The 143,064-nt window shown below is 40.9% G+C and overlaps 9 protein-coding genes across 11 annotated transcripts in view; 5 read left to right on the top strand and 4 right to left on the bottom strand.

The window, feature by feature from the left end:
• Positions 1-2,328, bottom strand: part of nbas (NBAS subunit of NRZ tethering complex) — a 151,866-nt gene extending 149,538 nt beyond the window's left edge. Inside the window, 3 exon segments of the mRNA XM_054618448.1 lie at positions 1,086-1,122; positions 1,787-1,838; positions 2,226-2,328. Of these exon segments, the coding sequence (XP_054474423.1) occupies positions 1,086-1,122; positions 1,787-1,838; positions 2,226-2,318 (182 nt within the window). The 5' untranslated portion in view covers positions 2,319-2,328.
• A 281-nt stretch (positions 2,329-2,609) lies between these two features.
• ddx1 (DEAD (Asp-Glu-Ala-Asp) box helicase 1) lies at positions 2,610-9,612 on the top strand. Its single transcript, XM_054618197.1, has 26 exons — positions 2,610-2,682; positions 2,800-2,851; positions 2,982-3,045; positions 3,132-3,161; positions 3,272-3,368; positions 3,561-3,608; positions 3,702-3,785; positions 3,947-4,030; positions 4,144-4,220; positions 4,305-4,377; positions 4,496-4,572; positions 4,662-4,776; positions 5,034-5,172; positions 5,423-5,483; positions 5,633-5,731; positions 5,865-5,954; positions 6,148-6,336; positions 6,515-6,566; positions 6,736-6,882; positions 7,009-7,100; positions 7,180-7,252; positions 7,395-7,467; positions 7,800-7,842; positions 7,937-8,032; positions 8,359-8,479; positions 8,655-9,612. The coding sequence occupies exons 1-26, from the start codon at positions 2,667-2,669 to the stop codon at positions 8,783-8,785; spliced, it is 2,223 nt and encodes a 740-aa protein (XP_054474172.1). The 5' UTR covers positions 2,610-2,666; the 3' UTR covers positions 8,786-9,612.
• A 648-nt stretch (positions 9,613-10,260) lies between these two features.
• On the top strand, positions 10,261-21,655 carry LOC129107568 (uncharacterized). Its single transcript, XM_054619072.1, has 4 exons — positions 10,261-10,386; positions 15,717-15,839; positions 16,103-20,920; positions 21,528-21,655. The coding sequence occupies exons 3-4, from the start codon at positions 16,144-16,146 to the stop codon at positions 21,653-21,655; spliced, it is 4,905 nt and encodes a 1,634-aa protein (XP_054475047.1). The 5' UTR covers positions 10,261-10,386; positions 15,717-15,839; positions 16,103-16,143.
• A 6,090-nt stretch (positions 21,656-27,745) lies between these two features.
• On the top strand, positions 27,746-65,536 carry itsn2a (intersectin 2a). Its single transcript, XM_054618250.1, has 39 exons — positions 27,746-27,835; positions 34,726-34,797; positions 40,810-40,902; positions 41,001-41,064; positions 41,384-41,559; positions 41,774-41,995; positions 43,717-43,810; positions 45,943-46,085; positions 46,364-46,427; positions 47,306-47,443; positions 47,530-47,636; positions 47,735-47,997; positions 48,089-48,238; positions 48,313-48,453; positions 48,560-48,647; positions 48,743-48,882; positions 51,070-51,209; positions 51,334-51,733; positions 52,547-52,722; positions 52,903-52,963; positions 54,809-55,041; positions 55,127-55,167; positions 55,270-55,436; positions 55,690-55,723; positions 55,867-55,991; positions 57,010-57,106; positions 57,775-57,966; positions 58,195-58,239; positions 60,842-60,963; positions 61,040-61,146; positions 61,454-61,637; positions 61,758-61,856; positions 61,970-62,137; positions 62,450-62,662; positions 62,806-62,927; positions 63,018-63,100; positions 64,042-64,125; positions 64,241-64,414; positions 64,800-65,536. Exons 2-39 carry the CDS (start codon positions 34,791-34,793, stop codon positions 64,949-64,951), a joined length of 5,109 nt encoding a protein of 1,702 aa, XP_054474225.1. The 5' UTR covers positions 27,746-27,835; positions 34,726-34,790; the 3' UTR covers positions 64,952-65,536.
• A 160-nt stretch (positions 65,537-65,696) lies between these two features.
• fam228a (family with sequence similarity 228 member A) lies at positions 65,697-68,350 on the bottom strand. The gene is made up of 7 exons (XM_054619071.1): positions 68,267-68,350; positions 67,393-67,575; positions 66,841-67,035; positions 66,666-66,746; positions 66,472-66,559; positions 66,020-66,191; positions 65,697-65,833 (listed from the first exon to the last, which is right to left on the bottom strand). Exons 1-7 carry the CDS (start codon positions 68,348-68,350, stop codon positions 65,722-65,724), a joined length of 915 nt encoding a protein of 304 aa, XP_054475046.1. The 3' UTR covers positions 65,697-65,721.
• A 4,148-nt stretch (positions 68,351-72,498) lies between these two features.
• Positions 72,499-80,605, bottom strand: LOC129107028 (dihydroxyacetone phosphate acyltransferase-like). Its single transcript, XM_054618365.1, is given in 17 exon segments — positions 72,499-73,236; positions 73,426-73,487; positions 73,614-73,707; positions 73,813-73,912; positions 74,527-74,582; positions 74,585-74,666; positions 75,072-75,151; positions 75,248-75,505; positions 76,049-76,290; positions 76,458-76,588; positions 76,945-77,096; positions 77,378-77,453; positions 77,565-77,692; positions 77,825-77,954; positions 78,934-79,110; positions 79,210-79,407; positions 80,528-80,605. Coding segments are annotated over 17 exon segments (2,031 nt in total). The 5' UTR covers positions 80,540-80,605; the 3' UTR covers positions 72,499-73,183.
• Positions 80,606-81,882: 1,277 nt separating this feature from the next.
• LOC129106824 (phosphatidate phosphatase LPIN1-like) lies at positions 81,883-94,667 on the bottom strand. The gene is made up of 20 exons (XM_054618068.1): positions 94,485-94,667; positions 91,377-91,580; positions 91,170-91,265; positions 89,363-89,649; positions 88,217-88,312; positions 88,007-88,124; positions 87,583-87,865; positions 86,880-86,973; positions 86,610-86,794; positions 86,430-86,523; positions 86,124-86,193; positions 85,448-85,540; positions 85,293-85,354; positions 85,063-85,201; positions 84,790-84,938; positions 84,531-84,617; positions 84,183-84,335; positions 83,878-83,992; positions 83,560-83,663; positions 81,883-83,454 (listed from the first exon to the last, which is right to left on the bottom strand). Exons 2-20 carry the CDS (start codon positions 91,566-91,568, stop codon positions 83,271-83,273), a joined length of 2,601 nt encoding a protein of 866 aa, XP_054474043.1. The 5' UTR covers positions 91,569-91,580; positions 94,485-94,667; the 3' UTR covers positions 81,883-83,270.
• Positions 94,668-101,299: 6,632 nt separating this feature from the next.
• On the top strand, positions 101,300-111,548 carry gpatch2 (G patch domain containing 2). Of its 2 annotated transcripts, none has more exons than XM_054618224.1 (10): positions 101,300-101,483; positions 102,828-103,071; positions 103,761-104,308; positions 104,721-104,785; positions 105,387-105,584; positions 106,047-106,158; positions 107,254-107,293; positions 107,486-107,550; positions 107,781-107,869; positions 109,439-111,548. In XM_054618224.1, exons 1-10 carry the CDS (start codon positions 101,434-101,436, stop codon positions 109,603-109,605), a joined length of 1,578 nt encoding a protein of 525 aa, XP_054474199.1. In that variant the 5' UTR covers positions 101,300-101,433; the 3' UTR covers positions 109,606-111,548. The 2 variants fall into 2 exon arrangements, with proteins under 2 accessions (XP_054474199.1, XP_054474197.1); XM_054618222.1 differs by having other exon boundaries at positions 103,761-104,311.
• Positions 111,549-120,438: 8,890 nt separating this feature from the next.
• On the top strand, positions 120,439-140,549 carry LOC129107112 (estrogen-related receptor gamma-like). Of its 2 annotated transcripts, XM_054618490.1 has the most exons (8): positions 120,439-120,494; positions 125,578-125,826; positions 125,964-126,121; positions 127,589-127,705; positions 133,802-133,912; positions 134,432-134,614; positions 139,732-140,001; positions 140,305-140,549. In XM_054618490.1, the coding sequence occupies exons 1-8, from the start codon at positions 120,439-120,441 to the stop codon at positions 140,547-140,549; spliced, it is 1,389 nt and encodes a 462-aa protein (XP_054474465.1). The 2 variants fall into 2 exon arrangements, with proteins under 2 accessions (XP_054474465.1, XP_054474466.1); XM_054618491.1 differs by lacking the exons at positions 120,439-120,494; positions 125,578-125,826 and having other exon boundaries at positions 126,004-126,121; positions 133,802-133,916; positions 134,445-134,614.
• The last annotated feature ends 2,515 nt before the right edge of the window (positions 140,550-143,064 follow it).

The raw sequence follows: 143,064 nt of genomic DNA, 5'->3' as shown, positions 1-143,064 counted from the left end.
TCGAGGAGTCCTTAAATATTTAACAAGGTTATTGATGGTGCAAACCACCTGCTGCAGCACTACAGAATCTACTGCAGGCCACATCCAGCCATCTGTTTACAGGTTGGTCAGTAAGAGCAGGGTGAAACAAATATACATCTTGAATATAGGATTGTGTGTATGAGAAGCTTTTGAAGTAGATTTCAGGAAGTAAGGATCAAGTATGCCGGGCAGGGTCGCTGTAGGAGTGTCGTCCTACTGAAGAATTTAACACATTAAATAAAAGCTAGTATGCGATTTATCAAAGCCCTCATATGATGTTACATGTCATACATCATGTACTAATACTTCATACATCAAATACCACTTCACAAATAATAAAAGTTGTGAACTCAGTATGGCCAAAAAAACTCAACAAATATGATTTTAAGTGGTATCCTGGGGTTTTTTTCTTGATACTGTCACACATATTGTACTGTGACAAAACAGTTATGCCCCGAAAAACAGTCATTTCCAGGACAAAAAATCTATTTGATTTTGTTTTTATGCCGTGTTTTCTCAATTAGTGCATGTGGAAAAATAAACCTTGCATGAAGGGAACATGTTACAGGTGTCTGCTTTTATTACCAGATAATATAATTCCAAGTTCAATCTAAAAGCAAAGGCTCCTTTTTATCTATATTCATTTATTATTTAATTGATTGATCAAACATGACTGTAATTGAATTGAACAAGGTGAAATGTGATTATTTAGAATGTCAAAAATTAATAGAGTTGGATCTTTTTTCTAAGTAGCTCAGCATTAGTACTGCTATCAAAACACAGCACTATATCCATTATCCATCATTAATTATTGATTAACACATTGATTTTCAAACATAAACAAATGTCACCAAGCAGAAGCATTCTGAACAAGGTTCTCCCTGTGTACATTTGATGTTGTTTTGTGGCACATTGGTACTGGTACTTCATAGGATTTCCTAAAAACCACACTACTAATAACCACCATAAATCACAGCTTCATGTGGCATGTCAATCCATTACAATGGCAAAAGAATGACAGAGAAAGTCTCTTGTACCTGTCAGCATAATAGTGATGAACTTACCTGTACCACAAGTAGTGTAAGATTAAGCGGAATGGCCCTGTAAGAAATATATCACAGTTAGCAATAATAATAATGACACTATGACATATTTTTATTGATCCTCGTATAGGCCGTATCTTATCACATCCTAAATTATGATCTGAACCTGCAGTAAAGGACACATAGGACCTGGAAATCGGTCTCTTTACCCAGAACCAGGCAAAAAGCGTTCAACTACACAAAACTAGAAAACCTTTCAGGACCGATAATCATGTTCATCGATGATTCTGGCACCTCCTACTGTAGGTTATGTGAAAAATCTGTTTTCTGGACTATAAAGACAATCACAACAGTTTTGCAAACATAATCTTTGCGGTTATGATATTTAATGTATAAAATAATTAAACATGTTGCAGACTGAGCAGTCTTTGATAAGAAGCCTATAAGTATGCATCCTTTCTTTATTTCAGATTTGGGAGATGTTGTTTATGCTCCAAAACACAGAAAACAAGTCACACAAAACAGGCAAAACAACAGAGTTACTGCAACAGAAATGCTAGTCTACTTTCCAGTCCGATCCTACCCTGTATTTGTGGAAGCAAACACCTGGGTGGGTACATCAACACACGGCCATGTGCTGCATACATGTACTCTGTGATGAGGTGAGGTGCCCCCTCTCGGCCTGCAGAGTATCACAATAAAATAAAATAAACTGAACTTACCTGTCACTGCTTTTGCAATGAGTGAGGTGTTGTGCTCCTTGTTGCCTCTCAACTGCAAATGTTAGAAAGTGACATGTGAGTTTCATAGTCTCCATTCAGTATTTGTTAACTCTAATGAATGTATGAGAGCCCTAAGTTAGTCCAGCAGACTCATACTTTTGGGATCTAGCTAGTTAAATGGAGCAAAATATCTTGATGTTAATTTCCCATATGCACAAGAAACTATGATAACAAAAGCTACTACAATGCATGTCAATGTGAAATGAGAGTAAGAGGATTTATCCAGACATGTAGCAGTGGCTGTATGCTACGTGGCTTTGAGCGGCTGACCCCCATCATCATAGAGTTTGTCTTTCCCGAGCCATTTTTACAAATAAATGTTCAACAAAAGACCTAAACACTGAACTAAAAACGTTAACAAAATAGAAGTCTTACTGACCTGAGTGTCTGTCTCTGGTGGCCATTCAGTGATGACAAGTAAATCGTACAAAATGTTTTCATCTTCGCCTTCAATCAGACTTTCTTCAGCCATGTTTACTTGGCCAGGCTGTCAAATGCCTACGGCGAGTAGCGCTGGACAAAATACATGAAGGAAACCGCGTTTGGGAAAATACAGCTAACCATTGAAGATAATCTGTTTCATGGCTTGAGTTTGCTTACCATGCTATATATTAACGAATTTTTTATTTTATTTACCTCACACCAAAAGCTATGTGTGTAGTAAAATATTTAAAGTATTTTAAGAACTATTTCACTAAGCGGAACCAATGACATGAGGCTGCTCGGCTGGCGGGCGGAACCATTAAAACAGTTGCACCGAGCCGAAAACGATGAACACGTCAATGCTACATCCGGTGAAATTGCATTCGCAGCAGCAATAATGGCAGCGTTTTCTGGTAAGTGCATACCAACTTCATTATATTAAAGTCTCATTCGTATTTAACTTAAATTAAAAACGACTTTTAAAAGCTATGTCAACGTACTAACTTAATATTATGTCTTTTTTTCAAAAGAAATGGGGGTTATGCCTGAAATCGCGCAGGCTGTGGAGGAGCTGGACTGGCTGTAAGTCTCTCTGCAAACCTCAGACTGGGCTGCTTTCTTCACGAGCACATCATTATTACAAAAGCATGCCTTTATTGTCATATATGTCCATGTGGTTGTTACCTGTTGACACTGAACTGATGTATTTCAGGCTACCCACTGACATCCAGGCAGAGTCTGTTCCCCTTATTCTTGGAGGAGGAGATGTACTTATGGTAGGTTTACCTCTTTATTTCTGTTTTTATTCTGATAAAAAGTTTGTACAAAGCAAGTTTAACATTTATTTTTATATAATTTTTAGGCAGCAGAAACTGGCAGCGGTAAAACAGGGGTAAGTACTTGACAGCCACTCAGTTTTAAAATACTTCTTTACCTCTGCTGTTTGCATCAACAACATCAGACCAAGTGACATACTAAAAGTGTAATCGTTGTCATCCTCAGGCCTTCAGTATCCCAGTGATCCAGGTCGTGTATGAAACCCTGAAGGATCAGCAGGAGGGCAAGAAGGGCAGAGCCTCAGTGAAGACTGGAGGAGCTAGTGAGACCACTTTAATATCAGTGACTTAAATGGTTGCATTCTGTGTGTTTTGTTATGACAGCTAAAACGTGTTGGTAACAGAGCGGGTCTAATAGACCTAGTCAGGCCAGTATCACGGTATTAACTATTATAAAAAGCAGTGGTTTGAGTTCTGCAGATATGTTAACCTTCTGTTTCTTTGTTTTCTTTCAGTTTTCAACAATTGGCAGATGAATCCTTACGACCGCAGTCCAGCTTTTGGTAAGAGGATAAAAATACGCATCTAATGTCACATTTCTGCTTTGTTCTTTGTCACCTCTCCTCATTTTCACTTTTTACTTTTTACCTCTACAGCGATTGGTCCAGATGGACTGTGCTGCCAGAGCAGGGAGTTTAAAGAGTGGCATGGCTGTCGCTCTACAAAAGGGGTCACCAAAGGTTTGTAATGCACACAAGTACTCCAAAACGAGACAAATAAGGATTTCAAGACAACATGCGTGCATTTCACAGTGAACTAAATGTTTCTTTGATTGACTTGCAATGGAAGGATCGTTTATGTGTTATGCGATTGTTATCTGTCCATGTCTTTCTTTGTCCAGGGAAGTACTACTATGAGGTGACCTGCCATGACCAGGGTTTGTGTCGCATTGGCTGGTCCACCAGTCTGGCAGCCCTGGACTTGGGTATGCTCCTCTATACTTCACAATCTCCATGCTGTAGAACATATAACAGCTAAACTAAACTGTCTAAGAAGAATAATAACCTAATCCTCATGAACTCTTTTATTTCTTTGCAGGAACTGATAAGTATGGTTTTGGTTTTGGTGGGACTGGAAAAAAATCCAACAACAAGCAGTTTGACAGCTACGGAGAGGTGACGATTAATCAGTGAACATTTATACATGTAAAATAATTTTGAGGATCATTTTCAAACATGTTTTCTGTTTCCTCTTTGTAGGAGTTCACCATGCATGACACTATTGGATGCTACTTGGACCTTGACAAGGGCCAGATGTCCTTCTCTAAAAACGGTGCTGTCTCAGTAGTTATCACGCTCATTATCATGATTATGTAGGACAGCTGGGCTCGGTGTTAAATGGCAACATTACTCATGTTTCTTGCCCCCTTTTCTCTGTTTTCTTCTTTCAGGCAATGACCTGGGTGTGGCTTTTGAGATCCCTCAACCCGTGCAGAGTCAGCCCTTCTTTGCCTCCTGTGTGCTCAAGGTACCACATCAAGATAATGGTACAAAACAAACAAACAGGTGTCAGACGTACACCATACAAATGAATCTTTTTCCTTATCCGTTTGCCAGAATGCAGAGCTGAAGTTCAACTTTGGAGGAGAAGCCTTTAAGAATGCCCCTAAGACCGGGTTTGTCACCTTGGACCAGGCGCCAGAAGGCCACACAGTCAAATCTTCTCAAGCAGGTGTGTGGAGGCAACCTCATTTTAAGTGATGCAAGAAATAAACCAAATGTGATTGTGAGATCGATATCTTACAGTGAAATAGAACCAAAGATTATTTTAGGTTAGACCAGGTAATGTAGTTCTTTTCACAATATTTTCCAAGTTTTTTTTTTTTTTAAACAAGCTATTTAAGTTACATTTTTACCATTGTTGACACACCTACGCATTTATTTGATATTCAAGTGTTCCATAACTGTCTTTGCTCTGTGTTTGTGCAGGCAGTGCCAAAGTGAGTCAGGCTAAAGTATCATCCAACGCACCCAAAGCCCTGATCCTGGAGCCATCTAAAGAACTGGCAGAACAAACCCTCAACAATGTCAAGCAGTGTTCGAAATATGTGGATAACCCCAAACTCAGGTATGACTCCACGGAGCTGGTATCCATATTTGTTAGCGCGGATATCATAAAACCATGAATTGTGCAGAAATGCATGTGTAGGTAAAACCAGCAATACCGAACCACGTCAAAATCAATCCTGCATAATTTTTAACAGTGCTATACTTTACTCATTGCATGCTGTGTTTGGCTTTGTAATTCTTGTTTTGCACCAGCAGATGGAGCCAGTGCTTAGTTATAAACGATGATGTCTGTATATTTGTTATTACAGGACCCTGCTGGTGATTGGTGGCGTGGCTGCCAAAGACCAGCTGGCTGCTCTGGAACAGGGGGTAGGTGACATGAACTGTGTCCAAACAAACATTTAATTTACTCTAAAAAAACAGAGTTGAAGCAGTTTTAATTAACAGATATCTTTCTTTTTTTTTTTGCCATGTTCTCCTTTCTTCCCTACTGCTTTTTTGTGTCACCTTATAATTAGATTGACATTGTGGTGGGAACACCAGGAAGACTGGACGACCTCATATCTACCGGGAAGCTCAGTCTGGCCCAAGTCCGCTTTCTAGTCCTGGATGAGTGTGTATGTACAACACATCAAGAGTATTTCCTGTATCATCAAAAGCATGGAATTGAAAAATCATTTTGAATGGTTGCTTTACACAACAATCTCTAAAGTCACTCACCATTTTGTCTCTGTTCTCTGTGTCCTTTAGGACGGCTTACTGTCTGCAGGCTATACAGACTTTATCAACAGGATCCATAACCAGATCCCTCAGGTCACTTCTGACGGCAAAAGACTGCAGGTAAAATGAACGTGTGACGATAAACATTTCGGTGACGACCACTTTTAACAGTAATGTCGGTACTTAACAACACCCTTAGATGACATTTAAAGCAGATGGGGTGCAAAATAAAATCTGTAATTAAGATAGGTGGAAGTCCAATTGAACTACGTCAGTTTACTCCATGTGCATCAGTTGATTGCTCCTCTTCCAGGTGATTGTTTGTTCGGCCACGCTGCATTCGTTTGACGTGAAGAAGCTGTCCGAGCGGATCATGCACTTTCCCACTTGGGTGGACCTGAAGGGGGAGGACTCTGTCCCCGAGAGCGTCCACCACGTGGTGGTGCCTGTAAATCCGAAGAACGATCGGCTTTGGGAGCGCGTCGGCAAGAACCACATCCGGGTGAGTCCCTCATCTTGCCCCAAAGACATGCGATGAAGGGGAGGGAAGATGCAGCAGGGATGTGTTTCGCTGTTGAATAGATGATTCAACACATTTTAAAGCTTGTATGTTGTTAATTTCTCTCCGTTTTAGATGAATGTGTTGACAAAGCTTTTCTCTTTTGATTTGTTTTGGATAGACCGATGAAGTCCATTCCAAAGATAACACCAGACCAGGAGCCAATTCTGCAGGTAAGAGCAGAAAGGAAGCACACTTTGGACCACTTTACTTCATCCCTCTAGTTTGATGTGTTTAATACAGTCCCAATATATCAATGTTCATTCCATTAACAACAACACATATAGTAATTTTATGCATAAGTTGTTATTGAGAACAAAAAGTGTATGTGTGCATCCTTAGAAATGTGGTCAGAAGCGATCAAAGTGCTGAAGGGCGAGTACACAGTGAGGGCCATCAAAGAGCACAAGATGGACCAGGCCATCATCTTCTGCCGCACCAAGATTGACTGCGACAACATGGAACAGTACTTAATTCAGCAGGGAGGAGGTAGGAGGAATTACGGGACGGACGTTTTAAAAGTGGGAACACCCCATTGCATACACACTCCTCTCAATGATGATGTAATCCATGTTTGATGCCATGGCTAAATATAATTGGTCCCTTTTCCTTTAGGTCCAGACAGTAAAGGTCACCAGCTCTCCTGTGTCTGTCTCCATGGTGATCGTAAGCCAATAGAGAGGAAAACTAACCTGGAGCGCTTCAAGGTAAAAGCACATCAATGTTTTAATTACCTTTTTGTCGAATTACAACCGGCGATGGTTGAAGATCTTCTTCTGTTCTCAGAAAAAAGAAGTGAAGCTCTTGGTCTGCACAGACGTAGCTGCCAGAGGAATTGACGTCCACGGAGTTCCTTATGGTAAATATATTTGATATCTAATGTATACTTACATTCCTATATACCTTTTTCAAATGCTGAATATATATATATACCGTGTTCACTACAAAAGATTGTTTAGCTGTAAATATACAAGTATACTCTGTTCCTCATTTTTCTCCAGTGATTAACGTCACCCTGCCAGACGAGAAGCAGAACTACGTCCACCGTATCGGCAGAGTTGGAAGAGCAGAGAGGTAAGCATGAACTTTCTTTTTTTTTTAGTTTTTCTACTGTGTGAAATTTCTATTCTATATCTGTGTGTGTATATATATATTTATTTATTTATTTATTTATTTATTTATATATATATTATATATTTATATTTATTTATTTATATATATTATATATGACCAAATGATTATGTTTGTAAAATCACATTCATGTATCCAGTTCATCTTCATTGCAACCTGAAACTTTCACATAATATACCTTTTTTAAATGTCCTCATCACAATGTGATTCAACTGAAAGAATATTTAATTCTATTATTGACTTCAAAATCATCTCATTTCCTTTTTAACTCGCAGAATGGGGCTGGCCATCTCCTTGGTTGCCATGGAGAAAGAGAAGGTTGGATGGATTATAGGAATATGCCGATAATTAATTTTGATCTTGCACAGTTTTTGAAAAAAATCTGTCAAATTTAATGTGTCTATTTGTGCAGGTGTGGTACCACGTTTGCGCGAACCGAGGCAGAGGCTGCTACAACACCCGGCTGAAGGAGGATGGAGGTTGCACCATCTGGTACAACGAGAAAGAGGTGAACAAAGTGGCAGACACAAACTTAAATCAACCTCGTGCATCAAGTACAGTTTGCTATTTGAATTACGACTCATTCAGCTGAAGTGATTTGAGAGGAAAACGGATGCATTTGTCATCTTGACAGAAATGCCCCCCTTGGGTTTGATGGGTGTGTCTGATGTGAAATCCAATACATTTATAGAGAAGCCCTTGTGATCAGTGTTTCCACTGAAAGCTCAAGCACACACACATTTGAACTTAATACATGTGTCACTATATGACATAACACCCATCGTGGACTTTCAGTTCTAATTGTGTGACTTGTTCCTATCCCTTTCACCACAGCTCCTGTCAGATATTGAAGAGCATCTAAAGTGCACCATCACCCAGTGTGAGCCAGACATCAAAGTACCCTTGGATGACTTTGATGGAAAGGTCACCTATGGTCAGCGCAAGGCTTTGGGAGGTAAGTGTGCTATAAAGGGACCACTGTGTGCAAGCACTGGCTTCATGAATAGCAACCAATCTTCCAGTTCACATTTAGTTAATCAAAATACAAAATATCTACAATTTTTACATGAATTGGCCGTATATTCCCTTCTTGTATGATGAGCTTGACCAATAAACCTGTTGCTCTATAGGTGGTAACTACAAGGGCCACGTGGATGCTCTGGCCCCGACGGTCCAGGAGCTGGCAATCCTCGAGAGAGAAGCCCAATCTTCCTTCCTCCACCTGGGTTACATGCCAAACCAGCTTTTCAGAGCCTTCTGAACAGACCCCAACTAGCTCATCACTGTAGGCTGTAGATAGATTTTCATGTTGCACCAACAGGATACAAGTCTTTATGCAACCAAGCAGCAGTGTTCAGTGTCATCTCAAGGGTCTGTTTTCCTCCCAGACAAACATATAAACATAACTCATAAATCATTTGCTGTACATGAAATGTATATTGAAAGGTGTCCTTGGCATCTAGTGCTAACGCTAATTCAAACCTAATTTGTTGGATTTTGTGTTTCGTTTTCTGATTGATATGGTTGAATGAAGTATTTAAGTTTCCTTATGGAGGTATTGGCTAAAAAGTTGATATATGTAAGTGTCTGGGTGTTATCTGAAATAAACTGTAATATCCTGCTCAGTCTGAGTTCATTTTCTAGAAAGGAAGGAAATATCTGCATATATTAGGAACGCCTCTTCTGTTAATTCATTAATTTACTGCTGGCTTCACCAAATCGTGGACTGTTAGTGAAGGTTATATCCCAGTAGATCTGGACCCCTGACCAATGTCTGATAAATAATGAAAATAAAGAGGCGAATTATCTTTAGAAAGCATTTTTTTCTTCTTCTGACCGTTGTAGCTGGATTGGTTTAGCTTTCAGGTCTATGAACCTTAAAACCAAGAGAAAAAGGGTTACTCTAAAGCTCTGTTTGCACTTTTTCTGGAAGAGGCACTTTGATTTATTTTACACAGAAGATATTGTCTAGTTTACCTTTACTTAAAATGTGCTCCTTTATTTCATTGTCCTCTGACTAAATTGTAAAGAAATGGCCATTTGTTTTCCATAAACCCGATACAAGTTCAATGCGTTTTTGTGTTATGACTTTCATAGTTCCAAAATTGACAATAAATATTGATGAAATGTTATGGAAATGTTGTTGTTATTTTGGTTTATTGGATAGATTGTTTTAGGAGGATACAATTTATATTTCAGAGGTTAAGACCTTTGCTGGGATGAAATTTAAGTAAGTGAACCTCTTGGAGTTATAATTTAATACCCCTGATTTTATGATTTAAGAATTTAAGGTTGTAAAATTGTTTCCCCCCAAAATGGTAACTTAATAATAGACTGCCGTGCTTTTGATGATTTGTTTTAATTGATTTACAGTACCAGTCAAAAGTTTGGACACACCTTCTCATTCAACTACTTTGAAGAATCTAAAATATAAAACATATTCTGGTTTGTTGAGCATTTGTTTGTTTACCACATAATTCCATATGTGTTCCTTCATAGTTTGGATGTCTTCAATATTAATCTACAATGTAGAAAAAAATAAAAATAAAGAAAAACATTGAATGAGAAGGTGTGTCCAAACTTTTGACTGGTACTGTATAAAGTGCTATATAAAACAGTTTTGGGGGGGAAAGCCATCACTAAAGTTATCCTATAATCATCTCATATTTCTGTAAAAAAAAAACTTGCTTTTATTTTGAAATCCATGCGTCCTTCGTCACTTCCAGGGAAGGCTCTGGACCGATTCTTCCCTCATTTTCTTCCATAGTTCAGAGACTTTACACATTAATGCACACATGAAGACATCACATTGGAAACAGTGCGTGTAGTCAACAAGGAAGACGATTGTTTGGCCTACATTTGGTACGTATTTGCACGTTTGTTTCGTCATATTTCGATCATGGTTGTGCTTTGCACAGAATGATATCATGGCTGCTCGGCCTGTTTCTTTTTCACCCAATTCACTGTGTACCAAACAATGATCGTTTTCGTGCATAATATATAAACAATCTAAAGAGCAACCCCCTTTGAGTCGTGGAATAATGTTTTTCCTTGTGTTGTCACGTTAAAGCCTTTGTTCAACAGCACATAGTATATAATCCTGCAGGTTTAATAAGAACTAGAAAAATGCATTTCCTGCAGAAAAATGTGTTGGAATGCAGAAATCAGTCACACAGCATTGCTGAATGTGTGGAAGTTTGAAATGACTTTCCTGAAAAAGCCCAAAAGCCAAGAACTGCACTGCTGAAAAACCTGGTTGCAAAGATGGAAGCTGAACTGCATCATCAAAAGAGGCAAAGAGCTGAAATACAATGAAGAAAACTGTTCAATTCAATTGAAATGAAATGAATTGAAGAAAACTGAAAATTAGAAATGATGTGTGAGAGAGTGAACGAGATTGAGAGATTAGAGAGAGAGAGACAAACAGGAAGAGAAAAAGAGAGAGAGACAAATAGAGGAAGAGAAAAAGAGAGAGAGAGACAAACAGAGTGAGACAGACAGACAGTGAGAGAGACAGATAGATGGAGAGACAGACAGACAGACAGAGAGGAAGAGAGACAAACAGGAAGAGAAAAAGAGAGAGAGAGACAAACAGAGGAAGAGAAAAAGAGAGAGAGAGACAGATAGATGGAGAGACAGACAGTGAGAGAGACAGAGAGAGATAGACAGAGAGACAGACAGAGAGAGAGACAGATAGAAAGAGAAACAGAGAGAGAGAGACAAACAGAGGAAGAGAAAAAGAGAGAGAGAGAGACAAACAGAGTGAGAGAGACAGACAGACAGACAGTGAGAGAGACAGATAGATGGAGAGACAGATAGATAGAGAGACAGACAGAGAGTGAGAGAGACAGAGAGAGAGAGAAACAGAGTCAGAGAGAGAGACAGACAGACAGACAGAGAGTGAGAGAAACAGAGAGACAGACAGACAGACAGAGAGTGAGAGAAACAGAGAGACAGACAGAGAGAGAGACAGACAGAAATTATAACAATTCCTCTGCCTGAATATCTCCAAGTCATTTGTGTATGTGTGTGCCAAACTGCACTAATTAGCGCACATCAATCACCTGCCAGCATGACAGGTTACCATAGCAATATTACTTCAAAGAGAGTCACAGGTGCATAGGCTTAACATGCATCTCAAACTACTACTGATACTCCTTTGCTCAGTTTTCACTAAATACCAGACCATGAGAAGCAGAACGACTTGATGAACAAGAATATGTAAATATTGTGTCTGTAGTGTTAAAAATGGTGGCAATTTAGACACGGGGTACGGTTCTCTGTGCAAGATCTTTTTGGAGTCTGAATTAACATGGGTCTCTATGGAGTAGATAGCTGGACTTTCTCTCACTTTCAGGCTGCTGTGACCAAATATGTAAGTCTGTTGGATTCCACAGTGTTATGGGTGTGACTAAGACTAGTTTATCTACATCCTGACCAAAAATGATGCCTGAAGACTGAAAATTGTGGGGATTCTGCCAACTTAAAAAAAAAATTGTGCTTCACAGGATTCCCGAGCTCCTCTCACTCTGGCGATGACATCACGCACTCTAAACTACGCAATACACACCCATTATAAACTCAGAAAAGGTCTGAAAAAAGCATAAAACATAAGTGTGATTATTCAAAAAATTGTACAAGATATTAAAAAGCAAGGTTTTGTGAACATTTGAGAGTTTAAATGGTGTCTCTAGCTGAAGGTATGGGGGGAACAGAAAGCTTTCAAAGTTGAAGAAGTTTGAGAAGATTTGAGGATTTTCCCCATAGGGAACCATTAAATGAAAAATATGAATATTGCTTAATATTTAAAAAAGCATAAGAGATAGAAATGAGAAAAGTCATTGCAGGAATGTCCTGAAAGAGCTGAATAGTTTGATAGTTGAACGGTTTCTGAAGCTGAAAGTATGCAGAACTAGTTAGATGCCAAAAAACGTACGGAAGAAAGAACAAAAGCTTTAATCTTCTTCTTATATTTCTTCCGTATGTCTTTTGGCATCTAAACTACAGAAACCGTTGAGCCATCAAATTATTCAGCTATGATATAATATATGGGTGCTATGACTTTTCTTAACCCTTAAACTTTTAATGATTAAGCTTTTTTTTCTCTATGGAGAAAATCTTAATCCTCTTAAACTTCTTCAACTTTGAAAGCCTAATGCTTCTGTATACTATCAGCTACTGACACCATTTAAACTTTAACACGTTGAGAAAGCCTTCAACTATTAAGCTATGATTCAGCATTTTTAATATCTTTTACACTTTTTACAGTCTTACACATTTGACTCCATGTGCCCGAAAGCAACATGAACTCCAACCAACTGCTCCATTAGACTCCATGTTAATTCTGACGACAATTTCTCAAAGAAAGCAGATAGTACCAGTTTTCTAACCTGCTCTGAAGCTAACATTTTTTAAAACAACAAACATAAAAAGTACATCTCTGCGCTCGTCAGATTCTTATCTTTCGGAAGATATCGATATGTTGTCCATTGGAATTATGGTTTTACGATTGTAGGTAGGAGTTTGACAGCTAGTTTTGTTCAAAATCAGTGTCTGCTCTCCCCTCTCTTAATTAGTCTGCTTCTCGACCCAGGTGCTCCCTCACCATGGCAACCAGTGACACGCATGCACAGAAGCGTGTGCGTGTGCGTGTGTGTGTGTGTGTGTGTGTGTGTGTGTGTGTGTGTGTGTGTGTGTGTGTGTGTGTGTGTGTGTGCGTGTGTGTGTGTGTGTGTGTGTGTGTGTGTGTGACCTATGAATCTCACATTTCAAACACCACAAACATAAAAGATAAATCAACGTGATGGGCAGAGTCTTTTCTCTCTATTGATAATATTATTTTGGCGATTGGACTCAAATATTTTTTCATATGTACCTTAAATTAACCTCAAATTAACCCCAAACTAACCCTCATGGTCACATTTTAAACACATACAAACATAGCTTTAAACATGGCTCCACATTCTATTTAATTAAAACCAACCAACTGAAGTCTTGGAGAGGAGACGCAGTGTAGGGATTTTGGTGATAGCTTTGATTAAGCAGGACAAAGAGTGTGTGTCTGTGCATGTGCATGAGCGTGTGTGTGTATTTCGCCCCATTACAGAAAGCAGTAGTTTTTTATTCAAAATTGAAGTTTACTCTGATTGGATGAACCTTTTACCCAATGAATCTGCCGTTGCTGGGGGGAAACGGACAGCGCGACAAATCCGATAAGACTCTTCTGATAGGAGAAGTGTGATTGGCTCGTTGTTTTATGGCTTTTGTTTAAATACTGTTCTTCAGCTCTTTGACTTCTCGTCTTAGGTGAATTGCTGTTGACTCTCATTAACTGAGTACTTAGCTAGCTAGCTAACTACATGTATAGTTCAGGCTCATAGATTAGTTTTTTTGAGATTGAACTATACAAAATTGCTGACATTTAAGATTGTTTCCTGTGATTTTACGGAATTTAATGCACTGTGGGTTGATAATGTGCTGCTCGCTGCTTTAATTCATATCTGTTGTGACTGGCTTCTACCACACACACACACACACATAAAACATATCAACATAAAAATTACATCTTGTTCGGCAGAGTCTTTTCTCTCTGTTGATAATATTATTTATGCGTTTGGACTTACTTTTTTTTCAAATGTACCTCAAATGAACCCCAAACTAACCCTAAATTAACCTCATTGATACAGCTGTCTCAGAACTGTTAATATATGCAACGTCTTCGGGCAGTAGCAGCCACACAAATTTTCTAGTTTCTCACTACAGTGTCAACCCTTTTCATACACAGTCTGTCATCGCACACATTCTGTGGCCTTCAAATTAATAATCTTGGTTTGTTGTTAAGCGGCGATAAATGTTAAGTATTTCCTCAGTGGTCAGTTCAGATCACGTGACTCATAGGTTAGAAGTCAACCAGGAAAGACTGTAGAGTGTGTGTATTTCTCCATGTAGTCAGACAGAAAGCTCCTCTTCTTTCTTCCTGTGCGTTTGTGCCTTGGAGAGCCTTTGCTAGTAAGTTTTGTTACTTTTTCGGTTTTGTGCGAATGTGCATATAAATAATCTGTAATTCATATGTTTGTATTAAAAAACAAACTACTTTGTAATAACTTCATTTGCTTAGGTTAAGACATGCAAAGCCAAACTAAATGTAGCTTGTCATAATATGTGCATGGAGGCTATTTGTAATCAATGAAGATTTATGTGTGCTGCATTTTGAGAACAATTTGTAACGAAAGCATTGTAACTTTGTATCTGTTTCAGTTTTACAAAAAAGGATAAGAAGACAAAAAGAACTCAGTAAAACACCTAAACTTTACTCTTGTGTTCGACTTTCTTTGAATCCTGTTGTTAGCTATCTGTCAGTTTGTGCGTACATGGAACACGCACCAGGGACAGAATACAGTCTATGGTCAAAACATACCGGATTCGACATTGGAGTCTCTTTTAGGAAACAAATCCACTCGCGTTTGATACGTGTTTTGTTGTTTATGTGTTGAAACAGGAAGGGAGCAAGTTGCCCTTTTGAAATAATAAAGTTGGTTTAAAAACACATAATTGTCTTTGGAACCTGTTTTGTGTAGACATGAATTAAGTAAAACATTATTACATATTTCTATAGGTTAAGCTGCCCAGTAGGCTTAAAATGAGATTTAAATTTACCAGCTGCAACATTAAAGTGATTAAAGTAAAAAATATACAAATATTGATACTGAATATTTGAAACTGAATCAATACTCATTTCTCACAATATCAATACATGGGTCAGTTGCGCTTTTTGCGCTTCTCTTTTCTTCTGACAGCAAGTTGACACACACAAACACACACACACACACACACACACAAACACACACACAAACACACTGCTAACTATATTATAATAAAAAGCCCTCAATGTAGTGTCAAACACTAGTATACAAGCAAATGCATCAATTATTATAATTCAGTGATATGATATTCTGTACTGGGCCTTTCTGCATAATGAGTACTTTTATTTTGGAAACGTTAAGTCTATTTTCATGTTAATACTTTTGTACTTTTACCTACTAAGATTTTAATGTAGCACCTTTACTTGTAACAGAGTATTTTCTACACTGTAATATTACAATACTTCTTCCACCCCTTAAACTCTGTTTTGGAGGGGCCATGCGAGCGTTGCACGCATGCGTTAACAAACTTTTCAAACTTGTTTCATTCAGGGTTGCACTGTTCCAGTACCGTCCCATCGCTGATTGGGAGGATGCCCAACTAAGATGCAGATATGCAGTGCGGGCCAGACATGTTGGAGGAACACTTAGCTAAGCTAAATCCTGTTTTACGAGGTATGTAGCAAGCTGAAATCACTACAGAACAGAGAGTAATGCAATGTACAGAGATCATAATCCAAAAGATGTGGGTTCATTTAAATCACTTTGACAGATATCTAGACTTTACTCTAATATTATCATGTAGTGTCCATGGGGTGAGATTAGAGTCTCTTTTACACAGAGATACCACAACACTTTTGTTAAGCAGGTCACCGGTCGCCGTTGTTTCTTTTCATAGTGTGTATCACGTTTCCTTTTTTCCCCTGAACTAAATACAGGAATGGAAGACATAGATGACCAAGAAGAATAGATCACGGTAATGGACAACATGGACACCTGCTGCCTGGAAGACAAAAAAAAGATGGATTCCAACAAAGTATGGCAGTGGCGCAATTTGTGTGTAAAGGAACATTCAAGACCTCCAGAAACATTCCATCACAGCAATAGCATAGGATTGGATTTTAATGTAGCATCCAACACACACAAAAAAGTGGACTTACAATTAGTGACAAATGGTGTCATACTTGAGGTCTGTGACTTTGCCAGAACAGTTAACAAGAGTAAAGGCAATTTTATCACTAACATTCTGGCGAACAATTTTGATCTTGGGTTGGAAAATGAACAACAGCTGAATGATTTTACTGCTCGAATTCTGCACAAAGTCAATGACCTGATCAGGAAACCTCCTCAAGATAAAAAAGAAGTTTTTACTCTCTTTGACACGTCATCAAAGCCAGAATGCAACAGCAACAATGGACTGAACATGGCATCTGCAGAGCATGAGACTGAAAGTTTTGTGGTGGAGATGGATGATACTGATGATACTGGACATGGAGATGAGTACACATGTTCACAAGCAGCATCCAAAGAATACATGAAGACGGAGAGTCTCTTGGAAGAGATGGAAGAAGCACACGGGGATGACAGTGAACATAAGGATGAATTTAAGTGTTCAGGAGAGCAGTCAGCAGAAGAACTGAAGGAGGATGTTCTTCTCCCTTCGTTTCCCTATTCTGAAGAAATGGGTCTGAACCTTGATGTTGGGTCAAAACAAAGTCTAGATCCAGGTTTGTTGACAAAGGGCGTGATGTTAGAATTGGTACACTTCACCAGAATACTGACTGCATCCTGCAGACTTATTGTTCTGGGTGTGCTAGAGCACAATTTTGAACTTAATCTCAAGAGTCGACAGGGAAAAAATCAAATTTGGTTCAGGATATTACATCTGTTGAAAAGAAGAGATCGACTTATCACGACTGGTAGAGAAATAAGCATGGAGTTTAAAAATGAGCCTTTTTCTTTCCAGACAAACACCTTCAAAGGAACCAGAGGTTCAGCACTGTCCAATATAGAAGTCAAGCAGAATCAGTTTAAGGAAGTGGCAAAAAGAAGGCAGTCTGGTTTTAAAGGTAAACGGGAAACATCAGGTGAAAGGGCAAACAAAAGGCGTAAAAGAGGACAGTCTAAAGACATGGAGACGAAGACACTCTCTCATCACACTGAATTGTGTACCACTCAAACGGCAGAGGGAGAACATTGTCAAACTTGTCCTCTATCAGAGTTTGATCAAGACTCCTACACTGGCAATGAATGTGACAAAGAAAGGGAGGAAATGGAAGAAACACAGAACTACCACACTTGTTCTCAAGGAGAGTCTGATCTAGACTCAGGCAAAGTTCCACACTCTGGAAACTCTGGCAATCAAGATCTCTTAAAAAAGACCAAAAGTTGTCCTCTGAGCTCAGACATCTCTATAGAATCAGAAGCAAGTTGTCGGAGAGTTAGTATGCCTTTACTCACCACCACCTACATCTCATCGAGTTTACCAATTGTAAACACAAATGTCAAGTCATTGACATATCCACCTGATGAAACAGGGCTTGGTAAAAGTGAAGAGCAAACACAGACTCCCAAAAATGCACCAACTGAATGTGACATGGAACAAGAGGAAATGGGATCAGAGAACATGTGGAAGATGCGTGCTAACCGTGTAAAACAAATCCTCTCTGCAAAAGACTTGGGTACATTCTTAAAGTCCCAAAAGTTTGGCCTTGAATTCAACGTTGGATTTGGCCCAAAGCAAAACTTCAGTGTTGACTCTTTACCTGATTCTATCCTGCTTGAAATTGCTAAATTTGCCATAGCAATGAATTCATCCCAACAGAATTTCATCATGGAGATACTTGAGTACAATTTTGACATCATCCTGGAGAGTGAATCCCAGAGAATTGTTTTCGCATGTGAAATTATGGAAAGAGTAAGACAACTGAAAGATTGTGAAGATGCAGTCAGATTCTCAAAAGAGGTCTTTGAACTTCATGGTCCCGTACCATCAACAAGTATTACAAATCAGGGTGTGGGCAGTGTCAACGGTGAACTCAGCAGCATATCGAGGATGGAAGAGTGTGATGTCGCCTGCGGGTTTCCTCCTCATTCACAGTCTGAAACTAAAGAACATATTTCACAAAAGAGTGTGGATCTTTATCCCTTCTGCAAGGAAATTAGTCTGAAGTTAGATGTAAACTGTAGTCGACCAATTAAGAAACTGGATATCAACAAACTGACCTATGGAGCAATGACTGAAGTGACAAACTTTGCAGAAAGGTTGTGTGGAACATTTGAGCAGATTTGTGTTGACATCCTAAAACACAATTTGGATCTTGGTTTGCAATGTGGAGATTCTGACCTTGCCAGAAGTATTGTTGCACGAATTCCTGTTGTACTGGAGAAAAGGAATTCTTTAAAGGCTACATATCATGGAGGCTACAAGAAAATAACAAGAAATGACTCCTCAACAAACGTGAAACTTGATTCCCAGAACAACCCAAATTCAGATGCAGTTTGTGCGGGTTCTTCCCAGGCTCCAATCACAGACCAAGATGTAGGCAGTTCCTCTGACATTGAACACCAAAATGAGCTCAAATTAAAGCTGTGGCAATTGCGGGCCAATCATATTCAGGAAATCCTCTCAAGACCTCATGAGGAACATTGTCCATTTTATTCTTACTCAAGATGCAAGAAACTAGGCATTGATTTCAATGTGGGATCTGGAGTAAAACAGAATCTTGATCCCCAATTACTAACCAATGGCATCATGGTTGAACTTCACAATTTTGCTGGAGACCTACTAGCAGCCCAAAACCATTTCATCACAGAGATACTGGAGTATAATTTTCATCTGAATTTCAACGATGAGTTAAATCGCATTGCCTTTGTGAAGAAAATGAATGACCGAATAAGAATAATGAATGTGAGTAGAAAAAGCAAAATACCTCGATTGAAAATGCAGTTTGAACTCCCTGACACAAATTGCACACCAGAACCTACCCATAGCAGAGTTATATATTGCCCCAAATGCTATCAAGTCAGAAATCATAAGCATCGTCAGCACGACTCTGACTCTGGTCACATGCATCATCCTCGTCCACATACCATGACTGATACAGGCTCTGCTGATGTAAACTGGACTGCACAAAAGCCAGCAAAGCATCTGTCCTCCACCTCCTCAGCAATAGAGGAGATGATAATGGACTGTTACCCTCTCTGCAAGGAAATAGGTTTGAACCTGTGTGTGGACAAAGACCAACCAAAAGATAAGCTTGACACGCATGTATTGACGCAAGGGATTATGAAGGAAGTGGCTAAGTATGCAAATACATTGTGTGGAATGAAATATAAGATCATTAATGATGTCCTTCAACACAACTTCAACATTGACATGCAGGGGCGAGAAGTAAATACTTTATTGTCCTTCTACACAGAGTTTAAACAAAATGATGGCTTTCTCACATGGCTCAATGACGTGTACGTCATGCAACCGAATCCTAGCAGTCAACCAAAAAGTGTAAGGAAAAAGAAACGGACAGCTGCCGTGCACGGAAGTGAATTGATGGAAAGTATCAAAAAAAGACAGCTGACACTGCAGACACAGGAGAAAACGGCAAAGACAAATACTCTAAGTAAAAGAAACCGCTTGCCAATTTTCACTGAAATTAGTTTGAACTCGAGAGAGAAAGAAAAACTCGGCCTGAAGCGATTGAACAATTCTACGTGTGACATGGAACAAGAGGAAATTGCAGCAGATAACTACTACACCTGTCCTCTACAAGAGTCCGATCTAGACTCAGACGAACTGACAGACTCAAAAAACTCTGGCAATGAAGATCACTTACGAAACCCAAAAGGCTTTTCTCTGATCTCAGACAGCTCATCTACCTTACCAACTGTAAACTCAAATCCAACCCCCCGGTTTGCCAGCCAACCTGATGAAAGAGGGTTTGTTGGAAGTGAAGAGCAAACACAGACTCCCAAAAATGCACCAACTGAATGTGACATGGAACAAGAGGAAATGGGAACAGACAACAACATGTGGAAGATACGCGCTAATCGTGTCAAACAAATCCTCTCTGCAAAAGAATTGGGTCAATTCTTAAAGTCCAAAAAGTTTGGCCTTGAATTCAACGTTGGATTTGGCCCAAAGCAAAACTTCAGTGTTGACTCTTTGCTTGATTCTATCCTGCTTGAAATTGCTAAATTTGCCATAGCAATGAATTCATCCCAACAGAATTTCATCATGGAGATACTTGAGTGCAATTTTGACATCATCCTGGAGAGTGAATCCCAGAGAAATGTTTTTGCATGTGAAATTATGGAAAGAGTAAGACAACTGAAAGATTGTGAAGATGCAGTCAGATTCTCAAAAGAGGTCTTTGAACTTCATGGTCCCGTACCATCAACAAGTATTACAAATCAGGGTGTGGGCAGTGTCAACGGTGAACTCAGCAGCATATCGAGGATGGAAGAGTGTGATGTCGCCTGCGGGTTTCCTCCTCATTCACAGTCTGAAACTAAAGAACATATTTCACAAAAGATTGTGGATCTTTATCCCTTCTGCAAGGAAATTAGTCTGAAGTTAGATGTAAACTGTAGTCGACCAATTAAGAAACTGGATATCAACAAACTGACCTATGGAGCAATGACTGAAGTGACAAACTTTGCAGAAAGGTTGTGTGGAACATTTGAGCAGATTTGTGTTGACATCCTAAAACACAATTTGGATCTTGGTTTGCAATGTGGAGATTCTGATCTTGCCAGAAGTATTGTTGCACGAATTCCTGCTGTACTGGAGAAAAGGAATTCTTTAAAGGCTACACGTTATGTAGGCTACAAGAAAATAACAAGAAATGACTCCTCAACAAACGTGAAACTTGATTCCCAGAACAACCCAAATTCAGATGCAGTTTGTGCGGGTTCTTCCCAGGCTCCAATCACCGACCAAAATGTAGGCAGTTCCCCCGACATTGAACACCAAAATGAGCTCAAATTAAAGCTGTGGCAAGTGCGGGCCAATCATATTCAGGAAATCCTCTCAAGACCTCATGAGGAACATTGTCCATTTTATTCTTACTCAAGATGCAAGAAACTAGGCATTGATTTCAATGTGGGATCTGGAGTAAAACAGAATCTTGATTCCCAATTACTAACCAATGGCATCATGGTTGAACTTTACAATTTTGCTGGAGAGCTACTAGCAGCTCAAAAGCATTTCATCACAGAGATACTGGAGTATAATTTTCATCTGAATTTCAACAATGAGTTGCATCGCAGTGCCTTTGCACAGAAAACTATGGAAAAATTTAAACTAAGGAATGCGAGTAAAAGAAAATCTCGAATAAAAGTACAGTTTGAACTCCCTGACACAAGGTGCACACCAGAACCTACCCATGACAAATATACATATTGCCCCAAATGCTATCAAGTCAGAAATCATAAGCATCGTCAGCACGACTCTGACTCTGGTCACATGCATCATCCTCGTCCACATACCATGACTGATACAGGCTCTGCTGATGCAAACTGCACTGCACAAAAGCCAGCAAAGCATCTGTCCTCCACCTCCTCAGCAATAGAGGAGATGATAATGGACGGCTACCCTCTCTGCAAGGAAATAGGTTTGAACCTGTGTGTGGACAAAGACCAACCAAAAGATAAGCTTGACACGCATGTATTGACACACTGGGTTATGGTTGAAGTGGCTAGTTTTGCCCAAAGATTGTGTGGAAAAAAATATAGGATCATTAATGATGTCCTTCAACACAACTTCAACATTGACATGCAGGGGCGAGAAGTATATACTTTATTGTCCTTCTACACAGAGTTTAAACAAAATGATGGCTTTCTCACATGGCTCAATGACGTGTACGTCATGCAACCGAATCCTAACAGTCAACCAAAAAGTGTAAGGAAAAAGAAACGGACAGCTGCCGTGCACGGAAGTGAATTGATGGAAAGTATCAAAAAAAGACAGCTGGCAATGCAAACAAAGGAGAAAACAGCAAAGACAAATACTCTAAGTACAGGAAACCGCTTGCCAATTTTCACTAAAATTAGTTTGAACTCGAGAGAGAAAGAAAAACTCGGCCTGAAGCGATTGAACAATTCTACGTGTGACATGGAACAAGAAGAAATTTCAGCAGATAACTACTACACCTGTCCTCTAGGAGAGTCAGATCTAGACTCAGACGAACTGACAGACTCAGAAAACTCTGGCAATGAAGATCACTTACGAAACCCAAAAGATTTTTCTCTGATCTCAGACACCTCATCTACCTTACCAACTGTAAACTCAAATCCAACCCCCCGGTTTGCCAGCCAACCTGATGAAAGAGGGTTTGTTGGAAGTGAAGAGCAAACACAGACTCCCAAAAATGCACCAACTGAATGTGACATGGAACAAGAGGAAATGGGAACAGACAACAACATGTGGAAGATACGCGCTAATTGTGTCAAACAAATCCTCTCTGCAAAAGAATTGGGTCAATTCTTTAAGTCCAAAAAGTTTGGCCTTGAATTCAACGTTGGATTTGGCCCAAAGCAAAACTTCAGTGTTGACTCTTTACCTGATTCTATCCTGCTTGAAATTGCTAAATTTGCCATAGCAATGAATTCATCCCAACAGAATTTCATCATGGAGATACTTGAGTACAATTTTGACATCATCCTGGAGAGTGAATCCCAGAGAAATGTTTTCGCATGTGAAATTATGGAAAGAGTAAGACAACTGAAAGATTGTGAAGATGCAGTCAGATTCTCAAAAGAGGATATTGAACTTCATGGTCCCGTACCATCATCGAGGATTGCAAATCAGGGTGTGGGCAGTGTCAACGCTGAACTCAGCAGCATATCGAGGATGGAAGAGTGTGATGTCGCCTGCGGGTTTCCTCCTCATTCACAGTCTGAAACTAAAGAACATATTTCACAAAAGAGTGTGGATCTTTATCCCTTCTGCAAGGAAATTAGTCTGAAGTTAGATGTAAACTGTAGTCGACCAATTAAGAAACTGGATATCAACAAACTGACCTATGGAGCAATGACTGAAGTGACAAACTTTGCAGAAAGGTTGTGTGGAACATTTGAGCAGATTTGTGTTGACATCCTAAAACACAATTTGGATCTTGGTTTTCAATGTGGAGATTCTGATCTTGCCAGAAGTATTGTTGCACGAATTCCTGCTGTACTGGAGAAAAGGAATTCTTTAAAGGTTACACGTTATGTAGGCTACAAGAAAATAACAAGAAATGACTCCTCAACAAACGTGAAACTTGATTCCCAGAACAACCCAAATTCAGATGCAGTTTGTGCGGGTTCTTCCCAGGCTCCAATCACAGACCAAGATGTAGGCAGTTCCTCTCACATTGAACACCAAAATGAGCTCAAATTAAAGCTGTGGCAAGTGCGGGCCAATCATATTCAGGAAATCCTCTCAAGACCTCATGAGGAACATTGTCCATTTTATTCTTACTCAAGATGCAAGAAACTAGGCATTGATTTCAATGTGGGATCTGGAGTAAAACAGAATCTTGATCCCCAATTACTAACCAATGGCATCATGGTTGAACTTCACAATTTTGCTGGAGAGCTACTAGCAGCTCAAAAGCATTTCATCACAGAGATACTGGAGTATAATTTCCATCTGAATTTCAACAATGAGTTGCATCGCAGTGCCTTTGCACAGAAAACTATGGAAAAATGTAAACTAAGGAATATGAGTCAAAAAAAATCTCGAATAAAAGTACAGTTTGAACTCCCGGACACAAGGTGCACACCAGAACCTACCCATGACAAATATACATATTGCCCCAAATGCTATCAAGTCAGAAATCATAAGCATCGTCAGCACGACTCTGACTCTGGTCACATGCATCATCCTCGTCCACATACCATGACTGATACAGGCTCTGCTGATGCAAACTGCACTGCACAAAAGCCAGCAAAGCATCTGTCCTCCACCTCCTCAGCAATAGAGGAGATGATAATGGACTGTTACCCTCTCTGCAAGGAAATAGGTTTGAACCTGTGTGTGGACAAAGACCAACCAAAAGATAAGCTTGACACGCATGTATTGACACAAGGGATTATGAAGGAAGTGGCTAGTTTTGCCAAAAGATTGTGTGGCAATAAACATAGGATCATTAATGATGTCCTTCAACACAACTTCAACATTGACATGCAGGGGCGAGAAGTATATACTTTATTGTCCTTCTACACAGAGTTTAAACAAAATGATGGCTTTCTCACATGGCTCAATGACGTGTATGTCATGCAACCGAATCCTAACAGTCAACCAAAAAGTGTAAGGAAAAAGAAACGGACAGCTGCCGTGCACGGAAGTGAATTGATGGAAAGTATCAAAAAAAGAAAGCTGGCAATGCAAACAAAGGAGCAAATGGCCAAACTGGCAAGTCACGATGCAAGTGTCGTAAAAAAAGCAAAGACAATTGATCCGAGTCAAGTATTGGTAAGCCATTATCCCATTTGCACAGAGATAGGTTTGGATCTAGAGGTGACATCAAAATCAAGAGATAAAGAAAAACTGGACTTGCAGCAATTGACGAGAGCTGTAGTGTTTGAGATATATACATTTGCAACCACGAAAAGAGGATGCTATTTGCCAAAAACTCTGCATGAGATCCTTGACTATAACTTTGACATTAGCTCACAACATCACAGGAGCTTGGAATTTTCACTAACTACTGCATCCAAAATCAACACCATGGTCAAGAAGTATCGTAAATACCGAAATGACCCAGACAAGGTCTTCAAATTGCCATTTGTGTTTGATCCCCCGGCAAGACAAAAAGATGCGGAGAAGGCACGTAAAAAGAAATGTAGCAAATACTCCAGGGAAGTTCCAGACAAAAGAACGAACAAGGGGCATTTTGTGCGACAAGCGAGATACCATTCAGATGAACATCGTGTGCACTTTCTTGATGGTGCCAAAATTAACGAGGACGCGGAGTTCCCAACTGATCCTGGGACGATTGTGCAGAGAAACAGGAGTCAAGTGGATCCAAGTTGTGGCAGTCCTCTTCAGGTAAACCTACAGATTAAAGAGGAGGAACATGATCCACGTTATGGAAATATGAATCCAGAACCAGACACGGAGAAACAATGTCCACATTATGATGATGTCAAAACGGAGTCAAACATTGCAGATGTCGTGTATTTGGTCCCAGGTGAACCTACAGGACCCGCTGTTCGTGTCTTTCTCAAATCGGAAAATGAGAGTCTTCAGTTTTTGCTGGCTGAACCACAAGGATCTGCTGTAGGTCCAAACACTGCGAGTACTGCAGGGTGCCTGGGATACTCCATGGTAACCACAGGTTCGGGCAATGAGAGCACATTTATCAAAGATGAGCAAGAAAATGTGCCACTTGACTCACAATTTTGGGGTTCACAAAAATGAAGTTGGCTTCTAACAGGAACAAGTTCCTCAATGTTCTAGATTAGAGTTGACACAGGAGACGGGTTTGCCTTTACACTAAGCAGATGCTGTTAGCTGCCTTCATTGCTTAAGTACATATTTTTTTGTTAGTGGAGAATGTAGATGATGACTTATTTCAATTCTGCAGGAATGCATACTTTTTTTAAAAGCTCACTGGTAAACCTTACTCAAGAAATGGAGGCTCAAAAAGATTGGATAGATCTGACTTTATTGTTTCAGTGCATGGACTGTCTGTTCATGGTTTGCTTTGTTTAAAAAAAGGTTTTGTGCCACACTTGGAAATATTTTAGGCTTGTTGTTTTTGTCTTTTCCTTTTCCTCTACGGTCAGCCTTGGTCAGTTCTCAAGTTTGTAAGAAAGTGTATTACAATCTTTTGACACTGAACTTAACTATAGTTAACTATAGTTAAGTTCAGTGTAGGATAGCACATTATTGTATTACATTGTTATTTATTTATTTTTTGTTCTTACTTGTTTTGTTTTGTACTAGTGCCTCTTCTGACTTCTTACCTTCATAGTTATTTATTTCTATTGTTTTGTTTATTTTTCAAATTGAAAAATAAATCTTATGAGCGATTTCTCTAAATTACTGTTCATTTGTTGAAACTGTGATGTAAATAGTTAAATATGAGTCTGACAGTGATTTGGTCATAATTTCATATACGCTACAGTAAGGAAAATGACCAGGATCTTGATGTTATATTTCTCATTTCTGTTTATGTACATTTATAAAAACTATTTTGAAAGCATCCTTTACAACTCTGTGCTGTCTTTTCAACTGTTTTAAGAGTATTTAACACCACACTTTTGATTGTCGCATATCCTCAATTCAACCAATAATAGTATCAGGGTCAGTAAGGTCATGACAGTTAACTTGTAGATGTAATACTCAAAGCGGCCTGTTGGCGGTGCTCCACACCACCCAACTTTTTCTTCCTTTGGGGGCAGCAAACACTTTCCAGACTTTTCTAAGATTATGAACCAAGGAGATTAAATTAACTACAGATATCTTCATCTCAGAGGGAATCACCCATCACATGGGCCAGATATGGGAAATAAGGAAATGATGGAAAGTTGGCTCAATAGAATTGCATCAAACTCCAAATAGGCTTTGGCTTTAACTTTGACTTCAGGCCTTAAGGTATACATGTTCGTGTAATTAGTGAAAGTAATCAGTGTGAATGAAACACAGTGGTTTAACAGTAACCTGTCTTTGACCAGTCTAACTGGCCTGTCAAATCATCATTTAACAGCCAGAGTACGGACGGCAAGTGGTTGTCCCTTCAAAGTAAAAGTCTTAAAGTGCCTAACAATATCAGTGAAAGGGGATTCTCAAAGTGGACAGTCCGACATAAAAACCTACTTAACCTCGCGACCTGCTGAGCTGAGACTGAATGAATTTAACATTCATGTTGTAGAAGCAATCTACAGAGGTTTATCAATAACTTTATTAAAAAGCAAAGTTAAATACAGCACCAGTCAAAAGTTTGGACACACCTTCTCATTCAACTACTTTGAAGAATGTAAAATATAAAACATATTCTGGTTTGTTGAGCATTTGTTTGTTTACCACATAATTCCATATGTGTTCCTTCATAGTTTGGATGTCTTCAATATTAATCTACAATGTAGAAAAAAATAAAAATAAAGAAAAACCATTGAATGAGAAGGTGTGTCCAAACTGGTACTGTATATATATTAAACTGAGTGCATCACATGCATTGAAACTCAATGCAGGGGAGGTAGGATGTTAAGAAACATCTCAAATGCTCTAGGCAAGATAAACATGACAGAATGAAACAATTTGCTAATCTCTTCAGCGATCCAACATAAACAATAATAAATAAAATGCTTTTGTTAAAATGTCTTTCAGGAGTAAACAGATGATGACTTTGACTCACTGGAACACATTGCAAAACAGAGAAGCATTAAGTGCAGAATAGTATGCGTGAATAACTGAATTTGTATATGTTATGAAGATGTAGTTGGAGTGTTTTTGTTGTTAAAGAGGATGGGGGGGGGGTAACTTTAATTCAGTTAGGCATCAAGGAGTTTTATTGTGAAAGCCACTACAGGAAATCCAATAGGTAAATGTGTGTGACTTGACTCTCTGGAGACGCCCATTTCCAGTCCACACCCACCGCGGCTGCTGGGTCGGTTCCTCCCTCTTCAGTAGCTACATTTCCCTGCCTGGATGTCGGATCCCCACCGCAGGTCAACCGCAACAGGTAAATGACAAGAAATCATTGAAATGCTTTTTTATCCAGACAGGACAACTGTGACACACTCTGGAGGCTATGGCTGTTGTCCTTTTCTTTTCTTTTATTTTCTTTAACCTTTTCATGGAAGGTGATTGGAGATATCCTGCTTTAATAATCCCTAATGTGTGCAGCGTCTTTACAATGTGGCATTGAGGTGATACATTTTTTTTGTCTACCCTGAAAAATGTGAATTCCTGACAACTGTCACTAAACCATGAGTGATAGCCTTTTGTCTGCGTGTTAGATTAAGAACTCAGTCAGTGACTACTATTATGCCAGAATATGCTTGAATAGATGGGCTTTATCACATGTAAATATAAATCAGATAGGTTAAATAACATTTAAAGATGCATCTCTTTTTAAACCACCAAAATAAGAGCTGTCAAATTGCCTCTATGTTAAGAGTGTCAGTGACAGAATATCTGTTTTCTTTATATATTTATTAATCCATACAGCATATTACTTTGCACAAATATGCAATGGACAATGTGCAATGGCTTTATTGTTTTATGTCAGGAAAAATAGCTAACCAGAGGTTATTCACATATTCTTTTTTTTTTCTTCACTGAAGTGAAGTTACCATTCACAGAGAAGGTGTGTTCACTGGAAATGACACACTGCTCCCTAAATATTCAGTGTCCATAAAATCCAGCCTAAATAATAACAAGGCCGCCTTTATCTTGGGGGGGGGGGATCACCAGCTCCTCTATGAAGCTCCCCATAGAGGAGTGAGTGTCTGTGCGTCTCTGCAGCATTTGACATGGAGAGATGTTATCAGATGTTTAGATTGTTTTAACGTCACTGCAGTTTTTTTACATTCGTCTTTAAGGCAGGTTTTTAGCAGTTCATCCGCGCTTGTGTTCACTCACTGCAGCAAAAGACTAATTATAGAGATTGCTACTTGTGCGTACGTTTTTTTTTTGTGTGTGTGATGTGCTGCTCTCAGTGAAAATAGGAAAGAGTAGGCCTTTCTTTGCTGAAGTGGCAAAGTCCACCTGAAGCGCACTTCCCAATAACATCTGGCCTCTTCCCAGCAGGGACTGTTGCACATCCACCTGCCAAGAAACGAAGCACTGCATATACAGTCGTTGTTGTATTGAAAGATGGAGCTTAAATGTGGAATTTCAGGATCCAAGTAGCGAGAATCTGATCGCTTTATTGAAGAATGTTTGGCATTATACTTTAAATCAAGAGAAGAGCTCTTGTGCCAAAGGTAAGAACCTGAGTGTGTGTTTGAAGTGTTGTGAGTGTAAAGGAAGTAAAAGGTGGCTTTGGTGGATCATTGCTTAAGCTGACCCACAAATGTATCAAAGGGATAATAAATATAAGACGAATTTCTTCTGCTCCTCCGATTCTTCACCTGCAGCACAGAAAGAGGAAGGTGTGTGGATGTCTTTGTGTGTTTCCGTGCTCTTGTGAACAGGCAGAAAATACTAGCACACACACACACACACACACACACACACAGGCCTCTTTCTTCCCCAGGCTCAGCAAAGCTTCCTGGGCTGTGTCTGCTAGAACAGGGTCCCCCTCTGTTTGGGGAGTGTGTGTCGGACACACTGGTGCACACAGGCCGACGCATTGATACGCACATCCGAAGCAGACCAGTGCGCCGCACACAGGTGTCAATCAGCATGCAGGGCAGAGTCAAAGGTTCTTTGATTCATTTTCTACCTTCAGTGCAGTGGGGTTTAGCAAAAAACGCTGGCCCTTTTTAAAGTTGACTCACGCTATTTCCCCAAATCAGAAACTTTTAAAGTGCTATTTTTGAACATCAATATACCATCAATGCTGGAGGGAGGAGGATTTCTGGGCTTTAGCTTTTGACGTGTACCTACATAAAAATGACACTATTTTCAGCCTTATTGTTATCCCCATTAGAGCAAGTGAAACCATGAAAGTGAAAGTTCATTGTTGACCTTTAGGATTATATTTGATGTAGTGTGTTTGATGTTGACATAGCAATTTTAACCCAATATTTGTTTTTTTATATGTCATGAATATAGCTCAGATGCCAGATTAACCTGTTAGGAGGCCACAGGGCAGGCATTTTGGAGCAGATCCCGATTGGTCACCCCCCCCTTCCAAAATGCATTGTGTATGTTCCTTGTCACCTTCAAGGTCTCCTGTTACTGCCTATGCTGCAGCCTTTCTACATAACAAAAGATCATAAAATCAGACACAGAGATTATTTTACAAGCTGTTCTGCAATATTAACTCACCATTTGTCATGCAGTGTGCCCAGGACTTATTGAGGCTCCTGTTAGTCAGGTTGAAACAGGTTGAAAGCTCCAGAAAAAGTCAGTGGGCCTTTGGTCAAGACTTATTTTTTAAATGAAACCATGGTTGAGATGCTTTTTAGCCTTTATGTCACTCTTTTGAAATGGAAACATATTTAATAAATGTTGTTGCTGTATATCCTTCTACCCTTCAGGAAAAGAAAATGTCAATTAACACAGTAATAAGTTTGTTTTTCCACTTTTGAACAGACCTTTTGCCAGGAAATGGCATTTAGCAGCATTTTAATCAGCAATGTGAGACAACATTCCACCAATATGACAACATAACATTAGTCACATCAACTCGTGCTGAGCTAAAAGGTGAATCACATTTTAAAAGATGAATACATTTCTGTTTGCTCGTGGGTCTTTCGGGATGACAGGCAAATTGATGGAAACATTGAGTTGTGAGCCTCTGAAGGTGCTGTCAGTGTTGATGTAGAGCGTGTCCTCTCCGCCTCGTGTTGATTCTGTGTTGTGTGAATCCAGGATGTGTCCTGTTTGAACAGAGAAGGCTCTCTAATGTGACCAATAGCCGATGGATAACATCTTGGGTTTTAAACCACACGCACCTCAGGGTACAAAAGTGTTTGTGTATGAGGGCAGATGAGAGTGTGCTAAATACCCTCATACAAAGTGTTTACGTAAACGAGTTTAAGGCGCAAACATACAGTATTTACACAGAAATACACCCACAGAGCTTAGGGGCCTATTAAGGGAGTGCTTTTGTGTTATGTAGTTTTATAAATTAAGTTGACCTAATAATGAGTACTCTGGTAGTATCTTCTTTGCCTCCTGTCAGTTGAAACACTGTGAACCTTAAATACATAACACACAGTGAGTTACTATGGTAACACAGCTTCATTTTAGCCCCCTAGAATTATTTCTTTATGGGAGTTATTGTGGGTGAAAAATTCTGTCTCAGGATGAAGACATTATTAGCCTTGTTGTAAAAGAAAAAGTGTAAACTAAGTGGAGATTTACCAAATCACAAAATGTAAACACTACACAAAAACTATTTTCACATAAGCATTAGTTTTTAATAACACTTAACACAAAGACTGCCGGGTGTAACCGTTGCATATAGAGTGCTGCAGGAATGAGTCCTAAAACCTGCACTTGTGGTTCCCTAGTCTCTAAATCGATGTTTTTTTAAAGGGTTTTTGTTTAGACGCCCCGTAATAAGGTCTATGGATAACACGAAGTTAAGAGATTTATATGTCTTGTTTTGCGATATAAGAAGTGTCACTAAATAGCTCTAATGTGAATTTTTAGCGCTGACCTGTCTTAAAAAAGGCGGTTGATAACAAGTGGCTAAATGAGTAGTGTAGTGTAGTGAGTTTACTTCTGACGAGCGCATTCACGCTTCAAAACTCATGTCAGTCGTGTTCATTTGTGAATATTATCTTGCTGAATAAAACGTGTAAGTGTCATAAACTTGTGTTTAGCAGAGAGATTATTTTCTGCAATAATCCAAAATCTAATTGAAAAATCCATTGGCTATGCTAACCTCTGGGTTGGCCTGAACTAACTGACGAAGCAAAGATTATTAACACACCACCTGTTTAGAGTGAAGACTAAAAGAGACAATGTAGAATATAGTCAACAAATCTAACCTGACACTTGATACATTTGTGTTGAATAATAATGTGAACTAGGAAGATTTTTTTTATATATTTCACAAAAATAACAGCGTATCTCAACATGACTTTGCGATAATAACTTCAAGTAGGCTTGCAGTGTAACTAGCTAATTTCAAATTGAATAGTTAGAGAAAATATAGAATAAAGTCTACACATCTGACCTGACACTTGATACAATTATTTTGAATAAGAATGTGAACTTGGAAAATGTATACGTTCTATGACGAGACCTCCTGATAATAACTTTGATTGGGGCTGCGCATTAGCTAGTTTGAAACTAGCTAGTAATGCTAGCTGGTTTGAAACTAGCAAGTAATGCTAGCTGGTTTGAAACTAGCCAGTAATGCTATCTGGTTTGAAACTAGCCAGTAATGCTATCTAGTTTAGTTGTTTCTAACAACTATGGGTAAATACTGTGTCTAAAATGCCAGTTCATAATGCAGTGACAAATTAATATGGCTAAGGACAGTTAGCGTTAAGTGTTACTTTATTATGATTACCAAGATTTTCTGAGAGTAACTATTTAGTTTGTATTTCCCTGGAAGGATTTATGTTTTTTGTACTTGCAATGCCAGTATTGTTTGCCTGTGCACGTGTGCGTGTGTGTGTGTGTGTGTGTGTGTGTGTGTGTGTGTGTGTGTTGTGTGTGTGTGTGTGTGTGTGTGTGTGTGTGTGTGCGTGTGTGTTGTGTTGTTTATTTGTCACATTCTGTGCGAGCTTGCGCACATGCACTAGCGCTCATATTCAATTGTATACGGAGGCATTCACCACAGTCCATTGCTCTTAAGTAATTGGCAGTGTCGGCATGTGCAGAGAATGATTTATACTACAACAACCTCAGCTCCCCCTCCAGAAATTCACACGCAAAGAGGGAAGCCAATGATGGAGCAATAGTGTAACAAGAGCAGAAGGAGAGGAAGGGATGAAAGAAATTCGGTGGGAGTCATATGAGAGGGGATGCACGTTCGAGTGAGACGTGATTAAGAAGTAGCAGAGCAGAAATGAAAAAGAGAGTGAAGTGAAGTAAAAAAAAAAAAAAAACAAAGGGTGGAGGAATGATTTGGTGGAAGCAGAGAGGCGATTGCTTCGACCTGACAGGAATCACAGCTGAGGGGAAAGCTTGCTCCTTAGCTAAAGGCTAGTAGATAGATGGATGAAACGAGAGGAAATTAAGGGTTAGGTCTGAGCGGAAGGACTAATAGAATCTGCCGAACAGGATTGAAGGAGTTGCTCGAATAATGGAATGAAAAACTGCAGAAATGGGAAACTCATTTAGGGGTGAAAAAGGAGGAGAACAACCTCTTTAAAGAAGTGCGTATTTTCAATTTGAAGACGTAGGAAACACAAATGATCAAGAACATGGGGAGTGAATTGCTGGAGTAATTGGATTGAAAAATGATCCAGCAACAACGGCATAGCCGAGGAATAGAATAAACGGCAAGAGGAACAATAGACTAGACATGGAACTCCACCTGCAGAGTATTTTTATGTGGCAGGGCTCGCAGTAATGCTAAAAAAATGAAAGACCGTACACACAGGGCTCATTTTCCAATTTAAGAGCATTACCTGCATGGGCTCATCTGTCCCCTCTACCTCCTGGGACTCTGCCAGAGTTCCCACAGAGGAATATCTCATCAGGTGGGCCAGGCTCAGTGTCGCCCACTGACAACAACAGTGGATGCAAACTGCACTCAATACATCCATAGCTCTTTATTTAGTTTCTAGTGTGTGCAGTGCAGTGACATGTGGGAATTCATGAATGGTATCATTCAATTTAATCAGAAATGGCCTTGATGGGAGGTTTCTATATAGATACTCCTATTAGGACAAATATGTAGCTCCACAAAAGACAAATATTAATACTTGAAAAAACATAGATTCCTAATAATGTAAATGTTTTTACTACTAAAAGCGTCTGCTAAATGACTGTAATGTAATGTAATGTAAAGGAGGAAATGTTCATGTTCCTAATTAAAGATATGCTTATACTTCCAGTAATGCAGGTTTTATTCCCTATAAGACAAATATTGACATCCCTGCTAAAAAAAAAACCAAAATATTAATATTCCAAATAAGACAAATATTTATATTCTTAATAAAACCAGTGTTTGTTTTCCCGACAGGGAAAAAACATACATTCCTAATAATTTAAATGTTTATACTACTAAAAGAGGAAATGTTCATATTCCTATTTAAATAAATTATTTTACTTCCAATAATGCAGGTGTCATTCCAAATAAGACAAATATTTATATCTGTAAAAAGGCAAATATTTAAATTCCTGTCAAAGACAAATATTTATCCTTATTTTCAAATAAATATTCTCAATAAGTGCCAAACCGTGATTCAGTGGAAATCACAGAAAAACCACTAAAAACACCGGAGAAATAAAGATACTCTTAGATTTGCAAAATAAACGCCATCTGTGATCGTAGAGAGCAGACAAACGTAGACTCTCCCTCCGTTCTCAGACCACCATCGCTCTTCCTTCTTCCTCCTCTGTATCCCTCAACTGTCTGTCCTCCTCTTGCCTTCACTTCTCCCCGGTGGCATTGTCTCCCTTCTTTTCCCCTCATCCTCCCTCTCCCTCTGTCATTTTGTCCCCCCCCCTCCTCCTCTCTCTCTTTATTTCCCCTCCTCTGTCCCTCCCTCGCTCTGTCATCCCTCTCGGTGTTAGCCGCTCACACCGTGCCTTCCCTGCATTGTTAACCGGGTGATGACATTTTAAAATTCTTCTTCCTCTTGCCCGCATTAATATCATTTATATTCTCCTTTTTACTCACACACGCCTGCTTGCGTTCCTCACTTAAGCCTGCTGCTCCGTGACACACACACACACACACACACACACACACACACACACACACACACACACACACACACACACACACACACACACACACTCACATCTTTCTCCCTCTCTCTTTCTCTGCAGATGTCTGAGAGCTAGCCAGCTGAGTGGAGGACTCACCTCTCTGCCCGTGCTCTCCACCTGCAGCCATGAATGGTAAGAACACTCTGTCTTGCTCATGCTATGTTCTTCTGCGGGAGGCAAATGTGCACTTTGTGGCGAAAGGTCGGGGGGGGTTAGAATTTAACAGACTTTTTTTAATCTTTAACAGAAAATATATTTTTATAAAAGCAGAAATGGAGAGACAGAGCTGACCAATAAGCAGCAGTTGTGTCGTGACTCTTCTTTAAACTTTAATCTTTCTCTCCGGTCATCTTCCTGTCGAGCATGGAAGATGCGTTTGTTTCAGTCCGTGGTGATGTTTTGATGTTTGCATGACTGCTCCTCTCTACTGTGAGATGTAAAGCGGACCCTGAGATCGTGTTAATAGGATATTGATCTGGTGATGGAGTAAAGGTGCTGAAAGATCAGACTTGAACTTAACCCGTCTTTTGATTGCCGTGACATTTTGCGCCATAAATTAAAGGCGATTCTTTGTCGTATAAACCTCCTCAGCAAAAAGGGCTTGAAGGAAAATTAGATAATTATTTTTGAATTAATTTTATGCGAAACATGAGCTATTCTTGTGCCTCTGTTTCTGTTGTGCTCGGTCTTGAATGTGATGCATCGCTTTTGTCCTTGGTGTGGACAGAATTGCACAAAAGTGTGTGTGTGTATATGTGTGTATGTGTGTTAATCCTCTTGTTTCACAGCCTTTGATCATAGAACAGTAGTCGCTGCTCCTTAAGGGCCTCTATGGGAAATGCCTCAGAGGAAGTGTCTGTGTGTGTGTTTGTGTTTGTGTGTGTGTCGGATGCATCATGTCCACATGACTAATTCTGCATTTTTACCAAAGTGCCAACCCCCTACAACTACACTCTCTGCCTCAACCCCATCCAGTAGATTAACACTGGGGGAGAGCAATTCAGACTCACAGCCTCGCTATGTGAGGAGTTTATTGCACACTTATGAACAAGCCGAATCTGAAACGAGCCAATTGTAGAGTCATCAGTAAGTCGATTTCCCAAAACAGGTGGACGCGGTGTGCAACAGTTTCTGCTGAAATGCTGCAGCGTGCAGAGACTGCTGATCCACCGTAGCGATCTGAATCGTGGAACCTGTCCTCCACAGGTGAAGCGTTCGATATGTAAATAGTTATGGAAGCAGCGATATGGTTTCCCCCAGGAGGCCCGGCCGGCGATGGGTGTCTTGAGGTTTGACTCCAGCGTCTCCTGAGGAACCGCAGAGCACCTAGACAACAGCACACAGGCTGACAAAGGGAAGTTAAACCTCACAAGCAGAGGACTCTTTGTGTGGCAGATGCTGAGGAGAGGATCTGTGGTACAGTTGGTTTAATTTCTGCACAGACGTACTGCCGGTGTTTATATATATATATATTTTTGTTTGTTTTCTGTAGATCGACTGTGAGCTAGATTGTCTCAATATTTGCTGACCGGCTGTTGTGTATTCGGTGAGAGTTTGTCTTCTGTGCAGGAAGCTGTTCCTCTCCGTATTACAGTCCAGGTGGCGAATCTTGACAGTGTATATCCGGATGGATTCACAGTGACAGCTTGTCACAATGCTAACAGAAACCCAGGGAAGGAATAGCAGAGGGACAAGATAAGAATGCTGGTTTACAGCACACTTCTTTTTTCTTTTTTTAAATGACTAAACAGACGAGATATCACATGTTGAATAGTGAGCTTAAGAGCTGCTGGTAGGCCTTTGGCTAGTTTTTTCCTCCTGTTTTCAGTCTTTATGCTAAGCTTAGCTAATCATCACCTGGCTCCAGTTTCATATTTGGAGTGGTATCGACCTTCTAATCCAACTTTTGGCAAGAAAGCAAATATGTGTCTTTACCAAAATGTCACCAAGGTTACCCAATAGAGAAAATTTCCCAAAATTGTCAGCATGGTGTGGTGGCTAGCACTGTTGCATCACAGCAAGAGGGGCCCGGGTTCAATTCCCAGGCTAGACGGGCCCTCTGTGTGGAGTTTGCATGTTCTCCCTTTGTCAAGCGTGGGTTCTCTCCGGGTTCTCCGGCTTCCTCCCACAGTCCAAAGACATGCAGCATAGGTTAATTGATATCTCTAAAAAATGTGTCCGTAGGTGTGGATGTGAGCGTGAGTGGTTTTCTGTCTATATATATGTCAGCCCTGCAATTGTCTGGAGACCTAACCAGGGTGTAGCCCGCCTTTGCTCAATATCAGCGGTTATAGATAATGGATGGAAAGGGCAGTCCTTTTGTTCATGTCTTTAAAAAAACAGACTAAATAGCCAAAAAAAAAACGAATTATAATCAGCTCTTATAGGCTACATATTCCAAAATTTGGCAACGTGTTATCTGGTCGCACATTGAGTGGTCTTGTGTTCCAGCACAAGTGTCAAGACCCCTGAGGATTGCTGTGTGAGGAGCTTTGCGATGCCCCACTTATTCACGGAGCCGATACACACATGCTGAATGGACCGACAGGCCTGTGGATGTGGCCATGCTAGCTACGTGTCCCAGCGGCACTGTGCTAAATATCCCCCTCCCTTTTTTTTTTTCACTTACAATAGCGTCTAAATGAGGTCTGTCAAAGCCAACGAGACAACGTGGAAAATACTCACATCTCTGTCAGAGATTAATTACTTTCGCCTTTTTCCGTGGCTGCAATTTTTGCTGACGGTGCCAAATCTAGGTCGGGCATTGCCAAAGTCCGCCTCGTTGGAGGGGAAAAGTATGTACCTGAACAGGTGTTACCGTGGTGATTTGGAAAAGAGTGAGTGGGGTCAGATACTGAGACCAGTTCAAGGCAGTCAGAATCTTCCTCCCTTTACTCTGTAGTTTCACATTGCAATCTGCTCTGCTGTAACTTTGTGTCTTTCCTCAGAGGTGTGTGTGTGTGTGTGTGTGTGTGTGTGTGTGTGTGTGTGTGTGTGTGTGTGTGTGTGTGTGTGTGTGTGTGTGTGTGTGTGTGTGTGTGTGTGTGTGTGTGTGTGTGTGTGTGTGTGTGTGTGTGTGTGTGTGTGTGTGTGTCAACAGTAGGCAGTGGGGTGTTTGGGTTAACCAAAGGGGAGGAAGTTCCATCATGGGCAGGGTGGCATTTCCTGAAGCTGGTGAATAAATTAGACTCCAGATAACAGGTCTCTAAAGACATTCACACATAATGACACAAAGATTTGTATTTGCCAAAAACAATATTACAGCTACAGTATTACAACTATATTTTGCAGACTTCATTCCTACTTTATGAATACTTTTGCATCTACCAGAGATACCCTCCCCTGATAGTGGTATTGTTGTTCATGTTGAAATGAAAAGTTTAGAGAGAATTTCCTGTGTGCGACAGTGTGTGACGCTAAGATAAATCAGAAGAGTGGATTTATGAGGATCCCAAGCACACTGTTGTTGACACTACTTATCAAGAGGGAATATGGCATTATCATAAAAAATCATTAAAAGCAATCGCATGATGAATGTTATGAATAATTCATAGATTAGATAACAAAAAATTGTCCAAAGGCCAAATAACGTCTTTAGATTCAGTAAATTTAAAGTTTATATTTTTATACTTTTGACCCAGATTCTGTGACAAAATGTTTAATCTTTTCTTTCCTTTCATTCTCAGTTTTTTAAACATTGATGGAAAGACACTCTGATGATGATATTTGGAAATGCAAATATATATTATGAGTTGTTATGACAATCAAGTATGTAAATCATGGCCTCCAATTAGATTTATACTTTTTTTTTGCTTGGGGTTGAATTCAGCAAGTTATTTTAGTTTTCTTTTTCAAATAGAGACTTTTCATCATATCAAGACAAGCTTTAAACCAATGATTGTTTTCATTTTCAATTAGTTAGTAAATTATTTTTCTCAATTAGTTTTGTCTATAATATTCATTCATGAAATTATGAAAAATGTAGATCATTGTTTTCCAAAGCCCATGATGACGTCTTTTAATGTCTGTTTTGTCCACAACTCATAGATATTAAGTTAACATACACAGAGGAGTAAAGAAACCAGAAAATATTCACATTTAAGAAACTGGAATCAGAGATTTTTTCTTTTCCTCTAAAAAAAAAAAATTACTCAAAGTTGACAAATGATCAATTAATTATTGCAGTTCTTCAATGATGCACTCACAATAATAGGACGTGAATTATTATTATTTTATTTCACACAAAACTCGCTGAAATCTGTGTAAAATATTTTGTTTGAGGTTTGTACCGCTGTGATCGCTATGGTTACAGCCACTGGCATCAGCGAGGCCCGTCTGTTACTGTCGAGCTGTTTAGGAACTGAGCTACAGAAGAGCTGTTTGAGGAAGTTTGTTCTCTTTTTCCACCCAGTTGTTTTCCATCTGTAACAATGCAGCTATCCACTTTACAGCTGAAGCATTTCTTACATGAGACCATCTGTTTCTAATGTCTGAATTTAGGTAACAGTCGATTAACTAGTCCCATCACTCCACTGTGCATCACTCTACTTCTATATATTCGTTGTCGCGGTTCATTATCTGTCATTGTCTCATTATCTGCATATCTATCCTTCAATTTCTACCATATGGAGAGATCCATCTGTGCACAATGTCCATACAGTCACTCATTTAATTAAAAATGTCTTCAGAGCTCTCAAGTTACAAGAACGAAACGAAGGAAAAGGCTTTGAGTATACCCTGATGGTGTTATGATTTGATTAATTTCCCCGGATTCCCTTATGATTAATTGATTATCAGCTCTGATGATAATCTCTCACCCCCCTCTATTAAAGACGTCTTAGGAAATTGAGTAATAATTAAGTTTCAGACCCCTTGCACAGCACATTCGACTAAATATTTAATTCATGGACAACCCTGAACTTACCTTGAGAAATGCATGAGTGGAGTAGAGTAAAGAAAAAAAGCTGACTGGACATTTTTACACATTAATCATCGTCGGGAGTTGGTGGTGAGTGGTTTCATCTGAGGGGGAGATCTCATTTGGGATGGAAATGATGCCGACTTTTTGGATGGTGAAGTTAAAAAAGACACTGTAAACTGAATTTGGTATTAGAATATCTGCTTTGGGGACTTTCAGTGTGTTGCTGCATTTGTGTGTGTTGACGAATGAAACGCAGCCCACACATGGTGGTTTAAAATAGATTTCTTCTACATATTTTTCTTCATAAGAAATGGTGCTGTCATCTTTATGAAAGTTTGGGGACTCCATAATGTAGCTTGCATTATTATAAAGCAGGATTATTTAGTATTCAAGTTCCTTTTATATAGCAGTACCAGGGACAGCTGTTGACGTTGTGTAGAGTTACAGTCTATTGAGATGCTAATGTTTGAGTTTTTGTAGCGCTTGTATTACTTTTTAGTGATACTAGAGGCGTAGAACTTTAGATGGCAATGCCAGTCGATGCCATATATGCAATCCACTGTACAATACTATAACTAATCTGTCTGTTTATATAATATTTTAGTTATTGTGGATTTTTAACTTTTCACTTATTTAATATTCTTTACTGTTTTATTACTTATTTACTCATTTTTAATACTTGTTTTGATCTTGTTTTTTACGTATGTCTCCTGTTTGCACTATCCTCTCTGCTGCTGTAATCCTGCACATTTCCGCGCTGTGGGACTAATAAAGGATTATCATATCTTATCTTATCTTATCTTATCGTATTTTATCTAGTGACATTTTTCACCAACATTCATGGTCTCCAGAGGATCAGACCAGCTGACTTTGTTGGTCCCCTGACTTTTCTTCTCACTCCACTGTGAGGTTGACATTTCTGTTTTAAGATATCCTCATGAAACCTTTTTTCTCCCTAAGGCATTTTTGCTTTTTAATATTTGAAATCGCAGGAAACATAGTGACACTGAGACTGAGGGGGATGACATTTCGGTTATGTAGATTCCATCTTAACCAGTAGGCTCCAGGGACGCCACTGCTGCACACAATTTTCAGTGATTCTTTACGCTGTTATTGCATATTAAAGATGTTTGTGTTTGAACAAGATTTGGACCAACTTTAGGGGGCATCTCAAAATCCTGTTTCATTGCGATTTCAAAGACCAACCCTTGTTTTTTTTCAAGGCGGAGCCAGTGTGTGGGCCATCACTCCAGAGGAGAGGGGGAAACACGACAAACAGTTTGACACCCTCGCCCCCGTCCTCGGCTATGTCTCAGGTAGGCTGTTGACACATCAAACAGAAATGTTGTCAGTCATTAAGCTGTATCAAATGCCCGTCTGTCTCTTAACTCCAGTGATTTCTGTCTGTTTCCAGGAGAACAAGCCAGGAAATTCTTCCTCCAATCTGGCCTGCCTCCTTCTGTCCTGGCTGAGATCTGGTAAGCACCACCGAACCACATGTTTAAGCCACAGCAAGTAGGTCAGTAGGTTCAACCTTTGTTTTTGGCCAGAGCTAGTTTGGTCCTCTTGGCCTGCTTTTTTATTTCCTGTAGAGCATTCGCTTCCTTCACAGTCTGCCCCACCTAGTAAACTGAATGTGTGAGAGGGGGGAGTGTGTGTATTGTAATCAGAACAGAGCCTTGTGTAACCATCGCTCTTTATACTGTTTCAATAAAAAAAATAAAAAAGACCAGGAATGCACACTTTGCTATACAAAGCGTAGTGTAAGTCTGCTCTCTCTTTCTCCTTCTCCTGTAGGAACCTAGCTGACATGGAGGGCGATGGGAAGATGGACAGACAGGAGTTTTCCATCGCGATGAAGCTCATTAAGCTCAAACTTCAGGGGCGGAACTTGCCATCTGTCCTGCCAATCACCATGAAGCAACCTCCCGTCTGCAATTCTGCTTCAACCATCCCTTCATCAGCACGTTTTGGTAAACATCTGTCAGTGGATTTAACAGCCACAATCCAATTTCAAAACCACGACATCTTAACTCCTTCTCTCACAACTGTATGTCTTTAAAAGTTTAGTTTCACATTGGAAAATAACTCGTACATTTGAGTTGTATTACAAAATGGGATGCTTATGTATTTGAAGCAGTCTTCTTGCTGAGTTCATGTTTACATGTGTGTGTTTCCTCCTTACAGGAATGGGTTCTATGCCAAACCTGTCAATTGGTCTGTCATCCATGTCAGCTATGTCAGCCATGCCCATCCTAACACCCATCCCAGCTAACCACTCCATGCACTCCGTCCAAACCTTTGTGCCAACGCCAATGACTCTGCCCCTCATCAACTGCCTGGGACACCCTGGACTCCCCAACGGCAATATCAACCTCCTCACCCCTCCTCTTGTCCCCAGCAACTCAGGTTGGTTCTACAGTGGAACCATTCTGATTTGCTCACGGGACCATTACAGCTAGATATTGATTAGTGGATTAGCACCGATCCATACAAATTTAACCCGGGATTATAAAAAGTGAATGTACGCTGAAGATGTTGAATTATCTTTCAGAGTAACCGAAATATTTCACTGACACACGTCACAAAATGAGATTAAATGCTTTTTAACTGCTACATGGCTAACTGAACCAACCGCTAAAGCTAACGTTAGCAAGCTAACATATGACCCGTTTAGAATGAAGAGTTAAAAGGAATAATATTAGATAAGGTTGACATATTTCACGTGGCACTTATTCAAAAGGCTGTTAAATTATGATGTAAACTGTGAAGATGCTAAATTCTCTTTCACATAAATAACACAATATATCTAAATTACAAAATGCTATGCTAATCGCATCATTAATATTTCTAAATAGCTAGTCGGTTACGTTTAGCTCATTCAAAACTACATTAATACTACTAACTCTGAAGCACACTAATTTCACTATGTATGCATATATCAATAAAACCAAATCACTCCTAAATTCGCTAAGGATTGGCAGTAACATTTTACCAACCTCTTTGCACGCTTGCAGTTTTAAAGGTTGTGACGCAACAGTTAACTAACCTTAACTAAAATAAGAAGCAGCAGAAATGGAATATAATGTTCATAACTATGTTTTCTTCACCAATAGATTCCACCACATTCTACGCACTGTGCCTTTAAGTTTGGTACAGCCTGATTGAGTCACTACTAGTTAGTTTCAAACTAGTAGTGACTAAGAGCTTAGGAAGGATTTAATGCACAAACTTGGTAAAGGATTTATGAATAGCTGTTGCAACCCAATCCTGGTGTGTAACGTTTAGTGTCGCAGGGTCAGTTATGTATTCAGGTCTTGTGCGTTTATGCTGCAGTGTTAATGTAGTGTGGATTACACATGCAACATGAAAGGGCTGCACCTTATCTATTCCCTGAGGTTTCTATATCTGCCTTGAATGGAATATGGAATTATCTGAACATAGCCTATGGTATGTGTATGAATCTTGCAGTACGCAGTAACAGCTGCTTGTTACCACCAAGGAGATAAGTCACCAGAGTAAAACATTGACATCAGGTGTGGGTGCGACTATCTAATCTATACATACTCATTAAGTCGTTTTTTTTATGGTGGGGATTTATCTTTTATCTGTCTGTTCACTATGTCTCTCTCAGCTCCTCTTTCTGTCCTTTGGCTGCTCTCTTTATTCTCACCCTGTTCGAGATACATTTTTGGCTGTGAAATGTATAATCTAATAAGCGTGACGTTTCTCTTCTATTCGGTGCTCCCTTGATCTTCATCCTTCCTCTCTAAAATGCTGAAAATATAGCAGTGCCACTGCCACAGCTTGCGAGTCTTGCCCTCCGTGGCGCGCAGTTGCAGAAAACAACGATCAGTTTGTTACTTAACCAGATGTCAATAACCTTGCTGCTGGAGCTGTGTGTGCTGCGACTGTAAAGTATGAGGAGATAAGATTAGATGTACACACGTTCAAGGGCAGCTGCACTCTGCACATAGCATGTCAGAGAATGTTTGCATATAAAAAGCACATGCACACTTGTGTTTACATCCATGTACTAAAGCATTCAGCAGATTGTTTTCTTATATTAACTTAAGTTTGTCTAAAATGATATTTGACTGTTAACCAACTGCCTCCAACTCTATTTGCAGCGCTCCCTCTCTCTGGATTTTCCTCTCCCATGGCGTTTTCCCCGTCACCCAGCATGTCGAAGGCAAACTCTCTTCTTGATCTTGGATCCAGCAGGTGAGAGTGTAAATAAATACATACTGGATAAGATAACACGGTCAGCTCCCCAAAATAGCATTAAAGAGAATTTTGCTCATTTTGAATGTCCTCTGTCGGCACATCAAGTTCCTCCTGAAACATAAATTTAGAATTAAGCACTAAATTTCCAAGTTGGATTTATGGGAGTAGGGACTATTTCTAAAGATGCACCATTTATTATGCAGTGATTTTAAGGGAGAGGCTGCTATAAACACTGGCCTGAGTCCCACATTACCAGCCCATTACAAAGAAAATGAGTTTTTGCAGGGAAAAGACAAGGATCAGAATGCAGGCCGAGATGAAACCCGTTGATAACAGAGAGAGCAGGAAGGGCATTTTGAAATCAGATGTTCTAGTTGGCAACATTAGGAAGTGGGCTTGTTTAGAGTCACAAACATTAGAGGCAAAATGCATTCTTACGGGAGGGGGTCACTGTTACTGTGAAGTTTCCATCTATTTTAAGTAGCCAGACCAGGTCCAACCCATTAATGTTTTAGCTCAACAACTACTGTTTAGATTGCCATGACGTGTTTTACAGATATTCATGTTTCCCAGAGGATGAAGCCTACTGGCTTGTGATCCCCTGGCATTTCCCTTTAGCACCACCATCATGTCAACGTTTGAATTTGTCCAATACTTTGGTTTTATGACTTAATACTTTCAAAAGTTATGAAAGTCCCAGTCTCTAAGCTAATGCAAACAAGCTAAACTAAGATAGCGAGCATGATTGATATACCTGCTAAAGCGTGAGCTGGTTAGCATGCTAGTATCAGCATTTAGCTCATAGAGCTGCTAGCGTGGCTGTAGACTCTTAGTCTTGTTAAAATAAAATAAAAATTGTGTTCGTGTGTAAGATGAGGTCTGTAAAACATGTTAGAAAGTAGAGTTAAGGAGATATATACACTGTTGTTTAAGTTCTAATAACTTGTCATCAGTGGGGGCTATCACATTAAATGGTAACAACATCATGCACATTATCAGGTTTGCAGTCCTACATCCATGGCAGTCAGCCACTGTCAGTTGGGTTTTTGCACAAAACACTTTATCTCTGCTGAGTTTCAGTAGTGGGAAGTAATGCTGAGTAAACAAAGAAGAAAGCATAATCCGGGAGGTTTTGTGCAGTTTCAGTAACAGCCAGATTCCCTTAAAAAAGACATTAGCAGTATCTCATATCCTTTATCCTTCTCATGCTGTTGTGTTTGGTTTGGGAAAAGGAGTAGGAGGTAGTATCTGATTTCATTTTGAATGTATTGTTTTAAATGGCCCAGTGTTTGTCCTGGCCTCAGGTGTAGGTGTTAAGAAAAGCATAAATAAGGGCAACAGGAGTGTTGGGAAGTCAAATACCAGTACAGGTTGATCGAGCAGCCATACACGTCACTTTAACCTTTTAAACTTTATTTTTGTCCCATGGGTTTATAGCAACTCTTAGAACAATAAAAAGAAAATCATAGACATACAGTACAGTATCGTAAAGGAGAGGCGTCCTGAATGCAAGTGGGCTAGAAGTCCAACAACTCATTTCTAGTGTTTGCAAAAAGGATCTTTTTGTCCTGTTTTTTTCCAGAATCATAACAAGTTTTAGTTTAAGGGACTTTGACCCACTTGGTGGCACTAAGTCACACACGGACGCACACACACACATATTCATATACAAACACTGAAAAAAAAATCCCTAAGGCGGAAGCAAGATCCCGCACTGCATCTCCCATTGTCTCACTGAACCTTCTTCTATTTCAGAGGAGTGTTTGCAAGTTTCCACCCAGCTATAATGACTGAAAAAAGCACATTCTTTTCAAATGAACATCATCGACCCAGCCTATCCCATTGCTATTCTTGCAGAGGCGTTGATTATAATAAAAACAGAGCGGCCCAAGAGTACAGCACTGTCTCGTTTCAGAGAGTCATTGTCTACGTGGTCGGTTGCTTCCTCTACAGCTAATTAAGAGCTGAGCGATAACACCAGGGAGTCTCGGAGCAGTTAGTGGTTTCAAGTCGAGGCTTGAATACAAAGTATAATGGGAATGCTGACCATATAATATTATTGTGTAATTTCCCTTTAGGTTATATTGTGTCGTAAAGTCATGCTTCTTTTTTTCTCTCTCTGTCCGTAGTTCAAACTCTTCCTCCACCACCTCGTTGGCCAGTAACTCTCCGAAGACCGGTGCAAGTGATTGGGCCGTCCCACAGGGTTCGAGACTCAAGTACCGCCAGCAGTTCAACACGCTGGACAAGCTCATGAGTGGCTACTTGTCTGGTAGGTCCGGCACACACACACGCATGCTTACACACTCCAGCCAAAATAAACAGGAGGTTCTCAGCACCACTTGGCTGGCTCACGAGTGGCCTTTTCAAAGTTTGACAGAGAACACTCTGCATCAGCTTCACTTCACACACATGCACTCACAAACTCTTGTGGTTGCTCTTAGCCCCACTTGACAGAACGTGGCAGTCAGACACAGGCAAACACGTCCACATCAGGCAGTGTGAGAATTCACTGTGTTATTATTTCTGATGTCATTTTTGCTTTTGCAGGACCTCAGGTTAGAAATGCGCTGATTGCATCCAACCTGACCCAGACTCAGCTCGCCACCATCTGGTGAGTATAATGTGTGTGTGTGTGCGTGTGCCAGTGCGTGTGAGTGCGTGTGTGCGTGCATGTGTGACATCCAGCAGGTGTGCCTTATTAGGTTCATATTAGTTTCTATTGATCACTAGATAGGCAGAACATGTAGATGGATAATGCTATTAAATCAAAGCTACAAAATTACAATTGTATTTTTGCTTCTTAAAATGATGTGGAAATGAATGCCATGATTTAGGGCACAAAACCCTTCCATGAATATGATTTAATGCCAGTTAGTTTATCATTTAACCAAAAAAAACAACAAACATGGAAATGTATCCAAAATCATACTTCTTAGTACGTACAGATATACATACAATAAACAGCGATTCTGCTGGCTATCAATGCTCTCGTCAGCTGTTTTCAGCAAAAAAGATAAGATAAGATAATCCTTTATTAGTCCCAGAACGGGGAAATTTACAGGATTACAGCAGCAAAAAAGCTCTTATAAATCGACCATACACTACTTGCCCTGCACCAAATGGCAAACAGACTGTTGTCTGTTGGGGCCCAGCTGATAAACATAGTGAAGCATTTAGCATCTAAAAAGTAGCAATAAAAAGTATTTCCCTCAGGATTTGGTGGAAACTAACTCAGTGTTAGTGAAGGACTTATGAATAACTTTTCTGCAAATTAATATTAATGTTGCTCTCTGTCTGCTGGATGAATAGATAGGCAACTGTTTGGTAAGGCGTTCACCATTTCAACTTTACAAGGTGATAATTTGTCAATCTTGTCTCGCTGCCTCTAAAGAAAACCATTACGCTGCTTTAAAAGCATGATATTCTCACCCCAAAAGTTTATTTCATTTATTTCTTTACAATGTGAGACACTATGTTGTGCGTACATAGGAACTTGGCAGATGTGGACAAGGATGGTCAGCTGCAGGCTGATGAGTTCATTCTGGCGATGCACCTGGTGGACATGGCTAAAACTGGCCGACCTCTACCCCTCACGCTGCCTCAAGACCTGGTGCCTCCATCTCTCAGGTAACACACACAGATTGACACACTCAATGGATTATGTAATTCAATCATTATTACATATTCATTATTATCTTTTTTTTTCATTTCAGAGGAGGAATCAAACCCAGTGAGCTTGTTAATGGAATGGGGCCCTACATAACTCCCTGTTTAATAGAAACACCAGAGATAGAACCTACACTAAAGACCAATAGCAGTGGTATGACATGTCCTGCACACAGTTTATGTCTTAATTTGAGTCTTTAGTCTTCCTCTGTTATACATCATACCTCGCTGTCTGTCTTGTCCTCTCCTTAGTGTCCTTTGAGGACAAGCTGAAGGAGAACTTCGCTCGAGGCAGCGCCGAGCTGGAGAAACGTCGACTGGCCCTGGAGGAAGAGCGGAGAAAGGAGAGGGAGAGGAGAGACAGGGAGGAGAGGGAGGCTCACGAGAGGAGGGAGAGGGAGGCGAGGGAGCACGAAAACCGCAGGAGGCTTGAGGAGGAGAGGCGTTTGGAGAGGCAGAGAGAGATGGAGAGACAGAGGGAGGAGGAGCGGCTGAGAGAGCTGGAGAGGAAGGAGGTGAGCTGGAGAAATCAGCCTCGCATGTGAGATGCCAAAACATCTAGATATCCATGCCCGGTGAATACCATGTTCCTTGGTGCTTTTTCAGGCGGCGAAGCTGGAGATGGATCGCCAGCGGAGGGAGGAGTGGGAGCATGGAAGGAGAGAGGAGTTGGGCAAAATGAGAGAGGGGGAGCAGGAGGAGATCTCCAGACTCAGGGCCAAAAAGAAGAGTCTGGAGTTGGAGCTGCAGGATGTGGTGAGACATTCAGAAACAAACACTTATTAAAAAAAATGGGAACACACTGATAATCTATCGTCTGGTTCTCGCAGGGTAACAAGCACAAGCAGATCTCAGACCGACTCCGTGACGCTCAGAGCAAGAGGCGGACTCTGAAGGCCGAGGTGGACCTGGTCAATCAGAAGAGGGACTCGCGCATCATAGAGATCAACACATTGCAGCTTCAGTTAGAGGTTAAAGAAATGCTTTTAGTTTCTCCCTGTCAAACATTTATTCAATTATTCCCCTGAATTTATTTTTCATTTTCTGATCGTATGTATGCCTCTGTGTTTACTATAGGACTGGCAGACAAAGCTCTCCCTGCTGGTCCCAGAACAGCAGAGGCTGACAGAAAAACTGCGAAACATCAACCTCAACAAAATCCCCTGTGGGTGACAAACGCCTGTTACACAAAACACAGAAATCATATCGGTCATCGAATTCTCACCCATGCCTCTGACCTTTTTGACCTTTGCCTTGTAGCGGTGACTCTGACCTCGATGACCGGGAGTGTGACGGAGAAAGGAGGGACGTGCCGGAGGCTGAAGGACCAGCTCGACACTCTGGAGAGGGAGACCACCGACAAACTGGCCCAGATGGAGCAGTACAACAAGGAGCTTAAGGTCAGTGATGGGCTCAGACTTGGTCAGGGTATGGAGGCTGGTGATGACCTTTTTAGCACAATATTTGAGTTCACCTCAACCCAAACTAGCCCTGGAAGAGCCAGGTCGGGCCTCTACAGAGTAGTTCAGACCACAGATGTTAGAAAAGCTTTGGTGTCACTCACAGCCACACATAGCCATTTTACAGACCGTGCTGCTGTGTTTTATCCTTTGGTAAATCAAGAAGAAGACTGTTAAAACGTGCTTGAGTTGTATAATCTTCACATTCAACACGAATTATGCAAAACATTTTGTCAAAATGAGTTTAAACAAACAACAAAATGTATGCCAACGTTTTGACTTCGTCTTTATAATAAAAATGTATAATACTTTGTTTGTTTGTGTACTGATCAAAGAGGATACGACTTGTTAATAAGTGAGTTTTAGTTTAGATGTCCTATTTTTATTTATTATTTTACTTTCGGTGAAAGACTAGCTGTATTCCCCCGTTTCCATTATTCATGCTAAGCTAAGCTAATCAAATGGCTCCTTCCAAAATGAATGCACAGACACGAAAGTGGTTAATCTTTCACTTAACTCTCTGCAACAAAGCAAATACGTTTCCCAGAACTATTCATTTAAGGGGGAAAATGGAATTGGTTCTTGAGGCTCTCATTTTTTTGGTTAAAATGACTTAAATATTGACTTATAATTCCAGATAAAGGGTATAATCATAATAATACGACAAAATCACGAACCAGAAGATGTATTTTCCTTCTCCTTCAGCAATGGTTTAATGGAATAGAACAAAAAAGGGAGTTTCAGACTGAAATCACTGCTGTGAAATGGTGTTCAGCTGGTCTTTGAGTTTCACCCCTCAGGAAAGAAAAGAGAACCTTGTTACCTAACGTTATTGCACACATACTGACTCAGACGTGCACACTTGCTGGTAGAAAGCCTAGAAAATGCAATACCTGTGATGAATGATGTCATATCCTCTTACAGCATATTGTCAATCTGATACTAATAGTTGCAGCATCAACAGTTTTTCTCTATTTTAGCCTCTTCTATTGTTTTCTTTTCTTAACTGCTTTTTAAAGCTTTTTAACACCTTTCTTTCTCTCCTCTGTCTTTTTTTCCCCTCTGCTTCCCTCGACATGGACATCTATTTTCTCGTCCATGGTTTTTCAATTTATTATGTTTCTTTCTGGTGCTTCTTTTCTTTCTTTCTGCTTTCCTTTTCTTTTTTTTTATCCTTTTACAACTCACCTCTTTTCCTCCTTTCATCTTGATTAACTACCCTCCTTTATTCTCTCCCCACTTTCCTTCCCTCCATCATCACACTGTGTCTCTTTCATAGCTTGGGGATATGGATGACTGTGTCCTGCGGGGACTTCTGTCTCTGCTGGCCTGCCTCAGCCAGCTCTTCTTTCTCATCAAGGTTATCCTTCTTTTCCTCTCTCTCTCTCTCCCTCTCTCTCTCTCTCTACCTCCCGCTGTGTAATCTTTTTCACCCCTCCTCCTTATTAGTTATGTGTTACATCTCACCTCTCGTTTTCCCTCCAGCCAGAATCTTTAATCTTCCTCTCCTTTTCATCCCCGTGATGGTTCGATCTGTTCACTCATCCTTGTTGTTTTTTGGTCTTTTGACTCATTATTAATTGGAGCTCTGTTTGGTACCATTCCTTTCTTTTCTTTTTTGTGTTGGGATTTGTAATAGCCTTTGTTTTTTTTGTAAACAGGATGCAACCTGAGGGTAAAGCACACACATGGAATGCTTAACCTGCACAATTATGCGTTAGAAAAGGAAAAGAAGTGAACTAAGCATGTACACATACACATACATCTGCATGTGTTTGTGAATAGCTGCCAGTTTGTGGACTCTTCTGATCAGTTTTGCATGTTTGGATATGATTGTATTTGTACTATTGCACCGAACGGGTGTATTTTTTTATTATAAACCACTACATACTGTATTTCTATAAATTTCTATACATTTTTCTATAAATTTAGTACAAATGTAATGTAAAGTCCTGTGCATCCACTACTTTGGCTGGTTTGTGGTTGCAGCAGAATGAACGCTTGCACCGACCTGTGTCGTGTTTTGTGTCCGACCATAACGCTGTTTTCTGCATCGTTAATCTGGCTGTCGCTTGTGTCCTTTATATATATCTCTCTAATGCATTGTACTTTCTGTGGCTGCTTCAGGAGCTGAGGGAGAAGCAAGTGAGGCAGCAGGCTGTCCTGGACGACCTGCACAGAGTCAAAGAGGAGAAACTGAGGGAGCTGCAGAGGCGCAGGGATGAGGAGATGGAGAGGAAGAGGAGGGAGGAAGAGGAGGCAGCCAGGTGAGAGTGACTGCAAATTACTCAAACTGTACACTACTTCAATCCACTTTTGTTTCTCAAGGTATTTTAGGTGACCTTCATTTCCAATGAGACATGGCAGGCTTTAAATATGTTCTTCCCACAGACAGGCAAAGCTAGAGCAAGAGAGGAGAGAGCGGGAGAAGGAGGAAGAGGAGGCCCGTCAAAGGAGGCTCCTGGAGGAGCAGAGGGCCAGACAACGGGAGGAGGAGGAGAGAGAGGCACAGGCTCGCCTCCAAGCGGCCCAGGAGAAAGCGCAGGAAGAGGAGAGGAGACGGAGAGAGGAGGAGGAGAAGGAGAAGAGGAAGAGGGAGGAGGAGCAGGAAAGGAAGCGTAAAGAGGAGAAGGAGGAGGAGCAGAGGAGGAAAGAGGAATCGGAGAAAGAAAGACAACAGCCGGTGTTGGTGCCTCAGCGACCCTCCAAGCTGACCACGTATCGAGCTCTGTACTCGTTTGTTGCCCGAAACAAAGATGAGCTGAGTATAGACGCAGATGGCCTTATCGAGGTAGGACACACACTCACACTGTAAAATACAGATGTTTGGATCACATGTTTACACATTTACCATTAGAGGTGGGAATCACCAGAAGCCCCACGATACAATATTATCATGATGCTTATGTCACAATACAAACTTCTTTTTTTAATCTTTGAATTTTTTAAGATTTAAAAACATTTTCCGATATGCTTAGTATTGCTATAACATATATATATATATAGCGATTTCTAACTTTTTTTCAGCTGCAAATGTTGCAGTTTGTCAACATCTGTTATATCAAATAAGATAGTATATAATTAGTTTTCACTCCGTTCATCTCACTTGAATCATTTTTATTGCAGCATATTGGGTTTGTCAGTCGAGCAGACAGACTTTAGAGGAGTGAAAAATAAATTGTTATCAAAAGGTTTCATTTTTAGTTGCAACATTATCGGTTTATATAACAAAAGAGCATTAGTTAGTTAGCTGATATCAATGCAGTTGTTGAATTGTTAGCTTAGCTACTTAGCTTACAGTAGTAGCTATCTTAGAGATGTCAGGTTTTACTATAATATTTGTTTGTAATACAATATTTGATGAGTGTTGGTTATTAAAAGATGCAGGACAGAAATGGGTGAAAAAAATGCATTGTCAGGTGTGCAAAGTAAAAATGACATTTGGTGCGATGGATGTCTTTACGTAGGATTGCTCTGTACTAGTTAATGTGCCTGATGGGCCCAAACTACGACTGCAGCTGGGAAACAGCGTGTTTATAATCATCAGCTTGTTATGCCTGATTGCCGATGATTTAACTGTGTTGTTTTTTTTTTAATGATGCAGGTGGATGAGCAGACCGTTGGTGAGCCTGGCTGGTTTTGCGGTAGTTACCGTGGAAACAGGGGCTGGTTCCCCCAGAGCTATGCAGAGAAATGTCCAACCCCATCTGCTACCCAGACTACTGCCCCTTCTTCACCGGGAAAATCATCCCGTCCGCCGCCGCCACCTCTTAACACAAGGTGACAGAAAGAAACAGGACGGGGCGGCCTCAAAGATAATGTCTGTGTGATATTTCAGTTCAGTTCTAATAGTTAATAACAGTCATTGGGCATTAAAATTCATACTACCCTTCTCTTGGGTTGCTTTTTATTCTACTGCTGGCTCCTTCCCTAATTGTTTGTCCCTCTTGTTTTACCCAGAGTCCCAGACAAGAAGGTAGCATGTGACAGCACTGTTCCTGTCCAATCAGACGCTTCACAGGTAAAGCTCCACTTATGTTTACTTTAAACTCACAGTGAATTGGGTCTCCCTCCTAATGGACGGATACACTTTTTGGTGACCTACTCCAGATGTAAATTTAAACCCTGCATTTGTTGCTGTGTCTGTTCAGAGATTAAGTATTCTATTTCTGGATAGAGCAGCCAGGAGCAATATACCAGTTATCTGTTTCTATTCCTTTTGTATTACTCTCTGTTACCAGGCATGACAAGGACAAAACGTTTTTATTATTTATTTTCAGAAGCGCTGTTGGAATAATTAAGGCCTCCCTTTGTTGCCATTTAGTCAGATTAAAGATGCTATAATTGTTTATAATATATAATATATATTTTTTTTTAGTTGTTTTGTTATTGGGTTTTTTTGCTTTTTTTTACTTATTTAATATTCTTTCCTGTTTATTACTTTTATTACTTGTTTACTTATTTATAATAGTTTTTTTTACTATGTCTCTTGTTTGCACTATCCTCTATGCTGCTGTAATCCTGTCAACTTCCCCGCTGCGGGACTAATAAAGGATTATCTAATCTTATCTTAATTATTATTTGATATTAATAATGGATTGTTTTGGTTTTCCGTTCCGCAACTTTACTTTTTATGTTCAGTCCCACCGCTCTCATCCACATCATTTCCAGCTGTTATGTATTTACAGACAAAGTTAACATCTAGCTGGTGAACATAGTGGAGCATTTAGCAGCTAAAGAGCCACATATTACCCTCGGGAGTTGGTGGCAACCAAAACAGAGCTAAAAGGAGAGTGAGGTGACCTAAGACATGACTCTGAATGAATGCTAATGTTTCTCTGTTGGATGTAAATAAGCAGCCGTTTTTGCAAACATGTTGCTATATAAACATGTGTTTACAGCTATTTGCTCTGTCTGTTTAGTGGTGTCTGCCTTCATAGTATATCTGAGCTATAAACAGTCTTTGGCAGTCAACTATCTAGGTCTGGCTTGGTACACACACTGCTGCTGTCACAAACACACACACACACACACACACACACACAAACATATACATCTTCAACAGCAGCATGGCTGTATATTTATAGCTTTTCCCTACAGAGAGTTATTCTCCCTGTTTGCCTTTCTGTGGGTCACACAGACATTTACAGATCTCCATCTCCCAGCAGATAACGTCAACGTGTTAGTAGCCGAGATGCTCTCAAGTAATTTTTGCCATGTCCCAGTCAAGTCTTTGTGGGTCAAGTCTCATGTCTCCTGTGTTTGTAATGAACGTTCCATCATCTGCTGAATGCCATCCGGTCTGCTTAGAAAATCGCATAGGTATATCTAAGGAATTTGCATAAAGTTTCAGCAATGCAATACGAAAACACACACAATGAAAGCTTTCCTTTGAGGTAAATTACTGTATTTAGCCTCTCAAAATGTCCATAGACTAACCTTACTCAGGGTAACAGGAAAAAAAATCTAAAATCATTAGGCATGCAATAATTACTGTAACCTATTTTTCAATAATAGTTACAGTACAGCCGTATTGTATGATTACACTGGGTCTTTTAATTGTAATTAACACATCCCTCTAGCCTCTCAAACAGAGAGATGCATTTTTTTGCAAGTCAAAGTGAAGTCTTTGAGGATCAAGTCCAAAGTTAAGACTCCCAAGTCACTGTGTGTGCAACTTAAAGGCAACTTTCCTCCAAGTTAGCAGGTCTCATGGTCAGAAAGTGTCAGGAGATCAAAGCTATTTTAAGTTGCTCTATATCAGCATGATTCACCCAGAGATTGATTTGATGCTTTCCTTGATTTCACTGAAGAATTGCTCGCTTCTTATTTGAAACCTTGCTGCCCTTCTCATCCCACTCCTCAGTCCTCCGTCTCTCTGTTGGCTCGAGCCGTCTCCTCATGGTCAGCCACCTCAGAAACAAACCTCAACCTCGCCTCTGGCACTGCTGACGTCATCACTGCAATGCTGAGCTTCTCACAGGGCGACATCATCGGCGTGCTGCAGCAGAGAGAAGACTGGTGGTTGGGACAGCTCAACGGGACTCAGGGATGGTTTCCCAAAAGCTACGTCACCTTGGAGACAGGAGGCAACACAGAGTATGAGGATACACAAGAGTACACACACACACCTCTCTGATGTGAACTTTAAGACTAATGTGAAAATGTGTTGTTCCCATTTCAGTGTGGATGCATTTGACACATCGGACTCTGTCCAGCTAGAAGGTATGAATAGTTTATATGTAAAAAAAAAAGTTTAATCATGACAACAAGCCAACTGTCAGATATGTTGCTCTGACTTATGCTCTTGTATTGCATCCAAACCAGAGTACGTGGCTTTGTACACTTATGAGAGCCCGGAGGCGGGGGACCTGACGTTTGTTGAGGGAGATGTTGTCATGGTGACGGAGAGAGAGGGAGAATGGTGGCGAGGATGCATCGGGGATCAGACCGGGGTTTTCCCCTCCAACTATGTCCGACCTGTTGAACCTGAGGTGACCCAGATTTGTGTTTTTAATTTAATTAATTGCATAAAGAATATTATATATTAATTATATTGCAAATATTAGTCAGCTGTAAACCTATGATAAGCTTGTGTTATTACTTGACATTCTTTTCTACAAAGTGATTCATCTATGAATCTATATTTTGACTCATCTTTTATTTAATATTTTCTTTAATTTGAATGCAAATTACTTATTTATTTATTACTTTACTTCTTAATGAACTGCTACTTTATTAATTTAGGTGTCAAAACTTGGAGCTCCAATCAAAAAGCCTGGTGAGACAGCTATTCATAAATACTGCACACACACACACACACACACACACACACACACACACACACACACACAGACACAGACACAGACAGACAGACTGATGAACTCTATTATCCATCCTCAGCTACATCTGTTTTGTCAACAGAGATAGCCCAGGCAGTCTCCACCCCAGCCGTTGCCCCGACGATGCATCAGCTGCATCTGTCTCCAGGGCAACTGATTGTGGTGCTGGCCAAGAACTCCACCGGCTGGTGGCTCGGGGAACTGCAGGTCAGTGTGTGCGTGTGTGTGTGTGTGTGTGTGTATATATATCTATATGTATACATCTATATGTATACATATATATGTGTGTATAAATCAATTTGAAAATAAAAGAATAAAATGTCAGTAACAAGGTTTTACAGAAATGTATTTCTCTCTTAATGCTGATGTGCAGTTCAAGGTCAATTTCACGTCAGACCACTGTATATGAATGAGTAATCTGTCATAGTGGAGAATATTTGAATATCCACAGTAACGGTCTTTTTTTCCTCTGTTTAAAGAATGCTGAAAAAAATGTAAATTGAAATATTTAATAATAAGAAAAATATAAAATATTGTATTGATAGATTCAAAGAAACATGTGTTGCAACACGGTACACAGTCATGTTTAATGCATCATGTGAAAAATGACACAATGTTAGTAAATGTACCACTGAAACACAGCTGGTGCTGTAGATGTTTTTGTATCTGCTGACTTCTCAGATCAATGAAGAGCTGGTGAGGTAGGAGGAGTAATAACAGGGCTGTCTATAGGTCGTACATCTGCAGCAGTGAGAGGTCGACCCCAACCGCCTACTTTGTGCTGCTGCTGCTGCTATAGATGTTTAAACTCTCTGCGAACTGTTTGACACAGTAATGAGACTGTAATGAGTGAGGTTTGCAGGAGGGTGACAGTTCAGACAAGACTGTCAAAATCTGAATTAACATTATGGAGGATAACCACAGATTTGTCAAATTGTCCAATGCCTTCAGTGAAGAATATGCTGATTTTGATTTGTATTAAATTCTTTTAAGTCGGATTAGTCATTCCTCAGGCTTAAGCTGAGCTTTGGCTTGATTAGCGAAGGCAGCAAATATATATCCTCCCTTTTTAAAGGCCCGTCACGATTCAGTATAGGTTGTTTGCCCTGCTGAGACTCTGGAGGTTCAGCTCTCAACACTAAATAAAATCGATTCATCAATGTTAGATTTCAGAATTGAACCAACAGGCGACTGATTTACTCTCGCTGGTTTCTTTGCCCTCCAGGCTCGAGGCAAGAAGCGGCAGAGAGGCTGGTTTCATTCCTCTCACGTCAAGCTCCTCGGTCCCTCCAGCAGCAAGTCATCCCCCTCCCCTCTGCCAGGTGCTGACACACTTTGAACACTGTGATCAATTGGTTCTGTCTTATATAACCAAGCGGACACATATTTCTTGGCCACGAATACTTTTTACAACACTGCCAATATCTGCTGTTGAGTTTCTGTGTCTCTGTTTTGGACATTTAGCATACAATTATGCTTTAAAGCATGAAACACGTATTGTGCAAATACCAAAATGCAATTAAATTACTGTGACGCTGGATATCAGTGACTGACTAACCTGGAATTAGTGCATACAATTGAGGATTGCATAATGTAGTTTCTGTCATTTTGTGAATTTTACGGTTAAACGGCATCGTTGACTTTACAAATATCCAATTACTGCTCTATTTTATTATTATCAATAGATTGATGACATTTACCATTTTTTGGAGTCTACAGCCATGCTGGCAGCTCTCTGAGCTAAACACTAATGTCCAATCCTTCCAATAGTTGTCGAGACCTTTCACTTAAAATCACAAATCAACCTCATGGTGGTGCTGGATGAAAAGTCAGGGCATCACCAAAGTCAAAAAGATTTATCCTCTGGGGACCACGAATGTCAGTAGAAAATGTCATAGCTATCCATCCAACAGTCGTTGAGCCATCTAATTTATCGACATGCTTAAAGTCACGTCCTCATAAAACCCCATTTGTGCCTCTGAACCCTCAGTGTGCCAAGTTATTGCCATGTACGACTACACAGCTGCCAATCGGGATGAGCTGAGCTTCTCCAAGGGTCAGCTGATCAGCATCCTGGACAAGACCAACCCTGACTGGTGGAAAGGAGACGCCAACGGGGTCACAGGCCTGCTGCCCACCAACTATGTCAAGATGACAACAGAATCGGACCCCAGTCAGCAATGTGAGTCAACTGCATGTTTTTTTTCTGCCTTACAGCTTTTTCAAAGAGGGACAATATTTATCTGTCTATATGAGAGAGAATTATTAATGCACACGTGTAGTTGGAATTATTGTGGGATTGCTGTTTGGGGAAAAATAAGACAGATGGAAACTGATATATTTATCAGCTGGAGAAAGAAACGTCTCTCTTGTTGCTGACAATCTGATTGGTTGACTTGGTTCACTGCAGGCTCAGTAGATCCCTCATCCATGTCAGAGCATGGAGAGACTGACGGTAAGATTAAAAGAGTTGCTTTCTGTCACTGACGGATAATTGGTGAACATGAACCCACTGCACTTAATAGGCTAAATCCCCACATACTCTGGGTGTGATACTTATTGAAATGATTGGTGTCTTACACCTTCCTAAATCAACAAGACAAAAAGTTAAATTAATATTTATTTTGCCATTTTTTTTTAATGTCCCTGAAACGGTTGCACTGACAATTTAAAATCATTCATTTTTGGGAACAATGTTTATGCATCTGCTTGCTGAGAATATCTGTCTGTCTTATATAAAATAAAGCTAGAGGTAGAAGGCGGTTAGCTTAGCATAAAGACAGGAAGCAGGGAAAAAAAAGTTGGTCTTGCTCTCTCTATCAAAAGGTAGAACTAACAAAAAAGTCTAACGCTCACTAAAAAACATGTTAAATGTAATTTGCTCTAACATTACAGAAACAGACATATAATAAGGCTAACTAGATACGCTTGCTGTTTCCCCTCGTTTTCACTCTTTATGCTAAGCTAACAGACTTCTGCTATAGCTTCATACTTAGAGTGGTCATCTAACTCTTTGCAAGACAGTGAATGAGCATTTTTCCCAAAATGTTTTTCCAACAAATCACTGGGTCACCAATTTTAAAAGGGAACAACCACTGATCAGTTTCAAATTAAGAGCACATGTATTCATCATAATCAGTCACATTTTTGAAGCTTTATTTTCACTGGGAGATTGATAAGGTAGGTTGAGATGCACAATGCACTTTTCCACTACGCATACTGCTGTGTGTACAGCACACTGATAATTGCTCTGTTGGGTGTAATTAACTTATTCCCACATAGCTGGCCTGATTCTTTTTTTTTTTTTTATTGTTTTAATTGCTCATTCTGAAGCAGGAGGTGTATTTTTGAATTAGTATTCATAGCTTGCATGTTCTCCCCACAGCAGTCAATCTCTGTTAACAAGAGCGAACACTCTGGACGTTTAATTAGGATGAACTTGTTAAAGCAGCAGACACAAAACACAATGAAATTTTAATTCTAATGAACATGAACTGACACACACAAGGCCTGCGCTTCATCAGAGAAATTACCATCACGCTCCAGCTGATATGATTAGTAACAACATTTACATTTACAGAAATACATTATTAATGCACTTGCATGTAAGAGTCTAGCATTAATATTAAAACTATATTAATGTCTCTTCGTCTCTCCTTCATCTCACTCACCTCCCCCCTCCCGCTCCTCCCCTTCATCTCTTTTTTTTTCTTCCTGTTTCCTCTGTAGGACAGTAATGCTGGCTTTCCTCTCTACTCCTTTTCTTCTTTCTCCTCCTCCTCCTCCTCTTCCTCCCTGAGCCAATCCGAATTGCCCTATCGCAACAGGAAACCCCAGCCGTCAGCAAGAACAGCCCGGTTCTGTGCGCTTTCCACCTCACTCGTTTAGGAGTGTGTTTGTTCTATGCTTCTCTGTTTTGAGTCCCTTTTTTTTTTTGCTTCCTTTGACCTTCTCCTCTGTAATTTTCTATAAGGCATTTATTACTCCCCCTTACCCCCCTCGCTCTCTCCTCTTTCTGTGTTTCCCTTGATGTTTCTTTAACCAACTAATTAACCAGGGGGGGCGAGGGAGGCAGAGGCAGCTAGACAAGGCTATTGTCCCTCTGATACAAAGGCATGAAATGTGTAGTTTTGCTAAAGATGATTGGAAATATGAATTAAAATAGTTTAGTTACACAGTATAAGGAAAATAATATGTTAATGGATTGAGACTGAAGTCATTTAGTTTTCTAAATTTAAGGCTACAACTTTTTAACAGGGTCACTCATTCTTGCACTAACAACACTAAACCTTGCTAAAATGGACCAACGTGAAGCCTCACCGTTGCTTAAATAACCGATAACCTTGATTTGCTGCTTGCCGACGCATTGCTCGTACTAAAACAAACTTATTGTGATTTTTATTATTCACTTCTGATGCACTCCTTCATTTATTAATTAATGCTTCCAAGCGATTTAAGCTCGAGACTCATCCTGTACTGAACTGTGATACCACCAGCAAAAAAGCAAAACAAAAACCCAGAGATATTAGCATTGGTAAGAGTAGACTGTAGAGTAGGGATAATGACACCACACTGCTGACCTTCCTACAACTTCTACAAAGTTTGAAACTCAAAGAATACTAACTGAGTCTTCCACTGCTCTCTCCCTCGAGCTTTATCTACTTCTACTCATTCACACCTATGCAACCATTAGGAGCGAGCGCTCCACCATGAAGGGCGCAGCACTTTTCTTTAGTTCAGCGTCCTTGGTAGCAGTGATTTTAGCTTAAAGCATTGCCTGCTGATGTTCCCTGAGTTCATGTACCGCAACTACAACGTGCCTCACTCTTGTCTGTGCATTAAATGTAAATAAATATATAGAGCTGATAATAAATGCAGATTTTAACACGCTCTGGGTGTCAGTTTTTTTTTTGACAAGAGTGCTTGATGTATTTCTTCAGACACCGTATTGATGATTGACAGAAAAGTATTTTGTGTGTGATGCACATGCTTGTGTGTCCGCGCATGCGTGCGTGCATGCCCGCATGTTTGCTTGTCTGCATGTGCGTGCGCTGCAGGGTGTGCTGACCTCATGACGTTGGACACAATGAGCCCTCAGGAGAGGAAGAGGCAGGGTTACATCCACGAGCTCATCCAGACTGAGGAGACCTACGTGGAAGACCTGGAGCTGGTTCTAGAGGTACGACCGTACACACACAAACATACAGGAACTGGTATTTTCTCTAGTATTTCATATTTCTGTCCATTTGCATTAGGTCTTCTACAAGCCCATGTCCGAGTCAGGCCGGCTAACAGAAGCTGAGATGGGAATGATCTTTGTTAACTGGAGGGAGCTGATTATGTGCAACACCAAATTACTTAAGTAGGTACCACTTACCACCTTTTTTGAAGCATTCTGGGAAATGTTATGTGCATAAACTCTGCTTCTTTAATGAAGGTTGATGTCTACTATGTGTTAAAGGAAGCAACTGCAAATGATTGGATGATTGAAATAAAAAATTACTGAATTGAAAATCCACTGTTAAACAGATTTTGATCCAGTAATGAAGATGTAACAGAAATCGTGTTTTACATCATCATCTGTGTTTTACATCATCATCTGTGTTTTACATCATCATCTGTGTTTTACATCATCATCTGTGTTTTACATCATCATCTGTGTTTTCCAGAGCGCTGCGTGTCCGTAAAAAGACTGAAGGGGAGAACATGCCGGTTCAGCTGATAGGAGACCTTTTGGCTTCGGAGCTCGCGCACATGCAGCCCTACATCCGCTTCTGCTCCTGCCAGCTCAACGCCGCTGCCTTGCTTCAGAGCAAAACCCACAACCAGCAGGACTTCAAAGACTTCCTCAAGGTACGGGTTGCAGATAATGGATAGTGAGATTAGAAAACAGTTGTTTTTTTAAGAAACAAAGGGACAAAACAGACAATAAAATATATTTTTCTCCCCCGCTGTCTGCCCGCTTTTGAGCAGAAGATAGCCACTAACTACCGCTGTAAAGGAATGCCACTGTCCAGCTTCCTCCTCAAGCCCATGCAGAGGATCACACGCTACCCCCTGCTCATAAAGAATGTATGTGAACAAATCTGTATGTCTAATAACAACGCTCCCAACCTACTACCTTTTTCCTGATATTCATTGTTTCTATTCCACTTCTCCCTCCTTTCCTCTTCCTGGTTCGTCAGATCCTGGAGCACACACCAGACTGTCATGCGGACCGCGGCCCACTGAGAGAGTCTCTGGAGCGGGCCGAGGAGCTGTGCTCTCAGGTCAACGAGGGAGTCCGGGAGAAGGAGAACTCCGACAGGCTGGAGTGGATACAGACTCACGTGCAGTGTGACGGAGCTATAGAGGTAAACACATGCAGACATTTTTTAAGTAGTCTATAAATGTCAATATTTTACTGCTGCAGTAAAGTACAGTTATAACCTCTGCAGTGCATTTTATGTCGGATGCCACTGTGATAGATTCTGCTCGATTGCTTTACAATAACTCATGTTCACGTCTCCTTCACATCAGAATTCATCCCATATGTTGCCAAAATAAATGCACACATATAGTAGGAAAGCCGCAGAGCATTTTTCACCAAAAAAGCACTTATACTTGATAGTTTTCGTCCTTTCCTACTTTTCTGCTCAGTCATGCCTGTCTTTGTTGTCTTTCAGCACTTGGTCTTCAACTCGCTGACTAATTGCCTCGGGCCTCGCAAGCTGCTCCACAGCGGTCGGCTTTACAAAACCAAAAGCAGCAGAGAGCTGTGGGCTTTCCTCTTCAATGATTTCTTCCTCCTCACACACAGCGCCAAACCCTTCTCCTCCTCAGGACCAGACAAGCTATTCGGCCTCAAGACAAACATACAGCTGAAGATGTACAAAACAGTAAGCGAGAGGATAGGCGCTTATCGTAGACAGGAATATAGATACCTATTCCTATTTCTGACAAACAGCAGGTGAAGTCTTCTTATTCTCCTTCTCTAGACTTCTGTCCTTAAGTCATTCATCACTTCATTTTTCTTCCTCAGCCACTGTTTCTAAATGAGGTGTTGGTAAAAATGCCAGCGGACCCGTCCAGCGATGAGCCGCTCTTCCACGTCTCACACATCGATCGTGTCTACACACTCAAAACGGAGACCTTAAACGAGAGGTACGCATGCACATGTACATCTTCACCCACTTATTAACCAGTCACCTACTCAAACAAAGGAAAGGATTCATGTGTGTACTGTGTCGATAGGACAACGTGGGTCCAGAAAATCAAAGCTGCATCGGAACATTTCATAGAGACGGAGAAGAAAAAGAGAGAGAAGGCTTACCAAGGTAAGAAGTCACAATTTTTCTAATTGAACCTAATGAACAGGTGAGTGTGTGTGCTGGAAAATTGTACAATGTCCTTCTAAAGCAATTGTTCTCTGTGAAAAAACTGACCACAGTTCCTATTCTCAGAACACTGTACAATAATTATTGAGATTGAATATATTACATTTCACTTTTTTTTAAAAAGCAAGATCTTCCTTTGCAATATTAATAATATCTTTGGATCCTTCTATTGACTTAGAAAAAATATTTAAAACTTCAACTTCCTCCCCCAATATTACGTAATGAGTTTGTACAACTCGTCTCACCATTAAATAAAAGGGCTAAAGCATAACATTTTAAAAATAGTTGAATCTTACTTAAACCAAAATAATGATTTTATTTTACAATGTGCACATAAGAAGTGGAATTAACAATTTTCGAAAATGTATACTAAACATACCAATATTATGACTATTGTAGCCTCTCTGTTTTAGAAGAAAGAGATACTATGTAAAACTTATTATATAAAACTAATTATATAGGTCAACTTAAAGACACATTCATTTGTTTAACTTTTTTTTGTGATGCAAACTAAGGTGAAGGAAGGAACAATTGTTGGCAGAGAGAACATTTAATTACTAAAATCAATTAACAAAATTCCTGAAGTGTATTGCAATGGGGGAAAAGTAATTATTAGATTTGTTTTCATCAATCTAGCAGGCAATGGATAAAATATAACTTTGTTAAACTCACCCCTGCTTTCCCTACCCTAAAATCCATAATCATCCTCCCAAAATAATTTTAACAAAGGATCATTTTTATTTTGTCACATTTGTAATCCCCCTGAAGTGTATAAGGACCTGTTTTGTCCACACATTAGTCACACTAGCAGCCTTTTCAGCTGCTAAATATGTGATGGGAGTGTTGTCTGCCTACATCTCATGTCTGTGTGTTTGTTTTAGCACGTTCCCTAAAGACCAGCGGTATCGGCCGTCTGCTGGTAACCGTCACTGAAGCCCAGGAGCTCAAAGCCTGTAAACCCAACGGTGAGGCCTGATGAAGGAATGAAGACCCCATCGCTCTCCCTGTTGCCCTGTGTCTATCCAAATCAGTTAGCAGAAATATCTAGTAAATGTAACAACCATTATTATTTCTCTCCAGGTAAGAGCAATCCGTACTGTGAGCTGACGATGGGGGCGCAGTGCTACACCTCCCGACCGGCCAGCGACACTCTGAACCCAAAGTGGAACTTCAACTGCCAGTTCTTTATCAAGGACCTCTACCAGGACATCCTGTGTCTCACTGTGTTTGAGAAGGACCAGTTCTCACCAGACGGTCAGTGGATAACAGATAGTCTCACAGAAACAAGATGGGTTGTTAGACTTTTTGTCCAATTTGTCCTGCATGTACAGAATGAAGGAAACAAACATAATCACTGGTTGTTATTCAGGCTCTGATGTCTCATTCTGAGCTTTTTAAGCGACAGACATTATCCTTTCCATCTTTGGTTTTGGTATGCTGCAATCCCTTTTTACTGTGTTCTGTCTTTTTGTTCTTCGCTTATCACATAATAATATATCTCTATCTGCAAAAGATCTTTATCTGTTGACATAAGGACATTGGTATTATCCTCAAAAATTGTAATTACCAGCCTCGACTTATATTTAAAATCCCTTGAAATCTTGCATTTCTTTTCTTTTCTTTTTTTCTGCTTCTACAGATTTCCTGGGTCGTACCGAAGTTCCCGTGGCAACTATAAAGAAAGAGATGGAGAGCAAAGGTGCAGCCAACCGTCGCCTGCTACTGCATGAAGTCCCCACTGGAGAAGTTTGGGTCAAACTAGACCTGCAGCTTTACGAGCCAACCAAATGAGGACAACACACAGACAAACACTCTCTCAGGCACCAGCAACACCTATTTTTCTAGTAATGAAGAGAAGACATTTTGCATAAGCATAAACATCCGCACACTTCTATAAGTGCCTATTTGTAGCGAGGGTTGCCTTGAAAAACTTTTGATTTTACCGTCACTGCATTTTTCTGCCTTGAGCCACCCAAACTCCTTTAAGTGACCTTTAACAGAAAGGGAAGGAGAACTTGCCAAAATGGAGAATAACATACTGATGGAGTAGTAATGTATTGTGGAAAAAGGGTGTTCTTGTTACCAACAAACCAGCTAAAATGTTAATATAATTGTCCAGTTAGATTTGCTAAATGGTTGAGTTTCTACAAATTTGTACACAACACTATTTTACTCTTAATAGAAGAATACCATCCGTCCAACATGTCTTCTTTGTTTTGATGAAGACGTACGTCCTGTTATACATTCACCTGCACACTGCCAGACGTCCCTGTTATGCTGTCATTTTCAATGCTGCACACTACTGTACAATGTAATGTCAAATGTTATCCCGAAGTCTGCCATTAAATCCTGAAAATGGCATGAATAAAATGTACATACACATACAGTAAACATTTTCTTTATTGCTTTGTCAACACATTCCTGGTTTCATGTAGTCCTACACAATAACCCTTTATAGTACACTGCCTGGGGAAAATGTGAGGTAGTTAGAAGTGAACGGAGGTGGAGATTTATGGTTAATATGGATTTTATTTGGATGTGGGCGAGGACTGAAGCTGTTGTTAACTCGCTGGTTGTTGATGACATCCACATCTGAGGAGCCAGCAGCCGGTCTGATGGCACCTCCCATCTGGTGTGGAAGTTGCAGTGATGTGGTATGGGATGGTGTCGAGCCTGGATGAGACACACATGCACAACGTTACGTCTTAACATTATCCTAACGGAATGAGCTTTGCTGCCATCCTTAACTAGTATTGTCCTGCAGCTGGTTATCACAAAGTCACTGCAGATCCTGCTTTGTTCTATAAAAAAACATGTTTTGACAATAAAACTTCTCCTAATAAAACTGTATATTTGTACCTGCTGGACCTCCTCCCATCCGTCTCATCTCCCACTGGAGTGTTTCTGGATGCAGTGGCTGGAGGATTAGATGAGGCCTGTAGCAGTACGCCGGTCTGAGTAGTCACAGACTCACAAAGAGGACGACCACTCTGAGGTAGCTTCTCTACTTGTCTCCTTGTGTATTTGCATCCTGAAATAGAAGGGAAATTGGTGAGCTAAAATGAGCCACAATAAGTTACTGTGAGGCTCTGAGTGTATTGAGTTTAGCAAGGTTGCCTTTTATTGCTTATGAATGAAGAGTTTCTTTTGTAACAGGAAGAATATGTTATTTTTTCTTTCAAAAGTGAAATAGTCCTACATTTATTCCCCAAAGTTAAAGAGAAAATGACATTGCGGATCTCTCCTCTCAAAGCAAAGCATTCATATAAGTCTATCATTTCCTTTTATTTAAAAAAGAAAAAGGAAAATACCTGCTTCACAAGAACGGGCTGTTCTCTTTTCCTTCAGTCTTTCATGTAACTGAAGGAACAATGGGTCCTTTAAGTCGGCTGTACTGAGCTAGAGGATAAAGGAGTGATAAAAGTGTCAGTGACAGACACAACGCTGTTTTTTTTTTATATATTAAGTGAAATATTTAAGGCACAAAAAAAGAAATCTCCTTCACCTTGAAAAAGTGTGGCTTTTTGATGTGTAGAAGAAATGGATTGTATTCCTTCAGGTCATAGGTTTCTAGAAACACAAAGCCCTGAAGATGAAATACATTACAGCAGTTAGATGATAACACATCACTCGTATGTTTCTGAAGTCTTATTCAGACTGAACGGTGGGATTAGCGTCACCTTGGTGTTGCTGTGATGGAGGTAGTGACTGTATAAGCTCTGGCGCCTCCTGACAGACGCGGGGCTGCAGCTGGACACATGTTCCTCCACCCTCGTCTGGAGGGGAAACCACACCCGCTCAGTCCAGCGTTTGTGCAGCAGCTCCCTCCTCCTCAGCTCTGTTACGTCCCGTTGATTCAGAAACCTCTCCAAGTCCTCAATGGAGACACGTTTCAACCAACATGGGAGGTACGGACACAAAGTTACAGATGCAAAGCTTTTATGACAGAGAAAAAGTTGAGGGTAGAGAGCTACATCCTTTCACATAAACTGCAAATAAAAAAAAACCTGGAAAACCACAGAATTTGGAGAATCTAAGCTCATCAAAACAACACAGATCCTCCTGTCAGTTGAGCAGCTTCTCACCTTCACTAAACCATTTCCCGTATCCAGCAACTGTTGGGTTATTTTCTTCGCCTGTTGATTTTCAGCCTCCATCTTGGCCTGAATAGTAACACATGTAGTGTAACCACCGTCTTTTTCTGCATGTGTGAGTCTGGTTGAGTGCAATACCTTCAGTCTTCTGAGGGAGGTGTGAGAGAGCCGGTCCTGTTTGGCTCCCGGCTGTGGCCCACAGGGTGAGGCCTCATCCCTTTTCCCTCCTCTTACACATTTAGCGGGGCTCCTCATCCTCACAGTCACATGAGACAGACTCCCTCTGCAGTCTGTACCATCCTTCACATCTGCCCTGCACTCCTGAAACACCAGTAGAGTCAAAGCTGTGCTCACTCACTACCATCTTCTGTAACTATATATCATTTCAATATAAATTAACATTGCAAATACCATACAAATGTGCAGAGCTCCACGTGGACAATAACCTCTTAGAAATCCCAGCTAAGTTCACAGACAGACCAGACACAATCATGTAGGTGAGCAGAAGGAGACAGACACCAGCACAACAGTCACTGACAGATCATGTCACTACCTGGAAACCTGAGCTGCATCTCACTGTTACGCAAACACGTGGGGACATTTGTGTGTCAGTGCACTATGGGGGGTTGTTTTATACATGATTTAAAACATCAGTACAAATGTGGCAGCTTCCTTACTGTGCTATTTGTTGTGTTTTTACTGATATAACACTGGTTTGTTCACCTGCTTGTCATCTGATCCCTCAGAGCTTTCTTTTTTTTTACCCCTACTGTCCTGAGTTAAGAGAGGATAACAGTGGCTACTGTATCTGTCCACCAATAACCCGAAACCTTTCCATTCATCTGTCCGAGGCCACTGAGATTCCTGCATTGTACATTCAGACATGACACTGTACAGACAGAGGATGAAAAGGGAGCAGCCAGGCATTCAGAAACCTGATTACTACTGTACCTAGGCGGCCTCTTTGACATTTAGAGAAAAGGGATAATTATTAGTTGGCAAATGCTTTTACCTCTGATTTCAACAGGCTGGCAGGAAAAGGTGTGTGGAAGGTGATCACACCGCTGGCTGTGTTCTTCTTCTTCTTGGGGCTCATCTCTAAATCATGAGAGAAAAATATGGTTGGAGCCATCAAGAGAAAACTTATTTATTTCAGCTTGAGACCACATGACCACAGGACAATAATAACATAATAACATGACAATAGAAACCTGTGCAATACATTGCACATTGCACTGTGCAATAATGGTTAAAAAAGTTAAAAGTAGTTGAAATAGTTGTTGTTTTTTTCTCTGTCTGTAAATATAGTATTTCAGTTATTGTTGTTTTTTCTACTGTTTTTTTTATTGCTTATTTATAATACTTGTTTTATTTATTTTTATTTTTATTTTTTATTTTATTTATTTTTTTATTTTATTTATTTTTTTTTTATTTTTTTTTTTTTTATGCCTTTTTATTTTACTCTGCACTTTTAGTCTTTTAGCTGCGGGACTTGATTATCTTATCTTATCTTATCTTGTAGTTTTAGAGCATGCTTAATAGTTACACTGTATTAATAAAGCAAACAGTGTGTTTTGGTCCAGCCCCTTGTCACCATAGTAAAGGTGTCTTACCTGTGTTGACTTAAAAATGTTTTGGTCCAAACTTAAAAAAAACCCGCCAAAAATGAGTCAAAAATGAAACTCCTTTGGTCCCAACATCACCAAACACATGTTGTAACAACACTTGTACCGACTGCTTACCTTTGGTTTCCCCCTCTGAAAAGCTCCAACAGAGGCGGTGACTTTTGGAGAGAGGCCTCCTCCAGGTGTCCGGGGTCTGGAGCTTTGCTGTAGCCGTGACGACCGGCTCACAGGCGCGTAAAAGACGCAGGTCGGCGCTCACGGAGCACCAACACTAACACTATCACTGTTATATGAAGCATGTGTGACACAGAAATATGGTCAGATATAGAAATAGTGCAGGCTTTATGTATGTGTGTGAGTCGGTGTGCACGTCTTCAAATTATAAACGTAATTACTTTGTATATTTTATTTAAATGTATCTTAATTTATTAGTATGCCCATTTTTTTTTATTATTATTTAATATTATTGAAATAGAAGGGAAATTGGTGAGCTAAAACTAGCCACAATAAGTTACTGTGAGGCTCTGAGTGTATTGAGTTTAGCAAGGTTGCCTTTTATTGCTTATGAATGAAGAGTTTCTTTTGTAACAGGAAGAATATGTTAGTTTTTTCTTTCAAAAGTGAAATAGTCTTATTATTTATTATTATTTAGTGTCTTTCTATTGTTTGTAGCATATATCTGTGTAAATATGAGTAGCCAATATAAAGTCCTATATATGTAGTTTATGTATAGGTATTTATTATTCATCCTTCTGTAACTATTACCATTATTACTTATCTTATTTATTTATCTTTCACTCCCATACCATCCCTGGAGTGGGAATAAACCTGAACATGCCTTATCTATATATTTTTTTTTACACACATTTGATGTCTCAGTATTAAAACAAAATCAAAAATATTACATTTTAAAATTGTCTTAAAAGTGCAAAATTTCCAATTAACCCACCCTCCCTTCCCCACCCTAAAATAATGTGACCAATGGTTACTTGAATAAATTAAGGCAAACAAAATGACACTTAATATAATTGATGAATTTTAATTTCTATAATTTTGAGTGAAAAGCATTGAATACATTTTTTTAAAATATAAAACAAAAAATATATGTAAATTATAATAAAAGAAACAGTGAAAATGTGTTGGATTTAGTAAAAGTATGCTGAGTTATATAGACCAAAAAGATTTAGTAAATCCAAATAATTTTCTTAAGGAAAAATGATTTATATTTACTAAGAATACAATCAAGGTATTCTTAGTGAATAAGAATTTAATCTCTTGAATTTTAGATTTGTTTCTTCCTTTTAAATTGGCAACAACTACAGTATCTTTTCTAGGAAAGGTGAATGCTCCCACCTCGTCTGGCACTCACATGTGTCTAGGCAAACTTGGCCTTTATCCAGCCTTGGTAGTAAACCCATGATGGCTATATTTGTACACACTGAGAACTAAGGTATTCTCTCTAGGCATGAGACAGAATCAGCTCTGTAAAAAGCATGTGTTATGTAAGATTAACCTTGGCTCTGGTTTGCATATATTCAAAGAAAACAGGAGTGAGGAAGATCAAATATTCTAAAGTGCAATAACATATGATATAGAACAGAGCAGGAGGGAAATCATGCTTTTTTTTTTTGTATAATTAAGCAATCTTTGTTTTAAATAATCTATTAAATCATTGATTGCAACTATTTGGCACTCTACTCCAGCAAAGTAGTGTAGTAGTGCCCATTTCTGTGAGACACAACAAGGTGAAGTCAGTTGTGTTGGTCCTAATAGCCTGTTGACACCTCAGGTGCTCTAGGCTGCAGCTCTCAGACACCTGCAGGGAATGGCACTAGGCCTACTTAATGTGCAGGTATTAGCCACGTAGAGGCAGGGCAGGGCTTGGCCAGATCATAACTTGGGGGATTTTACTGCTTGCCTTATTCCCGTTGCCGAGCCCAGGACAGGGGGGAGACCACATGGATTGGTGGACTTCGCTGGCAGCGATTATTGCCCTGCTGTGGATTTTCTGCTTCATAGATGGTAAGAGAAAACATTTTGTAAGAGGAGATTTGGAAGCTTCAGGAAGGCTGTGGCACCGGTATGTTACCTAATGGCAGAAACAGTTGGCATAGATTTACAGCATAAGATATAAGGCTATTTATATCTCTGCACAGGGCTGCACAGTGTGTATTTTGCTGGGTAAAACAAATAATTTCACCTTGCAGTTTTGCTAAGAATGGTTAATCAGTAGCCACAAACCTTTGACAGAATGTCACACTGGGACATCTTCAGGAAATCATGACAATAGTTTCATTTTCGTTTCACAAATTAAGCTTGATTAGAATAAACCCTGCTGCAGGTGTAGCAGTGCATACTACCCAATACAACTTAGCTGTGTTGAGTAACCTGTTAGTTAAAAGGTTTGCTTAAATAAGCTTCATTCATTATGTTTTTTCTTAATAAAAGTTGTTGTAAAGAGACATTTAAAACATTAAAAGTAATTTCTTCTTTGTCATTTTTTGAGACTTATGCTTACTTGTTCCTGTAGCTTACATTACTTTGACAACAATTAAACAGCAATAGATGGAAATGTAACTGTATACTTGATTTAGAGATAAGATAAGATAAGATAATCCTTTATTAGTCCCGCAGCGGGGAAATTTGCAGGTTTACAGCAGCATAAAGTGAAGAGACATAGTAAATGTGATTTTTGAATTTGTGATATATGTCAATCAGAGGATGGGTCCAGACCTCGCGTGCTAAGGTGTATACCCAGCCACACCCACATGGCACGGTGCGCCCTTTAATCCAGTGGCAGACTCTGTGCGTAATGGTTGCTGACATTAGCCAGGGTGTTTAGATTAGAAACTGACCCCGCTGCCCTCTTATCTCCAGGCAACGCCGTGCTGGAGCTGCGGCTGCTCTTCCATGCTCTGACCAAAGCCGCATGTCACCTGTACCTGGCCCTGCTGCCGCTGCGCCGGGCCCTCACCCACTTCGCCGACTGCGCCAGGTACCTGCTGAACCATGTCCAGCAAAACCCGACCCCCCCACCGGGCGGCGGCTCCCTCCACCAGCACCAGCACCAGCACCAGCCACTGGCCAGGAAAGGCACGCTGCACCTCCTGGAGGGCATGTGCGTGGTGTGCGAGACGGTGCCCAACCTGATGGGCGCCGCGCTGAGCGTGGGCGCAGCCTTCTGCCACATGCTGCAGGGCGGGTTCTACGTGCTGGCGGCCACGCTGCGCACCATCCAGGTCAACCTGTTCTCCCAAATGAACGGAGAGAGGGATAGATGGGACAAAGAGCGGCACAGGGCCAAGGAGGGCGAGAAAAAGCTAAATTCTAGAGTGTTGGAGTACATCTCGGTGTTCTGTCAAGACCCCGTCAGCGCTTTACGCATCAAAGTCGACGTACCACCTGTGTATAGATAATGTTTGTATCTCTATGTAGGCCTAACACAATATACTGGTGAAACTGGCACATAAGAGGCCTTCTTCTTACTGCTGAGGGGGTCACATGGGGAGGGGGAGGGGGGGTGTTGATTGGTTTTACAAACAGAATCAATTAAGAACTTATAATTAAGGTGTGGAAAAATAATTAATCTATGGTGCATTTTGTTACACATTTGTTTTACATTTATTGAGATGTAACCAACTTAAAATAAAAGTCTAAAACAAAACATTTAATGGGTTACGATATTTGGCATTGTTAATGGTACAGTACTAAGATTTTTTATTTGTACAGTAATGTTTATACAATCAACTGTCATAATTTGGTTTTTACTATCTAATAATTACACTTACTATGCCAGCAATCAAGTTTAATTTATAGTGCTATACTGTTCATTTTCCTCATTTAGACATGTCAGTCTTGTCAATCAACAATATATCTACAGGACAAAAAACATACTAATACAATGCAACTGATTAAAATACAGTTATAGTTCAGTATGTTGATCCACAGGAATCACTAGTGCATCAGTCATACAGTATGTATGCCGTTCTTCATCATCAACTAACTCTGATTATAGACTTCAAACGAAATCAGCAATACTGTCGCCCTTGGGTCACCATATCAGGTCTTTGTAGCGTTCTCTTCGGTCATTGATGACAACAAGGACACAGAGAGTGGGGGAGGTAGCAAACGTTCCAAGAGTGGAACGCTGCCGGGGTCAGGTCTGACCACTGGTATGGAGGATGCAGAGTTAAGGTGAAGCAATTCTACCGACGGCTGCATATAAAAGGCACGGAGGGAAGGAGAAGAGGAAAGGGTCAAGTAAGGGTTAACAGGACGTTGAGCTGGAACAGTTCCAACGGAGGCTAAAGTTTAGCGTCAGGTGTAGTCTGGAGCATCCGGGGAGGGATTTTCCCGGCTACAGTGAGAGAGGAACAGAAAAAAAAATCCCTAAGTCTGTTAGTGTGGAAAACACAAACAAGGCCATAAACCAAATCTTAAACACACGGTGAGGACAGACGACGTATTCTAAAGGCGGTGAGGTTAACAAGTCACAATGTTCATCTTTATCACAAAATCAGTTGTGTTTCAGGTTAAGCCGACTCACAAAATATGCCATCGATTCTTCTGACAGCTTCCTTGTTCAGTCTGTATTCATTCTGCTCCGACCTGTGATGAGGAAAGAGACAGAGAAACTTAAATACATTGGCATCAGAAACACAGACAGCCTCTCAACCACCACAGAAAATGAGCTTAAAACCAAACAGATTTGCAGGGGCTAATCTCGTTACTCACGCCTTCAACTTGGTCACAGTCTCCAGCCTCCGCAGGGCCGACAAAAGGTTCTTCTGCATGTCGGACGAAAGGGCTTCATAGGTGTGAAGCTCACCTGAAACACACACAGACACACATATGTAACGATGGGGAACAATTTGCTGATTTGAGTTTAATAGCTATAGATTGTTTCTAGGGGTCAGAGGTCACTTTGTCTCACCTGAGAGGATGAGCTTTGTAGCCAGGTTTCGCACAGCAGGGAGGAACTGTTTCTCGGCAAACACGTGAACTCCGTCTTCACAGAGGTACCTGAACATCACCTGAACAAAAAAAACACACTTGATCAAACAGAAGGACATAAACCGCCTAATTTTACTATTTCAATCCAACATAGTAATCTTAGTCTGTCTTTTTATGCACTGAGGAAACCTGCTTTATAATTGGCAACTGCGGTACTTTTATTTTATCAGCATCATAGCATGTTAAGGAAATGTCAGCCAACAAACCAAACAACATTTTTTTGTAACAGAGGGAGTGTCTCTAATCATCATACAGTCAACAGCTACTCATAAGCCAAACTCTAATTAATTAACTATCTCCCAACTTTGTATCTATTTATCTAGAATTAGTTCCTTTAAATATTTATTTCCAGGTAACTTTTCTGAAAAATTATTGTGAAATTAGAGCCTTGTTTTCATACCATATTCACTAGTGTTTGTTGACCTAAAGTACTCAAAGGTTAAAAAAAAAAAACTCCCGGAATCAGCATGAAAATAAGTAAAAACTGTTCATACTGTGAACTACCTCAGGGTTGCTTAAACCCCCAAACTCCCAGAACAAAAGCAGAGGTCATGACCTTAGTGGCAGCTACAACCATGTCAGCAACATGTGCATAGTGCAATATCTCAATCAGGGGAGGAAAAGTCAAAAGGACCTGATAAGAGTCTATGAAGGGTTGTAGCAGCGCCTGCAGGAAGGACAGCACCTCCAGCCCGCGTCTGACACCGTCACTTCCTCTTCACTGATGTGGACGGCTCCACATTTCCTCAGGAGGACGCACGCCTCCTCAAAATCCTGATTGATGGACAGACAGAAATCAACAGGCAGATAAACACAATTTTAATAACAATCCAACAATATTTTCAAGACTTTGTGTATTCTTTTGTATATATAGAAAGGCCTTTGACCAATGAACAAAACGCTGACGAATAGGTAAGTATTTTGGTCTTCCTGGGAAGCTTTTCCACAACCTTTAGCCTCTCAAAAGACTACAAAATGACTCCAAATGTTTCTCGCAAATGCACACTCCTCCACCTAACCCGAGTTAGTAAACATTATGCTTAAACATGCCCGGGTTATCAGAGGCAGAGCTGTGATCCTGTTTGCGCTACATAAATCATCACCAGGGTTTAACAGCACAACAGACCTCCTCGCGATCTTTGACCTGAGATGCCCGAGGGAAGCTGATGTGGCTGTTACCTGAGACGACTTTCCGGGGATGAAGATGAATTCGTTGGACAAGACGTCTCGTAGGAAGCAGAAGAAGGCGAAGAGGTCGTCTGTGAACAGAACGTTTGATCACAAGCAGGCAAGAGGAACATCTATAAATGAATGTCATGGTGTAATATTTGAGAAACATATCTTGTATCCCTCACCTCTCTGCGCTGTCTTTGTGACGTTTATTGCCGTTGCGAGCAGGGCAGGACGCACAAAAATATGCAGGGACTGATTCCTGTAGGAAGCCAGCATCAGCACCGTCGCCGCCGTCTTGATCATATCCTCCTCTGGGTTGATGGGATGTTTCCTCTGAAGCTCTTCCTCCTGGACCAGGTAGACACGCCCCGCTTTACGGCAAACTATGGAGTGATGAAGAGCCACGGCGGAGGACATCACATCCAGGTCAGGGACTTGTCCTGGAGAAAACGGCGTCCACATGATCATCGTTCAAGGGATGTTTGGAGTTAAAGAGTGGTTTGTTATGTTTTTGTACATTTGCATGTGTGTTTAGGTGCCTGCATGTGTGTATTTGCACACACACACAAGAGCTTTTAAGTGAGGCGGTTCAGTGGGGTCCTCTTAGGGTAAGTAACTTAAAGTGCATTAATCCACTGAGGAACTCCTAAGTGAATCTGAACGCTTGTGCCAACTCGCATTCGTCTAATCTGTCTGATCTACCGCGGACCGGGTCGAAGGAGCCTTTAGTATCCCGACGTAAGACGCTGACGGATCCAACTCACTTACTTTTCTGCATTAACCCTGTCTGGTTCACGTGTGATGCACCACGAAAGAAATGCCACCTACTGGTCACTCAAGGGATGTGAAAATAAACCTCTACAGGCCCACTAAAAGAAGAGCACTCCTCTTAACGCTACAAATGCTGCAAAATTAAGCAGAAAAAGATACAATATTAACAGAATATACATTAAAAAAAAAATCCATCTATCTTCTCCACCCACCAGGCCAGTTCAGGCGAGCCCCAAAGTCCAGCGCCAGCTTCCTGAGCCAGAGGGTTCTTTCTGTGAGCTGATGCCACGGCAGGCCCTCCTCTGTTAAGACTGTGGTAGGAGCCTGGAGCAAGAGGGAGGCCATCAGAGACCACGGGCTGATCAGAGAGCCCTCCTCTTGGATTCGTACCATCAGATGAGCCAGCCAGCTCACACAGGCCTGAGCCTCTGCACTGGGCTGCTGAGGGAGATCTCTGTGAATAGATATAAAAGGGAGACAGAGAGAGAGCGGGAACAATGGGTGACAAATCTAGAGGTTTTAGAGTTTAGAGGAGTTTAGATTGTACAAATTATTACAATTTGATTCTAATGGTTTTTTTAAATCCTATAAAAACTATATGTAAGGACTTTTATTTTCTACCTAGGTATGAGGTTGTACTGGCAGCGGTTTATCTTGCCCTGGCACAAGTCTCGGACTGACATGGGACGGCCAAAGTTCACGTGCATGCTGCCGTAATCTTCCTGGAGCACTTTGCTAGCCTTCAGCAGACCCTGCAAAAAAAAAAAAAAAAAAAAAAGAGCCAGGGTGGGAGTGAATCACGAGCAAGAAGTAATCAGCTTTATTCATGCACGAACCCTTCTGACCTGCACTAATGAGTAAACGAGGTTAGAGATAAAATAAAAGTGTTTGCAGATACAATAAATGGAATATTTAATGAATTTTTTCATAATGTAACAAACAAATACATGTTGGAAAAGATTCAGAGAGAGGCAGGCTTAATGGGGCATCTAAACCCAATTAACCTTCACAATAAACAGTAATATCACAGTGAATGCTGGCAGCAGGTAAGGCTTCTTGTACTGAGTTTATTATGGTTATTGAAGCGAGTGACAGGACCGGGACGTACCGTGGTGCTTTCTTTGGGTTTGGGGGCTCCCAGTAACTCGTGGGCGAGCAGCGACTCCTCCAGCACTCGGTCGTAGCTGATACTGATGGGGATCAATGTGATGTCATACACCTCACCTTTAAAGAAGGGCTCCAGCACCATGTGCATCATACCTGCAGACACGTGCACATAATGTAGAATTTTGCCCAAGTGGCAATGCATGAATGCAATTGTAGGTCGTTACAAAATACAATTTAGAGTTTAGATCAACCTAAATACACTGTACCACACAGCATGCAGCGGCAGACAACATCTAATCTTGCACACAATAACATAAAAAAATTGGACCAATAAATATGAAACAAAAGAACTCAAATTGTTCAAGCAACAAGGCTTCCTGACAGAGCAACTTTCTGGCCCTGGAACACACACAAAGTGCTGACGTGACACTTACCTAACTTAGGATTCAGGGACTTCAGTGTGCGACTTCGCAGGCCTTCCACATAAAACTCCAAAGGTGCAAATCCTTTCTACAGAAAAAACATGGTTGGAAACACTCTTTACTGAATGTCAAATACAGCAGCTGCTGGATTGAGGAATAATTTTACAAGCTGTGGCCATTTCCATGTTTTATGTCTTACTTTGACAATGGTTTTGACGTATTCTGACAGCACTGCCCAGTACAGTTTGTCAGAGCCGATGGCACGTCGGATAAAGAAAGCTCCCGACCGACGCATCATCTCTCCGACCATCTTCATCCCTGCTAGAGCTTTACAGTGGAGAGAAAAGAGGAACAAATAGAGGGAGAAAGAGAGAGAGTGAGCATCATTAAAATGTTTACTTAAGCAAATGTGTTGTATCTACAATACTCTGGGTTTTTTTCATTAAAATAGATACTTGCGAATTCCTGCAGCAATAACAGGCACTGGGATGTCGTAGGTGAACAGGATGTAGGAGATAACCAAGAAGTCCATATAGCTCCTGTGATTGGGCATCAGGATCACAGGACTCTCCTGAACAGCTTGTTGGAGCTGAAATAGGCAGAAAACAGAGAAATCTAAAAGCTGTATCAGCAGCAGTCTCTTGGTAGTCTTTGAACCCTTGTTAGAACATAACTTAAATATCAAGTGTTCATTTTCATAAGATAACGAGATATGATATGTTGTATGTATCATAATATTAATCAATCTCAATAAAGAGAAGCACTTTTTCATACATTTAAACACTTTTTAATATGCTTAAACATTTTATTGTTAAGATTAGCTTGTTCTTATTGTTAAGAAACTGAAAAATGTTGCAGTCCCAACAAGATTGTAAAAATAGAGACTGATTACAATCTACTTTACTCAGTCTCTTTGGTATTTGTTGGGTTTTTTTGTCTGATAAACTAATGGTGACAACAATTTCTGAAATTGGTCCAGTATTAAGGGAGAGCGCAATAGACGTCTGTGCCGCTCACAGGCTGTAATACATAAATTGGCACCGGCATTTACGTCCAATAAAAGCGTTTTTTGCGCCACCGAAAGGCAAAGGAGAAGTCTCGCTCGAAGTTGCGTATAATCTCGCGAGAGAACATTAGAAAATAGGGTTGAAAAATACCAAATTTAGGGCAAGTGGCAAATATTATTTGCAAGTGGTGGTTATATTCAACACATTAGTAGAAACCAAGAAAACAATCTCAGGTTACGAGGTTATTCTTGGACGTTGCATTTTTACGTCGCATCTAAGAGCTTCATAGTGCATCTTAGTTTACATCTAAGAATTGATCACCTGCATAATAAAAAAACAACCATATTGTCTCCCTTACCTAATGTTGAGTATCTCAGATAAAATTAAATTTGGATGTTGTGACTCTTTCAGATCTACTGTATTTGCATATTAAATAAAACAGCTACTTTAAAGATGTACATTGTAGTGTACAGCGGACACTATCCTTCACTGGCTCTGTGTAAGTGGTGTGTATTTTGTTATGTGCTGTCGTTCTAAATACAGCATTGATTTAGTCCTGACCGCGTTGAGTCCTTCCATGTTGACGTAGATGTGGGTGAAGAGTCTCTTCAACACCTTGGTGAGCATGTAGGCCATCAGCCGGATGAACCCCATCTGCAGGTTCTGGGACATTTCCTCCAAAATCCCACAAGCCTCCTCTCTCACCTCCTCCAGCGATGACCCCGTCTCCATGGCAATCTGATGGGGGGGGGACGCAGGGGAAAAGACTGACTCCATATCAATGAAGCAATAGTATAGAACTTCTTTAATGCGTCTTCTCAAATAACACCATCCCACCTCCTTGGCCATGTAGCGTAGATACTGGGACTCCAGCACGGCTTTGTGGAGGTCGGCCGCGGAGCAGGACGGGGCTCCTTTGAAAGGGTTTGGGCTGAAGGTCCTGAAGGCATGCCCAAGATCACTGCTGAGCTTCTTGTCTTCCAGTATATCCACAAACTCATCATTTTCCAGGCCTGCTCTGCCTGAATCCCTATACTGGAGGAGGACGTCAATTTTATGTTAAAAGCATTCCAGTTACGTTTGATGTTTGACACCTTTTATAGAATATGAAGACAGAAACATGGCTGATCTGCCATCATTGGGTGTCCTGGATGTGACTCACACATGTGAGGGGAAAGAAAGCGAAAATAAAACACATTTCGGGAAGTTAATGTCTGCCGACTGAACAAATAGCAATACCACTTTTTCAACCACTATATTAACTAAAAATGAGTTTCACTGGAAGGTTTGTGGAATGAACTCCCCACTGACGTCAGGACAGATAGAGGCAAACTGCCCATCTTTGCAGCGCAGGCTTAAATTTCATGACCTTTCTTCAAAAGATTTGACCTTAAGTTTGAATGATGTATGTTTTGAACTAGAAGACATTCATATGCCTTGATTGGAAAGATTATCTGTGATTGACCTGAATGAACACACACAGGCACGCTGCTGAGACATCACAACTGAGGGCAAACCAGGGTCCAATATGCAACTTACATCAGGTCTCACACACACACACACACACACACACACACACACACACACACACACACACACACACACACACACACACACACAGAGAGAATGAACTCAAGTGAACTTAAGTATGCAACATCTTGTGTCCAGCATTAAAAAAAAGTGCATATTCATATATTCTGGATTTTTCAATGAGAGAAAGAGACTAGATGTATTTTGTTCTTTGAAAAAAAAAAAAAAAAAAACATATTAAACATAAATTATTAATCCAAACAGATTATTTCTATACATTTTAAAACATGTAAATCCATGTCTGAAGGTGATCTTTAAATACAAAGGACTCCTTGAAGGTCTTTCTCTAGTTGAAACTGAAACAACTCACTGACTCCTTATCTGCACTATCTGTTTTGTGAACTATTAAGCAACGTTACTCAGCTCGTAACCTCAGCTCTACCGGGCACATATTTATGCACTATTTATATCTTTAATAGCCTCAGCAATCAAATCAAAACACATCAAATACATATCCTGTAGTCGCGTTGTTAACACTTGCACACTTCATAACGTTAACTTTCAAAGCGTTCAGAAAGGATGCAGAGAGTGATGCTGCAGGGAAACAGGTGCTGGGCTCTCTTACCGTGCTCGCCATGCTTTACAGGGACAAACACAACGCTCGCAGGTGTCTCTGTCTGTCCTCAGAGACTTTCGGTTTTCCTCTGCTTCAGAGCGCCTCCCGACGTGGAGCAGCAGCCAATGGCGTCGCTGGGTTTAGGAAACGCCTTCCGCCACCGTGAAGAGCAGCTGGAACAACCCCAAAGTACATATATCCTAACAACCACATGTCAGAGTGTCTGTCTGCATGTCTGTCTGTCTGTCTGTCTGTAAGCTTGATGCATCACAGTGATACTAGACAAGCTCTATAACAAAATATATTTTCTCAAGGATAGTATTTAAATAAAAACTTAAGATAAGTTACTTGTTAAATGTATGCCTCACAATGTGGGAAGTGACTGGCATCATTTTTTTTTTTTATTTGTAGGACAAGATCAGGTTTGGCCTAAACGTTGTTTTCTTAAATTTGTAAAAACTAAATGTAACATATAAATACATAAATATACATAAAAAGAAAAAAAATGATGGTTTATTATTTAAAATAATACATTGTGCATTAAAAAACTTCAAAATTAACAGAAATGACTATTTAAGTGTAAACCTTTTTAATCCTACAACAGATTGGTCAAAACTGACCCAAACAGAAATTAAATTCTAGTATATAATGTGTATGGAGTATAAACATAGAATTGAATTGAATTGATCAGACACATTGTCACTGATGACCTGATCCAGCTAAAAGAGTCAATATCGACCCGATATTTGATATCAGTATCAGTACATTCCTACTTTTAACTCCTCTAAATTTGTCTGAGAGCTTTAGTTACTTTTCAGATTATAATTTTTCATCATCTTCCTGTTTTTCATCATCTTCCCCATCTTCCAGTAAATAGCATGCATCCAAATGTAACGTTTTTTTATTCATTTTTTTATTCATTTAAAAAAAAGATCCTACTCCTTAAGCTAAATGAATTAATTAAAACCCCTCTTTGATCATCTAGAAAATTGATCTTCACAAAATGAAACATGGCTGTTCTCATGAATAGTTGTCTTTTAGTGATTTTGCTGTTCAACAGCAACACTACAAATGTGATGATCTTATAGAATATGATGCATTGCTGTAAATTAAACTACTCAGCAGTATTGAAACCTTAAACATCCACAACAGTAAAATGCAACACATTAATGTAGCATTAATAAAAAAAAAAATCATATATAATAGTAATACACTGAAACCTACTTAAGTAAGGTTTTTACTTGTAGTATTTTCACAGTGTAATATTACTACTTTTATATGAACATTTCTTCCACCATTCTGTTCAGTTGAATGGAGAGTTGTCATGCTGAATTATTGACACACACTCACTTTTGTATCAAGGCATTTTTTATTGACTTTGCCCACATACATGTAACAGTGAACTGGTCAGGAGAAGGAGTGGAGGGAATAAATGAACAAATGATTCATCATATCGTCCACAGTTAAGGCAAAGATAATACGCTTTCAGGCTATTTGAGCTCTTTCATGGAAAGAATAATTAAGCATTATATGCACATCCTCTTCCATAAACTACACGCTTACTCAATATGATGACACTGTTCGGGTGGTTCAAAATAAAAATACAGATGAATTCGTCAGGTTACCATGACAGCAGCTCCTGCTCATATACTGCATATGACCTCAGGTTATATGTGGTGTTTGTATAGATACAAAGATCACTTTTCAAGTGTCTGTTACTTTGAAAAAAAAGGTCAAACATTCCTTTTAATACTGTCGCTTACTTGGTTTAAGTGATATGAAAAGGGAATGGCAGCAGAAAAATAACCAATGGGTGACATATAATGTAAGCTACATTTTATATCAGTCAAGATGTAACCAGATAAATAAACAAACTATATCTAATGGCATTTATGGAACCGAGCATAAATCTTAGAGAGCACCTAACAGTCACATAGACTTATTGTATGAACTGTAACTGGATATATTCATTTCATGAGGCCGCCACAGAAATCACTTTCTGATCACAACATCAACACACTGTGATTTCAATAGAAAAATAAAAATGTTTTGCTTTCTGTTCTCCTGTCAGCATTACTTTGTCTCAACAATAAATATTAATTCAAAACCAATTATATAATGTACCCTCTGTCAGAATAATGTCAAGCTACATAGACGCCGCTCATTCATTGTGCTGTGTAATACATTTTACCACACTATGTAACCAATACTGACAGAATAATACATATCACATCTGTTGCTCCAGCCTACATGTATATATAGATATATAGATATATCTATATATATGCAACACCATGCTGATTGAGGATCTGAAACAGTCTTGAATGAAAAAGTTCAGAGCAAGGAAATAAATTTGATATCAGGTGTGATGCACTTCTGAAAATCGGTATAGTTTGAGAAATACAGTTTTCATCTTTCTGCATAAATAGCTTGAAACGTCTAGCTACTGAAATGATGTCAACACTCACTCAAAAGAATACATGTGCTAAGCTGCCTGAATAAATTATTATCATATACATACAGATAGTCAAAAGGCCATCTTTTCATAAAAGTGCTATTACATCCATCTTGTGCGTTTTAAATAATCACAGCAGATTAACCCACTTAAACTGCTCTCTGCTTTGCCCTCAAAGTGCTTCATCTTCTTCTACAAAAAAAAATCCCTACAAATTCCTATCTCACACATCACATAACCATCCCGCCATCAGTGCTCAGCCCGCCTTCTAGCAGCCATTCAGCAGGCCACAGGTGGTCAGCTGCTGATTTGGGGAGTCTGTGGAGTCGGTGGAGGTGTAGTACCCTGATGTTCCACCCGGGGGAGCTGCTGCCTCCAGTAGGTGAAGTGGCTGTAGGTGTCCGAGCATGGGAAGTCTGAGGATGAGGCTCGCATCTTAAGAGGGAACACGTGGTCCACCACCTCACCTAGACGGACATAGCTGATGAGAGGAGACAGCAACAATTAGACACGTTAAATGAATCAAAAAGAAACATTATAATGTCTCCTCCTCGAGTACAACGTGTAAACCGAATGCAGGACTTACGATGAGATGTTGGTCTTGGCGTGCTCCTGCACTAGCTCGCCTTTAGGGTTTACTGTAAAAATCCTGTTCAGTGGCACTCCTACTTCTTTATAGGAATATACATCCTAAAAGAATATAAAAGAGCATTTAATTCAGTGTTAGAAATGATGTATTTATTTAAATGAATCTATGCAAAAGTAACAAGCATTTATGCAAGAATCTACAGCACAAATGGCTTTTGATTTTCAACCCCAAAACAATCCAGATAAATTATACACCAGTAATCAGATTAAAAGACCTAGTGTACCATCAGTTGTGCTTTATGTAAAGCGTGCCTACCGTTGGTCTGTTGCCAAACGCTGCATAGAACGGCTGTGTGTTGGGGTAGAAGAGGTTCTTGATATCATTGAGACACTCCACTTTGAATTTCTCTGGCTTCTTCTCAATCACCTCCCTGTCAAACACACACACACACACACACACACACACACACACACACACACACACACACACACACACACACACACACACGCACAGAGATGTAACAATCAGTACAGTAGAACAATGATAAAGTCGCGGTGCCATCTAAATCTTCTTGAGTGTTCATTTAGAAACCTATGCATGTGTTTGTGTGAATGAGAGACCTGTGCAGGGCTGAAAAGAGGCTGCTCGGGCTGAGGAGGACGGGGCCAATAGGAAGCATGGTGCCTCTCTCGTTGACCCAGTGGAGGTAACCTCTGGTCATGTCGGCCATGCCGATAGCTCGCGCCGAACAGTAAAGGAACTTGTATCCATTTCTGACGAAGCAAGAACAAGCATGCGTATTAATAATAATCACTCCATGGCAATTACAACAAATCTCTTCTTTTCAGAGCTTGTATTTTGGTCTGTTTGTAAAATGTGAACAGAATTTTCAAGAAATTTGAGCCTTCTGGTGTTTTGCTTTGACTGAACCTAACCAAAGCAATTCCCATCTGACATTTAGTGCTTACTGGCTGACTTTGTGGTAGAGGTTTGCAATGCCCTGGTGGGTCCAGTCTTTCCCCAGTGTGGGCAGGATGTGACCCAGTGTGTCCGACCTAAAGACAAAAATGCATAAATTAATTTAGACATGTGAGCGAAGGCTAATGCATGGACACAACCTATAGGTTTGGGCGATATATATATATATATATATTTTTTTTTTTCATTTACACTCCAAACAAAGTTCATCTGTGTTGTATAATGTTTGTTTTCACATGTATCACACACCTGGTGATGGTTCCATCTATGTCAGAGATAATTATCTTGTCGTCCCAGTTCCAGAGGTAGATGGTTCCCTGACAGCGACAGGTTCCCTGGTACTGAGTGGTCACACTAAACACAACGTCGTTAGGACCGTCCTGCAGCTGGAGAGACAGCTGTGTGTGTGAGAGAGAGAGAGAGAGAGAGAGAGAGAGAGAGAGAGAGAGAGGGAGAAAGAGATATAATATAAAAAGGTAAAAACCACTACAATAAGTAGAACAATTCAAAATATGTCCTCACCAGCTGCTCTGATGTGAGACGGAGTGTTTTCTTATAAGACACGCCTCCTAGTATGAGTCCAGGCTCTGATTGGATGGTGGGAGAGCCCTGCATGGCTGCCTCGTGGTCTTCATCGCTGGAGGACGACTCCTCTTTGTGTCTGGCATCAGACAGGGTGACAGAGTGTTAAAGGATGTTCAGTCCTTGACAGTCAGGATGTTCTAAACCATGAATGTTTGAGGGTTCCTCACCTGCTTGACATTGTCCCATCCTGCTCAGCATATCCACCGGACCCGCGCTCAGAGACGGAATCCTGTAAGAGGAGAACCAAGGTTGATATGCTTTGCACAAACGTTTAGTGGAATCTAAAAAAAAACAACTCATCAGCAAGATGAGAAGGAATCACCGATTTGGTGCTGCTGTTTCTGCCTCGCCAGGAGAACCACCACCTCCCTCCTTTCTTGGGCATCTTCTCCTTCATGATGTTCTCCACCGCAGCCTGAAGCGGAGCACACACGACCCCAAAAACAACCACAACACAACACCATAAAAAAACACACTTAAACAAAAACAACTTAAACCTAAAGCATGTATGGTTTGATATAGAGGACAAGGAATGAGGAAGGTAAAGAAAGAATAGAAAACAGGAGGAAAGGGTAAAAAGAATGTGTGTCTGTGACGTACAGAGCTGTAGCCCAGCACACCAGTAAGACAACAGAGGAGAAACTCTAAGGCTGAGTGAATATAACTGAGGAAAGAGGACTAATGGATGGATGGATGGATGGATGCACCGATGGGAGGGGAACAGAGGGGGGAGACAAAGTTTAGGGAGGACAGATTCAGTGGGTGTTTGTCACACGACATAAAGACTGCGATAACAGAACATTAAGGTTGTACGTTTATAGATTGCACATTAGGTGTTTTGTAACATAATGCATGTAGGGTGGGTAAAAGTATAAGGTGGAGAGGGAAACAGTCATTGAAAGCGCAGTACCAGTTTCAGTCAACAGGGGGAGTGGTATTCTTGTAACACAACCAGCCAACCGAGAGTCTAATATCTGTCCTGTGTATCAGTTTCTCACCTTTGGCAGCGGTTTCTGAAAGGCTTGCATGGCCAGCATAAGGGGAGCCGCAGAGCTCCAATTATAGTATCTGAGGGAGGAAACAACATTTATTTTTATCAACTTCATAACCGTATAAAAAAAAAAAAAAAAAAACACGTTGTCAGCTAAATGTCTCTGCAAAAATGTCACTATGAGCTCAAACAATCCTGCACATGCTGCAGTTTTTGCTGCAAAGTGTAGCAGATAAAATCCATACAGCGTGCAGTGGATTGTAAACTGCTTGTAGCCTGATGTTTTTCATTTCTCTGGTGAGAGATGTCTTACTTGGAGCCAATTTTCACGACTAAGTTGGGGTCGTCGATGATGGAGGGGTTTTCCGAAAACTGCTGGTAAGAGATGATCTTCTCGTGGAACTGCTCTGTAAACGAGACACATGCATTTTTTTGTTCAGATTCCCTTTTCTGACAACACGAGCATTGAAGCTGTTCTGTGTCAGGGTCTTACCTTGAGTGATCTCCCTGTTGTCGTTGAGTCCTCCACACAGAGAGATGGTGATGGACGGCATGTCGGCCATGTGGTCGCAGTAGCTGTCCACACCGCTGTCTCCTCCAGAGCTGATTGACTGTGGAGACAGACTGGTGCTGTGGAGACCCGGGTCTGAGATGCTCCTCACCGCTGCACTGCCGTCGCTACGGAGACGAGGAGTTAAGCTCGGCTAGATCATATGTGTTAAAACTTTACCTGTGCTCATGAGGTCTGACTGTGTCGTCATACCTCTTAGGGAAGTAAAGGGCCGCCACTTCAGGCTCGAGGTCTGTGATGTCATCCAGGTAAATTCCATCAGAGCCAAGATGGCGGCTTCTCTTGTCTGCAACAGAAAGACAGCTTCTTTGTGTTTGCTTTTCGAGAAAATCCTTTTTTACAGCTTGCTTTTTGAATAAGTGGCAAGTAAAATGCAACAATTATCTCAACACTGTGAAAAAGACTGTTTCTAGATATCTTTACTGCAGTAGTTTTCTCTTGATAATATTCTTCAAAGTTTATGTTTGGCTTTACAATTCTTCTATTAGAAAAATATAATAGTAAATTTATTTTTGCAAAGTACATTTAAAAGATACTATTTCACCACAAAACACAAAAAAAGTTTGGTTTTCTTCAGGCCAACTGATTTATTTCGCTGTAGCTCACACTAATACTATGCATGAAATGATATTTGGTTTGTGGAAAACCATAAATGTTAGAAAAAACACTTTTTCTTGCTTATTTTGAGTAACTGATTACATTTAGAAACACTTTCCAAAAGTATTTTGAAAAGTATTTTGTTAATATTGGTGCTTTTAACATTATAAACTAATACAGAAAAAAGAAAGCTGTAGAGCTGACAGCTAAAACCCTAAGCTAATTAAATGATTGCAGATGCGATAACCTCCAAAATTAATTATAAATCTTATTGTGCCGTCTCCCCTTCGACTGTTACCTTTTCTCTTGGATGGAGAGTCTGTCTTGCCTGGATGAGCAGACATGGCCTCCTCCGTGTCAGAGGTCATACGAGCTGCCACATCTCCAGCTGTCTGGGACTCTGTCCTCATGGATTCTGACTCCATCCCCACTGTTTCATCACCCGTCTCCTCTGGCGTCATCAGTCCACACTGCTCCGAGGACGTCTCGTGATTTATCACGCGGAAGTGCGTGCTCTCAGTCACAGGGATGGATACTGGGAACACTGGTGGAGGGTTGGGTTTCACTGTCAGGAAGGACGGCTAGAAAAACATGGAGGAGGGCGAAATTTAAAAACCCTGCGTGCCATACTGTGTGGTGTATTAACACACCAAAAACTACTGCAAATATATTAAGAGCTTTTCTCTCTGTGTATGCATGCACAGTAGACACTTTTTGGTTACCGTGGCAGCCTGTGGCAGCTCCCCCCACGCCCACAGCATGGCTGGATTCTGATTGTCTGACGGCTTGGTCATTAGTTCAGAATCGCTCTTGGGAGAGGTGGGACGAGAGTTTCCAGGGCTGAGAGAGGAACAGACGATAAACAGGAATTAGAGAGACGATTCTTTTGTATAACAACATGGAGGTCTTCGTCATATGAGTGAGTGAAGCACCTCTGAATTGGGCTCCACTCTCCATCTGAACGGGTGTAGATGCCGGTCTGTTTGAAAGAGCCGACTGTTGACTCGTCTCTCAGGACGTCCCGGGTCCTGAAACACACACAAATACCGTATATGTACACCGTATCTATGTATATCATTAATCTGCAACATGATGTCGTTTATTTTGTAATAGTCTATAATTTAGCTTTCACTTTTCACCCATTTCACAACCACAAAGATCACACATGAACAGAGTGTAAGTTTCCTTTTTTACTCCCCAATTGTTTATATGTTCGGTTCGATCAGTTAAAATCAAAATAAGCATAAAGTAATTGAACCAGAAATGCAACGGAATTTACTAATGCTGGCTTGGTGTCAGAACTAGACTGTTCCCTTTAATAAGAAAACATTATAACAATGTGTTTACACTACATATACAGCCATCTTTCTTTAAAACTGTCCTCACTGTCAGCGTGGTGTTGTCCCTCAGTAGAGTACAGGAGAGACAAGCCAGAATTCAGATGTAATGTTTCCCCACACATGTGCCGAGATCAAAATAAATCTATTCATTCTTGATGAATGGACTTAATCAAATAGAGTAATGGAAGAACATGGCTGCTGTAGCTGCACGCCTGCATATGCTCTGTTTGAGATTAAACCAGAGGCCAAGTCACATGTTGACGTACGATAAAACATCAAGCACCCTTTAACAAAAACCCTCACTGTGTGAGATATTTCCTCTTTTCACTTGAAAGCTTCTTTTCTATCCAGTAAAAATCTAAATAGTAGTCATGTTTTCCATATGGTCGTGAGTGTCTTATCAGTGTGTGTGTGTGTGTGTGTGTGTGTGTGTGTGTGTGTGTGTGTGTGTGTGTGTGTGTGTGTGTGTGTGTGTGTGTGTGTGTGTGTGTGTGTGTGTGTGTGTGCCAATGCCACAGCCTCTCCTCTGCAGACACTGGCCTGTTTATTATCATCTGACAGACTCCGATTTGGTTACAGCTCATTTCAGTGATGTAATATACTTACCCCCCCTTCCCTTGTTCGGTCCCGTGTATCACTATCTTTGCTTGCCACTCACATGTGTTTCTTCTTGCCTTCTTTATTCCCCTTTCTCCTCCATCACCCCCTTTATCCTTTACTCCCTCCACATTTCCTCACCTGTTTCTCTCCACCTCCATCATCTCGTCCGAGCTGATATCTATGGTGAACATGTCTTCGTCCCCGGAGTAGTCCCCGCTCTCCTCCCTCCTCACGCTGTCCGCCCGAGCCTTCCTTCTCCTCTTCCTCCTCTTTTTCATCATCCCGCCGCCGGTCTCTCCCATGCAGCCGGCAGAGCCCAGGGTCTGTATGGGCGGCCCGGAGCTCTTCCCCAGCAGGGAGGAGCTCATGAGGATGGACCCGTCCGACAAGATCGGAGAGGTGGCCAGGTAGGAGGGAACCACTTCCTGTGAGAAATAAGATAAAGACAGGGGCATTAATATAATGCCTTTCAGAATAAAAAAGGTTTTGAGATGTGATATAAAACACTCAACATCAACAAGAGCCATTAAAATTGTTAGATATGAAGTACATCTGAATTAATTTTTTTAGAAATCCTGAAATATATGTGTTTTCAACTACTTGCATCTGCAAAGAACCATTTATTTGGAGCACATCCAGACCAAACAAATAGGTCTGTCGGCTGCAAGAGGTCAGAGAGTGTGATTTGTACTTTATCCAGAATATCCACCCTAACAATTTCTGTAAGCAGGTTAAAACTAGATTTTTGAAGTTTTAAACAGGACTCTATTCAATTCAATTCAATTCAATTCAATTTATTTTGTACACATGCGACATCCTCTGTCTACTGTTTTGTACAGTTTTTGTCTGAGGCAAAACTGTGCAATCACTGCAAAACTGTTTACAGCCAATTCTGCTGTGAGGAGAGCTTTTGCCAGTGAAACCAAACAGCCAATCCAAAACAGACTGTGTTCCTCAGTTTTGAGAAAAGAAGGGGTAGGGGGGGGTTTAATACCTCCTTTTAGGAAACGAAAATACTTTCCAGGAGGGTTTCCCGCTGTCAGCGCAGGGGCAGTCTAAATGTGTAAATGTGAGTGCAGACATATGGAAAGAGACAGAGAGAGAGAGAGAGAGAGGTATAACCATATGATTTGTGGTCTGACAATACTCTCCCTCACGTTTTTCTTCCCTGTGCCAAGAACTCTGGGCCTCCCTGTCCCCCTCCTTTCTCTTCCAGGCCTGGGAATCTGACACCACTCTGGGGAAAATAAATTACCCACTTCCCTTTTTGGGGCCCGGGCCTCCGGTCTCAGTAGTCCACCGCTTGTTTGTGTCTTTCAGCTACACACATCCTCATGTATATATAAGCGAGGGGAACGCGCGACTCGGCTGTTTTCAACCTGCAGCTTGAAAATCTTGGAAAACCAAATGCTTTCCAAGAACTGAAGAAAAACATTTTTTTTCTTGGTTTCCAAGTAATTTTTTTGCTTTGTAGTTTTTTTTTTATGGTTCTCAAGGGCACACTTAAAAGCAAAATTCACAAATATGCCCCACTAAAAGCGTATTTCTTTGCCAGATTGATCCTCTGAGATAGTAAATGCTTCATTGCGGACTCATTCACCCACTGATGAACAGAGGTAGCTGTTCAGCCAAAAAGGGAAAGGAAAAAAATCCTGTCTGCTTTGCCAACTCTGCGCACACACACAGCGTGACCTTGTTTAAACTACTACAGTATGACTGCATGTAAGAAGGAAGATAGTTTGGATGACGCTTCTCGGTTGTAAACATGGGTGTGTCCGGGTTTCAGGGACGTCGTGGGAGGGGGGGGCGGGGACTGATGTGTGTTTTCATTTGAATCTAGTTTCTTTTTGAATCAATGACCGCCGTTCAACGGATGTTATATCACACTTTTAGCCATTTTTATAAAGCCATTCCCTGCTCAGATACAAATATCATGCATCCATACCTGATCATTTTCCGTTTCTTGCACAAAGAACGCTTCTCCATTGTCCCCAAGCTTCATATGTAGATCCACTGGTTCTCCATTGATCTCCATGTCCACCTTGAGGAGCAGGGAAAGGGGCAAAAGAGGCGGAAGGAATGGAAACAAGACTTCAAGCATCTGAAAGGTTACACGTCTCTCAATGTGACAGCAAAGGCGGTTGCCCCTCACCACTTTCTCTCGGGACCGGAGGACTCCCATCTTGCCGAAGCGAACGTGGAAAGGTGAGCACTGAAGAGTCCCATCGGGCTGCTTCACCACGATGACGTCAATGCAGCCTGAGAGGGTGGCCGGGTTGAGGCCTCGGTAAAGCTCTTTGACCTGGACGAACACCTGCCCCGCCAACTGGCCCACGTAGTTCATGGTCTGACGGGTCTGGAGGAGGGAACAGTGGAAAGGGGGGTGTGTGTGTGGGGGGGGGGACAAGACGGTACGGAAGAAATTATTATAAGTATTAAATTTATCACCCACATCCATACGAAAAGGTCTTAAATTTGCCATTTCACACTGGTGACCGGGCTGCACGGCGGTGTAGTGGTTAGCACTGTCGCCTCACAGCAAGAGGGGCCCGGGTTCAATTCCCGGGCCAGACAACCTTCTGTGTGGAGTTTGCATGTTCTCCCTGTGTCAGCGTGGGTTCTCTCCGGGTTCTCCGGCTTCCTCCCACAGTCCAAAGACATGCAGCTTAGGTGCATTGAAGAATCTAAATTGCCCGTAGGTGTGGATGTGAGTGTGAATGGCTGTTTGTCTCTATATGTCAGCCCTGCGACAGACTGGCGACCTGTCCAGGGTGAACCCTGCCTTCGCCCATTGACAGCTGAGATCGGCTCCAGCACCCCTGCGACCCTTAACTGGATAAGCAGGTTACGGAAAAATGGATGGATACTGGTGACCGCAACACTCGAACTCCGTCAACATTCAGAGGAGGAGGTGTTTATGAACCAGCATCTACTGTTCCATTCTTCAGTCTCTTAGTCAAACCACTGATGGCGTATGAAATTCCCTCAGGGCCATGAGGTGAAGTTATTCCAGCACGCTGATCTGAAGTCAGCTTTTGAGCTGCACTAAGCTCTGGCTATGGAGAGAGGACATTGAGGCTTGTTCCTGTTCAGTGGTCTGAGGCCTACATACTGTAGAAAGAACCTGATGCCACTTTAACCTTCCCATCATCCTACCCGACTGTTTTCCATTCAGCAAACCCCGGCAACTGAGGTCAAAGGACAAACCAAGTTAGACCAGTCTGTACTCATGCAACGAAGGTGATGTCATGGCCTTCATCTATATTTATTGGCTGAGCAGAGGCGTCACAGGAACTACAGCAGAACGTGTTGACAATGCAAATGTCTTTTGATGGTAAAGAATACTGTTACGCAAGAACAAGATCACACACATTAGTCTGAGTATGTTAATTGTTCATCTTTGCAGACAGCTTCAGAGCTCTTATAGTCCGTCATACACTGTACATAACTGGTTTGAGGATGTTAACACAGTAACATATATGAGAAGGCGAGGGGTTGATCAAAATGACATCTATGTTTTTTTCAAAGAAGCTCAGTCCTTAAAGCCCATGGAAACATATTCTCTCAATCAGTTCCTTTCACACAATTGTTAGTTTTAGTTGTTTCACATTATAGATTTCTGTAATTGTCTAATCTGATTAAACCGCACCCACACATGCAGATTATCTGATTTATGAGAGCAGTCATTGACAAACATTTAAGATTTTAAGCTGGGCTGCAGCTACACAAAGCTTTGATGCAATTTTACTGATTTTTAGTCATTCAAGTAATCGTTCCGTCCATTATTTGAGGGCAGGTTTTAAGGGGCTTTAAACTGTGCACACATACTTCCCCTAAATTGTACCATTTAGTCCTGGCCCCTGTTGCGTAATTACGCCTCACAAACGGCTTTCTTTGCATTCCTTTTCCAAACGAGCAGTGTTTAGTTTAAAACATCTGGAAGAGAACATGGTCTTTTGTTCCGTCTGAGTCACTAGTTGTGACAAACCAACTCTAGAACAAACTACAGCAGAGGGATGCAATCAAGATATCTTTCTTTTCATCTAAGGAGCCTATGGAAATGAACTAAGACCATTTCAAAAGTATCCATTCAATCTCATCCATTTACATTACTATGATGCAAACGTCAATTGCCACACGTTATAAATCCCACTTGTAGCAGTCAAGACTCCTTGGGGATTGCAGCTGTCTGACAACAGAGAAGGGGGTCTGACCTTGACTCAGTTGGCAACGGGCCCCCAAAAGTGATTGCAGCAACAGGGATGATTTTGGAACAATGCCAACATATCTGCCCCTTTGGAGCATGTGACCAGGAGAACAGGAGCCCTAATTTTAGAGCAGCTGTTGAATCTGAGGAGCCATAACTATTTCTGAGTGTTGAAATACTTCTTCCCGATGACCTTAAGCGTCTTTAATTATTCATTTCACCTTTCACTGAGGCATAGAGTTACAGAGCTGCTGGCCAACCCCCTGCTGATTATCAAAGCAGTGGGACTTTTTTTTTTCTGTGAACACTGCTACATGCTGCAGAGCGGCTTTGTCCAAAAATAGATTTTCTTGTGTTACAGATGAAACGAAAGAGGAACAATGTCTCAAAACACTGACGGCACTGCTTGGTTTAAAAAAATGGGCGGTGGTGGATAAATACTCAACTGAGCCTTTTGTGAAATCCTGTTTTTTTAAAAGCCACTGACTTGTGTTAAACTGTAGTATGGTCATTAGTTTAATTGGTTTACAAGCTGCAGTTATGAATCTTCCCTTGCAGGCTGTTATCTGGCCGAGCCACTCAAGAGGATAAGCACAGACACAGAGAGTCTTTCATTTTCATTCTCATTAGTCCCATTTTACCACACATACATAACCCATATGCCTCATAAAATGACTATATTATATTATATTATCCTCATAACTATTTAAGAAAACAAGAACCCAAGCAAGTGGAAGGTGTAAGTGCTGAATTATCAGTTTAATTAGGAACACTCATACATAAACACAGCAATACATGTGCCTCACATCAATCAGCTACAGCTACACATATTGAAAGGAAAAAAAAAAAAATCCTATAGATGTATAGCTGACTCATAATAATGTCCTGACATGCAAAGTATCAGACATGATTGATAACTGATGAGTAGGCCTATAATAATGATTATAAAGACGCAGTATTGATCATAACAGATGCCTATAACTGTGTTTAAAATCTTGAATTACAATCAGACATGCAGGTGCAGTCAAACACACTATAAAAACATGATCATACCTTCTGTGGCTCAGTATGCAGACAGCCTTTAACAACACAGGGGAGCCTGGCGTTTCCACAGCGGTGGATGACAGCTCAGCAGCACACTGTGCAGAGAGAGGTGATGCATGCGTGTTTGGTGAAGCCTTCACTTGCTCCCACTGAGTTGTGAAGCGACACAAAAACAAAACGGACTAGTTAAGGCATTGAGATACTCATTTCCACCTCCGGACGCCTCCGTTTCTCTTTCTCTCTCTCTCTCTCTCTCTCTCTCTCTCTCCGTCCGTCCGTCTCAGCGAGAGATCCTGTCAGCGGATGACGTCATCTACATCAGAAAACCGCCCGTCGACCAATCAGCGTCGAGCTGTTGAGTTGCCAAACGCATCGTTTCGGCTGCCACAGTGGCAACGAAAATATACACAGCTGTACAGCCTCATGGTCTATTCATTACTAACTTAGGACTGTTGCTTCAGTAGGACACATACAACTAGTCAGTGGGAATCTAAAAGTCTATAAATTAGGATGTTTTGTGGTCTTAACACAATAATGGACTTATGCTTTATGTTTTTCATGTGAAAACTAAATATGTTACATTGTAGCACAACCTCAACTAGTCAGTGGAAATCTAAAAGTCTATAAACTAGGATGTTTTGTGGTCTTAAAACAATAATGGACTTATGCTTTAATATAAGACTTATATGCTTTAATATGTTACATTGTAGCACAACCTCAACTAGTCAGTGGGAATCTAAAAGTCTATAAACTAGGATGATTTGTGGTCTTAAAACAATAATGGACTGATGCCTTTCTATAATAATTAAGCCTTTATTAGTCCCACAATGGGGAAATTATTTCTCTGCATTTAACCCATCCCGGAGGAGCAGTGGGCTGCAATGAAGCGCCCGGGGAGCAACTTGGGGTTAGCTGTCTTGCTCAAGGACACCTCAGCATATTGCCGGTAGAGGGGTTTGAACCACCAACCTTGTGGTTGCGGGACAAGCTCTCTACCTCATGTGCCACAGCCACCTCATGTGAAAACTAAATATGTTACATTGTAGCACAACCTCAACACGCTGTAACGTCAACGTTTGAAGAGCACTGAAGGAAACTGTGTTCAGCGTGTAGGATCCAGCTACAGCGTGGCGGGGCATACGTCATCCTTTGAAGTCACCCAGTCAGCCTGGAGAAGTGAGGTGATAATTTCGTCCAATCACAGGCCCGTATGAGAGCACATGCGATGTTGGCTGTCTGGCCTGAGACCCTGAAGTGTAACCGTGTGTAGGGAGGATGTTGTTGTCAGCTCAACTCCACCTATTTATATGAGCAAGGCTTTTATGTTGCACACTTATAAACTCACAGAACCAGATTTGCATAAAATTAAATAAACTAGAAAGGGAAATAACATAGTCCTAATGTAGAGCCAGACTTCCCCTACTCAAATTAATAACAAGCTAGAATAAGCTGTGTTGGAATGCAAGTTATAAATCTACTCTCTCTCTCTCTCTCTCTGAATGTGTGTGTGTGTGTGTGTGTGTGTGTGTGTGTGTGTGTGTGTGTGTGTGTGTGTGTGTGTGTGTGTGTGTGTGTGTGTAAACACAGCCACACTCCTGACAGCTAAATAAAGTTTTATTTATGGGAGATTTCCCCCACCAGCTCAACTATTTAATATGCTACAACAGCCTCACATGCCGCTCTACTGTAAAAGTGTGTGTGTGTGTGTGTGTGTGTGTGTGTGTGTGTGTGTGTGTGTGTGTGTGTGTGTGTGTGTGTGTGTGTGTGTGTGTGTGTGTGTGTGTGTGTGTGTTCACAGTGCACAGCAACTAATTGTTTTTCCAGACTTTTTTTGCCGAACCAGAAAAAGGAAGAATGCATGTCTCTGTCAGTTTTTTCTTTTTTCTTCTTCCACAGTCTAGCTACGCTGAACCCTGCGGGCTGCTACCTTGTACTTTTAAAATGTTCACCTTGTGATGCCAGTTGACACCATTGTGAAATAATTGAACTGTTTTGAGTGGCAAGCAGTGCATATCACCGTGTGACACTGCACAATGTCACGGCGGCGGTTTTTAGCTTTGCATCCCTCCGGCTTAGTGCGTCTGTGTTTTGTGGTTTACAACCTTGCAAGATTCTTCATGTCTAGTTTCAGGTTCAGTATGTTGCCTGAGAACTTCACCTCGCTAGACTGTTGTGACCCTGCACCAACCTGCAGCCTCAGCTGACATTGAGCAGTTTTATGAATGGATAGATTGGTGTTTTAGTTATGTAAATGTTACTATCATGTAGGTCTCACTTTTGTCAATAAAGCATGTTTAAATTGATGCATTTCCTGAAAGCATTTTTTCCTTATTTTGCAAGAAAGCTTTTCTCCCCAGTTCAAGTACAGTTCATTTTCATTCATCACAGCAACAGAAATCCTTTTGTCACACCTTGAATGTACCATGTACTCATACATGTGTAACCATGCAAGTTTCCCTGACACAACAACATAACAACTCCTCAGACTTTGTTGTTACCCTTGCTTACAAATGTCTCATTAAATGTCTCCATCTTGATTTCAAAGCACATACAGTAATAACCCTGTAATAACCAGACGTGAAACATAGTGTTATAACTCAACACTAGCCGTTCTAGCTCTGCTATATATACAGGCAGCCGTCAGAGTCGCTGAGCTTCTACAGGGACATGCGAGCCACACAGCTGCCCTATGACATGTTTCTAAGAACGAGCTGCTCTGCCAGGAGGAGCTGAGCTCAGCTGATTCACTCTGGACACCAAACAGCATATCGTAGCTATTTCATGTACGGTCAGTTCCGTGACTGGTATCAGGCTACAGCAAACAAGCTGACATATGACTCTGTCACTAAACCACTAAACAACATTTATCAACAGAGTAAAAACAAAACCATTCTTTTTTTTTTTATTTGCTTGAATTCCCCTCAGATATGTTGAATTTGAACTTATTTTAAGTGCCTTTATTCAGACATTTGGTACCTGTAGGTTTACCTTATTTAGCATTGCATCAAATCGTTCACCCTCTCTACTGGGAGGAGTGTCTTGGCTCATATGGTCTCACACTCGGTTCAGCCAATCACAATTTTGTAGCTATGAGCTGATTGCTTTCTATATATGCACCAATCACATTGTAGTAGATCAACCATTGTTTTACTCTTCATCTGCCAAAAATAGTATATAAGAAACTGTAAGAGAGAAAACTTAAACCAGCCAAGAACTTTACACATTTTTTACCGTAGGGTTTTCATTCATCGCCTACTTCCAGGTTAAATTCTTGCACTCCAAACCAAATTTAAATTTATTTTATTTGTTTGGGCCCAATATCACAAATCATATTTGTTTGGGCCCAATTTACAATCGTTACTGCATAAGACATCTTCTGTCCTTGAACCCTAAAATCGGATAAGTAAAAAGAGGAAAAATAACCTCATGGAGGGCAACTGAGGAGGATCCCTCTCTCTCAGGGTGGGCAGAAGTGCAAAAGATATCATGTGTACAAAATGAACAACATAAAAAAAAAACAGTCCTTGTGACAGAAATGATACATACAATCGTTCAAGTCACTTGGTAGAACACTGACGATCATTTTTCATGAGCGATTCAAACACAAACTCCTCACAATGAGCCTGAAGCCGTCAAAAACAGCATGTACACGTCCTAGTCATTCTGCTCGGACGTCATTTCAGTTGACTCAGCCGGGGCATGGCACTTTAACAATTTCATTGCATAATCCTTTGACACGCTTGGTTGATAGCGAGGCCTCTGATTGGCTCAGGTCATTCTGGCCTGAGAGTCATGAGACCAGACCGAAACATTAGCTTGAACTGCTAACCCTCAGATACAGTGAAGAAAAGGGAAAAAAACCCTCTTTGTCCTTAAATGGAGAGATAATGAGTGCAGAACACCCTCTTGGGCAAAACATTGTTTAGTTATGGATGTAGACTGTGAAAAGGAGAAGAAAATGAAATGGACACATTTCTATTAACGCAGAATTAAAAAGTTGGGGGTATTTCGAAAAGAAAAATAAATATCAACAAATGACTTTTAGGATGTTTTGGTCACAACAAAAAGCCACGTGATTAAGGACTTTTTTTTAAATCAAGATTTTTTTGGCATGTCACAAAGTTCCCCGCAAAAAAATAAGTAAAATATTTATGAATGAAGATCCCAAAATTTGATATAACACATTTTAAATATCCATATCTCCTAACGTTTACGTCACCCTAATGAGTCTGCGTTGCATATGTCATTTTGTCTGATACTTGTTGTTTTCTTCCGAGACGGTGTGAAAAGATCACCTGATCCACGAGGCTTTCCCTCCACCCCACTTTACCCCCGTCACCTCTCTCCCCCCTTTTTCACACCCTTCTCCTCCCTCCCAAAGTTTCAGTCGGATCAGATCGTCTTACATGGGGGGGATTTCTGAAAAACACATTCATGGTGTCACTGTCTCTCCTGTCCTAAGAACCAGCTACAAGACCCTCTACTTCTATATCGTACGGATATTTCATGTATGTTCAGATATTATATAAAACAGAGCATCATTTTGAATGAACGTATGACCCTAGTCCTGTCGTGGTACAAAAACACACTAACACATGTTCCTGTTCATACACTGTACACTGAACTCTCTAACACCAACATATCCACTGCCACCACTATTTATTTAAAAAAAAAATGTAATGCACAATTTGTTTTTAATATGTACATACTATCTTTCTGTTACTGAAAATATAAATCTTAAACACTACATATTTAGTAATCTTACATGTACATACTGTACACAATCATCCAGTCTTTTATATTTATATTCCGTATTTATTTATTTGCAAACTTGACTTGTATATAGTATATATTGTACAAATTGCTATTTCTGTGTAAGTACATTGTATGTGCATGCATACTTGGCCAATAAAGCTGATTCTGATTGAATGCATGTATCCAGGCACACATTGTTTTTTCTCTCTGTTCATTCTTTTTCATTTATGTATTTAAAAGCATGATCCCTCACCTTTTCAGTACATTAATTGTGTTCATTAATATGCACACTCTTTCACCCCACAATTCATGCTTTCCTTCTACACATGCAGATGATTGACAAACTGCTTTACCCAGCTCCAGGTGGTTTCAGTGGCATAATGGTCACCGGCCTCATCGAACTCTTCATCATCCTCTGCTGATGTCATGATTCCATAGTGTACTCGATCCCAGCTGCAGGTTTCTGATCTTTTCTCCCTCTAGATGTGGATGTTTTAAAAAAAACTCCACAGGTCCAGTCCTGGTCTAGAACTTGCGTCTTCTCTCCGTGAGCATGTCAAGTGTCTGACTGCAAGTGGACCAGCGTCTTACTAAATTTACCTGGGCCCCCTGGTCAGAAACCTGAGACTGTCCTGGAGTGGTCATCATCCACCAGACCCTCCATTTGAGGAGGGGGACACCTGTTAGGATTGTTTGTCAGAATGTTGGTCTAAGCGGACACCGTACACACACAAAACACACATATATATATATATAGGCTGACACGGAGCCCCCACCCCCCTCCCCCACTTCCAAGGCATGCCTGACAGTTCTTTCAATGTGTAAAAAATATCATTAGTTAACATTGCGAGGGGTGACCCCTTTTGCCGTCACTGACATTCCAAAAAGATCAGATCAACACCTGTCACATGAGGTGTAGTCCAAGTCCCCCTGGTACCCATGACCTCTTCAAGTGACAACTGTAATTCATATGACACCGATGCCAATGATGTGTTTGAACCGGTGACCTTTGGTATGTATTTGATAGGCCAGCTGATTGCTTTCAGTCATGGCATCTAATAAAAACATCTAGGCGCATGTGGCACATGAGGTAGAGCGCTTGTCCCGTAACCACAACGTTGGTGGTTCAAACCCCTCTACCGGCAACATGCCGAGGTGTCCTTGAGCAAGACACCTAACCCCAAGTTGCTCCCCGGGCGCTTCATTGCAGCCCACTGCTCCTCCGGGATGGGTTAAATGCAGAGAAATAATTTCCCCATTGTGGGACTAATAAAGGATTGATTACATTGCCCTCTAGTGGGCAAAATGTGAACATAAGCGGATTCGGCGTTGCATTCACTTGGTACGTTTAAATTCCGATTTATAAAGACTTACTTTGGTTGTTAGACTTCATGTGTCTTTGGTTGTAAATAATAACTAAGTATATCCAAAAAACAAATGCACCCTTTTAGTCATATTTTCTGTGATTAATAACGGCCAGCTTTAATCAACTAACAGTCCTTCCTTCCTGCTGCTGTCAGGTTGCACAACCAGCTCTACTCCCAGCAGACCACATGACACTAATACACAAATACACAAATACACTGTGCAATACAATATTTATAATAGTTTCTGTCTGTATATATAATATTTCAGTTACTGTGGATTCTCTACTGTTCTTCACTGTTTTTTTTTACTGTTTTTTATTACTCATTTGCTTATTTATAATACTTATTTTGATCTTGTGTTTTTTTTTATTTACTATGTCTCTTGTTTGCACTATCCTCTTTGCTGCTGTAATCCTGTAAATGTCCCCGCTGCGGGACTAATAAAGGATTATCTTATTTTATCTTAACAAAAAGAAAATGCCTCTTTTTTTGGGGGGGTTACAATTATATTACTTATTTAAAGGTCAGGTTGGACTTTTGTTTGTTAATTAAAAACAACTCAAGGTTCATGTTGCTTTTCTGGAATTTCAGATCAAACAAAATGAGTTATTGTGGTTATTTATTATTTGATTATGCAGCTTTACTCGTGATTTCATGTCACATTGGACATTTCAGATTGTCCCGCAGGCCCCTGAAGGCAGCACAGCAACTCTCGCTGCGTTCACTGTCCTCCCGTCGCACATTGATCCCGCTGATCGGAGTCAGGATGGCGTCTGCGCCGTGTGTGTGTGTTTTCCTAGTTTCTGGCTAAAGGTATCCGGCATTTGGAGGCTTTGATGTCCCGTGCAGCGAATCTAAAAACCATCGGCAAAGCGGGAACCGGCTGGTAGGTGGTTTTCTGAAATCCCGTAGCGTTATCACAGATCACGTTCACTGAACTCTCGTGCATCTCGGGAGCTAAAGCTAAAGCTAAAGCTAGCTCTGCTAACTGGCTAGCAGCGCGACATCAGCGGGTTTCCTCTTTGTTTGACAGTCTTTTTAAAGCAATGCATCTTGGTTTTTATTGCAGGCTGACTAATTATCTTATTTAGGGACTGTTTCTTTTTGTTCTCGTGGACTTAATCTAGCTAGCTAACACGCTAGCTCATGAAGCTAACAACCATAACAGTGAACTAAAGAAGAGAAGCTCTGCTGTGGGTGTTAAATCTCAGAGTATGCATTCAGACATCTGAGATTTATACACGTGAGTATGACGCAGTTGCATCAAACTTAACTAATAATGTTTTAAAATGTGCATAATTAGATATCTGGTTAATTTTAATCTCATAGTTTACCAGTGTTTTCTTGGTTAATGTCAATAAGACATCTCACATGTGTGACGTCATCGTTGCAGGGCTTGGATTTAGGTCTTCCTTGAAAAGTGTTACATACTTAACTCCCCCCCCCATGACAGTCTGCAATGCAATTATTCCTACATGCCTCCTTAAAGCCTGCAGTGTATCCCAACAGCACCCATAGCTGTCCTGCACACACTGATCATACACATAAACAAATCAAGTTACATTACAGTCATTTAGCAGACGCTTTTATCCAAAGCGACTTACAGGAAGTGTATTCAACATAGGTATTCAAGAGAACTACTAGTCACCAGAAGTCATAAGTGCATCTCCTTTCTTAAACAAGCATAAACCAGAGCAAAAGTTATTGATTGGTTAATTAGCTTTTATCAATTTTGTGAAAATCAAACTAGTCCCAAAAGGGCGAAAGGCACAATGATATAGTCAGTGACTTCATTTCCTCGTAGTGCTAAGATGTCAGTTTATAGTGCCTAAGTCTTACTATTTTGGCACTGGTGTAATGTAACTTAGTACCCAAATAATGTAAAAGTACAACTTTTAGATAGAGCACCTTACTTGAGTACCATTTAATGCTACTTTATAGTTCTACTCCACTACATTACAGTCATTTAGCAGACGCTTTTATCCAAAGCGACTTACAATAAGTGTTTTCAACATAGGTATTCAAGAGAACTACTAGTCACCAGAAGTTAAAAGTGCATCTCCTTTCTTAAACAAGCATCTAAGAGCATAAACCAGGGCAAAAGTATAGTGCAGAAACAAACTAATACGAATACAATAAGTGCAACAAACTAAGTTGCAGTCTTAAATGTGTCCAAATGTGTATCGCATGTGTTAAACAGGAATCCTCTCTTTTTTCCCTCCTCCTTCAGGCACTTTCGCCGGACGATGGACGAGCTGGTCCACGACCTGGTGTCAGCGCTGGAGGAGAGCTCAGAGCAGGCTGCTCGTGGTGGTTTTGGTGATGGAGGAGACCACGCTCTGGCCGTGGGCTGCCTGCTGAAGAGGCAGTCCCGGAAGCGGAGGGGCAGGAAACGACGCTCGGACAACCCGCACCCGCCTTGGGAGACGGGCCACCTCAGTGAGGGCTCAGAGTCCAGTGTGGAGGAGCACAAGGTAAGTCGGAGTCTTGAGTGGATGGTGAAGAATGATTTGGTATACAGACAGCTGTTCACCCAGGACTTGTTGGCTCAAATCGAGATGTCCTTGAGCAAAACACAAGGCATTCTTAAGACACCCAGAAATATAGTTCATCCTGTTCGTTTAAGAAGCACAAAAATTCGAAATTTTGTGTCATTATTAGACTGATCATGAGGAAAGGAAATGGTTTAAGCCTCTCTGGTTCTTTGGATTGGACTTGCCTCTGTCTATTTTTATAGTAGGAACATATTTCTTTGTTCTACTTTAACCCTGGATGCCAGTAAATAGTTAACTCACGTTTCTTAATTTAGAGATGATCACTTATAGATCTGGAACCAGGCTATTCTGTTGATACTCCTTCAGCGTTCTCCCTTCATCTTAATATATATATCCCACACAAAGTCTTTTGTCACTGTAATCGACTGGTCTCCACATTGAAGATGGAATTATTCACTTAGTACAGATTCTCTGAGTGCTAGTTGTCTTACATTTAGTGGTTTGGATCATCACGGCCTTATCCATTTATAGTTTCTTTGATACCTACTTGCCCAAATTTAGCCTCGCTCAAATATTGCTTTGGTTTTATTAACATCCTCGAGTTTGTTCAAGTCTCTAAATATAGCATCAGAATCAGCGTTTGATATTCACTATGACGTTTGTTGCAGGACTACCGTGCCAGTACCGGGGGTGTCTCCGCTGCCAACAGCCATGCCCGAGACAACAGCGACTCGGATGAACAACTTGGCCCCAAACGGCGAACCCTTCTGACAGCTGACACCGGACGAGGCAAGCGGCCGATTTGGCCGGACGACTTGGGTGTCCTGGGGTCCGCGGAGGGAACACGCAGCCTTAGACGGAGACGTAAGGTCAAACGTATGGCTGTGGACCCACCTGCAGAACCAGAACCCCCCTCCTGCACCATGCTAGGGCCCCCACCTGTTCCCAAAGCCCGTGCCGGTGCCAGGCCGCACAGACTGGGTCCAAGTGAGGTCAGGGGTGCCATGGAGCTCTGTGGAGGTGGACTGATGGGGCCAGGGGGAGGGAAGAACAGGGTGAAGAAGAGGAAAATGGCTCCCTACAGGCTGGGAATGGAGGCTACAGATGAAGGGGTGGTGGTGGAGAGCGAGGACCCCATTTCTTCTCCAACGGAAGGGTCCAAGGACAAGATGGAGTTGGAGGAGCAGAAGGGTTCGGATGAGGACATGAGTGACAGGTGGTTAGTGTTTTGACTTTTGCTTTTTTCATTCGACATGTTTCCAGAAGTTGCAGCTCCTCCATCTCTGCTTCTGCATACTTGATATATGAGTGTTTGTGACGTAGTAGGTCAACAGGTAAGGAAGATCTGCTCGGTATCACACATCCAAACTGTTTTGCTTTGACACAAATGTCTGTTGAATTGAGTATCAATATCAGTCAAAAACAACAGGTAGCATAGCATGTTATGGTCAGTTTAACATCTTGTTCACTTCCTGATCAGAAAGTTCCTGATTTAGTTTTGCAGGCAGATGTCCTTTTACGGCTGCTTGTGTTTTTACAACGTATAGTACATAGAAACCTTGGCTTCTGTTAATTGAAAAAAGGGTTTGCATATTCAGGATTTCCATCTTCCACTCTTTCTTTTTCAGCGAGACCAGCAGTGTCAGTAACAGCAGTGACGGAGGCCTCTACACCAATGATGAGGGAAGGCAAGGTAAATACTCAGATATATTTCATTTTATTGTTCAAACTCAAAAGAAAGTGTACATAGACAGTAGGTATACTATATATATATATATATATATATATATATATATATATATATATATATATATATATATATATATATATATATATATATATATATATATATATATATATATATATATAGCAAATGTCACACTAAAACATTTGCTGCGATCAAACCTTTGAGGCCTAATTCTAAAGATAGATTCTTTATTTTCGTCTCTGTGTTTGGCCTCATAATGATTGTTATGCCTTCCATGTTTCCACCAGAAAAGGCCCGGTCTTAAAATACACTAGCAGAAACCTTGGCCTTTTTTATGGCTTCTTTTTGAATTTTTCTCAGCTGTTATAAAAGCCTCTACGCACACCTCAGATGAATTGCCTTTAGATGAGACTGAACACTCTTGCGAGCAAGTTTTTCAGAATTTCCAACCTTTTCTCTGCCACATCAGGTGGTGTTATAAAGGTGTAGCCATAGCAGAGCTTCCTTTTATCAGTCCTTCACAACACAGCTTTCCAAATAACTCGCATTAAGTGAAACAACGGTGACATGTCCCTCTCTCCTCCAGCTGATGACGAGCAGAGCGACTGGTTCTATGAGGGCGAGCCAGGCTCCGGTTCAGCACCCGGGGGTGCGTGTGGGATTGCAGGAGTGGTTCCGTGGTGGGAGAGGGAGACGGGCTCAGAGGAGCTGGACCTAGCTGACCCGGTCTTCAACAGCATCCTCACTGGATCCTTCCCCCTCATGAGCTCTGGAGGACAGAGAGGTAGGATGGAAACAAACACAAGGTATAGTTAAAAAATAGCAGTCTGATTTTAGACACACTAGTAAATGTATAGTAAACATTTCTGAAATTAAAAATTGATATCACAGTAGGAGTGTTTATGGTTAGATTAAGTGCAGACACATGCATTTTATAATGTAGTTGTTGTTGCAGTCTCACTTAGGCAAACACAAAGAAAGGCTTTGTTCAGCAGTAGGATAAAAATTGTATATTAAATATGAGGGGGAAAAAATCTAACTTTGACTTTAGCAAGCAGTACTAAATAGAAGGAAAAACAATTATACATTTAAAATCAAACATAGTTGATCATTATGTTTTACATAAATCCCAGTGCCTTACAGAATACGGTTGATCCTCAGTGGCCGCCTTATTGTTTACCAGTAAGCCTCATCATTTAATAACCATGCCCTCCGTTAAGTCGCTGACGAACCCGTACTCTGTCAGGGTTCCACGCCAGGCTGAGTCGTTTCCATGGGAACCATCAGGCATCTCAGGCAGGAAGCTCCAGCCAAGGCTTCAATGACAGACTGGGCAGACAAACCCAGGACTCCCATGAGTGAGTCCCCATCTCTTTTAGAAGTTCTTATTAAGTTGGATTGTCCCTCTTGTTCATACTTTTATGCCTCCGGAATTGTGAGAGCCTTGGCCGGAGGCATGATGATGTCATTGGAGGAGGTCCTACAGTGCAACACGTTTTACAGACTTTTATATAGAGGGAGTACCAGATCGGCAGAATCACAAATGAGTGAAACGACCAACATACTTTTTGTCATTTTCATTGATTGATTTGAATCTATTCACATTACAAACATGCCCATCACAAGTTCCTAGAGCCACCGCTGATGCTTTCATTAGACTTCGGTGGTAAAGGTCAAGGTCACTGTGACCTCACATCTGTCCTATGCTCATGAATGCAATATCTCAGGATTACCTGAGGGAATTTCTTCAAATTTGGCACAAACGTCCACCTGGTCTAAAGGTTGTACTGATTCATAATTTGGTGGTCAAAGGTCACTGTTTGGCCACAACTCAAGAATACATATGCTAATTGTGACACTGTCGTACAGATGTCTAATAGGATGGTTAATCCTGATGTTTTGGACAGAGATGGATGTAAACTGCAACTTGACTGGTTGTCAGAAGTATATAACTGCTGTTATGATTGTAGCACTTTCAGTTTCTTTTTATTTTATGAAAGGTATTTATACAAATGAAGCGGTTGAGACTGAGAGGAGTAGCGACCTGTGAGCCAGTTTACCTCTAGAATCAATTCAGATTGAACTGTTATGTAAAACAATTTTATTTGCATAGTTTGCAGAATCCTGCAGCAGGATTAGATTAAACAAAACCATGCAATAAAAAAATACTTAAACAAGTATTGTGACAATTTAAAAGCAAAGGAACTGGAAGACAGATAATATTGATTTTTATATTACAGGTTCCACATTTATTCCTAGTTAATTTAACCTTAACGTTAATTATTTGACTTTAAAGTCTAAAAAAAGGCAAATGTTTCTGTGATGGACAAGGACAACAATTCACCCACATACATGACACAGACATGATGATTAATAGCAGTGTGGTTTCTATTTCTATCGCTGCCTTGGTGGGAATTTGAGGGCCTTATCATCTACTGTTTTATCTCCAACAGGCCTTGGTTCAGCTCGGGCTCAAGGAGGGAACACGGACAGGTGAGCCATGCTTCTTTACTTTAACGTATTCCCTCTTAAATGCAAAGTTAAAATGTCGATACATTACAAGGACGTATGTTGTTGGTGTTTAACACACCAGTGTTGTTTGATTTCATGGATTTCTCGCAAACTGCCTGAGCATTAACGTTAAGTTTTTCCTCCTCTTTTTTTCCCCCCTCTCTGCCACTTCAGTTGCATTGGGACCCACGGTCAGACAGAGGGCATCGGAGAAGCTGTTCAGTAAAAACAGCCAGCAGGTGAGAACAACAGTTTCACATTAAACACCCAGTGATTTATGACCAAAACTAGGATTCATTTCATTTAGTACCAGCTATTGTTTCTGCCGCGGCCTCATCGATCTAACCTTGTTTAATGGTATTTTTCAAAATGAAAAAAAAAAAAAAAAAAAAAAGACTACTTTCCACAGTGATATTTGAGCTAAAAACTAATGCTCCGATATTTTTGTCACGCTTGGCTGGTTTTGCAGACAGACCAGCGGGCACCTCGGCTCTCTGTGTACGGGGGATGTCAAGCGGAGGCGAAAAGCAGCCCCCCTCGGTTCCGCCGCCCCCTCAGGTATTGGACGCAAACCTAGCTACACCTAACACGCCATCTGGCACTTTTTTTTTTTTTTTTACCAACTGCCCCTTTTATTTGGATTCGTGCCTCTGACTTTCTCGCCTGTTTTCCTCCCCCTCTCGGTTGAGCTCAGTATGTTCACCAGCCTGCTTTCCTCATTGCCTTCTGTCTCGCACACACACTGATGTAAACACAAGGGACTGGGGGTGAAAAATGAGGGTTTCACTACGCATTTTTAAAAATAATTGACAGAAGGGAGTCCCTCATCGCTCATATTGCTCCCTCTACCTCCTCTCTTATTATTAAACCATGCTTTAGCTCTTAACCTCCTTTCCTCCTAAGCTCGGTTGGACAAGAGTCAGCTGGCTAGTCGTGCTGTCGGAGCAGAGATACTGGATTAGCTCTTAGCCAGTAACACTTGTGTATCACCCCCCCTCCCCCCAAAACCACTCTCTTTACCTCTGGGCCAGTTGATGCTTTTGCAGGAGGAAGGGCAAGGTAGCAAAGCCTATTACTGTTAGGTCAAACTCCCATTATAATACATGTAGTCTGAAGCCATGTCCCATCTTTGATCATAATTTAGACCCTGACATGAGAACACGGAACTAAGTATTGCAATTTGAAGATATAAGAAAGTCTCGGGCACATGTAGATTTTACGCATTGTATATCATTTTTTTTTATGTCCTCAGCGATACGTTGCAAATATCAAACAGATTTCATACCGGCTTCACACACCGGTGACGTGCTCAAGAGCAGCAGGTGCCGACCTCCAGCAGGGCGGCGGCAGCAGAGGCCCTGCCAAATTTAAGTCTTGAGAATTTGGCTCGAATCCAGCGGGGACTCAACCATCATGTGTGTAAATGAGCGTGCGGCTTTGCCCTGTGCCTCATACAAATTAAGACGGGGATAAAGGGCAAGAAGTCGGCATCTATGACTGGTTCACGAACTTACAGGAAGAACGAGGATGAAAAGAACAGAATCGCAAATGAATAAAACGATCAACCTCCTGGTTATTTTCGGGATTGGTTAATCTATTCACATTAAAAACATGCCTATCACAAGCTCCTAGGGACAAAGATGATGACTATAACACAAACATCTCCCATTTATAAAGATGTAAAAAGACCAAATCAGCAAATTTTCACGTGACTATATTGTAGATATGTACATGTTTTCGGACTGTCCATGTTTCTTCAAATTTGGTACAACATCCAGTTTGAGTGAAGGATGAAAGCTTATCAGATTTTGTTGGCCAAGGTCAAAGGTCAAGGTGACCTCACATCTGTCCCATTCTTGTCTACGTGAGACTCAAACGCCTGCAGGAAATTGAATTACATCAAGGATGAACTGATTGGAATTTTGTGGTGAAAGGTCACTGTGACCTCACAAAACACGTTTTGGGCCATAACTAAAGAATTCATAAGCTAAAATGTCTAATAGGATAAAATGATGAGATAATGACATTTTGGACAGACATGCATGTGAACTGCAACTTGACTGTTTGTTGGAGGTATACAACCGCGACACAGTATTTCTTTGTCTGACCTGTGACCTCTCTTTTCAGTTGTCGGGGAGAATGCGTCTCCGATCCCCGACTCGAACATGGGGAGTCGGATGTTACAGAGCATGGGCTGGAATCCGGGGATGGGCCTGGGTCCAGAGGGCCGGGGCATCACCGAGCCCATCCGTGCCACACAGAGACCCAAAGGCCAAGGTTTAGGTTTCAACTGAAACACCTGGTGTCTGGATCCTAAAACCTGAAGCCGGCTGGGACAAGATGTCCAAAGACCTACAAGGAGTGAGGGAGATGAACTGCTGCTCAGGGCGATGAACGATTAAAAAAAACAAAAACGGTCCATAATAATCCAGGCATGTGAGTCATAAGAAGGGAAGGAATGAGGTTTTACCAAGCAACAGTCTGTGATGAAAGAGAAACTTTCCCATATTGGGGAAACTGCAAGAAGCCTGGGATATCCACACAGAGAGAGAGAGAGAGAGAGAATGACACGTGGAAGTGAAGAAACTGAGCTTGAAAAAAGACTTTTCCAAAAACTTGTCTTCTCAAGAAACTCCATGTTGGAGAAAATGACATTGATGCCTCATAGTTAGTTTGTTATAACTGAGCCAATGATGACGGTGTGGTTTGCTTTCAGTCAAAGGTTTTGGTTAGTTAGTTAATGGTTTTGTCCAATATTGCACAAGAATGTTGGAGTCAAAGACTATTTGAGCAGGTCATACCTCAACATTTACTTTCGGTTTCTTTTTAAGGTAATGAAGTAAGGGTACACTGTATGGGTGTGTGTTGGAATATCTGGTTCTTTCCCCACCCCCCTATATTTTATTGTTCATTTCATGGAAAAAGTCATATCATCAGAATGTTTCTTATCTATCCAAAAACTAAAAAAAAAGATTAAATCGAATCTACAATTTCCCCCTTCATTGTAGCACCACTATGTATGCATGTACAGCTGTGGCTGCTGCAGGTTCTGCTGATGTTTACTAAGGAAACACTTGAGAGTTAAAGTTTTGCCCACTTTTGACTGTCTTACTTTATGTTAAGTTTGTTTAGGTATTTAATCCTGATGTTTGTACTGCAGAATGCAGCATGTTGCCTGCCGTAGTCATGCTCTATGACTTGACACGCTGTACAAAAGGAAATGGCTATTTTATTGCCGGGTTACACGCATTTCATGTTCTCCATACAGATTTGGAAATTCCAGTGAAAGAGGAAATTAGTAACTTTAGCTCTTTTCAATGTCTTCGGAAGTGGTGGGGGAAAAAAATCAAAAACATTGCAATCATTATACACGTATAAAGGTCCTGAATACCTTTTGTTTCACAGGTCTTTTCGCTTAATTAGCTCTGATGGTGAGTAAAGGCTGTTCTTGCAGTCAGATGGTAGTGAAAACACCTGTGTAGCCAGCAGGTCCTTTAACTAAAACAATCGAAGAAGTGCGACTTTAATTACATTTTAATATTTCTTTTAGACCCATTGTTTCTTGTGTTTATTTAGGCTATTGGGTGAAATAGTTTACCTGCAACCATAGATTGTCCTGAACTCAGATCTGAAATTATTTTAAGTGCAGGTAGAGAGTTTAATGTCTAGAAAAACAAATTATGAATTCATAAATGTGCAGGAAGTTGTACTGTAACACTATTTGTTTCCTCTACTCTGTTGTTGTGACCATTGAGAACCATTTGGGTGGTCTTTTACCCCGCTAGGCCTGTTCAGAGTGTGAGATGTCAGTGAAAGTATTAAACTCAGAGACTGCCTAAACAATGTGCTAGTTGTTGTGCTATGAAGCCAATCCCACCCCTTCAGCTCATCAGGTGGTTTACACCAAAGGCTCATTTTATAATCCATTTTAACTAGAGCCTGACACATACTGGATTGTTGAAGCCAAAAATATCCCATGAAAAATATCAGATAATTACATACTTTGCTAAGTGTGCATATAAAAGAAAAATCTTACATTTTGATAAGCATCCTTCTAAGAAATAGCTTGAAAGTTTGGAAAATGTGCTTAATCTCTTTCTTGGAGAATTGGATGCCTCTTAGCTTAGCTTAGCATAAAATAATGGGCTAGTCTGGTTTTGACCAAATGTAAAATCCACGAACCAGCATCTTTTACAGTTTATTAATCAATACTTATCTTCGGTCAATGAAAAAAATGTTGGCATTGTACATCTGCAAACCAGGGGATACGTAAAATGTTAACATTTCTGAAACAAAAATATGTTTAATAAATACCATTAAATATAAGTCTTTCTATCAAACTTCCACAATCTCACCATGCCATGTAGTTAATATTCTGAAGCGGGGTTAAGGCAACAAAGTATTTGGTTTCGGTTTGAAAAAATAGGATTGTTTGTGTTAAAACAATATGGTTACAAAATAACAATATAACGTACAAGCTTGAATAAGAACACGAACAGCGGTCTCCTGGGTGAAAGTCTTGTTTGTTTTACCCACCCACCCTAAGTGGGCTTTCTTATTAGTTTTACTAGTTATTATACCGCACAACTTTAATTATCAGTCGCTAATTGTACTATGTCACTTTCTCTGACCAATTTGTCAAAAATTCAACAATACCCGTCCGTGGTTTGCAGAAACATGCAATTTCAACACTGATTCCTGGAGACATGGCTACAGAAATGTAAATGTTTTGGTTTAACAGGTAGTTAAATAACGGATCAATTTCTTGGCCAGGCGCAGTCACTTCTTAGCGTCTGCACTGGTTGCCTGGCAACCTTATAGTGACGGCGAGAATCCAGGAAAGAAATAGCTTGTACCTTTCGCCACAGCCAGGCTCGCTGTTTCCTTTTGTCTTGTTTCTTGTTGGCCAACATTCACGCCAAAACCAATTTACCTGTCTAAATGTTTGAAAAGAACTCGATAGCTCTTACAGCTTCCACAGAGACCTTTTAGTATTGTTTTAAATTGATTTTTCACTCAGCCGACGGTTACTTATGAGATGGAAATGAAACTGTAAAATGAAACCTGTTGAAAAAATATCTTCAGCCTGGTGGCAGTGAAGCTGATTCATGGCTGTACGTCAGCGTTTGAGCCTCTCATAACATCCACTGATGAAACATAAACTAGGAGAACTTTCTAGTCTGTTTGTCTTTCTAGCACAAACACACTCGCAGCGCCTTTCTAATCCACAGCTGCCTCTAACAACATGCCCCTCTAAATATTTCCAACTCTCATCAACACATGCATCACATTCACATGCTGACTCAACATCGCTGAAATATGATGCTCCCTCTGTCTCCCCCCCCCCTCTCCCTCTGTCTTCTCCCATCTTTGCAAAGGCTGCAATAGAAATCCCTCCTCTGTATCTATGGGAATACAGGAGCGCTGTGTGTCCTCTACCCTCCCCTCTACTCACCTCCTCCCTCTGCATATAAGGGAACGCTGGCTGCCCCCCGCGCCACCCCTCTTAGACACACTTTCCGTCTGACACACACACTCTCAGGACTCCCCCCACACCCCCTACGGGCAGGCAAGGCAGGGCAGGTAAACTCGGAGCTGGATCTGAGTGAGACGCTGAGAGGAAGAGAGGGGAAGGGAATGCATGTGTGTGTGTGTTTATGTATTTGTGTGTGTTAGGACAGTGTGTGTGTGTGTGTGTGTGTGTGTGTGTGTGTGTGTGTGCGTGCGCTGCTGCATCGCTGAGCCACAGAGACCGGAGGCGAGGAGAGCTGGAGCGTTTGTCCTTGAGACTGACTGACTGACTGCAGCTGTAGAGCGGAGGACCGGCCATCCAGCCAGTGGATGAAACTGACAGTAAGTGCATTAAGATGAGCGAATGGGAAGAAGTAGATGCAGGCTTCTAGTAATTGGAGCAAATGGACTAATGTGTTTTTGTTACTGTCTGCTTAGAAACAGTCCAATGTGGTGTTTGAATGGAAAAAGAGGTGCGCACAATATATATGAGTGTGTGTGTGTGTGTGTGTGTGACCAGGTGAAGGTCTACTCCGCTCCCAGGTGAACTTACCTCTCAGGCTTTTTATCGACTCCCATCAGTACTTGCTCTCCAGCCCCATGTAGGACTTTGTAAGCAGTTCAGATGCAATTATTCAGCTATTTTAGTTTGCACACAGCAAGCGTCCACTGTGTCATTGTGTGTGTGTGTGTGTGTGTGGCGTCAACAGTGATGTCAGTAAACATAACATTACTGTACGTCTCAAACAGCTCCTCTCCTCTTCCTCACTGCTCCCGTCGACCGATCGATAGTTGGTGCATCTATAATTGGAGGTCATCATTTATGGCGACCCTCCAAAGCGAGTCATTATCATGTGTGATCTTGCAGAAAATTACATTTTGACTAGTGTACCTTGGCGTGGTGAGGAATCATTGGAGTGTGTTGAGCGGGCTGAAGGATGACCGGAAGGTGGGGTTACTTATAAGAAAGCCTCCCAAAAAAGCCTGGAGATGGGTGGTTGTCGGATGAAATGGGCCCTCATGTCACAAAAACAAGCAAATCCCATCAGTGCCCTCGGGGTGTATCTGTATGATCAGATGAGGAAGGGCAGTAAGGAACGGATGGCGACACAGTGTGAAAGATTAAAAAGAAGGGAAGGAGGTGATGGAGTCAGAGGAAGCTAGACGAGTATTGGCGTTCATGGTGTGAGACTGAGACCGGCTCACCTGTGGAGCTTCTGACAGAATGTGTTAGGCCACGTTAGAGGGGTGGCTCTAGATAGATGGGGAGACAGAAAGAAAGCCAGAAGGCGAATATTTTTTTTTTTTTTTTTTTTAAAACCATCATTAAAGGATAGCTCTTTTGGTCTCTGTGTATGTCTGTGTCGATTTGTTTATTGTAGACATGCTGACAGTGAGCCAGAGGGCTAAATTTGCCACCTGTGGGGATAAAAGTGATATGATGAGAGAGATGAGGCTGCATGCTGTGTGTGTGTGTGTGTGTGTGTGTGTGTGTGTGTGTGTATGTGTGTGTGTGAGGTTATGTGAAAGTGTGTATATTAGTTCCTGACATCAGCAGGAGGTGTGCGGTGCTGACTCTCAGGGTTTTATGTGTGTTTGGCCCGCATCCTCGGCTCCTCACCTGAGACAGGTGTGGGAAGCAGGTGTATCTCTGAGTGTGTGTGTGTGTGTGTGTGTGTGTGTGTGTGTGTGTGTGTGTGTGTGTGTGTGTGTGTGTGTGTGTGTGTGTGTGTGTGTGTGTGTGTGTGTGTGTGTGTGTGTGTGTGTGTGTGTGTAAAAAGAGGGTTACTTGTGAAGAGGATGTGTATGAAGCACATCTGTTCAAATCAAGTAAAGATCAATTTGATTTTAAGAGTAATCCGATTAGTTACTTACCCCAACGTATAAAAATACTCCATGACAAGTAAAGGTTAATGAGCCGGAGACCAGAGACTGACCTCTTAATCCAATTCAGGTTGTTGAGAATATCAAGGGGCCGTGATGCAGTAATCCATATGTGTTGTTAGGATAGGCTTGGTTACATAATCGCCCTAAGACCCTGCAGTTGGGCTGCTGCCAGAAGACAACATGGCACGATTACTGGACCGGGGCAACAAGGACATGTGCTGGACATAATCAGGGTAAACTTAAGTCACATTATAGTTTCCATTACAGTCCTTTATAGTGCTTTTAAATGATCAACCCAAGCTTGTGGTCAGTTCAAAGCTGCTGTGAATGGCAAATAAATGTGTCCACTAGGGGGCAGTCCAGCCAAGTTATTAGGCTGTAAACCAGCTGCAAGTCCACCGTGTTTCTCTGTGCATTTAGTCTCAAATATTCATACAAATGATCCCAAATCAGCCCTAATGAAACCCTGCCTGCCTGAATGCCTTCCTGTGCATATATACGTGTCCCAGCACTGACTTAGCTTCGTCCCCAGTGGGAACGCAGGATGTCCAGATAAGTGAAAACCATTTAAAGGCCATTTTCCATCAACCCTCCGAGGGTTGCAGCAGCAGGTCTCAGTAGCTCTAAGTGACATTTCTATGGTTACGTTGCTTTAAGCTTCTCCCCGAGGCTTTCTTGGGTTTCTGGTATGTGTGTGTGTGTGTGTGTGTGTGTGTGTGTGTGTGTGTGTGTGTGTGTGGGTGTGACTGTGTGTGTGTGTGTGTGTGTGTGACCTCTGATCCCTGTACAGTGCACAAAGGATCAATACAATGAAACTGATCCTATTCCAATCTGTCACTCAATCCATCATTCTATGTATCACTTCCCTTCCGATCCATCTATTTAAAGACGACGAACAGTACAGCATGCATGCAAATCAAACCTCCTCCATTTCTATATCATATTTCTCTCTATTACTCTCATATTCTTATATTTTTCTTCTCCACGTTCTCTCTTCCTTTCTCTCTTTCTCCACTTTTACTTCCCCACGCCCCTCCACTCCTTCTGTAAACCATTGAAGTGTCTGAGAGTTACCGTGCCACTGCGGCGAGACAATGGTGTTTGCACACAGTGTCAATAGTCTTTCCCTCTGTCTCAGTAATTGATGGATGACTGTGAGTCGGGCATAAACTAAGCAGATTACCCCTCACTAGATCTGAGGGCTGATGCTAATGTGTGTGTGTGTGTGTGTGTGTGTGTGTGTGTGTGTGTGTGTGTGTGTGTGTGTGTGTGTGTGTGTGTGTGTGTGTGTGTGTGTGTGTGTGTGTGTGTGTGTGTGTGTGTGTGTGTGTGTGTTGGTGGTGGGGGTTGGAGTTAGAGTTGCAGAGTGACTGTCCAGTTTTGGAAGTCAATCCGACAGCCGTCCCTGGAGGCTGAGATTTGATGGCCGTGAGTTTAGGGATGAGGAGAAAAGGGTGAACACACACACATATACTAACACACAGACACTCACACACACGTGCAAAGGGTGGCTGCTTCACTTGTACTTTTGCTTTTCGTCAGAGAGAACGTGATGCATCTGGTGTGTGGGGGTCAATAGCTGGCAGCTGGGTGCTCCGTCCCTCCGGAGCAGCTATTGAGCTCCTGTCTTCGGTTCAGCTTCACAAGTGTAAAAATATTTCTGATGTTTAACTGCAGCCATGCGGGTAAAATTTAAATTTGCTGCATTGAGATTGTTTCGATGTCTTGTTATTTCGAGATTTTGTTTTGGTTCATGTCATTGTCCTCTTTGTTCGGTTAGCTTGACATTTGTCTTCTGTGGTTTTGTCATTTGGGTTGACATGTTTTTAATAAGCCTTAGGTTTTTAGTTCATCTGAACTTTATAAGCTTCCCTTTTATCCATTTTTATTTGGTTACTAAATTCATATGACATTCAGCAGGGGGTTTCAAATGGGTTCGATAACCCTTAAACTCTTTTTGAGGCCAATACCAATATTGATGTTTCAAATGATTTTTTGTTTTTTATACATTTTGGCTGAAAAACACAAATTATAAAAAATAAAATAATTTTTGATAAACCTCCAATAGTTACAGTTTGAAAATGAAATTCTCAGTCCTCACTGGTAGATATAAATAGATATATCACACGGACAGAAATGATATCAACAGCGATAATAAAACTGCAGGAGGGGACAGTTTGAACATTGCCTTTTTTAGCAAGTTAGAGTGCAACTATGCCAATCACCATGCTCATACTCAGACACGACCTCTTTACATTCAACCTCAACGTTGAGACCTTCTGAATATTCCTCACAATTTATTCACAGTTTGGAAATCTGTAGTATGACAGTCCATTTTCGTCTCTTTTGTCATTTGTCTTCTACTATACTGTTTTTCATGCAATCAGTGCAGGAGTCTAAAGTGTGTCTGCTCTTCCTGGGGTAACTGGAACATTACTGTTTATAGTTCCTACCTTGTTACACATCAAATAAAAGCAGTAAATACCAAGACAAAGGCTTTTCCTCATTAAAAAGGTTTCATTGTGAAGTCACTAAGTGAAATTTACGCTAAAAGATCTTTATAAATTGTAAGCAAACACCTGCATTATTTTTTTATAAATGTTCAAGTAGTTTGTGAGTAATTGAAGGTTATTTTGTGTCAACAGTGTCCCATAAACCCGCTCTCCTACAGCTGAGGTTCTTTACTCATCTTGACATGATGAAAGCGCTAGATTAAAGGTTTAGGGATTACATTCATTATAACATTTAACTCTGGACTAAAATGGTGGACCAACCAACTAATAGACTGACATTGACATCCATGGAGCCACGTCGCTAGCATTGCTAAATATTTTATAGATTATTTGACATCATTATCGCTATTTGCGACCCCTAATCTGAATTTATTCTGAACCTCTTTGTTGATAACGGTTCTATCAACCGATTAAGTTCAACGAGTGCTACTTCTTTTCTGTCTGCAACCTTTTTTTATTTACATTACCTCAAACGACATCAACCTTTAACACAGAGCCACTGCAAAGGGAAACAAAAAGCTTTTGTACAGTGGCACACGGTAATGAGTAAATTATCAGAAAAAATAAACTACTCAGGTGTGTCGGGTCTTTCAAGTGGTCTGCTTGACGCCACTCTGGCTTTACTCAAGTGTGCCTGAATATTGTTGTGGTGCGTCTCAGGACCGCTCAGCAGGTGCCAAGGAAAATATCAACCATTGATAAAATTATTAATCTCAAGTTTTGATTTCAACCCTGAATATCTGAGAAAACCTCCTCAGCTTTGTTAGAGCAAATAAAGAATCCATTGATGGCAGCTGCCAAACTTAAAAGCCACGGAGAGATAAGAGCCACTTCGCTTTAACGTCAACATTCGGTTTCCTAAATGGTTTATAAAAGATAATTTCTCAGTGTAGATAATGTTTTATGTGATACATTAACTTGAGCAGATTTGATACGATAGGAGCACTCAGTGTCTGGCTTTTTGTATTTTATGGTAGAGATAAAACTATGTACCGTTAGAAATCACACTCTCTTTATCTTTTCATGGCTTTTTATACGCACTCTCTCCTTTGTGTTTGCGTGTGCTTGCGTTCACATTTGTTTGCATGTGTTGCTAGTCTGTGTATGTGGCTGCTGTGTTTCAGTTGAGGAGCTTGTTCCATGTGGTGCGTAATGAGATAAGGCCCACTCCATGCAGTCTGCTGTCTGGCCTTTATCTGGCCAACAGATTAGCACAGGTGATTTCATTCCTGTGGAGGTTGGTCAGGTGAGGGTCAGCTCAGAGCACGAGCACAGCGTCATGACGACGAGAGGGGAAGAGACTGACATGAACACAAATCCTGAGGTTTACGATGCTCAAACTAAACTGTTATCAGTTTGGGGAATGTAGGGCCATTGTTCTTCCATCAGCGTATGTTAAAAGACAAAAAAAGACACATTTCTATGATAAGTGAGGAAGTTAATCACAAACTTTGAAATTTCTAATAGACTCTATTATGTTCTGTTGGTTTGAAAAATAGGGAGATATGTTCCTGTGCTAGTACTTTGATAAATACTTCATTGTTTTACCAATCTGATACTTATACAGGAACCCTGAGAACAATGTGAAGAGAACATATTTTATGCATTCTACTCTAAACTGCAGTATAACTCTTTTATTCAATGCTCCATGGCAAGCATTCACAGTGAGGCCTGTGCTGGGACTTCACCATCACGATTTGAATTTGACCCATGACTTCTCAACAAGGCTGAGCAGTGTATCTGTGCCAAACACACCATAAAGCTTGTTTTCTGCATAAACAGGGATTTTTGTTGGCATGGACTCTGGCAGATCACCTATCCGTCTGTTTTTTAAGTGGATTAGGAAGTAGTGGCAACAGGTGTACTCGTCTAGCACCGAGCTTCTCAATGTAACTTCACTCTTATTGAAGAAATAGTATTAATTAGTGGCCTTTTATGATTGTTGTTTTTAAAGGTCGGATCTTATATTTACAGAATTGTCGTGAAATCAAATCAGGTTGAACTGAGGCAAGCAAGGACAATCTGAAAACCTTTTTACAGTCACACTTTCCTATGTCCAAATTCCAATTAAATTTGTACACTTAGACTTTCCTGTGTTTCTGTCGATCACACTGCATCTCGTTGCACCTGTTAGCTTCCCATGCCAAGCTCTACTTACTGGGTTTCTTATTTTGCGAAAGCCAGCAGAAGGCGAAAAGGATGGCATTAGGCACATAGCCATATCTGATTAGATCAGATAAAAGTACTGTGCTAGCAGTAAGTCAGTTAAGGCTTGGTAACAAACTGTACATATGTTGTACATGGTTGCCCATATGTTTTGTTTCTCAAAGCTTTCTTGGGATCTGAGACCAACTAATGATTCATTTATTTATTTTATATTTAGGAAATTCAATTTCTAATAGTATAAAAGTATAGATTTTATTCATTGGTAAATGCCTATAATTGATGATTCAAGTGGATATATTTTCTGTGGATCTGTTAATGTTACTCAACTTAGCATTGGATTCATTAGATTGGATTAATTGATTAAGATCATGTAACTATGTAGATGTATGTGGCAGTATATTTTATTGGGCAGCACTTAAGCCGAGGTTTATCCTTTAATTCATACACACATAGATACAGGTCATTTACTTCAAGTCCTTTTTTGTTTCTCAGCTACTATAATAAAAACAATATTTACTGCTATTAATGTGAGAATTCTCCATCCACATTCCCATAGTAAGTTATTTCTTAGAACCAAACCCAGAACATCCTCTGTTGTCCCATCCACCTGCCCCAGAGGGAGGCTGCCTCTCATTGGCTCAGAGGGCAGCCAATCACCTGCCAGCTCAGCGTTCTGAGGGAAGGCCATTCAAATGCTGTGGCTCATGAGGAGGGCCGGCTCTGCTTGGAGACCCTTGTCACACAGAGCCAGCTAGTCACAACAGTCAGGACTTCATAGACAGCCAGTGGTCAAAGTGGGTGGGGGGGTGACAGAAGGACAGACACAGGGACAATGAGAGGAGCTGAGAGTGTTTTACCACAGAGGAGAGGGCAGTAGATGGAGACAAAGTTTGGAGGCAGAGTAAAGAGAAAGTGACAGACACTGCAGTGAGAGGTCCAGTTTATTAAATCTGCAGAGGAGAGGATAAAGATAAAGAGAAGCAGAGGGGCGAGCAGAAGAGAAACAGACGTCCATTTTTCTCATCTTCAGAGCATGGTGGCAGAGTGCACATGGATTTAGTCGACCTCTACCTCCCGGAGTGCTTCACCTACCACTCTGACACAGGGTAAGTACCTTCACCTTTCAGAATGACTGCACCGAGCAAGAAGTGTGTACTCATAGTGTGACACAGGTGTAGCTGACGGAGAATTGAGTGTGAAAGTTCAGTGACTGACTGCTATTTTATGAGGTCCTGAATGAGATAAAATGTTCTTTTATGTTTGATTTGTGGGACATTGTGTGTGTGTGCGTGTGTGTACATACGTGTGTGTGTGTGTGTGTGTGTGTGTGTGTGTGCATGTGTGTGTGTGTGTGTGTGTGTGTGTGTGTGTGTGTGTGTGTTTAGGACTTTAATGTGTCTGCTTGTGCTGCATAGGAATTATGCACTAAAAACACTGTTTTCTGACTCTTGTGTCTTGTAAAGGAATGCCACAACGTTTCAAAGCATCCTTGTGTTTTTTGATTTATCTCTTTTTGAATTAAGCCGGTAAAAATATTTGCCCTTAATTACCAGTTCAAAGCTTGCAGTGTTTTCTTAATCTTGCAGCATTTAATCAGATTATTTTTTATGGATTAATCAATTCACCCTGTAGTCTATAAAATGTCAGAAAATAGTAATTAACGCTCGTCCAGCTTTCCTTAAGCCCGAGACAACATCTAAATATTGCTTGTTTTGTCTAATCAACAATCAAAACCAAAATATATTAAGTTAACTAAGATATAAAACACAGAAAAGAAGAAAGACTTCACAATTCAATATATGGAAGTAGAGAATGTTATATTTGCTTAAAAATGTCTCAAACTATTAATTGCTAATCAAAATATTTATCATCCTTTTTATTTCTGTAGATTAATTAATAAATTGTTTGACTAATCCTTTCAGCTCTATTGAGGTATAATAGGAACAGATTTGTGTAAATAAAAATGTAGTATAAAGTTTCTGTCTTTGTGCTTTGGGGACATTTAGAAGGGAACATTTCTCAGGTGTGGAGGCTTGTTTGCATTGCTTACAGTTGACATTGTTCAGACTGTTTGTTGAGGGTGAATGGGTTTAGACCAGTTTGAGAAAAAAAAGCCTGTGTCATCCAAAGAAAAAAAACCTTCCCGTCACGCACAAAGCAAACAAACGCCTGTGAAAGCAGCTGTTTGATTACCACCGGGACAGCTTTCTGATTGCCTTCCTTTTCTGTAATCATAAGAAAAAATCATGTTCATTATCATCACTTGCTGCGCTTTTATCAGCTGTGGCATAATCACTTGGCTCTTAGAGGGAAAAAGAAAACCTCATCAAGCATTTTGGGGATTGAAAGTAACATCCTCTAGCAGAGAAAGATGGGAAGACAAAAACAAAGAAAAAAGACAGTGATGCAGAAGACGAGCAGACGTTTGTGGACGTACAGGTCGGCTGATCTCTGGTGACAGAAGCAGCCTGATAAAGAATGGGAGAAAAGGCAGCGATGGCCGCAGATGATCCTCATGTATGGCACGCTATCCATGTTTCCAGAGCCTGCAGGGTCCAAAGCCCCAGCTGCCGGCACCTCATCTCCGTGCTAACAGCTTCGTCCAAAGCCTGACTAAGGCTCTTACGGGCTGGCCTGGGGTGCCACTGATCCCTGCTCATCTCCTACTGGCTCATTAGTACAAAAAAAACAAAAAAACACTACTGAGACCCCACTGACCTAAATATCTGCTCCTCTGGGTTGGGGTTAGGGCTAAAAGGTTAGTCAGTAGTAGTAGTGGTGGTTTTTTTGCTTTTTATTTTCACTTCCCCGAAGCCTGAAGATTTGCTTTTGCTTTTCTTTATATCTCTCCTTCTTGTTTTTTGTTTTCTTCTCACTCACTCTCCCTCCCTACCTCCCTCCCTCCCTCCTTCCCGCCTCCCTCCGTTGGGTCATTGTCTGCATTATGACTCTGCTCATTTGGAAGTGAGTGTTGCCTTCTCCCTTTTTTCTTTCAACACCCCCAGGTTAATGAGCTTCAGGACTGCCCCCCCCCCCCCTTTTCTTTTCTGTCTCTTCCCCGGCTCTTTCACACTCCCTCTATCTGTCTGCCTCTCTTTTAATTTCCTCCCGCCTCTCTTCTTCCTCTCTCTCTGTCTGTCTCCCCGTCGTTTCACGGTGAATTTTGGCCTTTGTTTGCCAAGGTGCAATTAGGGTTGTTTTGGATTCTGGGACACAAAGGGGGAAAGGTACGATAACTTTGAATACCCATTGACACACACACACACACACACACACACACACACACACACACACACACACACACACACACACACACACACACACACACACACACACACACACACACAAACACATACTCCCTGATTTATCCCCGCTGCATGCCGCTGCACCAACCGCCTTTTGATGGGCTTTTATGTAGAGTTGTAGATTAGTAATCTGTCAGAGTGAATATTACATCACATCTGATCACTAATGCCATTTCATTATGAAAAGCAAAACACCAAACCCCCCACTCTCCTCCTCCTCCTCCTCCACCTCCTCCTCCTCCTCCTCGTCTTCCTCCCCGTGATGCATTATAATAGGAGAGCACAAAGTATATCTCACTCTGTATGTGTCAGGGACTTGACACAGCAATATGGACGCCTGTGATGGATAGCCAATAAGTAAACCAGTGAGCCTAACATCTCCTCACTGTACTCTTTTTTTATAGTCTTCAAAGTGGATTGGAGAGGTGGGAGATGGCAACGGGGAGGTAGGGGGGGTTAATATGTTGTGTTAATTGGTTACAGAGGTACACATTTGGGGGGGATTAAGACTCAGCTTAAAATTCGGGCATTGTTGTTGAAATGACAACATCAGATTTTTTGGCTACCGTATCTTAAGGAATGTTTTTCTAAAAAAACAAATGTTTAAAGCTGCACCAAGTAAAACGGATCAAGAACTCAGTGTAATGCAAATAACCCATTGCAAATTTACACCACCCCAACCTCCAGGGTTTTTAATCTCCTGTAGTCTTGTTGTTTTTTAGTTTTAGGGTCCACAACTTCACTGTTTTGATTCACTCACATCTCTCAGGACACAGAGGGTAGCAGTTTTCAATGAAAAAGTGACAACATTTGAATAAACACTGGACTTACATTTGCCAGATGGCCAGAATAGCGACAAAATGCTAGTGTTGCTGTGTGTCTGCTGTGTAAAGAGCCAAATGTTTACTAGAGTGTTTGCCAAAACATGACAATTGTTGCACTGCCCATAAGAGACGAAAAATGAAATTGATGCTAGCCCTACTTAAGACAGCAGATACTGATTATGCTGCTATAGTTGCGTTGTTTTCTTAAGTCTGCTGTGGGCTCTGTTGGTATCTTGTTGTCAGTCCGTCTCTTACTGTGCGTCCGCGTGTCTGTGTTTGTGGGTTTGTAGAGCGCTCAATAGCGCGTGCCCATGGTTTACTCTGGAGGTGGTTAAAAGCAGCCAGTCTCTTTGCCTACCAAATGACTTGTGGCCGAGCGAACACGCTGATTTACATGGCAGGAAACACACTGAATTGGACATCCACCTCACCAGGCCAAGATTAGAGTGGGTGATACTGTGTGTGTGTGAGTGTGAGTGTGAGAGTGTTTGTGTGTGTGTGTGTGTGTGTGTGTGTGTGTGTGTGTGTGTGTGTGTGTGTGTGTGTGTGTGTGTGTGTGTCAGAGAGTGAGACAGCAGGGGTCTTTTTAAAGTTGGCCTGGCGACAAACAGTTGCATGCCAGTATGTGTCAGGGTGTTTATGAAGACACTTGCTTTAAAACGTGTCTGTAAGTGTATATGAAAGTGTGTGTGTGTGTGTGTGTGTGTGTGTGTGTGTGTGTGTGTGTGTGTGTGTGTGTGTGTGTGTGTGTGTGTGTGTGTGTGTGTGTGTGTGTGTGTGTGTGTGTGTGTGTGTGTGTGTGTGTGGAGCTTCAACATGTTCCTGATCATATGATCTGAAGTGTGCGTAGAGAAGTGGCAGCCTATGGTTTTTATTTTTACATCCACACATGAACGACTGACGCCACGATGAGTGTGTGTGTGTGTGTGTGTGTGTGTGTGTGTGTGTGTGTGTGTGTGTGTGTGTGTGGATATCACATGCCTGTGAGCTTGGTGTACACCTCAGCTGGTCTCAGATGCTTTTTTCTCCTCGTCATGGCGACAGAGAGTCTGTTGTAGTCACATCTTGATCCAATAATAAAGTGATGATACACACTTTAATATGCAGGAGAATTTATTTTGAGCCATTATAATGGATGTATTCACAGACAATACTTCTAAAAACATGTTAGCAATGGTAAGACACAAGACATGGATGTAGTTTTGTCTGTGTTTTAATATTACCAACAGAAAAGCGAGGTGTGTTGTTCTTGAAACCATTCTTTATTGTCCTTTTAATTAGTTTGGGGGTTGGCTGTCCATGCACAATACGTAATAAAAATGAACTAGTACTTACATTTTATCTCAGTTATTGCACCACAAAGCATTTGTTCATGTGTCAATCAACGGATTATTTTAACATTACCTGAATGTAGATAAAAGTTGTTAACTGTCGTAACAACATGTTAGCACTTGTAGGCTTCAATGCTTGGCAAGTTGACAATGTTGAGACACACAAAGAGACAATAGGTCGAGAAAGATGACCATGTCTGGATTGAACATAATGGCCAAGATGAAGCAGATGATTACTGGCTTGGATATTTCCCTATGTTTGCTTAAGCTATCCCTTTCTTTAAAAACAAAGCAGTATAATGGACAGTAGCTTTGCATATGTGGGGGATTGGAAATCACAAACGGCCAGTTTAGATGAGACTGAGATGGATGGATGCATGAATGAAGGGGCGTGGTGATTGAGAGGCAGAGGTCCTCGGGGCAACCGGAGACTGATGAAAGAAAAAAAGGGTGTAGTTGAAAATAAGAAATATCATGAGCTTTTTGCTCTGTATGTGGTTTTGAAAATGCATATATGAATTCATGTATTAATCGTAATGCTTTTTCCAATCTGTGTTAATTATGCCTGACTTAATAAAACTAGCCAGTCATTAATATTTATAGCAATACCAAGGTGACTGATTATATAAAGCTGACCTGAAAGTCAAATCTCTCCCCATCATGAATATGTATAACAATATGACGCATATCCCATCATATATAATAAAATGCTTCCTCCCTCTTCTCCAGACATCTGGGCAGGATGTCAGTGAGGGGCTTGGACCCCACCTGTCCCTCCACAATAAAGCGTGAACCCTCCAGCCCCAGCTCTCAGGGGGACGTCAGCCCGGCCCAGCCCAGTCCTGGAAGCTCCTCGTCGGACACCAACTCCAGCTACGGGGCCCTGGTCAAAGGCCATCACAATCACAGCAATGGGCTGGACTCTCCAGGCCTCTACGGTCACACAGCGGGGTTGACCAACAATACAGCAGCAAATAGGTTGGTGCATGCGACGTATTGTCCTCTTATTTTGTGTGTGTTTAAACGGAAGTACTCTTACTATCTGAGCACATTCCTCTTAATGCGTCCCCCCTTCTCCTCCCTCCATTCCTCTCTTTCTCTGCACCTTTATCCAGGATGTTTGTGGAGGAAGAAAGCCAAGTGAAGTGTGAATACATGCTGGGCTCGGTGGCCAAGCGTGTGTGTCTGGTGTGCGGCGACGTTGCCTCGGGCTACCACTACGGTGTGGCCTCCTGTGAAGCCTGCAAGGCCTTCTTCAAGAGGACCATCCAGGGTAAGAGAGAGAGACAACATACACACACACACACACACACACACACACACACACACACACACACACACACACACACACACACACACACACACACACACACACACACACAAAACACACACATTCAGGCGCAGGTTCCACGCTCAGTTTCATACTTAGTAACAGAGTTTAGTGTGCATGTCTGGTAATGCCTTCCTGCATCATATTAACCTGTTTTACTAGAAACATGGTGCAGATGCAGTACTTTGTTTTGGTATAAACAAAACCCGATCAGTTAACTCACAGCTTCCGCCCCCTTCCTCACAAGCTGCAGAAAATAAAGACCTGTTTGCAAACAGCTGATATGCGGTTAAACTTTCAGTGCATGGTGTATATAGTCAACATGTTTGAGTTTAAGCTTTAAAGCTTCAGATAACATATGGTACTGAGTGTTTGCACCTTCCCTTCACCCCTAAAAGACCAGAGGAAGCAGCATGCAGTGTGGGTGTTTTAAAAGGATTGGCTGGTGCTCTGTGGGCTCGCGGCCCAGGTTGAGGACACAGCCGTGTTCGGGCCTCTAGAGGGTTTGGCGACTGTAGATGGGTTCAAAGGGCAAACAGGATGAACCGCTGTCACTTCAAACCGGGGAGATCTGATGTCTGGCGCATCAGATACTTCCTGTTTCTGATCGAAGGTGGCAGCTGAGAGCGCCTGCGACTGGCTGAACGCCATCGGGCTTAACGCACATTACTCCCAATTAGGTGTCGGAAGCGTGCTTTTATATGGGATTGCACTGAGTAACTGAATGATGATTTTTTTTTAATGTTTTACAAATCACAAAGTATAATGTTTATTCTCAATACTTTAAAGGTGCCCTCCACTGATTTTACACACGGAGATCAGTTTTCATGTCATGGGGAGATATTCACAGCCTGTGAAAACAGTTGTATAATGTCCTTTGTAGCTTGGAGGGAGTTTTGCCAAATCTGAGAAAATCCCCTTGATGATGTCATAGTGATGTCATCAGGGTAATCTCAGTTTCTGTTTGAGATTACGAAGTTATTAACAGAAAGCCTCAGGCGTAAAAAACTGGAGGTGTAGAGTTTAAAAGGTGAGAGTATTTACCAAGCAGGGCCAGTCTAATGAGAGACTCTTTCCAGGTGCATTATGGGAAGTGTAGGATCGTGTGTTTTTCGGGGAACACTACTGAAGGACCCACACCAGGAAATAAAAGACAGGATATCCCTGCGTTGGCTGCTTCAATAATTACCATTCTTTTTTAAATCTGACTCTTGTGAGTCCCTTAACTTTATGGAAGTACAATATTAAATCATTGGAGTGCCCCTTTAAGATTTTGTGCCGTGACACATTTTAGTGAAATGTACCTTTTGACTAAATCAGAATGAAATGAAAACATGAACAGTAATGTTGAACTATTGCATCACTGCGACTTTGATAAATGTTTTTTAATCTTCTTCTGTTCTCCTCCAGGTAACATTGACTACAGCTGCCCGGCGTCCAATGAATGTGAAATCACCAAGAGAAGGAGGAAATCCTGCCAGGCCTGTCGATTCGTGAAATGTCTGTCCGTGGGCATGTTGAGAGAAGGTCAGCTATACACCAAAAATCACTTTTAGACCCGGGTCAAAACATTGTTTGAGTTGCTCTTTCTGGGATTGATCGGTTAGTAGCCTTGGCAGCAGTTCAAACCTCATCCTTTGGACAGTTTAGAAGGAAAAAAAGCACCCAGAGAGTGAAGGCTTACACAAGTCTATGTTGTCTGTCAATATCTATGTTGTGCATTGCTGGAAACATCACCCTGAATACCGGCTGAGATTCTCTATACGTCTCACCTGATAAACTGGCGACGGCATGTACCGTACTTCTGTAGACTCCAGTGAAACCTAAAACCTCTGACAGTTAAACCTCAGCCGTTTCGTGCCAGGTGTGATGTGTGTGTGTGTGTGTGTGTAGGTCTTTGTGTGTGTAGTAAACACAAGGCTGAACAATTCATAGCTGTGTCTTTTAGACGGAGGAGAAGTCTACTAACTGTTCAATTGTGTCAGTCTTTGCTTCACCAGTGTTTCTCAGAAACACTCCGAAATTTGCCTTTGTGTTTCTGTGCAAATGTGCAGCAGCTACTGAGATAATGCAGCAAGTCATTGCTAGGAACTAGTGGGATGAGACTTTACGAAAATAAAAATGTAGGAACGTCTAAATAAAATGTTTGAGATACATTTTTACAAGGAAATTTAATAAGAACGCGACAATTAACCTTACTAAACCAGTTTATTGCATTGAGCTGGACAACGTTTTTTAAGAATTTATTTCAGAATCTGAATTATAGACACAATGGTGTCCTTCTAAACTATATCTATACCCATGCATGGACTAAATGAAGGTTACAAAATACACCAAATCATTCGTGGGCTTTCTAACATCTTTTGTAGAGCTGCAACAATAAATCTACTAAAAAGTAGTCGCCGACTATTTTGATAATAGATCAATAGTGAAAGTTATTTTTCATGTAAATCCTCTAAAATGTGGAGATTTCCTCTTTTTTTCTGTTTTATGTGATATTTTTAGTGTTCTTTGATTGATGTTTAAGAAACTGAGTTTTCACAATTTTCTGATACTCTAGATATTTTATAATTAAGAAAATAATCAGCCAGATTAATTGATAATGAGATTTGAAGTTAGTTGCTCCCCCTAATCTTTTGTACAGCCAATTTAATCTCTATGTTGCACAAGTTCATTACATATGGTGTGAAATATGGACTAACAGTGGTGACATGTACACATACCACACAGAGAATCTGTGACAGCGATCAGGTGCTCCTTTAGTCTCACTGTGTGCCTGTCTGGTGACATATTGTAGTCCAGATTTAGAAGTGACTCAAAAAGGAAAACATTAGAGACCTCATACTGTACCGGCCACTTGCTGCATGCTGTGTAGGGGCCTCCAGATGATAATAAAGACGGGAGAAGATTTAAAACATGTGTGTTTGAGTGTGTGGCAGCTACAATTTTAGAACAAAGGGATAGTAAATGTGAAGAAGCATTTACGCCATTTCATTCATTGAACAGTTATTGAAGATGGAAGAAAGGGGGAAATGCTTGCTTCAGCTTGTTCAAATCGTCAGTTAGCAGACAATAAGGTCACACAGTTTATTTTTAAGTTTTTAAGTATGGATATCACAATATGAGACTAGAAATTGTCTCAGATTTTGAATATTGTAATAAGGCATAAGTTGTCTTTTCCTGAATCAAAGGCTGCAATACAGTAAGAGTTTTCTAGTTTTCATTATTATTGGCTTTACCCACTAGGCCATTATTACAACACACATTACAACAACATTTATGTTACTGAATGTTGTTTAGCAAAAGATCTCATTGTGAAAGCACCATTGGTTAACCCTATAATATTTTTGGAATATCGATATGAAGATATTTGGTCATATTTATTTTTCTCCATGCAGCCCAGCCCACTGATCAACTGACTTTGTTTTTTACTTTTTTGCGCTGTCAGACTTTATTGTGGTGATGTCGCCATATTCCCTGATCTCAGCAATTACTACCACACATATAATGTTATCGTAACCAATAGAAATGGAGGCTAAAACCATGAAAATACGATCCCAGTTGTGATAAACTCGAATGATCCTTTAATCCCACCTGCTCATCTCCAAACACACAGCAGCATCTGTTTATTGCTGCCGTGTTCCTAAATGTGTGTTTGTGAGTTATGGACACACACAGTTATTGCATCTTTACACGCGTATCAGTACGTGTATATGAGTTTGTTTAAACACATGTCAGCCCGCTCTCACATTTATGCACACACCTCTGTGTGTTTTTTTGTGATGGACTGTGTGTGTCTGCCATTTTTCTAAATTAGCTGCTTTTAATAGTGTAGGGGCATCCACACATCCCAGTCCTCCTCTCAACCCCCTTTCTCCCCTCGCCACCATCCCTTTTGCTTTCCCTCCCCCCTCGTAAATTCCTCCAGATGCCTTGTGGGATTCCTGGACCTCCGTGAAATGCGAACTGCCCCTCGTAACTCCCGTCGTAAGCGCCCTCGTAACGCGCTTCATCGTGTCTCGTAATGCCCCCTCTTCCCCCCGGAGAGGCCGCAGTAAAGGCTGAGACGGAGGAGCTGTGAGGTTTAATGGGGAGAGTCAGAGCCGTATTAAATACACGGCTAAAAGACATATAGACCTCGGGACGTGTTTTGATTAAGCCCTGTTTAGTGCTCAGTCTTACAGTAGTTGTTGCTCCTAAGGGCAGTTAAAACGTGTATGTTGGCCAAATGTACGCAACATTTAAAAAATACAGTTTATCATACAGATGTCATTTTGTGATTCTGGGTTTTAATGTTTTATGCTTCTAAGAGATACGGTCAGTGGTGCAACAATTCCTCTGTAAAATACCATCCTCTTCTTCTGTATCCCTCCTTCATCTCCACTTCCTGCTGCGTGAAGGTATTTGGTCTCAGGCGTGTTAATCTGTTTTCTGAGAAAAAGAACGGATGGACTATGTGTGCCAACTTTCCAAATCCTTTTTCATTTGAGAAGCAGTGTGCGGGGAATGTAACGCCACAGTAGCGTTGTGTACATTTGTCACAATCTTTGAGAAGCGCAGGGTTGTTTGTACTGAACACATGCCGGTGATGGCAGCAGTGATGGAGGCGAGGAGGAACTGCTGCCAAGGAACACGTTAACCTGGATCAGTCCGGATCAGTGGCTAGATGTGCGTGTTCCTGATCCTGCTGCTCTGTGAGCGTTTTGGGAACCTGTAAAGCCTCCCATGTGAAGATCCAGACACCCTCGAAAGACGGCCGAGTGATGAAAGCCGCAAAAAATAGATCAATGTCTGAGTAGTCCGTGTTTATCGAACAGGGAGGAGGTTTGTGTGTCTGTTATCCACCAAAAGCTATTCTGGGCCTTTTTGTTGTCAGCACATTCCACTGTGAAGAGTTACACTTAGCTCTGATGTGTGTGTTTGAATAACTGTCAGACCTGAGCGCCAACACACACACACACACACACACACACACACACACACACACACACACACACACACACACACACACACACACACACACACACACACACACACACACACACACACACACACACACACAAATAGACCCGTATAAAACATACCTTTCTTCAATATCAAGTGACCAAAGTAGTTTGATTTAATCCGGTGTTTGCCAGCAGTTTGTGTTTGATCTGATTCACGAGTAAGCGCCCTCATCCCTCATCCGGCACCTCGGAGTGCCACCTGCCAAGTGCCCCGGATAATACACACTTACTATTTGCCCCCCCGTGACACGGAGGTATTGAGTTTGCCGGACCAATCTCTTCTTTATTTCGTCACTTATTTACTTGTTTACAAGCTCTTCACTATTTCCTCTTAGCCCAAAATCTGCATACTTTTTTATTCTACCCATTTTACCATCATTTGACCAAAAGTAGGTCTCGACGATATGATCTTAAATCTATATGATGATAAATTGTCACATTTATCTTGATTACAATAAGTGTAAGATCATTTTAAAACACCAGCACATTACATTTTCTGCCTTGGACTGGCTTACAATTTATGTTTTCTGGATTCATAGTTACATATTAAAGATTCTGGACTGGACTTGGATTCAACTATCCATTGTCCTGATTGGTACAGTGAAATAAGTCACATCACTTTCCTTCAATTGAGGCACTTCAAACCAGTAAAAAGAGCCTAGAGGAGAAACTCCAATACAGAATTCCCTTATGAAAAATACGTTTTGCAGAAAATGCTTTGTTCATTTAGGATCCATATGCTTACATACAGAAGTGTAAAGGACTTTGCATGTGTCTACCTGTCAAAATTGTCCACCTTTTAATGTAGAAATAAATATTCCTTCAACATCTCAGCATGAGATTTCATAGTACCGTATTTTCCGCACTATAAGGCGCACTTAAAAGCCTTTAATTTTCTCAAAAAACGACAGTGCGCCTTATAATCCGGAGCGCCTTATATATGGATTAATTCTGGTTGTGCTTACTGACCTCGAAGCGATTTTGTGTGGTACACAGCGCTCTGTCAACATGTTTTAGTAGACTTAGTAAACTACAAAGCCGCACCGCAGCAGCATTACGGCCACCGTAGTCAGGAGCGTCACGGAGTAATACATACTGTGCTTCACCATAATATTACAGTGTGTGTGTATAAGGACCCAACATGGCTCCTCAAGAGACACGCTTACGACGCGGACTTCAAACTCAAGGCTGTCAGTCACGCAGTAGAACATGGGAATAGAGCAGCTGCGAGAGAATTCAACGTTAATGAATCAATGGTACGGAAGTGGAGGAAGTTTGACTGACTGACTGTTTTGTTTCGCTTAATGCGCCTTATAGTCCGGTGCGCCTTATATATGAAAAAAGATCGAAAATAGACCATTCATTGACAGTGCGCCTTATAATCCAGTGCGCCCTATAGTGCGGAAAATACGGTAGTCTTGTGGAAGATCCTGCTGGCTTACAGCAAAGGTCACGGACCACGTTCCCATATTATGTCTTTGTTATTAGTGGCCACCTCTTCACATCTAACCTATCTCTGTTCATGGTACATTAACCAATAAAACAGAAATTATATAAAGTTGTTGTTATTTTAATGTCCTAACTACACAAAATAGCTTTTCAAACCAACGATGCAAAAAAAAACACGAAGAACCCTTTCAACCCTACCAGATCTGTCACACGCCTGATTAAAAGGACGTTATGTTATTTAATGTGGATGTTCATGCATGCTCTCCATAAATATCTGCACAAGTAAGAATAAGTACAGCAGGCAGCGGGCTCAAAGGGATGAAGTGTCTCCGTGAGGTGTCAAGTGGGCGAATAATACCCTCAGAGTGCCATAATAGGTCTATTCAGGGTCACTATGGCCTCTGTGTGGATCAGGTAACCCAACACCACTACTGAAGGCTCCCCGAGTCACGTTCACCCTCGCTGGACACATTTTCTTTAGAGATACACCTGGTGACTGTTACTCTCAGTGCTAAGTGTTACCCCCCCTTGTGCACGCACACACACACACACACACCAACCACGCTCTTAAATCCCCATCACCGTGGTGACGAGGCTACCACAATGCTCGTTAAGATGAGCAGTTGTCATCGGCTGCTCTGAAGTTCTTCGGTGTCGTGTTACAGGGTGCATGCTGCTGTGCCGCCATTAGACATGTCACGTTCACGTCTCCTTGGGGCCGTTGAGACACGGGAGCAGATGATTGGACGACAACCTGATGATTAACCGGGTTCAATACAAAGCATTTTTCTGATAAATGATTACCTGTTTGAACCGTAGTCACTTTGCTAATGAAAATATGATGACTTGTTTGATTACTCTTGCTTTTACTTTGTTAAAAATCCACAGAATGCTACACTATGTGATTTCATTATCAAGATGCCTTTTAAAATCCTTAAACCGAATACTTGTAATAATAATTATAATATTATTGAAATACTAATTAATAATCTATTGGTCAAAATGAAATTACTGAAAGTTATGACTAGCTATTTTTTTTGTGCGTGTGAGTGACTTCACCCTGTGATTTAAGGACGATCAAGTGCATATATTTAGAGTGTGGGACTGTTAAACCAAATCATTTGCATCATTTAAATCAATTTCCATGTTTGTGTTTGTGTTTGTGTAGGTGTGCGTTTGGACCGGGTTCGAGGTGGCAGACAGAAGTACAAGAGGAGAATAGATTCTGAGAACAGCCCGTATCTGCACCCACAGAACTCCTTGCCTCAGAAAAAAACATGTAAGTGAACACACAAAAGCAGTAGTCACTTTGGGTTAATGGATTCCTTTATTTCAGATATTACAGGCTCTAGTTTTATCTGTGTCGTGGTCTTTGAGTTCAAAACAGAAAAAAATCATGCTCTCTATGATGTTGTCTGTCCTAACACTTAATCATTTTTTTAGCTTGTTTTTGCTTATAAATTGGCAATAATCAACGGCAACTGTAGTTTTGGAATTAAGCCATGGGACGCTTTGAATGGATACATTTATCTTCAAACTTTAGAATTTCATGAGCTAAGATATTTTTTGGGGGTTATCCTGTGAGGTTTCAAATGGTTTATTTAGTTTTATTTAGCTTTCCTTAACCCATAAAGGAACAATGTATCCCTTTTGATTCAATATCTGTTTCTGAAGATGTTTGTGTGCATGTTATTTTGTGTAACGGGCTATATCAACTAGTTATATTATACATAATGATTAAATAAAGGTGCTAATGATAATTTTAAAAATCTAATTTGACGCTCTCCCTCTCTCTCAGACTTTGTTGGCAGTGTGGTAGAAAACAAAGTGGTGTCTCTGCTGCTGGTGGCCGAGCCAGAGGGCATCTTCGCCATGCCTGACCCCACTGTACCTGAGAGCGACATCAAGGCTCTGACCACACTGTGCGATCTGGCTGACAGAGAGCTGGTGGTCAACATCGGCTGGGCCAAACACATCCCAGGTACGATCGGTTCACTCCACCGCACGCATTGGCTCACATTAAGTCTATAATCTGATCAGAGGACGAGACTGTTGTGACTTGTGGTTGCCAAGATGCCCAGAGGAGTGAGGGCATGTTGGAGCGGCTGTGTGTTATCTGTCACCCTCTATGTGTGTGTGTGTGTGTGTGTGTGTGTGTGTGTGTGTGTGTGTGTGTGTGTGTGTGTGTGTGTGTGTGTGTGTGTGCGTGTGCGTGTGTGTGTGTGCCTCTGTCTGCCTTGTCCTTGCTGACCAATGTTTGTTCCTAATATATCAACCAGATGACCAGTGGCCACCTGGAAGTTTTAATTCATTTCCTGGGCCGCGGCCGCCTCTGAATTACGGAAATCCTCCTGACACTTGGAACACACTTAACGTCTCCTCTGACACAGGAACAGCAGAAGGGATGTCTACTTTTTTTTTTTCCATTGGATGAGAGGGTGGAAAGGAGAGGGGAAGTGCATTCTGACAGCTTAGTGGGATTAAAACGCTGCTATGCAGCTATGTCGGAGGTTGTAATCTTATGCGGTGGCAACAGAGGTTTGCTGGTCTGCTTTTTGATACTTGGCTTTGGAGACCTTTACAGCACTCACAATTGAAAAGCAGCACTAGCACTTAGGAAGAAGCACTTTCACATGTGTGTTTTCATCCATTGAAAAACACATTTCTTCTTTACCATTACAATCTTACAAAGCACAAGTCGACGTCTTACTTTTAATCGACCAACAGTCCAAAGACCCAATAATATTCAGTTTTAAAACAGTTTAAAACAGTGTAAAACAGAAAAGCAGCAAATTAAGGACGTTATATCTTTTGGCAAAAATAACAAACAATTAATTGGTCTAAATGATAAATGATTATCATTAGGGCCATTTATTGAGCGAATCTGCTGCATCCAGCTTCTCAAACGTGAAGATTGGCTGCTTTTTCTCGAAATGACTGTTATTTTATGATCTTAAACTGAATACAATTGAGTTTTGGACTGTAAGTTTGACAAAAAAAAGCAACTTGAAGATGTAACCTTGGGCTTTAGTGAGTTGCGATGGGCATATTAATTAGTTTTTGTCATTTTACTAATTAAAAGTGGTGGTCTAGCAGTGGATGGCTCATTACAAACCTCAGAAATCCCAGTAATTAATTTTAAATTCTAGCGCAGACCACAAAGTTTCAACCAGCAATTTATTAGTTAATCAATAATGACATGAATCATTATTCTCAAGGAATAACCATTAGTCTTCTTTTCCTCTAACTGAAGCCGTGACTGCTTTATCAGCCGTGGTTATCCACACCCAAAACATCACCAGGGAAACACCTGGGTTTTTTGTTGATGTCCTATCTCTGAAATGCTTACAAAACAAACAAAGCAGGTATGTGTGTGTGTGCGCGCTTGTATCTCTACTATATTTGGCCCTGTATTTCTTCCTACAAAGTGTACATGAAGCAACCATTAGTGTGTGCTGGTGTTTGGTGTCCCTCATCAGCACTTCCATTGTTCTGTCAGAAAAGAAAGACATTTTCCTCCCCCTCCTCTACCCCCCTCGGCCGTTGCTGTCTGCCTCTTCTCTCCCGTTGACGGCTCTTTACTGTCAGCGCACGAGACAGACGGAGTCCGACTGATGGGTGTATTTGTAGCCCTTTGCCAGTGGAGGGTTATGCTCGGAGAGCGACCGTACACACAGAAGATACCCACCAGAGGGGAAGGAGCGAGAGGGAGACATGTATCCATTCAACTGTCAAGCTAATTTTACCTAAAGTTATGAAATGTCACTAAAAACGAAATAAAATACAACAAAAGGTGCATTTCCATCGGTCAAGTTAAGGCAAATAAAATAGATCAGGACCGTCCATTGACATCCATTTAACAAAAGGAGGAGAGGATTTTTAACGACCTGTCCATAGCAGGCAGCTTGTTACTGTTCATCAGTGTCAGTTAATTGCTGAGAGTTTGATGAGAGGATCAATACCACTCTCATGCCTGTATTGTCAATGTGAAGCTGGAGCCAGCAGCTGGTTAGCTTAGCTTAGCATACAGACTGGACACAATAGGAAACCGCTGAAATAAATATACAGTAAGCTGTTTAACAACCTTCAGATAGAGCCAGGCTATCGGTTTCCCCGTTTCCAGACTTTATGCTAAGCTAGGCTAACTGGCTGCTGATTGTATCTTCTTATTCAATGGACAAACACGAGCGTGTTATCAATCTTTTCATCTAACTCTTGACAAGAAAGCAAATAAGCATGCATAAACATATAAGATTTGTTGCAATCAATTGACAAGTAATTCCTTGATCAGTTATAAATATAAATAACATAACGTTCACTGGTCTACAAAAACTGGAATTAGCTTTCCATTATTTGTAATCATTACAAAACATGATATATTTTTGTCGCTTGTCAGACAAAATTTAATACCTAAAAAAATAAAATAATCTACTCAAATTTATTAATCAAAGAAGGATGTAATTTGGTCGGAGAAAAGAAATACACAGAGGCAATATATAATAATAATATAATAATAAAAACATAATAGCTTTTATCTGTGCTGAGAATAAACTGTGAGTTTGAGCCTTACAGACAATTATTCATTAGAATATATTAACTGGTTTTTTTTGGCTAACAAAATGACACTGTTGCCTGAAAACATTGTTCTCCCAGTGACAGGGAATTTTTGCTTTTTCAGTTTAATAGAAAAAGACAGAGGCAGGGAGGCAGAGAAAGAATAGGGCAGATAAAGACAAAAAGGATGAAGGAAAAGATAATAATGGAAAAAAAACGAGTGACAGCAGACGTAATGAAAGGAAGGGACAATGAGCATCATTCAAGGAGCAGGTTGAGGAGGTAAAAGAGACCGCGACAGCTCAACTAACACGAGACAAAGATAAAAAAAAGGTAGATAGAAGACACAAACACAGAGAATGGATATTAAAAAAAGACTGCCCCCCCCTTCTAGCAGCGTAATGGCCATGTCACATCAGCTCTGGATGAGTGGCAGGCCACAAGGCCCCCATCGCTGGGAGAACCAGGGTCCTGGGCAAAAGTGGCCTGGGCCATCTGAGTTCTTGGCCCAGGGGGAGGTGAGTATGATGGGGCAACTGTCCTGGCCGCTCCCCCTCTTCTGCGTCCGCTTCTATCAGGCAGATTGATGGTGATGTGGTCTGAAGTCTGAGGGCCAGACTGGCAGATGAGCTGGCTAAAGACCAACTGCCCTCTTTGCTTTTGGCCGTTATGAGTCTTTGCTGCGAGTTGGCTGTCAAGTGTGTGTGTGTGTGTGTGTGTGTGTGTGTGTGTGTGTGTGTGTGTGTGTGTGTGTGTGTGTGTGTGTGTGTGTGTGTGTGTGTGTGTGTGTGTGTGTGTGTGTGTGTGTGTGTGTGTGTGTGTGTGTATTAAAGACAACTGTGGTGTTACTGGCTGTGTGTGGCTGTTGATATGATACAACAAACACTGGTAAAAGAGAATTCTCCCTAAATGTCATCACTCCCCATCGCCCTCAGTGCCCTTCACCTTGTCCCTTTTAAAACATGCTCTTCTCTCTTTATTGAAGGTTCAACTTGTATTTGCCCTTAAAATATATCAATATATTGTCTGAAATTTCATCACACAGGGCTAAACACACACACACACACACACACACACACACACACACACACACACACACACACACACACACACACACACACACACACACACACACACACACACACACACACACACACACACACACACACACTCAAACAGGTCTCTGCCCCGGATCAATGGTCCCGTGCCTGAATACTGATCCCTATCGACCAATGAAATTGTGCACAGGCAGCGTTTCCAATCAATCCGGGAGCGATAGTGGGAAAATGGGCGCCACTCATGTTCCCGTGGTGATTGTAAAGAGCAGTGGATCCTGATAACAATCACCTACGGTGTCAAAAACACAAACACCTCCCCCTCCACCCCATGTCCTATAAAATCATCTGTTTTAATTACAGTAAACGTGTGTGTGAGTGTGTGTACGCGGGTTTATGCGCGGGACGTGACCAGGTTTAATCATGCTCCTGTGGGGTGTAATTGTCAATCAAAGTGGGTGTGTCCCACAGAGTGTAATTAAATTCACCCCCTATTCACTCCCTCTGTCCTTTGTTATGCCCTTTGCAATGTGGTCTTCTTATGAGGGAATCTGTACCAGCAATGATATTAATATGTTGAATACAAATGACCATGATTATTATCATGATTATTATTATTATTAATGTGGGAAACTCTGTGAAATGACATTTCTTGGGGGGGGGGGGGGTTTAGGGAATTAATAAAGACTTGCTAGAGACAGATTAAAAGAAGAATTTGTGCAGCAGAGGATTCAAAACCCTGACTTTTTGTCCTTAGTGTGGGTCAGTCTGCTTGATCCTACAATTCCCACAATGCAACCAAATAGAATAATTTATTGGAACAGGGATATTCAATGTTTTTCATTCCAAGAATCCTTGAGCTGAAAGAGAGACGGAGCTCCTACTCAAATCCTAGCAGCCTAGCAAGTCCCACAACTTGCCATTCTGATATTAAATCCTGGATGTCGCTAAATGTTACATGTTCAATGATAAATCTGAAGATATTCTGTTCATTCCCATCATATCCATCACCTCAAGTCAAATTTTTGTCAAGTCATGTTTAAAAAGATAATTTCTAAAAATGTTAATCAATTGCTGACCTACAAAAAGTTATACATGCCTTTATTGATTCTTGGCTTATTTATTGAATTTAACAGTACTCTAGGTTCAGCCAGGGCTCCCTCCACTGTCTCCTGCTGCTGCTCAATCTTCTTTATTGTGAAAAAGAGGCATGATCACATCCACCCTTTGCTTGCCTTCTTTCCTACATTGGCTCCCTGTTAGTTTTCAAATTATTTGTTTTAAATGTTCACTTATAAGGCCTTAAACGTCCTTGATCCTAAATACATCTCTGATTTTCTCATCTGGTATGTGCATTCTTGTCCATTTAGATCTTTCTTTTTTGAATACACATGTGTTAAACCTTACACGCCCACTCCTTTGAAACTGCAAACCCAGTTTATTCTGCATCCCAATAACCTGCTCCATTTTTATCCTCTCGTCTCTCCAGGCTTCCCCTCCCTCTCTCTGGCTGACCAGATGAGTCTACTGCAGAGCGGCTGGATGGAGATTTTGATTCTTAGAGTGGTGTTCCGCTCGCTGGTCTTGGAGGACAAGCTGGTGTACGCCGAGGACTACATCATGGACGAGGAGCAGTCGAAGCTCGCCGGGTTGCTCGACCTCAACAACGCCATCCTGCAGCTGGTGAAGAAGTACAAAGCTATGGGGCTGGAGAAGGAGGAGTTTGTGGTCCTCAAGGCTATCGCGCTCGCTAATTCAGGTATCCTGCTCTTTGGCTCTGTATCAGCACAATAAAACCTTAAACAGATATATGTGTCATAGTCCCCATTATTTTGTTGATCCTCAGACTTTTCTTATAGCGCCACCAGCAGGTCAACATTTAAATTTGTCTCATATGTCCAAAATGCTTTCACACTAATAGCATTCCCATTGGTGCAACTTATTTTAAGAACACAATCAGGCTTTTTTGAAATTCTACTTTTATTTTGTAGAAAAAAAAAAGTCTATCACATTTCATTTCTTCCTCCCTACCTCGATTATTAAATTCCATTTCTCCCGACAGACTCCATGCAAATTGAGGACTTAGAGGCAGTTCAGAGACTCCAGGATGTCCTCCACGGGGCCCTTCAGGACCACGAGGCCACCCACCACCCAGAGGACGCTCGGCGGGCCGGCAAGCTGATCATGACCCTCCCTCTCCTCCGTCAGACGGCCGCTCGTGCTGTCCAGCACTTCTGCAGCATCAAACAGGACGGCCGCGTGCCCATGCACAAACTGTTCCTCGAACTGCTGGAGGCCAAGGCCTGACCCGGAAACACAGACAGCCGTCAGCTTTGTCCGGACCCCTCGCTGCAGGGGGGTTAGGATGACATGGAAGTGAAGGATAACGGGTAATGGTGAGGTTTGACACCATGTATTTGTCCATTTCAGCTTTTACAAATAAAAGTTTCAAATCTGCCGGAGAAGTGCGTTTCGGCAGATGGAACGCTTTTAGAGCGACATCTCTCCTTCTCCAAACAAAAGTTTGAAAAGGGGACGTCAAATTAGGATCTAGTGTCTCGACGACGAGGACATTGTCATCTTTTCTGTTTGACACTAATTTAGGCGCGTTGACCTGCTTCGAAAAGGTCGTGCTTCCAAGGCGGATGGACAGACGGACAGCATTAAAGCAGAAGAAAGCGCCTTCTAGAGATATTTACAGTAACATGCCAAAAGTAGAGCTTCTTCCGTCAAAAGACCACCTGATACTTGAAGATCCTCATGGATTATTTCATCCATCTTGAAACCTGTTAATCTGCATTCTAGTGCATTTAGAGAGCCTTTTACTGATTTGATTTTGTTTGTGTCTTTTTTGTATAGAAAATTGAAATGTGTCCTAAGAGGTAAGTCTTGCCAAAGAGTAAAGACTCAAACTATTAATACCAGCATATGTCCACAATAATATGATGTGGCCTGTAACACATTCACATAAACATGCATCCCCGCTGTGTTGTGTCTGGCAAAAGTATCTATCTATCCACTACATTCAAATATAAATGATTAAAGGGAAGCTATTACGTGATCAGCATCTCACAGAACAATAACCAGCCTCCTGATTTTAGTTGCAAAATTTCAGGGAAAGAGTACTTAATAATACATTATACAATCGTACGACAGCAAAGTGATATTTATTCAAAAGTGGCTGTTTTTTTTGCTTTTTTTTTTAATTTACTAATGTGGCATTAATGAAGAGTAGATATAAAACAATTACAGTGAATAATAATTTTTTTAAAGATTTTTAAATGATATAATTGTAAAATCATTTTTTACTAGCTTCTCTGCTACAGCACTGATACCTATGTATACCATATCATGAAATTTGAGGCAACATGATTATAATTGGAGTGCGTACTTGAAGATCATAATGTTGTAGAGTTGTTGTAGACCCGTAGATATAACTTTAACTATATAAAATGGCTGCCATACTGTATAATCTGGATTAGGGAGGCATTTGATGTCCTTTCTATGGTAGAATGTCTGTGTAGGATGAAATTTGTGCACTATTTTTTTTCCTTTTAGCCATGAAATTTGGGGAAACCGGTGATGGCGCTCTGTTGATCTGTTAGTGTGTTTTGTGTGAAGAGTAGTTATATCTGAAATTTGTCTTTTTTCTGCACCCGTTAAATGAAGGGATTAAACTCGAGAGGAAACTCAGTACAGTGAGTAAAAGTCTTTCTCTGTATTTTACTCAAAGTACTGTGACGCTATAATGTGCATATTTTTGTGACAAGATGACGGCAGCAATATGCCGGTTTAAATGTATGTACTGTACTTTTTGCTGTATATACGTTATGTCTTATGCCAACAGAGATGTTTAAGGATGCAAATAAGCTTTGTTTGGATGAGCTGTGCCGTGGTATTTCATTCTCAGGTGGATTCTTGGGCAATAAAGATGATCCCCTTAATGCAAATCTCATATCATCTGAGTGTCATCTTTCTTAATAAAGCAAAGAAAAGGCTGTGAAACAAATTCATTAAGAGCTGGTGAGTGAGTGCAGTCTATTCTACACTGTTTGACAATGGACTGTCATTTCCAGGTTAGCACATTTAGTCCACATTTAGGCCATTAGATCCCAGTTGGATGGAGATTTATAATTAACGGCTATAATGTAATGAAGTCTAACAGTGTCTCCTGGGAGTGCTGGTCATCAGATGCCTGTTGAGGCTGATGGAAGCAGAGGTGGGTTGACTTATCGCATCATGATACACTCATTAATATTTAAACTTTAAAATGAATATGTAATATTTTGGTCATGCTTTTGATTTAAACTACCCTATTTATAATTTATAAACAGTATATATAACACTTGATAAGTTGTTTAAAACACAATATAATGTAGTTAGTTTTGTTGCATGCATTATTCACGATGAAATACAACAATAGTGCTCATCAACATATTTGTTAACATTTATGACTTATGAAAAGTCCTGGTAACTGTGTCATTTTATTTAATGATATATCTTCATTCACAAGCAGGTTTAAAACACTTTAAATATGTTTGTTCCCAACTCAAGATAATGAGTTTGAAGGTTTGTTTTTGACCTTGAGAAAACCTTCGGTACATTTCATATGAAAGTTATGTATGCATAAGAGGCACATTCTTAAGATGTAATGCATGTTAGTAAACATGATCATTTTTGACATACTAAAATGGGTTATTTCTTTTGGTCTTTTTTCTACATACTATGACTTTTTTTTCAACACACTATACAATAAATTATTTTATAACTTTTTTGCAAACTGTACTTTTCCTTTTTTGCCGTACTATACCAGGATTTTTTT

The sequence above is a fragment of the Anoplopoma fimbria genome, chromosome 18, assembly GCF_027596085.1.
Source record: "Anoplopoma fimbria isolate UVic2021 breed Golden Eagle Sablefish chromosome 18, Afim_UVic_2022, whole genome shotgun sequence".
Lineage (NCBI taxonomy): Eukaryota > Metazoa > Chordata > Actinopteri > Perciformes > Anoplopomatidae > Anoplopoma > Anoplopoma fimbria.
The sequence above is the reverse complement of the archived record's forward strand: the minus strand, read 5'-3'. Positions and strand labels throughout refer to the sequence as shown.

Bases quoted from the DNA above. Each gene is read 5' to 3' on its own strand.
- ddx1 (XM_054618197.1), top strand. The intron at 5,732-5,864 runs GTATGTACAACA...TGTGTCCTTTAG, and splicing joins TTCTAGTCCTGGATGAGTGT to GACGGCTTACTGTCTGCAGG. The intron at 7,468-7,799 runs GTAAGCATGAAC...TTTAACTCGCAG, and splicing joins AGAGTTGGAAGAGCAGAGAG to AATGGGGCTGGCCATCTCCT.
- LOC129107568 (XM_054619072.1), top strand. From the start codon at position 16,144: ATGGACAACATGGACACCTGCTGCCTGGAAGACAAAAAAAAGATGGAT. The intron at 20,921-21,527 runs GTATTGTTGCAC...CCCTGACACAAG, and splicing joins AGATTCTGATCTTGCCAGAA to GTGCACACCAGAACCTACCC.
- itsn2a (XM_054618250.1), top strand. The intron at 41,560-41,773 runs GTAAACATCTGT...TCCTCCTTACAG, and splicing joins CCCTTCATCAGCACGTTTTG to GAATGGGTTCTATGCCAAAC. The intron at 46,086-46,363 runs GTAGGTCCGGCA...TTGCTTTTGCAG, and splicing joins CATGAGTGGCTACTTGTCTG to GACCTCAGGTTAGAAATGCG.
- fam228a (XM_054619071.1), bottom strand. From the start codon at position 68,350: ATGAGCCCCAAGAAGAAGAAGAACACAGCCAGCGGTGTGATCACCTTC. The intron at 67,036-67,392 runs GTATTGCACTCA...GTCTCCATTGAG, and splicing joins CCTCCCTCAGAAGACTGAAG to GACTTGGAGAGGTTTCTGAA. The intron at 66,560-66,665 runs GTGAAGGAGATT...TTTATCCTCTAG, and splicing joins AAAAGCCACACTTTTTCAAG to CTCAGTACAGCCGACTTAAA.
- LOC129106824 (XM_054618068.1), bottom strand. From the start codon at position 91,568: ATGAACTACGTGGGCCAGTTGGCGGGGCAGGTGTTCGTCCAGGTCAAA. The intron at 85,355-85,447 runs GTGATTCCTTCT...CTCCTCTTACAG, and splicing joins GAAACAGCAGCACCAAATCG to GATTCCGTCTCTGAGCGCGG. The intron at 83,664-83,877 runs GTAGGCACGCTT...ATATTCTTTTAG, and splicing joins CGTTTGGCAACAGACCAACG to GATGTATATTCCTATAAAGA.
- gpatch2 (XM_054618222.1), top strand. From the start codon at position 101,434: ATGTCCCGTGCAGCGAATCTAAAAACCATCGGCAAAGCGGGAACCGGC. The intron at 104,312-104,720 runs GTTAGTGTTTTG...TTTCTTTTTCAG, and splicing joins GAGGACATGAGTGACAGGTG to CGAGACCAGCAGTGTCAGTA. The intron at 106,159-107,253 runs GTGAGTCCCCAT...TATCTCCAACAG, and splicing joins CAAACCCAGGACTCCCATGA to GCCTTGGTTCAGCTCGGGCT.
- LOC129107112 (XM_054618490.1), top strand. From the start codon at position 120,439: ATGGATTTAGTCGACCTCTACCTCCCGGAGTGCTTCACCTACCACTCT. The intron at 120,495-125,577 runs GTAAGTACCTTC...CCTCTTCTCCAG, and splicing joins ACCTACCACTCTGACACAGG to ACATCTGGGCAGGATGTCAG. The intron at 125,827-125,963 runs GTTGGTGCATGC...ACCTTTATCCAG, and splicing joins AACAATACAGCAGCAAATAG to GATGTTTGTGGAGGAAGAAA.